At 43.9% G+C, this 144,179-nt stretch overlaps 1 protein-coding gene and 1 pseudogene across 2 annotated transcripts; both read right to left on the minus strand.

Moving 5' to 3' along the window:
* Positions 1-4,570: 4,570 nt before the first annotated feature.
* LOC115200915 (rab11 family-interacting protein 3-like) lies at positions 4,571-112,679 on the minus strand. Of its 2 annotated transcripts, XM_029764030.1 has the most exons (13): positions 109,414-112,679; positions 95,694-95,787; positions 73,940-74,016; positions 64,796-64,968; positions 35,838-36,041; positions 33,422-33,559; positions 29,874-29,909; positions 29,569-29,659; positions 28,978-29,222; positions 15,408-15,489; positions 14,688-14,825; positions 6,822-7,118; positions 4,571-4,855 (listed from the first exon to the last, which is right to left on the minus strand). In XM_029764030.1, the coding sequence occupies exons 1-13, from the start codon at positions 111,082-111,084 to the stop codon at positions 4,739-4,741; spliced, it is 3,363 nt and encodes a 1,120-aa protein (XP_029619890.1). In that variant the 5' UTR covers positions 111,085-112,679; the 3' UTR covers positions 4,571-4,738. The 2 variants fall into 2 exon arrangements, with proteins under 2 accessions (XP_029619890.1, XP_029619891.1); XM_029764031.1 differs by lacking the exon at positions 33,422-33,559 and having other exon boundaries at positions 109,414-112,677.
* A 4,232-nt stretch (positions 112,680-116,911) lies between these two features.
* On the minus strand, positions 116,912-120,467 carry LOC115200774 (peroxisomal 2,4-dienoyl-CoA reductase-like; annotated as a pseudogene).
* Between the last annotated feature and the right edge of the window lie 23,712 nt (positions 120,468-144,179).

Raw genomic sequence — 144,179 nt, forward strand, 5'->3', positions numbered from 1 at the left:
TGTGTATCAATAGTCTGCCATTTTCATTTCCTCTTGCTTATTTCCAGAAAGGTGGTTAAAAGTTCAAGAGATTCAGATTGGACTTAGTCAACTGAGGTTCTTACAGTAAAGAAGAGAGTTTTGTCCGTTTGCTGACGTCCATTTGTGGTGTCTGTCCATCGCTCCCCACTGTTCTTCACAACGTTATTGCTTCATCGAAGTGTTAAACATTTTCTGCTCCTTTAAATCAAAAAGCTGCAGGAGAGTTATAAGATCTAATCTCTGAAACGCTCCGTTAGCCACAAGCAACAAGTACGTTTTCAAATCATTTCAGCATTCTTAAGTAATTCATGTGGTCTTAAAGCAAAAGATATTTTCAAATTTCGATTACATTCCTTAACAATAACTTTTTACATTTTTTTTTTACAAACAATACTTTTTGTCTTAATCAAAAAATGAGTGCAAAAGTACGATTCCATTCCTTCAATAAAACATGTCAAATATATTCAGCTTTTATATCAACATTTCATGGAAAGTAAGTCATTTATTATGGGTAACAAGCAGACCAGACATGTACTTCCCAATTGATAAGATGGCTCCCTTTTTGCTTTCACTCAGCCTGAGTCCACTAAGGATCAGTTGGGTCAGTCACACACCAAGCACTACACTTCCCAGTGCACTCAGCTCAAATAAGAAAATGCAACTAGTCAGAGCAACATTTTCTCTCAATTTGATTTAGTGTCCAAGTTACACCATTCAATTCTTTCATGTCAGTATGAGCATCATTTAGTACAGTATCTATATCAGTATTTGTCCGTTTTTAACTACCCCAAAGTTACATTAGAGGGAGTAATGTGATGGGATAGTGTTCTCTTATTGGAGTATTTAGCCCACTGACCCCCTAGGACTCTGTTTCATTGTAAAACAGAGTTAAGGCCTCCCTTACCTGGGTTTGCCTTAACTCACACTAGGAAGAAAATCCAAGTCAAATCAGGATAAACACGGTTAATGTAGTAGGCGCCACCACAAGGCTGTATTCAAGAGAGCAGCCAGGGTCGACTTAATCTGACCTCGTCTCCTGTGGTTTAATGTGGTTTAAACACGATTCAGTCTCATACAGGAGAACGCTCTCAAACGTCCCATGAGTTTCATTCATTTACTGATCTCACGGTGAAAGATGGTATCGGCTGATATGTAGTTTAAGGACAATACGTTTAGTATCATGTTAGCATTGAGGCTCATAAGATTTAATTGCCTAAAATATGTTTAAGGGGACAGCAACAAGTTAACCAGCTCTTCCATGCAGTCCAACTCTCGAAAGAGTTCCCGCATAGAAAGCACACACAAGGGAAACTCAGGTCCCTCTACCAAAATTCAGGGAAGTCATCAGAACCAAAGCCTACTGTATTCAGGGGGAACAGACAAGCACACAAAACAAAGCTCAAATACCAGGGACGTTAAACCACGTACCTTATTTTCTCAGATAACAGGCACAAACAGTGACAATAAAATACATTTAATTAAAATCTTTTTAAGGGTAATTGGAGTGTTTTTCCCCACCTAAAATAGCTATACATATACAGTACATGTATATACAGTTGAAGTCGGAAGTTTACATACACTTAGGTTGGAATCATTAAAACTAATTTTCAACCACTCCACACATTTCTTGTTAACAAACTACAGTTTTGGCAAGTCGGATGCGACATCTACTTTGTGCATGACACAAGTAATTGTTCCAACAATTGTTTACAGACTGATAATTTCACTTATAATTCACTGTATCACAATTCCAGTGGGTCAGAAGTTGACATACACTAAGTTGACTGTACCTTTAAACAGCTTGGAAAATTCCAGAAAATGATGCCATGGCTTTAGAAGCTTCTGATAGGGTAATTGATATCATTTGAGTCAATTGGAGGTGTACCTGTGGATGTATTTCAAGGCCTACCTTCAAACTCAGTGCCTCTTTGCTTGACATCATGGGGAAATCAAAAGAAATCAGCCAAGACCTCAGAAAAATAATTGTAGCCCTCCACAAGTCTAGATCATCCTTGGGAGCAATTTCCAAACGCCTGAAGGTACCAGATTCATCTGTACAAACAATAGTACGCAAGTATAAACACCATGGGACCACGCAGCCGTCACACTGCTCAGGAAGGAGATGTCTTCTGTCTCTTAGAGATTAATGTACTTTGGTGCGACTACGGTTTGCAACTGCACATGGGGACAAATATCATACTTTTTGGAGAAATGTCCTCTGGTCTGATGAAAGAAAATATAATTGTTTGGCCATAATGACCATAGTTATGTTTGGAGGAAAAAAAGGGGAGGCTTGCAAGCCGAAGAACACCATCCCAACCGTGAAGTACGATTGTGGCAGGGTGCAGCATCATGTATGGGGGTGCTTTGCTGCAGGAGGGACTGGTGCACTTCACAAAATAGATGGCATCATGAGGAGGGGAAATTATGGGGATATATTGAAGCAACATCTCAAGACATCAGTCAGGAAGTTAAACCTGGTCGCAAATGGGTCTTCCCAAATGGACATTGACTCCAAGCATACTTCCAAAGCAAAATGGCTTAAGGACAACAAAGTCAAAGTATTGGAGTGGCCATCACAAAGCACGGACCTCATATCCGATAGAAAATGTACCCAACTTATTGTGGGAAGCTTGTGGAAGGCTACCCGAATCGTTTGACCCAAGTTAAACAATTTAAACGCAATGCTATCAAATACTAATTGAGTGTATGTAAACTTCTGACCAACTGGGAATGTGATGAAAGAAAAAAAAGCTGAAATAAATAATTCTTTCTACTATTATTCAGACATTTCAAATTCTTAAAATGAAGTGGTGATCCTAACTGACCTAAGACAGGGAATTTTTACTAGGATTAAATGTCAGGAATTATGAAAAAACTGAGTTTAAATGTATTGGCTAAGGTGTATGTAACTTCCGACTTCAACTGTGTATGTGTATATATATAATATATATATATATATATATATATATATATATATATATATATATATATATATATATATATATATATACACATATATATATACATATATATACACATATATATATACATATATATATATACATACATAGATACATACATACATACACACACAGATACATACATACATACACACACACACACACACACACACACACACACACACAGTACAAGTGAAAAGTTTGGACACACCTACTCTTTCAGGGTTTTCTTATTTTTACTATTTTCTACTTTGTAGAAGAATAGTGCAGTCATGAACACAATGAAATAACACATATGGAATCATGTAGTAACAAAAAAGTGTTAAAGAAATCAAAATAGATTTGAGATTCTTCAAGTAGCCACTCTTTGCCTTGATGACAGCTATGCATACTCTTGGCATTCTCGCAAACCAGCTTCATGAGGTAGTCACCTGGAATGCATTTCAATTAACAGGTGTTAATTGAAATGCAGGTGGAATTCATTCCTTCTGAATGCATTTGAGCCAAGGTAGGGGTAGCATACAGAAGATAGCCCTATTTGGCAAAGACCAAGTCCACATTATGGCAAGAACAGCTCAAATAAGCAAAGATAAATGACAGTCCATCATTACTTTAGGACATGAAGGTCAGTCAATCCGGAACATCTGAAGAACTCTAAAAGTTTCTTCAAGTGCAGTCGCAAAAACCTTTACGGGCTATGATGTAACTGGCTTTTTTTATTTAACCTTTATTTAACTAGGCAAGTCAGTTAAGAACAAATTCTTATTTTACAATCACGGCCTACCCCGGCCAAACCCTCCCCTAACCTGGACGACGCTGGGCCAATTGTGCACCGCCCTATGGGACCCCTGGGATCGAACTAGGGTCTATAGTGACATCTCTAGCACTGATGCAGTGCCTTAGACCGCTGTGCCATTCGGGAAATTAGATCGGTGGAAATCTGTCATTTGGTCTGATGAGTCCAAATTGGAGATTTTTGGTTCCAACCGCTGTGTCTTCGTGAGATGCAGAGTAGGTGAACGGATGATCTCCGCATGTGTGGTTCCCACCGTGAAGCATGGAGGAGGAGGTTTGATGGTGTGGGGGTGCTTCGCTGGAGACAGTCAGTGATGTATTTAGAATTCAAGGCACACTTAACCAGCATGGCTACCACAGCATTCTCCAGCGATAAGCCATCCCATCTGGTTTGCGCTTAGTGGGACTATCATTTGTTTTCCAACAGGACAAAAACCCAACACACCTCCAGGCTGTGTAAGGGCTATTTGAGAAAGAAGGAGAGTGATGGAGTGCTGCATCAGATGACCTGGCCTCAACAATCACCCAACCTCAAACCAATTGAGATGGTTTGGGATGAGTTGGACCGCAGAGTGAAGGAAAAGCAGCCAACAAGTGCTCAGCATATGTGGGTACTCCTCTAACACTGTTGGAAAAGCATTCCTCATGAAGGTGGTTGAGAGAATGCCAAGAGTGTGCACAGCTGTCATCAAGGCAAAGGGTGGCTACTTAGAATCTAAAATCCAAAATATATTTTGATTTGTTTAACACTTTTTTACATACGACATGATTCCATTTGTGTTATTTCATAGTTTTGAAAAACCCTTGAATGAGTAGGGTGTTCGAAACTTTTCACTGGTACTGTATATTTGTGGTCAGTCCCAGCAGTCAGTCTTTAAGTGTTTAGCCAGTCTCTCCCAGTATGGCAGTCAAGTGAGGCGGAGAGACCGCCAGGCTGCCCTGTTCTAAGATGGCCGCCTCTAGTACTTGACCTCCAGAATGGAGGGGTTGGACTCCATGATGGCCACAATGATGCGGTCGATGTAGTCCTGTAGTCGGAAGTTGACGTCCTCCTGCTTGCGGATGGCTTCCATCAACTGCAAACAACAAAACAGATGAAATGTTTAGAAGGATAGTAACTTATATGAACTTTTCATTTGCATTGAACAATTATTTAAGAAGTTAAAAAGGGACACAACAAGATATACAATATAGATTTCAGCAATCTGCATTTAAGATTCAGAATTTTGATGGGGGATGTATCATGGGCACCAAAGTTGCAAGAAATGTATTTTATTCCACCTTTATTCATCCAAATGAGTCTTACGGAGATAAAATGGACATGGAAATACAGTACATTTATGGCCTGTATATCAATGCGACAGGTAGCCTAGTGGTTAGAACGTTGGACTATTAACCAAAAGGTTGTAAGATCAAATCCCCGAGCTGACAATGTAAAAATCTGTCTTTCTGCCCCTGAACAAGGCAGTTAACCCACTGTTCCTAGGCTGTCATTGAAAATAAGACTTGCCTAGTTAAATAAAGGTACAAAAAACTGCAAAGCCTTCTCTGTATATCTAGTGCCTTCAGAAAGTATTCACACCGTTTGCCTTTTTCCACATTTTGTTTAGTTACAAAGTAAGATTAAAATGGATTTAATTGTCATTTGGTGTCAACGATCTACACAAAATACTCTAATGTCAAAGTGGAAGAAAAATTATAACATTTGTAAAAAAATGTAAGAAAAATAAAAACACTAATATATCTTGGTTAGACAGGTATTCAACCCTCAGTCAATACAACTGTGAGTCTTTCTTGGTAAGTCTCTAAGAGCTTTCCACACCCGTTATTATTTTCAAAATTCTTCAATGTCTGTCAATTTGGTTATTTATCATTGCTAGCAGATTTAAGTCAAAACTGTAACTCAGCCACTCAGGAACATTCAGGGCTTTATTGGTAAACATCTCCAATGTACATTTAGCCTTGTGTTTAATGTTATTGTCCTGCAGAAAGGTGGATTAATCTCCAGATGTCTGGTGGAAAGCGCACAGAAACCGGTTTTCCTCTAGGATTTTGCCTCTGCTTAGCTCTATTAAGTTAATTTTTTAATCCTGAAAAACTCCCCAGTCCTTAACAATTACAAGCACACCCATAAGATGACGCAGCCACCACTACGCTTGAGAATATGGAAAGTGGTAGTCAGTAATGTCTTGTGTTGGACACTTTGTATTCTGGACAAAAGTGAATTGCTTTGCCACATTATTTGCAGTATTACTTTAGTGCCTCGTTGCAAACCGGATGCATGTTTTTGAATATTTGTATTCTGTACAGGCTTCCTTCTTCCCACTGTCAATTAGGTTAGTATTGTGGAGTAACTACAATGTTGTTGATCCGTCTTCAGTGTTCTCCTATCCCAGCCATTGAACTCTGTAACTGTTTTAAAGTCACCATTGGCTTCATGGTGTTTCCTTTCCGTCCAGCAACTGAGTTAGGAAGGATGCCTGTATCTTTGTAGTGACTGGATGTATTGATACACCATCCAAAGTGTAATTAATAACTTCACCAAGCTCAAACGGATATTCAATGTCTGCTTTTTTTTCTTTTCCATCTACCAAAAGGTGCTTTTGTGAGCCACGGAAAACCTCCGTGGTCTTTGTGGTTGAATCTGTTTAGAATTCACTGCTTGATTTAGGGACCTAACAGATAATGTGTGGGGTACACTATTACAGAGTGAGTCCATGCAACTTACTATGTGACTTGTTAAGCATATGTTTAGTCCTGAACTAATTTAGGCTTGCCATTACAAAGGAGTTGAATACTTATTGGCTCGAAACATTTCAGCTTGTCATTTTCAATACATTTAGAAAATTTTTGAAAAACATAATTCCATTTTGACATTATGGGGTATTGTGTGCAGGCCAGTGACCCAAAAAATTGAAATGTTATCAATTTTAAATTCAGGCTATAACACAATAAAATTTTGAAAAAGTCAAGGGGTGTGAATACTTTCTAAAGGCACTGTATTATGTGTATCTGCTGTCTACTATTTATATTGTGACTCACCTCTCCCCGGGACACAGAGTTGATCTCGGCCGCCAGCGACTCGGAGAAGGAGGCCGTCACCAGGTTCTTGGCTCCCTGGATGCTCAGGTTGATGATCTGGCCGTTTAGCTCGTCGTTCTGCTCCTTCAGACTGCGGTTGTCTTGCTTGAGGCGTCGGATCTCCTGCTCCAGCTCGGCCTCACGGGTGCGGCTCTGGTACTCTTGCAGCCCGGCACTGGGAGAGAGCCCCCTCCTGGCCTCTGCCTCCAGCTTGTACAGCTGTAGGTGCTCCAGCTGCTTCCGCAGGTCCTCAATCAGCTGGTTGAGTGAGGGGAGAGAGAGAGACTGCTGTTAGAGAGAGATACCGCAATAGTCTATTCTGCAAGAGCAACTAGTCACCAACCGTTGGAGGGCTTGGTTGAAAAAAAAACTATAATTGTAGGTATCCTTTTTTACTAGGGCACTCAAACGATTTAAATAAATGTGATTAATCACATGATTTTCAATAGTTAATTGCAATTCATCAAATGTTTTGAATTTGCTCAAATCTGTCCCTAAAGAAAGATTTTTCAATTTAAAAAGCAGTGCATTGACTTACAGGCTTTGATTGTAAGGGATGGAAACAAAATAATCTCTATCAGAAACAAAATGCTCCAAATGTTTAAGTAGGCCTATTCTCTGTTATCAATGTTCTTGATGTTTAACATTTTGCATGCACACGCACAAATTCTGTTAAAGCTTCAGGCATTCTAAATGAGTGTTCTCCCAATTGCTGATTGGAGCGTTAACTATAGGGAAAAAATAGAACTGGTTCACTGGATACAAAGAGCATTTCAACCTGTCCAACAATATTATGAATTCCACAGATGACAATAACAACAAATCAGCCAGAGCAATATACTACGACTGAAGCTAGATCTACTCAGGGTTTTCTAAAGCTAGCCAGCTTCAGTTAGCTTCACATTCAAGCTCAGGCTTAATCCGTACTACGGCGGTAGATATTGCTTGTCCGCCTGCTGCTAACTCTAGCAGGCTTGTAACTGCGTGCATTGAGACAATGCTGAAACATCAATCAATGGGTGGGTCTGTGCCACATTTTAATTTGTTCCCGAAATGAAAATGAAAGAAAAGTTATCTTACAAATTCAGCAGGCTATGGTGTGAAATAGGCTTGTTGAAGTGCCGTCTTTATTTTATTTTGCTGTCTTTGGTGTGCTTATCAATACACAAGCACCTTTTTTCACATTCCTATCGATAAAATAATTATATTAAGTCATACACAAGTTTTACTGTGCGTGAAGTTTAAAATGTATTCTGACATTAATAAATGTAAAATGCGATAGGTATTTTAACATTACTATTTTTTAACACACAAAGAAACATTTTATCAGTCGTCTTCCTCAAATTAAGGGGATGATGACGCAATCTTTGCGAGAGGGAGGGAATCTGATTTAATAGGTTCGCAACTCGCAGTTCAGACACTTCATTCAAAATAAATGGAGTTAGCCTTCCCGGGAGCAGGTTAGTTCTGAAGGATTCGTTGCCATTGAAATGTACCTGTCTAAAAGGTGAGCCACTTTCATGGTACCGGTTATCCCAAGTTGAACTTGTTGACCAAAGTTGCCTCGCTAACTCCTCAAACCACGTACGTAGTATACGGCTAACATCTGAGTTAATGTAATACAGCTATTAGATCTAGCCTAGGAACAACTTATCCATGTTCTTCAACATGAACTAGCCACAAGTTGCTTCTACTAGAATTGTGATAATTTGCTTAAAGATGCACTATGCAGAAATCGCACCGCCGTTTTCTTCGTTGCAAAAATTCAAATAGTTTTCCTAATTTCAGTTTATGTGACAAAACAAGCAAATATAGTGTACAGAATCATTGTGCAACCTAAACTGGTGTCAAATATATTTTCCATAACCAAAAACATTGTATTTGAAGCAGGTGTACAAAACCTAAAAATGAAACTTAAGAATGGGAAGCATACAAATAACAGACATAACAGATCTATCACTTCTTAGACTTGTTTTTAATGAGAATGACAGATCTATATGTAGCGGGTTTCTTATGCACCACAGGAGAACCCAGAATTGAAGAGCGACACCACGGCTGTCGGCTTTTATGTTGATCTGCTGCAATAGTATTATGAAAAGACAGGACAGGAACACATCAGTCTCCAATGCAACGCCTGACAAGTTGTTCTTTCTCTCTGTGTTTTCTCAGACTCTCACAATCACACTCATACATAAAGCCATAATGTATAGTATAAAATAATAACCAGTCCTTAATACAAAGAATGTATAATCTTAATTCTTAGACAATAGAACCATACCTGCAATAGTATTATGAAAAGACAGGACAGGAACACATCAGTCTCCAATGCAACGCCTGACAAGTTGTTCTACACAGGAGCATGAAGAAAGGTAAAACACATATCCTGTCTCACATCCCCAATACATTGCTAGGTACTTTCAGTGTTGATAGTAGCAAAATACAACAACTCATGTACAAAACCACTGCAACACAAACAAGTTACAACGTAAAATCGCCTTAGAGGGCAAAAACTACATAATGCAACACCATCACTAGTCGGCAGCTCAGCTAGCCTTCTGCATCACAGAAAGAAAGTCATGCTAGCTAGCAACACTTTTAGCACTCTGTAACTATATTAATAACAACAATAAAACTCTGAAAGTTACGTGTTTCGATAGTCTCACATCCCCTTATAACAATATCTACAGCATTAACCTTGGGACGTTTTATTTATTTCACGTTACGGACTTCTACAAAGGAGTAATCTGCAACCCGTACCTTTCTCTCTCAGTGTTTTCTCAGACTGAGGAGAGCGGGAGCTAAGGGTAGTACCAGGGTGTTAGTAGGTGACGTAAGCACCCAGATAAAATAAAATACATTTAATGAAACAAAACCTGAAGATGTTAACATCATTCAGCTACTGCAGCTGCCTACCTAACATCAACAGGCATCACCAGTAGCGCAACAATTAAAATTAGAAACCAAAAGTAAAGTTCCTGGCGATCTGACTCCCCCCTTCTGTCTGAACTTGGAATATTCCTGTTCGCGGGCTTTGGCCACTGATCTCAACCTGATTGTTCTGTTCTGCGTTGTGTACTATTCTAATAATTTGAAGTTTGCTGGAATAACCATTTTAACTCTACTACATATAACTCACATTTCTATATGAATTTGGTCAGGTCTCCCAAAAAGTTACATATTGCAGCTTTAAATCTTTGACTGGAGAACTACAACAAAACAGCAGCTAAATGGAATGGATGTCCTGTTCTGATTAAAATCATTGTTGGACGTTCGAGTTATATAAAGAGGCATTCTGCGATGGCCATTTTAAATATTTGTTTGGTTAGCTACAGTAGCTAGCTAACGTTAGCGTAACCAGTGCTTAATTAGAGCCGCATCCTGTCGGCACCTCTCAGACTTGACCTTGTTTGTTCCGGCGCCTATGTGCCCGGCTCCGGTACCTCACGCGGCATAATTTTTTATACAATTTGTTCACTGTTTGCACTGTAAACATAAAAAAGTGATCAGAGTTAAATCAAGTTGCCTCCTGGTTATTTCTCCCGCCTCCCAGAAAAAAACTATGTAAAAGCGTGGTGTTCCTTCTGTGGAATCATCCTAATCCTTCCACACTGATTTCAGACCTGCTCTCTTATTTGTACATATAGGTTATGGGGCGGGCCCGGCGAGGTAAGTAACTGATCTTGAAACAGATCTTGGCAGTGGTGGTCAGCTGGTGAAGAGGTCCCAACGTAATCACGTCACGTAGCCTAGGCTAGTCGTCTCCCTACTGAATTTGAAACTGAGGGAAAGCCAAATCAAAAATGTATAAGAAAAGGCAATCAACTTTGATTAAGTTTTTCAAGTCCAAAAGTCCTGAAAAATATGGTGAATCGAACCCGAAATAAGCCAGAGAACTGTCAGTGGCGGATGAGAGGAGTGAGAAGCAAACTGCTCCTGATGGCAATGCCTTAGCTAGCAGCGCTGCTTATCCCGCCAGTTCAGCATCACCACCGGCACCTCCACTAGCTAGTACGTCTACTAATGAGTCAGTGCATCCACTGACATAGTGCCCGGAACAGGTGCAATTTGGACGGAGGCTCAGTTCATGACCAAGCAAACTTATAAGCCCTGGCTTGTCAAGCAAAATTCAAAGCTGGGCTGTCCAACATGCAAAAAGGTATGGAGTTTGGGCCCGGAATAGACTGGAGGGATGAAACTAGCAAAAGAGTGAGTGAAATGTACAGTAACATCCTCTGCCTCCGAAGTAAAAAAGCAACAAAGAGCCCCCAGAAAAAAGGTTTTTGAACATGCCCAAACCAAGGGCCATTTAGCTGCAACACGCATTGTAGACAAGTCTAAAGAGGACACCTTAACACAGGTTGTAGTTAAAGCTCAAAATAAAAACATAGACACTACAGCTAGTCTTTTGAACAGCTTATAAGGAGGCTAAACATCACAGACCCGCTCATGGTTTTGAGCAAGAAATTGACTGTCAGGAGTTAAATGAGAATTCTCCATTCCAATGTTGCTTGCTCCAACATACAGCAACATATTTCATCCGAAATGAAGCAAAAACGATTTGAAAGAATAGTACAGCGCTCTCCCAAAATCCGCCTAATGCTCGATGAGGCTACTAGTTTGAATAAAAGAGTGCCTTCATTGTATATATCAGACTTCGGCTGGCAGATATGGACACACCGGCAAAATTTTTGTTGATCTTGTGGAACTGGAGGATTTATCTGCTGAGAGAATTGTCTGTTATCTGCATTAGAGGGTATAAAGTTTACTGAGGACTTTCTCTCCAAAACCCCATTGGAATTACGCGTGATGGTGCGTCTGTCATGCTGGGATGCAAGAGTGGAGTAGCAACAAGGCTCCAGGCCCTCTTCCCTAATTTAACTGTTTGGTACTGCTCGGCACACAGACTTGAGCTTGCAGTAGGCGATGTGGTAAAAGTGATGGGATCTATCAATCATTTAAAAATACTAAACGACAAGCTATATGCGCTTTATAGCATATCCAACAAAAACTTTATGGAGCTGAGGGAGTGCACAGAGAGTTTAGACATTCAGCTGTGCAAAATCGGCAGGATCTTGGACACTAGATGGGTGGCATCCAGTTTTAGAACTGGAGAGTCTGTGTGGAAAAATTACCCGGCTCTTCACAAGCATTTCACAACAGCAGCTGAGGATGCTTCCCACGACGGCGTGACCCGTCAAAGCTGTAGTGGCCTTGCCATGCGCATATCCTCGCATATCCTTCATGTGCCTTAATAACAAACGTGTTTGCCATCTGCAAATACAAATAAAATGGTTAAATTACAAGCCTAGTTGGTTTAGCCACAGAAAAAGTCAGCAACCTTCCCGCTAGCCATGATTGGCTGAGATAATAAGTGGGCTGGATATGCCGAGAGATGAGTTTTGATTGGTTTGCCATTTAGCACGCTTCTGTCTATTTAAGCTGGTCAGTATGTGTAGGTAATCCTGTTTACCGCAGCTTTAAAAGTGTTTTTATCGCGTAGTAAACTACATATATGTTGCTCTACATTTTCTGGAGGACAGAGTTTTGAAATCGGTGTAATTAAGTATGATAGCTAAGGTAATAGAGAAAACACCTGTCTCAGGATTACATCTTCAAACTAAGGGCAACCATGCAATCCGTGACAGGAGAAGCTTCCATCCATGATGTATATGGGTAAGATGGTCTAGCTAGCTACATTTTCAGATATTACACGTTTCTAATTTTGACAGAAAGTGGTTTTATTTCAAGTTAAAGTGTACTGTTAGCTAGCTAACGTTAGCTTTCTGGCTCGCTAGCTAACGTTACGTGTATGATCTGATTATTCGTATCTCAGAAACATTTTCTTGGCTAGTTATAGCCTAATGTTAGCTAGCTAACATTGAACCTTATCGGTTAGCTACCTGCAGATTCATGCAGGCTAGTAACGTCATGAGGTGAGATTACGGTTAATTGTTTAGCTAGCTAGCTACATATCTTAGCAAAAGACTCCACTATGCAAGTAACCATTTCAGGTGCGTTTGTAAATTCAGTCTGGCCATTTACTCCGATTTCAGAGCACTCTCGTCTGAGTGTGCTAGAGTGCAAATAACTGATGAATTTACGAACACTCAACACCCGTTGAATATGGACGGTGTCAGTAAACTTCTGCAAAAAAACATAAATTGAATTATTGCCAGCAACACAGTTAGTCACCAACGCTCTGGATAACATGAAAACAGCCTAACCAGCTCTGCTAGGGTGAGTAAAATGGTCAGCGTTTGGGTGGCGGCTAAAGCTTAAGAGGGTGTGAATGATGCTGAATGGGTGTAGACAAAGAGCTCTCCAGTAAGTACCAAAACATTCAAAGGCCATTTTCTCAAAAGTGAAGTTATCAAATTTCAAAGCAGAATTACTTAACCAATGTTCCTCAAATGCACTGTATGATATACCATTTTGTAGCTCTGTGTCTCTGCTTTTATCCAATGTAAAAACACTATTTCAAATTTTGCTGCATAAGACCGAATCAAGGCGGTCAGTCCCCCACGGGGGACCAGTACGAGGAAAAAAATTGTTTTTTAATGAAATGTATGCATTCACTACTCTGAATAAGAGTGTCTGCTAAATGACTAAAATGTAAAAATGTAATTTTTCTCAGTTTCACTCTATGAGCAGTTACTGCTCTTTTGCGTGGTAGGGCAGCATTGATGTCCTACCATTAATGTCCTACCACTACCACTAGAGTAGGTGGGCATAGTATATGTTTGAGACCAACGTGACGGTGGCTGTGTGAGAAGTGCGCCAGTATCTCACATAACTAGAATGAGATTCACTTTCTATGATCTCTCTCCCACTCTGCTCCGATAGACATGAGCCTGAACACTCATCTCTCAAGTGTTGCACTTAATCATTTATTTAGACTATGCTGTAGGCCACCAAAATATTTAATCAACTTCCAAATATTGAGAGAAAGGCTTTTGGCACGAGTGCATCGGCCATCACCAGTGAGTGAGCTGCCCATCATTGGGTGAGTCAGTGAAACTGGAAAGCATTTATAGGACTATAATTCCTCCTCATATTGTAGCCTACAATATGTGTCTCCACACACCTAGGCTTAGGCTATTGATAGATTCAAGACAAGGTCATTTTTATTGATCTCTGATTCTCAGTTTGTCAGTGTCAAAGTAGCCTGCTATTTCGATCATTTGTGTGGTATTAACAAAGATTCTATCCAAAATTTCCAGTCATGAAAAATTACGTAGAATTGCATGAAATGCGTTTATTAAAGGCCAACATTTTATGCCACTAAAAATGTACCCCCATGTGTGCAACTTCTTTCTGTAAGTGCCTCTACTCTACTGCTCTATGCCACTACTCAAATGACATGAACGCAATGCTTTAATATAAAGGATTTTTTTTCATGCATTCCGGTAACTCAAAACTCCCCAGGTCACCCCCCTCTCGTGCTCACTGTTTGTTCCAGCACCTCCCGGTTTACAAATTAAGCACTGAGCATGACTAGCTAGCTACTTGATGCTTTTGCGGTTATCTAAAGAAACACCTGGGAATGTGTTTATCATGAAACTTTCAGTAAGTTTTTCTTGTTGCTCAAAGATGTGCATATTTATACTTCATAGAGTCCGTGCAGAAACTTTGACAGCCATATTTATTTATTTTTTTATTTTTTTTCTACCCAGGAGATGAAAAATAACGAAAGCCAAAAGGAATCCTAATCCCACTCATTGACGGAGCAAAACTAAATGACAGACAGGACAACATTTGACATGTATTCAGAGTCAGACGGACGTACAGTGGGTTGCGATGTACAGGTGTGACCTCATGACTTCTCACCTCCTGCGTGTGCTCCTTCTCCTTCTGGTTCTGGTGGCGTTCGTGGGTCAGCTTATCGGACGTCTTCCTGCGGGTTTCCAGCTCCTCGTTCAGTCTCTCAGTCACATCCTCCACCTCATCCTCTAGCTTCCTCTTCTCCTAATGGGCAAACGAGGAAGGAGGGATGAGAGGAGAGATACAGTGAGTTCCAAAAGTATTGGGACAGTGACAATTTGTAGGTTGTTTTGCCTTTGTACTCCAGCACTTTTGGATTTGAAAGTCCTACTTTTGGTCCCCTAAAATGGGGGAACTATGTACAAAAAGTGCTGTAATTTCTAAATGGTTCACCTGATATGGATGAAAACATCCTCAAAGGAAAGCTGACCGTGTGCACTTTAACCTCAGTAATTGTATAATTTAAAATCCAAAGTGCTGAAGTACAGAGCCCCCCCTCCCCCCTAAATAAGTGTGTCACAATACTTTTGGAGTTTGCTGTAAATGGGAGGGAAGAGAAAGAGGGAAGACATGAGGGGAAGAGATGAAAACTGGAGAAATGGGGGTCATAAAGGAGAGAAGAGGTGGATGGAGAGGTAAATAGACAAGCGATTGGAGCGAAGAGCTAAATAGACAAAGGATTGGAGGGAAAAGAGATGGGGGAAGAGAAGAAAACTGGAGATTTGGCTTGATATGGAGGTGAAAGGAGAGGAAAGGGAGGGACGGGAGAAAAGACAGTGCTCTTACCTCCTCTAGTCTCTCAATGTTGGCACGGTAACAGGGTACACAGGACCTCAGCTTACTGTTTTCCTCATCCAGCTGCTGCAGCCTACGATAGAAAACAGCACAGTTTGATAACATACACCAATGATATAGCCACAGTGCAGTACACATTGACAACCCCTATTCAAAATCAAATCATATTGTATTCGTCACATGCTTAATAAACAACAGGTGTGGACTAACAGTGAAATGCTTACTTATGGATATTTCCCAACAATGCAGATAAAGAAAATAGTGAAATAATAGAAAAGTAAAACATGTAATAATAAAAGTAAGAACAGATACACAATGAGTAACGATAACATGGCTATGTACAAGGGGTACGAGCACTGAGTTTATGTGAAGGGGTACAAGGTAATTGAGGTAGATATGTACACATTAGGGATGCACGATATATTGGTAAGCATATTGGAATCGGACGATAATAGCTAAAAATGCCAACATCGGCATCGGCCCGATGTGCAAAACCAATGTCAAAGCTGACGTGCATACAGTTGAAGTCGGAAGTTTACATAAACTTAGGTGTTAGTTTACATACACTCATTTTTCAACCACTCCACACATTTCTTGTTAAAAAACTACAGTTTTGGCAAGTCGGTTAGGACATCTACTTTGTGCATGACACAATAAATTTTTTGTTTACAGACAGATTATTTCATTTATAATTTACTGTATCACTATTCCAGTGGGTCAGAAGTTTACATACACTAAGTTGACTGTGCCTTTAAACAGCTTGGAAAATTCCAGAAAATGATGCCATGGCTTTAGAAGCTTCTGATAGGCTAATTGACATCGTTTGAGTCAATTGGAGGTGTACCTGTGGATGTATTTCAAGGCCTACCTTCAAACGCAGTGCCTCCTTGCTTGACATCATGGGAAAATCAAAGGAAATCAGCCAAGACCTCAGAAAAAGAATTGTAGCCCTCCACAGGTCTGGTTCAACCTTGGGAGCAATTTCCAAACGCCTGAAGGTACCACGTTCATCTGTACAAACAATAGTACGCAAGTATAAACACCATGGGACCACGCAGCCATCATACCGCTCAGGAAGGAGACGTGTTCTGTCTCCTAGAGATGAACGTACTTTGGTGCAAAAAGTGCAAATCAATTCCAGAACAACAGCAAAGAACCTTGTGCAGATGCTGGAGGAAACAGGTACAAAAGTATCTATATCCACAGTAAAACGAGCCCAATATCGACATAACCTGAAAGGCCATTCAGCAAGGAAGAAGCCACTGTTCCAAAACCGCCATAAAAAAGCCAAACTACAGTTTGCAACTGCACATGGGGACAAAGATCGTACTTTTTGGAGAAATGTCCTCTGGTCTGATGAAACAAAAATAGAAATGTTTGGCCATAATGACCATCGTTATGTTTGGAGGAAAAAGGGGGAGGCTTGCAAGCCGAAGAACACCATCCCACCCGTGAAGCACGGGGGTGGCAGCATCATGTTATGGGGGTGCTTTGCTGCAGGAGGGACTGGTGCACTTCACAAAATAGATGGCATCATGAGGAAGGAACATTATGTGGATATATTGAAGCAACATCTCAAGACATCAGTCAGGAAGTTAAAGCTTGGTCGCAAATGGGTCTTCCAAATGGACAATGACCCCAAGCATACTTCCAAAGTTGTGGCAAAATGGCTTAAGGACAACAAAGTCAAGGTATTGGAGTGGCCATCATAAAGCCCTGACCTCAAACCTATACAAAATTTGTGGGCAGAACGGAAAAAGAGTGTGCGAGCAAGGAGGCCTACAAACCTGACTCAGTTACTCCAGCTCTGTCAGGAGGAATGGGACAAAATTCACCCAACTTATTGTGGGAAGCTTGTGGAAAGCTACCCAAAATATTTGACCCAAGTTAAACAATTTAAAGGCAATGCTACCAAATCCTAATTGAGTGTATGTAAACTTTTGACCCACTGGGAATGTGATGAAAGAAATAAAAGCTGAAATAAAATATTCTCTCTACTATTAGTCTGACATTTCACATTCTTAAAATAAAGTGGTGATCCTAACTGACCTAAGACAGGGACATTTTACAAGGATTAAATGTTAGGAATTATGGAAAACTGAGTTTAAATGTATTTGGCGTGTATGTAAAAGTGTATGTAAACTTCCGACTTCAAATGTATATAACGTACACTACAGTTCAAAAGCTTGGGGTCACTTAGAAATGTCCTTGTTTTTGAAAGAAAAGCACATTTTTTGTCCATTAAAATAACATAAAATTGATCAGAAATACAGTGTAGACATTGTTAATGTTGTAAATGACTATTGCAGCTGGAAAATCTAAAAAATCTAAATGGAAAATCTACATAGGCGTACAACTGGCTCTAACCAGAATAGAAAGAGGAGTGGGAGGCCCCAGTGCACAACTGAGCAAGAGGACAAGTACATTAGAGTATCTAGTTTGAGAAACAGACGCCGCACAAGTCCTCAACTGGCAGCTTCATTAAATAGTACCCACAAAACACCAGTCTCAACGTCAACAGTGAAGAGGCGACTCCGGGATGCTGGCTTTCTAGGCAAAGTTGCAAAGAAAAAAACATATCTCAGACTGGCCAATAAAAATAAAATATTAAGATGGGCAAAAGAACACAGACACCGGTGTAATGCTCGGGCGTCGTGGGTGAGGAATCAAACGCAGGAAGCAGCGAATACAGGGTAGTGGCTTTTAATGGGCCAAATGGCAAAAAACACAAGCCACCCCAAACAGCGATGAGAGCGCACACAAAACAAAGTGCCCCAAACACAGGGGGAAAAACACAGTCGGCGCAAAACCAACGCACTAGCGCAAAAACACAACCAGCGTGTACATAAGCATACAACAGATAAACGCAATCCCGCACAAAGAAAAGGCAGACCAGCTAATATAAATAGCCCCGCTAATCACCCCCACTCAGAACAGGTGCACCCAATCACATACAGGGGAAAAACAAAAAGGGAATCAGTGGTAGCTAATAGGCGGTAACGACGACCGCCGAGCGCCACCCGAGCAGGAGGGGGCGCCACCGTCGGTGGGAATCGTGACAACCGGGCAAAAGAACACAGACACCGGAAAGAGGAACTCTGCCTAGAAGGCCAGCAACATTTGTTCTTCTATTATTTCCAGATGAGGGGAGAAAGTGAAATCCTTCAACACCACAAACCTAATTACTTATTTGAAAGTGCATCACTCCCAGACGTTTAACGACTACTTAGAACAAAAGAAGAAAAAAAACGAAGGGCACACTTCCAACAACTAAACAAGTTCAAGGTGAGTAGTCATTTGAAAGAGTAAGAAAATTTCAGCGAGACAACTCAAAGCGAAATCCATTAACGCCAAGATAATGGAATTCATTGCCCTTGACAATCAACCGTTCTCTGTCGTGGATGATGTTGGCTTTCGTTGACTGGTCGAGCACCTCAAGCCCCGGTACACACTACCAAGTAGGCGCTATTTTTCAGATGTTGCACTACCGGAGTTACACAGTATTGTTGAAATGCACATCCATGAGCTTCTTGCTATGGGCGTCACTGCAATTAGCTTCACGACTGACATTTGGACCAGCGATGTCAGCCCCATGAGCATGCTGAGTCTGACAGCACAGTGGGTCGACAAGGATTTTGTACTGAGGAAAGTCGTATTGCATGCTCAAGAATGTGCTGGTTCTCATTTCTCTGCCATTTCAATGGCATTTGAGAACATGTTTAAAACTTGGAAACATGAACACACTCCTAGCTCCATTCGAACAACTGACTCGAGAAATAATCTCATCAACTGCGTCTGCAGCAGATGTGATACCCTCTGTCATGGCATTGAAACGCCTGCTCAACAAAAGTGCCGACAGACCGCGGGGTTAAAACTTGCAAAAGAACTCTACTAGAGGCTGAGAACAAGCGATTCGGTGGCATTCTCTCTGAGCCTCTTTACTGTGTTGCCACCATGCTCGATGCTAGGTACAAGGACCGCTACATCGATGCAGACAAAAAACAGGGTTTACGTGAAATGTTACAGACACAGCTGGACAAGATGGAAACCGTACCGACGAAGAGGACCCACGACAGAAGAGGCCACGGACAGACAGAGCTGAAACTTCACTGCTAGACATGTATAATGAAATCCTGTTTGAGAATGAAACGACTGAATAAATGAACAACTGTAACGGCCGTCGTTAGAGAAAGACCAAGGTGCAGCGGAGGATGTGTTCATCTTAGCAATTTAATTGAAAAAAGAGAACACTTTACAAAAATAAACAAAAGACGACAGCAAAACAGTCCTGTCAGGAAATACTCTAAACAGAAAACAATCACCCACAAAAACCCAAAGGAAAACCAGGCTACTTATCTGTGACTCCCAATCAGCAACAACAAACTACAGCTGTGCCTGATTGGGAGCCACACGGCCCAAAACAAAGAAATACAAAAACATAGAAAAATGAACATAGAACGCCCACCCAATGTAACACCCTGGCCTAACCAAAATAAAGAACAAAAACCCCTCTCTATGGCCAGGGCGTTACAGTACCCCCCCCCAAAGGTGCGGACTCCGGCCGCAAAACCTGACTCTGAAGGGGAGGATCCGGGTGGGCCTTCTTACGGCTCAGGTGCGGGACGAGGCCTCCGCTCCACCCTCGGCGTCGCCCACTTAGGTGGCGCCCCTGGCCGCGCCGGAGGACTGGAGGGCGACCCTGACTGCGCTCGCCTGGCGGGCGATTCTGGCTGCGCCCAGCTGGCGGGCGACCCTGGCTGCGCCCGGCTGGCGGGCGTCCCTGGCTGCGCCCGGCTGGCGGGCGTCCCTGGCCGCGCCCGGCTGGCGGGCGACCCTGGCGGCTCCGGGCTGGCGGGCGGCCCTGGCCGCTCCGGGTTGGCGGATGGCCCTGGCGGCTCCGGGCTGGCGGGCGGCTCTGGTGGCTCCGGGCGGCTCTGGCCCAGGATTCACCAGGCTTGGGAGACATGAAGGAGGCCTGGCCCTGGGCGCAGGCACAGGACTCACCAGGCTGGCGGGCGGCTCTGGCGGCTCCGGGCTGGCGGGCGGCTCTGGCCCAGGATTCACCAGGCTGGGGAGACATGAAGGAGGCCTGGCCCTGGGCACAGGACTCACCAGGCTGGGGAGACATGAAGGAGGCCTGGCCCTGGGCGCAGGCACAGGACTCACCAGGCTGGCGGGCGGCTCTGGCGGCTCCGGACAGGCGGGCGGCTCTGGCTGCTCCGGACAGGCGGGCGGCTCTGGCGGCTCCGGACAGGCGGGCGGCTCTGGTGGCTCCGGACTGGCGGGCGGCTCTGGCAGCTCCGGACTGGCGGGTGGCTCTGGCCCATGATTCACCAGGTTGGGGAGACATGAAGGAGGCCTGGCTCTGGGCGCAGGCACAGGACTCACCAGGCTGGGGAGGCCCACAGGAGGCCTGGTCCTGGGAGGAGGCACAGGATAGACCAGGCTGGAGAGACTCACTGGAGGCCTGGTCCTGGGAGGAGGCACAGGATAAACCGGGCTGTGGGGGAGCACTGGAGTTCTGGTACGTAGGCTCTTTACCACACTCCAGGCTAAATGCCCACTTTGGCCCGGCACGGGCGGAGCGCAGGCATTGGGCGAACTGAGCCCTCCCAGTGCCCTGGAGACACAGTGCGCAGAGCCGGCGCAGGATAACCTGGACCGAAACGGCGCACTGGAGACCAGACGCGCTGAGCTGGCACAATCCGTCCTGGCTCGATGCCTGCACTCGCATGGCACTTGCAGGGGGCTGGCCTATAGCGCACCAGGCTATGCACGTGCACTGGAGACACCGTGTGCTTCACAGCATAACACGGTGCCTTACCAGTACCACGCTGCTTCCGGTAAGCACGGGGAGTTGGATCAGGTCTACCGCCTGACTCCGCCAATCTCCCTGTGTGCCCCCCCCCCCATTTTTTGGGGGGGCTGCCTCTCGTGTCTGCTGCGCTCCCTCGCTTCATACCAGCGCCTCTCAGCTATCGCCGCCTCGATCTCCCACTGCGGGCGGCGATACTCCCCAGCTTGAGCCCATGGTCCTTTACCGTCCAGCAATTCCTCCCAATTCCACGACTCATGATAGCTCCTCTCCTGGTGCCTCTCCTTCCTCCGCTGCTTGGTCCGTTTCTTGGTGGGTGATTCTGTAACGGCCGTCGTTAGAGAAAGACCAAGGTGCAGCGGAGGATGTGTTCATCTTAGCAATTTAATTGAAAAAAGAGAACACTTTACAAAAATAAACAAAAGACGACAGCAAAACAGTCCTGTCAGGAAATACTCTAAACAGAAAACAATCACCCACAAAAACCCAAAGGAAAACCAGGCTACTTATGTGTGACTCCCACACACGGCCCAAAACAAAGAAATACAAAAACATAGAAAAATGAACATAGAACGCCCACCCAATGTAACACCCTGGCCAACCAAAATATAGAACAAAAACCCCTCTCTATGGCCAAGGCGTTACAACAACAAAACAGCACAGCAAGGAACTGAAAGAAATATATATGGATTATGTTTTACTGGTAATGGGAACATATGTAAATGCCAACAAAATAACTTTTTGGTCAGTGTGTGTCTGTTTCAACTATTTAACTGTACTAGAATGCTTAAAAGGCCGCAAAAAATGTAAATATCGGTATCGGGTTTTTTGGCAAGGAAAATATCGGATATCGGCAGCGGCCAAAAATGTCATATCGGTGCACCCCTAGTACATATAGCTAGGAATAAAGCAACATTTAGTTAACAATAGCGTATGTGATGAGTCAAAGTTAGTGCAAAAATGGTCAATGCAGATAGTCCGGGTAGCTATTTGGTTAAATATTTAACAAATTATGGCTTGGGGTCCTGTTGGTTCCAGATTTGGTGCATCGGACTTGCCATGTGGTAGCAGAGAGAACAGTCTGCTACAATTTGTAGGGTCTTCCTCTGACACCGCCTGGTATAGAGGTCCTGGATGGCAGGGAGCTCGGCCCCAGTGATGTACTGGGCCGTAAGCACTACCCTCTGTAGCACCTTGCGGTCAGATGCAAAGCAGTTGCCATACCAAGCGGTGATGCAGCTAGTCAAGATGCTCTCAATTAGCAAAAGTTGGACTTATCCTACAGCCTTCTTAGACTTAACAACCCTGAAGCAACTACCAACGGACAGAAAATAATCACTAAAAATTGAAATCCCCCCCAAATACACATTAGACAATGTTAAAACATTCACGTAAAGGAAAGCAAAAGGAATCGCTGGCTTTCCTATACAATTTTATATAACATTATGGGACAAAATAATGGCCCTATTTACCCAAATGACAACACACATCACACATTAGAGTGGCCAGCCTCAAAAATTGCAGGCCAAATAAATGCTTCACAGAGTTTAAGTAACAGACACATCTCAACATCAACTGTCTAGTGGAGACTGCGTAAAATCAGGCCTTCATGGTCGAATTGCTGCAAAGAAACCACTACTAAAGGACACAAACAAGAAGAAGAGACTTGCTTGGGCCAAGAAACACGAGCAATGTACATTAGACCGGTAAAAATCTGTCCTTTGGTCTGATGAGTCCAAATTTGAGATTTTTGGTTCCAACGGCTGTGTCTTTGTGAGATGCAGAGTAGGTGAACGGATGATCTCTGCATGTGTGGTTCCCATCGTGAAGCATGGAGGAGGAGGTGTGATGATGCGGGGGTGCTTTGCTGGTGACACTGTCAGTGATTTATTTAGAATTCAAGGAACACTTAACCAGCATGGTTACCACAGCATTCTCCAGCGATACGCCATCCCATCTGGTTTGCGCTTAGTGGGACTATCATTTGTTTTTCAACAGGACAATGACCCAACACACCTTCAGGCTGTGTAAGGGCTATTTGACCAAGAAGGAGAGTGATGGAGTGCAGCATCCGATGACCTGGCCTCCACAATCACCCAACCTCAAACCAATTGAGATGGTTTGGGATGAGTTGGACCGCAGAGTGAAGGAAAAGCAGACAACAAGTGCTCCTCATATGTGGGAACTCCTTCAAGACTGTTGGAAAAGCATTCCCAGTGAAGCTGGTTGAGAGAATGCCAAAGCTGTCATCAAGGCAAAGGGTGGCTACTTTGAAGAATCTAAAATATATTTAGATTTGTTTAAAACTTTTTGGGTTACTACATGATTCCATATGTGTAATTTCATAGTTTTGATGTCTTCACTACTATTCTACAATGTAGAAAATAGTAAAAAAATAAAGAAAAACCCTTGAATGAGCAGGTGTGTCCATATGTTTTACTGGTACTGTACATATCCCAACCAGAAACCATGGATTACAGGCAACATCTGCACCGAGATAAAAGCTAGAGCTGCCGCTTTCAAGAAGCGGGACACTAATCCGGAAGCTTACAAGAAATCCCGCTATGCCCTCTGACAAACCATAAACAGGCAAAGTGTCAATACAGGACTAAGAATGAGTCCTACTACACCGGCTCTGACGCTCGTCGGATGTGGCAGGGCTTGCAAACTATTACGGACTACAAAGGGAAACCCAGCCACGAGCTGCCCAGTGTCGCGAGCCTACCAGACGAGCTAAATGCCTTTTATAATCGCTTTGAGGCAAACAACACTGAAGTATGCATGAGAGCACCAGCTGTTCCGGACGACTGTGTGATCACGCTCTCCGTAGCCGATGTGAGCAAGACCTTTAAACAGGTCAACATTCACAAGGCCACGGGGCCAGACGGCTTACCAGGACGTGTACTCAGAGCATGTGCTGACCAACTGGCAAGTGTCTTCACTGACATTTTCAACATCTCCCTGACTGAGTCTGTAATACCTACATGTTTCAAGCAGACCACCATAGTCCCTGTGCCCAAGAAAGCGAATGTAACCTGCTTAAATGACTTCTGCCCCGTAGCACTCACGTCGTTAGCCATGAAGTGCTTAAAAAGGCTGGTCATTGCTAACAACACCATCATTCCAGAAACCCTAGACCCACTCCAATCGCATACCACCCCAACAGATCCGCAGATGACACAATCTCAATTGCAGTCCACACTGCCCTTTCCCACCTGGACAAAAGGAACACCTGTGTGAGAATGCTATTCATTGACTACAGCTCAGCGTTCAACACCATAGTGCCCTCAAAGCTCATCACTAAGCTAAGGACCCTAGAACTAAACACCTTTCTCTGCAACTGGATCCTGGACTTCCTGACGGGCCGCCCCCAGGTGGAAAGGGTAGGCAACAACACACCTGCCACGCTGATCGTCAACATGGGGGCCCCTCAGGGATGCGTTCTTATTCCCCTCCTGTACTCCCTGTTCACTCACGGCTGACTGGCCAAGCACGACAACAGTGATAGGCCTGATCACCGACAATGAAGAGACAGCCTATAGGGAGGAGGTGAGAGATCTGGCAGTGTTGTACAACCTCTCTCTCAATATGAGCTGATTGTGGACTACAGGAAAAGGAGGGCTGAACACACCCCCATTCACATCGATGGGGCTGTAGTGGAGCAGGTCGAGAGCTTCTACCATCCAGATAGCTGATGTTCTGAAAGAGCTGCAAAATCTGAACCCCTACAATCTGGACCCTCTCTTTCTAAAATTATCTGCCAAAATTGTGGCAACCCCTATTACTAGCCTGTTCAACCTCTCTTTCGTATCGTCTGAGATTCCCAAAGATTGGAAAGCTGCCGCGGTCATCCCCCTCTTCAAAGGGGGAGACACTCTAGACCTAAACTGCTACAGACCTATATCTATCCTACCCTGCCTTTCTAAGGTCTTCGAAAGCCAAGTTAACAAACAGATTACCGACCATTTCGAATCCCACCGTACCTTCTCCGCTATGCAATCTGGTTTCAGAGCTGGTCATGGGTGCACCTCAGCCATGCTCAAGGTCCTAAATGACATCATAACTGCCATCGATAAGATACATTATTGTGCAGCTGTATTCATCGACCTGGCCAAGGCTTTCGACTCTGTCAATCACCACATTCTTATTGGCAGACTCGACAGCCTTGGTTTCTCAAATGATTGCCTCGCCTGGTTCATCAACTACTTCTCTGATAGAGTTCAGTGTGTCAAATCGGAAGGCCTGTTGTCCGGATCTCTGGCAGTCTCTATGGGGGTGCCACAGGGTTCAATTCTCGGGCCGACTCTCTTCTCTGTATACATCAATGATGTCGCTCTTGCTGCTGGTGATTCTCTGATCCACCTCTACGCATATGACACCATTCTGTATACTTCTGGCCCCTCTTTGGACACTGTGTTAAAACCTGTTGGGGACTCTTTCGAGATAGGATCCCGGTAACGGGATTGCTTGACAAGATAGCATGGCGCGAAATTCAAAACAGCAAAAATCTAATAATTTCAATTTCTCAAACAATCAACTATTTTACACCATTTGAAAGATAAACATCTCCTTAATCCAACCACATTGTCCGACTTCAAAGAGGCTTTACGGCGAAAGCATAAAGTTAGATTATGTTAGGAGAGTACATAGACAAAAAATTACACACAGCCATTTTCAATGCAAAACCAGCTAAAATTATGCACTAACCTTTGACAATCTTCATCAGATGACACTCCTAGGACATTATGTTAGACAATACGTGCATTTTTTGTTCTATCAAGTTCATATTTATATCCAAAAACAGCATTTTACATTGGCGCGTGACGTTCAGTAAATGTATTTCCCCCAAAACTGACGGTGAATCAGCACAACAATTTACAAAAATACTCATTATAAACGTTGCTAAAATGTTAAACTATTATTCAAAGAATTATAGATTAACATCTCCTGAATGCAACCACATTGACAGATTTCAAAATAACTTTACTGGGAAAGCACACTTTGCAATAATCTGAGTACTGCGCTCAGAAAAATACACTAGGCAATACAGATACCCGCCATTTTGGAGTCATCTAAATGCATAAATAGCATTAGAAATATTCACTTACCTTTAATAATCTTCATCAGAAGGCACTTCCAGGAATCCCAGGTCCACAATAAATGTTGTTTTGTTCGATAAAGTTCATAATTTATGTCCAAATAACTCCATGTTGTTAGCGCGTTCAGTAAGCTACTCAAAATGTAGGACGCGCGAGGAAAATGTCACGACGAAAAGTAACAAAAAATATATATATTTACGTTCGTTCAAATATGTCAAACGTTGTATAGCATCAATCTTTAGGGCCATTTTAACGTGAAACTTCAGTAATATTCCAACCGGACGATTCCATTGTCTTGAAAAACGTTTTGGAACACAGCTACCTCCTCATGTGAATGCGCGCCAATGAACTGATGTCCTTCCCTGGGTCACCAACTTCCCAGCCTACTTGTTCGGTCTTTGTTCATCATAGACACCTCAAATAACTTTCTAAAGACTGTTGACATCTAGTGGAAGCCTTAGGAAGTGCAAAATGAACCCTAACTCACTGTGTGTTTGATTGGCAATGACTTGAAAAAACTACAGGCTCCAGATTTTCATTTCCTGGTTGTATTTTTCTCAGGTTTTTGCCTGCCATATGAGTTCTGTTATACTCACAGACACCATTCAAACAGTTTTAGAAACTTCAGAGTGTTTTCTATCCAAATCTACTAATGATATGCATATTCTAGTTTCTGGGCCAGAGTAGTAACCTGTTTACATTGGGTATGTTTTTCATCCGGCCGTGAAAATACTGCCCCCTAGCCCAGAAAGGTTAACTAACCTCCAGACGAGCTTCAATACCATACAACTCTCCTTCCGTTGCCTCCAACTGCTCTTAAACGCAAGTAAAACTAAATGCATGCTATTCAATCAATCACTGACCGCACCTGCTCGCCCGTCCAGCATCACTACTCTGGACGACTTAGAATACGTGGACAACTACAAATACCTAGGTGTCTGGTTTGACTGTAAACTCTCCTTCCAGACTCACATTAAGCATCTCCAATCCAAAATTAAATCTAGAATCGGCTTCCTATACCGTAACAATGCATCCTTCACTCATGCTGCCAAACATACCCTCGTAAAACTGACCATCCTACCGATCCTCGACTTCGGTGATGTCACTTATAAAATAGCCTCAAACACTTTACTCAACAAATTGGATGCAGTCTATCACAGTGCCATCCGTTTTGTCACCAAAGCCCCATACACTACCCACCACTTCCTACTTTGGTCGCCTTTCCTTCCAGTTCTCTGCTGCCAATGACTGGAACGAACTGCAACAATCTCTGAAGCTGGAGACTCATATCTCCCTCACTAGCTTTAAGCACCACCTGTCAGAGCAGCTCACAGATCACTGCACCTGTACATAGCCCATCTGTAAACAGCCCATCTATCTACCTACCTCATCCCCATACTGTATTTATTTATTTATCTTGCTCCTTTGCACCCCAGTATCTCTACTTGCACATTCATCTTCTGCACATCTACCATTCCAGTATTTAATTGCTATATTGTAATTACTTCGTCACCATGGCCTATTTATTGCCTTAACTCCCTTATCTTACCTCCTTTGCACTCACTGTATATAGACTTTTTGTTTTCTTTTGTTCTACTGTATTATGGACTGTATTTTTTGTTTATTCCATGTGTAACTCTGTGTTGTTGTATGTGTCGAATTGCTATGCTTTATCTGGGCCAGTTCGCAGTTGCAAATGAGAACTTGTTCTCAACTAGCCTACCTGGTTAAATAAAGGTGAATTAAAAAAATAAAAAATACTCCCAAGCCATAAGACTGGCCACCAGGACTATTTATATTGATCCCTCTTTTTGCTACTCGCTGTTTATTATCTATGCATAGTCACTTTACCCTTACCTACATGTACAAATTACCTAGACTAACCTGTACCCCCGCACATTGACTCGGTACCGGTACCCCCTGTAAATAGCCTTGTTATTGTTATTTTATTGTGTTACTTTTTTATTTTATTTTTTACTTTAGTTTATTTAGTAAATATTTTCTTAACTCTATTTATTGAACTGCATTGTTGGTTAAGGGCTCGTAAGTAAGCATTTCACGGTATTCGGTGCATGTGACAATCTGGATCAATCTATTAAAATCATTCATTCAACAAATTCAAATAATTCCTATTCTCTTCCACACACTGACATTCACAGCTGAGCAGACACAGCACAACAAAACTAAGCTGCTGTGACACCTATGTGTCTACTCTACTAAAAGATTACTGCTTTGGACCCAAAGGATTTGCAAGGGTCAGTGGTACTCTAGACCAGTAGGAGGCAGTGATGTCCCACAGTGCAATTGACATACACAGTCATTTGCAGTGTACACAATCACAGCCTCTAAAGGCCTATGCAACAGGCACAACTGCTGGCCACCCTCGCTATATTTGTATATAAAAATCGAAAAATTGCTTGAAAAGCACCTGGCCTATGGGTCATCTATCCACTTCATCCCCATCTCTCCATACACAGTGCAGATATACATATAAACACCTGCCCCCAGGTCCCCCATACACTTACAGACATACAAACAGACCTGCCCAGTTAGCTTCTATAAGTCAACTTATTGTAGTTCTCACACATGCACAAACACACACAACCGACACACACCCCAACCGCCCACTCACCCCATACCTACTGACCTAGCTTGCAGGTTCTCCAGCTCCAGGCTCCTCTCCCGCTCCAGCTTGGAGAGGGCATCTTTGTGGCGGCGGGTCTCCTGGTGGAGGTGGTCCTCAGCATGGAGCTCCTGCTCCTTGAGCTGCTCCTCTAGGGCATTGGCCCGGTGCACAAGCTGCAGGTTCTCCTGGCGGAGCCGTGTGTGCTGCTCCCCGCTGGCCTCCGAGTCCTTCTCCAGCTCTGCTGCGCGACGCTCCAGCAGGAGCATCTGGGAGAGGGACAGGGTGAGGGTTAGAACAGAGCAGTGCTGTTTGTTTAATAGGATCTCTTTTAGTCTACAACGGGGGGGGGGGCTAATCTTACGAGTCTTTACAAGGTGTTATGTGGTACAACAGTGTGTGGAACTGACATGTTTTTTGTAGCATTTAAGTGATGTTATTGAGAATTACATGATCTTTTCTTTGATTTTCAGTGCTGTATAATATGGTGCTATTGTGCTGTTTGATGCTGAACTCTTTCTTTACATTAATATTCAGTGCTGTATAATACTGTTGATAAACTCTGTATGATGCTGTATAATGTTATGATGCCGTGTTGTGATGTTGAACTCTGACCTTCTCAGTGATGTCGGTGTCGGCCAGATCCAGTATGTCCCGGGACAGTTCGCCCATGCTGTCCAGCGTCATGGAGCTGTTCCGGAGGTGTCTGAAACAACGGAGAGGAAATATGACAAATGGTTTTCATAAAGAATGCCCTGTTCTGTCCCTGAAAGCTTTTGCTATTCCACACCAGACTTAGCTACAATTTCAAGATAAGTCAAGATAGCTTGTTATGTTTATCCCAAAAATACAACATATTTTCACATTCAATTTAAAATAATATTCTACAGAATTAATTCAACTAATACATTTTGACCTACCGTGCTACTTTCTTGCTGGACAGCCTCTTGCTGGAGCTGAATGGAAACCAGACAGGAAACCAGTCAGGAAGAGAGAAAGTATAAGAGGAAAGAGACACTGTCCATCTCCTGGTGTCCCTCTTTCCTACTCCCCACCCCCTCACCCCTCGCGTCAAAAAGCAGAGGGATAAAGAGGTTGTTATACTGAGAGGATAGGGTCCTAAAGTATGGTACATGTTCATATGCACATCTGAGTACTCATACACACAACCAGGGTCGTGTTCATTAGGGCGCGCAACAGAAGATGTTTTAAAATGTGTTGCAACAGGAAACGAACATGCGTGTTTCTTATTGGACAAGTCTGAGGCAGGCCTAGTCCCTTCCTGTTTCAGTCCATTTTCTTATGTTATGTGCCTAATGAACACAACCCAGGCAAAAAAATGTATATTTTTTATCAGCACTCACTGAACAGGCACAAGATGATTAAGTCTATTTGTGAGGTTGCAATGGAATACTTGAAATGGAACATGAGAGCAATCACATAAGCCATACACCAATCATAATTTTATCTCGGCAGGCTTTATATTTGAGAGAAACGGTGGTGTAGTTGACCCTGCTCAGTCAATCGACTGCTCTTCCCTTTGCCAGCCTTTAGCTGACTCGACGGTTAACCCGTCAACTTCTAGTGAATCTTTGTTTTCATTTCAATAATTTACTATCTGTGATGTGCTTTATGCCTGCTTAAGATTGATGCCAAAAAAAATCCGCTGGAACTGATATGCTAGATCCATTTTTACTGCAGCTCTCTGACCGCGATTGCTGATTCATTAACCCATATTTCTAACCTGACGATTATATCTGGTACTATCCCCAAGGTTTGGAAGGAGGCCCATGTACTCCACCTTCACAAAGGTGGTGACCCTTGTGACTTAAATAATTATTGGCCTATTTCTAAACGTTCTTGCGTAGCTAAAATATTAGAATCCTTGATTCATTCTCAGCTAAGATCTTTCTTATCTTTGAAATATATTCTAAATGTACATAAGTTGGGTTTTAAACCAGATCATATCGCACTATCTCTGCTGCATCCCTAGTTATAAATGTGGTTAACTGTATGGATAAAAGGCAACATTGTGCTGCCCTCTTCATTGACATGAAGAGGGCAGCACTATACACACACGCACACATGGATTTTGTGTTGTAGATATGTGGTAGTGGAGTATGGGCTTGAGTGCACACATTTAGTGTGTTGTGAATTCTGTAATGAATGTATTGTAATGTTTTTAAAATTGTATAACTGCCTTAATTTTGTCGGACCCCCGGAAGAGTAGCTGCTGCCTTGGCATCAGCTACTGGGGATCCATAATAAATACAAATGTCAAAGGCTTTCGATATTGTTGATCACTCACTGCTAATTCAGAGGCTTTCCTCAAATTGGCCTAGACAAGGCTGCATGTAACTGGTTAAAAAATTACTTGACAGATAGATCCCCATTAGCTGCTGCTTTTGCAACAGCTAATGGGGATCCTAATAAAATACCAAAAATGTATATCTACTGATGGTGTTAAATCAGGTTTTCTGGATATTACGAAAGGTGTACCGCAGAGGTCGATTCATGGTCCTGTACTTTTTACTGTTTAGATTAACAATATCGAGTTGTCTGTAAAAAATTGAAACCTGCACTTGTATGCCGATTATACTGTTGTGTATGCTATTGCCCCCATGGTTGACCAGGCTCTATCTGAACTAAAGAGTGCCTTCATTGTATTAGAAAAAAAACTTTATTGACCTGAAATGTGTACTGAATGCTGATAAAACTAAGTATATACTGTTCTCTAGAGCGCATAAAAATAAGTCTGATGATTTATTAAGCATATGTATTTTGGATGGTGTCCATATTGATCGTGGCCATGCTTACAAATAACTGGGCATCTGGATCGATTTTAAAAAGCATATTGCGGAGTTAGTTAAGAAGCTGAGAATAAAAATAGCATTTTTCTATAGAAATAGGTCCTACCTCTCGCTAAATAGTAGAAAGCAGATCATTCAGTTGACGTTCGTATTGGTCCGAGACTATGGCGACATCATCTATATGAACGCATCATCTATATGAACTGCATCTAACGACACTTCAGCCGTTAGATGCAGTTTATCATAGCGCACTGCGCTGTATTACGGGCGAACATTTTTGTTCTCATCACTGCATTCACTGCAACCAGAAAGTTGGTTGGCCCTCTTTGATGTCACTTAGCTTGATACATTGCTATGTGTTCATTTATAAAGCCCTTTTACAAAAAGTCCCACTGTACCTTTTTTGCCTTTACCTCCCTTATCTCACCTCATTTGCTCACATTGTACATAGACTTATTTTTCTACTGTATTATTGACTGTATATTTGTTTTACTCCATGTGTAACTCTGTGTTGTTGTATGTTGTCGAACTGCTTTGCTTTATCTTGGCCAGGTCGCAATTGTAAATGAGAACTTGTTCTCAACTTGCCTACCTGGTTAAATAAAGGTGAAATAAAATAAAATAATTATAAATAAAAAAAACTAACATCATTACTAAACTTTAGATACACGAGTTACCACGTCTGGTCTCAGGGATGGCTAACTGTGGAAATTCCTTTGGTCTCTACTGAGTTAGGTAAATCAGCTTTAAGTTTTCTTGCACCTTATTTGTGGAACAATCTTTCTTACATTTGATGTTCTGGTGGCTCTAGGGCAATTCAGAAGGCTGATTGAGAACTTTATTACTGATGAAAGTGTGTTTTTAACGACTGTGTTTTTCTTTCAGCTTGCATTTTGTATTTATATTTTGATGTGTGTATTTTCTGTAATTTAGGGCTCATCTGTAAGAGACCTTGGTCTCAGTATGACTCCCTGATAAAACAAAGGTTCAAACCATTGCAATTGACATCACTCACCTGTGAAGTTAATTCAGATTAAGTATTCTTTTTTTTAATTCTTTTTTTTACATTTGTCACTGCACAGATGGAATTCTTTCCATGAGCTTGACAGGATGTGAGATACAGTATGTATATATGAAACGTATAAGGCATGCATTGATATGAGCAATGGGAACTCCGGGCAAACCTTCTGTTGGCCACATAGCACCAACAGCTAGAGCAAAGCAAGACAGTCCACCAAACTCAGTTTAAAAACAACTATGCCCTTTAACCTTATGAATCCTATTATAATAATACAGTACAGATACGATGAGCAAGCCTGAGTTTGAGTGAGAGGTTCTCCCGAAAACATGCTGAGTCAAGCCAAACACCAATGCTGTCAACACACCACAACTCACACACAAACGTGCACTGAAGAGTGAAGATGAGTGGAGCAAGTGAGATGTGTGTGACGAACCTATTCAAAAACACACAAACACCGTCATAATCTGTGCATGTGTCTATTTGACATTAAACACAGCACGCGTGTGTGCATCTTACCAATTGAACATTGACAGCACACGCACAGACAACTAAAGTAATGTGTGTTTCCTTGTCAACACGGCAATATACACACACACACACACACACGGGTAACCTTAGTGGTGATGGGAAGTGTTACCTATTCATCTCTAGGAAATTGAGGCGAGTGGAGAGGTCCTCCAGGCGAGAGATTTGTTTGTGACATTGGTTACAGAAAAAGTCCAGCGCCTCCTCCCTAAGGAAGCTCTGAAAGCTTGCAGGGAGAGTAGTTGGGGCGCTGGGGAGAGGAAGAGAGGGGGGGAAGGAGAGGGAGTGAGTGACGGAAAAGTGGGGTGCACAGTGAAGAAGCTTTGGGGATCAAGAGCACAGGATTATCAGAGTTTGTGAAAAGTGAGACAAATTGGGCTGTGGGGTTTACTGAAAGGTTGGATTCCATCTTAAAGTGTTGTTGCATCCAAGGTTTTGTCCTGTCATTGGGCTCACTTTAATACACTGAGTTTACAAAATATTAAGAACACGTGCTCTTTCAATTACATAGATTGACCAGGTGAATACAGGTGAAAGTTATGATCCCTTATTGATGTCACTTGTTAAATCCACTTCAAATCAGTGTAGATGAAGGGGAGAAGACCGGTTAAAAGAAGGATTTTTAAGCCTCGAGACAATTGAGACATGGATTGTGTATGTGTGCCATTCAGAGGGTGAGTGGGCAAGACAAAAGATTTAAGTGCCTTTGAACCGGGTATGGTAGTAGGTGCCAGGCGCTACGGTTTGTGTAAAAAACTGCAACGCTGCAGGGTTTTTCACACTCAACAATTTCCTGTGTGTATCAAGAATGGTCCACCACCCAAAGAACATCCAGCCAACTTGACACAACTGTGGGAAGAATTGGTGTCAACATGGGAATGCGTTCAACACCTAATAGAGTCCATTCCCTTATGAATTGAGGCTGTTCTGAGTGCAAAAGGCGGGCGTGCAACTCAATATTAGGAAGGTATAGTGAAGGACACTAATGTGAAGGAACAGCTGCAGTAGGTTATGTATGTGTGTGTTGCAGTAGTAGTGACGCAACAGTGTGTGTTTGTAGACAGAGTGGCAGTGAAGCAGCAGTGTACCGTCTCTAGGTGTGTGTGTTTGTCTTGTAAGACGAGGAGAGTGGTTAACATCTTGTGTGTACAGAGGTGTCGTTTACACACATCTGTGTGAAAGGGGTCAGATCAATTTTACACTTCAGCTTTGACCAGTAGTACGTCTCTTGGCATCACCGCACACAGCACTGCACTAACCACAATGCTCCTGCAACACACTGTAAATCACAATGGACTGATTCAAACTGGCTTAGTTCCCATTAATTCTAGTTGGAAGGAAGGTATGGTTGTGACGTTGAATTACCAAGGGGGACAAAGGTTTAGTATTACTGGTAACTCAGAAGGAATCAATAAAGCCAAGCCATTTAGGCCAGCTTATTTCCATATTGTGACCGAGAGAGAAAATCTAGGTAGTTAGCTGGCTAAGAGCTTGGGAAAATATCACGCAAACGGGAATTACGCATTATCCGGCTTAGCATCTCTGATGAAAACAAAGCGTGAGAGAAGGAGGGGGTGGAGTGACCGCAGAAAAACGAGAGGAAGTGCTCAGGAGTGTTCAGGCAGAGCAGTACCGTGTCAGAGGAAGGACAGAGGGGAGTGAGTGTTCAGATGTGGTAAGGTGAAACAGACACTTATCCATATTGCCCGGCTCAACCCCCAGCTTTGTTAGGCAGCATATGGAAAGCCCGTAACTTTCAATTTTGGCTGAATTCCATTCCAGAAACATGGCTCTGTTTGCCCTCGATAAGTTGCCCTTGCAAACTCAAGGGGACTGGATGTGTGAAAGTACATGGTGTGAAGTAGCTCTGCCTGTCCTTCAAACCAATATTTTTATAAATGAGTTTGCACCATATTGCTTTCACCTGCCTAGTCCTTTCAGATACCTCAGAGCGAGCAATGAAGGGCAGAGAGAAGGGAGCGAGTTTTTTGGAATGGAATTCAGCCAGTGTCCTCAGTTTCACTGAGTAAGCAGCAACAGAGAGAGAGAGTGTGAGTAAGTGAACTTTACCCATGTTCCTTTTTATCTCACCCTTTAGGAACAGGAGGCAGTAGGGGTGGAATGGGAAGGATGTCTCCAGAGAGTCCTTGTCATGTTTGACCTACAGTCTTTCCAAACATATAGCCAGTCAGTCTGGTTATAACAGCACCGGGGGAGGTTGTGACTGTTAAATCTACCCTGCTACTCTATCCAGCAGGACATCAATTTCCCTGTTCTCAGACAGGAGCCAATGACGAAGACTACTAACAACTGTGTTTGACTTTAGAGGTGATATCCTAGGATTAAATAATATTATCTTTGGTAACAATATGGCAGATACTATGGGTGACCTTCATCCGACATGTCCGTTTTCAACTGATTAGTGCTACTAAGCCTAGCCTACACATTCCTATACGTCACAGTCGTACTTTGAGTGCTTAGTTAGTGTGGGCTATTGACTGGGTCCGTTCTTTAAGGGTGGTCCGTACCTGGGAGAGAGTAGCAGGGAGGAGAAGTTGTTCTGGTCCAGGGTCTGGAGGTGGGACGAGTCACCCTCTCCGTCTGTCCCCTCCTCAGTGGTGTCCAGCAGCAGCTCCGAGGTGTTGCTCTCCCCAAAGTCCTCAAAGTGCTCCTCCTCCCTGCCGATCACTGTCACCAGGGAGAGGCTGTGCAGCTCTGAGCTCAAGGAGAACCTGAGGGAGAGACGGAAAAGGGGGGATAAGAATGAGTGTGTATAAAAGAGAGAAAGAGAAAAATAAGAGAAGAATAGCCCTTCAGGTACACACAGCTAACCTATTAAAAAAAAGTATTTTCCTGCACTTAGCCAATTTTGGAGGTACTGGATTCTGTGTGAATGTTGTCAGGGGTGGAAATGCAGGTAAATGCTGGTAAACCTTGTTTGATCATTTACAGGCTTCGTGGATTGTGGTTCTATGCATCTACAATGCATTCAGAAAGTATTCAGACCCCTTGACTTTTTCCACATTCTGTTACGTTGCAGCCTTATTCAAAAATGTATTAAAATCCTTTTTTCGTCAACCATCAACACACAATACCCCATAATCACAAAGCGAAAACAGGTTTTTAGAAATGTTTGCAAATCTATACAAAAAAAAAACAGAAATACCTTATTTAAATAAGTATTCAGACCCATTGCTATGAGACTCGAAATTGAGCTCAGGTGCATCTGGTTTCCATGGACCATCCTTGAGATGTTTCTACAACTTGACCGGAGTCCACCTGTGGGAAATTCAATTGATTGGACATGATCTGGAAAGGCACACATCTGTCTATATACAGTCACACAGTTGACAGTGCATATCAGCGCACAAACTAAGCCATGAGGTCGAAAGAATTGTCCGTAGAGCTCCGAGACAGGATTTTGTTGAGGCACAGATCTGGGGAAGGGTTTCCAAAAAATTACACAGCATTGAAGGTCCCCAAGAACACAGTGGACTCCATCATTCTTAAATGGAAGAAGTTTGGAACCACCAAGACTTTTCCTAGAGCTGGCCGCCCGGCCAAACTGAGCAATTGGGGGAGAAGGGCCTTGGTCAGGGAAGTGACCAAGAACCCAATGGTCACTCTGACAGAGCTTCAGAGTTCCTCTGTGGATATGGAGAACGTTCCAGAAGGACAACCATCTCTGCAGCACTCTACCAATCAGGCTTTTATGGCCAGACAGAAGCCACTCCTCAGTAAAAGGCACATGACAGCCCGCTTAGAGTTTGCCAAAAGGCACTTAAAGGATGCAGACCATGAGAAACAAGATTCTCTGGTTTGATGAAACCAAGATTGAACTCTTTGGCCTGAATGCCAAGAGTTACGTCTGGAGGAAACCTGGCACCATCCCTACGGTGAAGCATGGTGGTGGCAGCATCATGCTGTGGGGATGTTTTTCAACAGCAGGGACTGGGAGACTAGTGAGGATAGAGGCAAAGATGAACAGAGCAAAGTACAGCGAGATCCTTGATGAAAACCTGCTCCAGAGCACTCAGGACCTCAGGCAGGGATGAAGGTTCACCTTCCAACAGGACAACAACCCTAAGCACACAGCCAAGACAACGCAGGAGTGGCTTCGGGACAAGTTTCTGAATGTCCTTGAGTGGCCCAGCCAGAGCCCGCACTTGAACCTGATCGAACATCTCTGGAGAGACCTGAAAATAGCTGTGCAGCAACGTTCCCCATCCAACCTGACAGAGCTTGAGAGAATCTGCAGAGGATAATGGGATAAACTCCCCAAATACAGCTGTGCCAAGCTTGTAGTGTCATACCCAATAAGACTCAAGGCTGTAATCGCAGCCAAAGGTGCTTCAACAAAGTACTGAGTAAAGGGTCTGAATACTTGTGTAAATGTAATATTTAAGTTTTTTATTTTTAATAGATTTGCAAAAAAAATCTAAAAACCTATTTTTGCTTTTCATTATGGGGTATTGTGTGCAGATTGATGAGGGAAAAAAACGATTTTATCCATTTTAGAATAAGGCTGTAAGGTAACAACATGTGGAAAAAGACAAGGGGTCTGAATACTTTCCGAATGCACTGTACATATATGTGTGATTGTGAACAGCCCGTTCCACAAATCTCATGCACAATTATGAGGCTTTAGCTAAAGTAAGGTTGGAGTTAAGTTAGAGTCTCTCTTCACTTGACTCGCATCTATTACTATTTATCACTGCTTCTATAAAAACTAGAGGTCGACCGATTAATCGGCATGGCCGATATCAAGTTTGCATAACAATCGGTAATAGGCATTTTTGGATGCCGATTATGGCCGATTACATTGCAATCCACGAGGAGACTGCGTGGCAGGCTGACCACCTGTTACGCAAGTGCAGCAAGGAGCCAAGGTAAGTTGCTAGCTAGCATTAAAGTTATCTTATAAAAAACAATCAATCTTCACAAAATCATTTGTTAACCACACATGGTTGATGATATTACTAGTTTAACTAGCGTGTCCTGCGTTGCATATAATCAATGCGGTGCCTGTTAATTTATCATCTAATCACGCCAAACGGGTGAAGATTTAACAAAAACGCATTTGCGAAAAAAGCACAATCGTTGCACCAATGCACCTAACCATAAACATCAATGCCTTTCTTAAAATCAATACACAAGTATATTTTTGTAAACCTGCATATTTAGTTAAAATAAATTCATGTTAGCAGGCAATATTAACTCGGTAAATTGTGTCACTTCTCTTGCGTTCAGTGTAAGCAGAGTCAGGGTATATGCAGCAGTGTGGGCCGCCTGGCTCGTTGCGAACTGTGTGAAGACCATTTCTTCCTAACAAAGACCGTAATTAATTTGCCAGAATTTTACATAATTATGACATAACATTGAAGGATGTGCAATGTAACAGCAATATTTAGACTTAGGGATGCCACCCGTTCGATAAAATACGGAACGGTTCCCTATTTCACTGAAAGAATAAACGTTTTTTTTTCTCTAAATGATAGTTTCTGGATTTGATCATATTAATGACCTAAGGCTTGTATTTCTGTGTGTTTATTATATTATAATTAAGTCTATGATTTGATATTTGATAGAGCAGTCTGACTGAGCGGTGGTAGGCAGCAGCAGGCTCATAAGCATTCATTCAAACTGCACTTTCCTGTGTTTGCCAGCAGCTCTTCGCCATGCTTCAAGCACAGCACTTTTGATGACTTCAAGTCTATCAACTCCCGAGATTAGGCTGGCATTACTATAGTGCCTATAAGAACACCCAATAGTCAAAGGTATATGAAATACAAATGGTATAGAGAGAAATAGTCCTATAATTCCTATAATAACTACAACCTAAAACTTCTTAACTGGGAATATTGAAGACTCATGTTAAAAGGAACAACCAGCTTACATATGTTCTCACGTTCTGAGCAAGGAACTTAAACGTTAGCTTTTTTACATGGCACATATTGCACTTTTAGCTTTCTTCTCCAACACTGTTTTTGCATTATTTAAAACAAATTGAACATGTTTCATTATTTATTTGAGATGAAATTGATTTTATTTATATATTCAGTTAAAATAATAGTGTTAATTCAGTATTGTTGTAATTGTCAAAATTATATATATATATATATATATATACATACAGTGGGGGAAAGAAGTATTTGATCCCCTGCTGATTTTGTATGTTTGCCCACTTACAAAGAAAGGATCAGTCTATAATTTTAATGGTAGGTTTATTTGAACAATGAGAGACAGAATAACAACAAAAAAATCCAGAAAAACGCATGTCAAAAATGTTATAAAATTATTTGCATTTTAATGAGGGAAATAAGTATTTGACCCCTCTGCAAAACAAGACTTAGTACTTGGTGGCAAAACCCTTGTTGGCAATCACAGAGGTCAGACGTTTCTTGTAGTTGGCACCAGGTTTGCACACATCTCAGGAGGGATTTTGTCCCACTCCTCTTTGCAGATCTTCTCCAAGTCATTAACGTTTCGAGGCTGACGTTTGGCAACTCGAACATCAGCTCCCTCCACAGATTTTCTATGGGATTAAGGTCTGAAGACTGGCTAGGCCACTCCAGGACCTTAATGTGATTCTTCTTGAGCCACTCCTTTGTTGCCTTGGCCGTGTGTTTTGGGCCATTGTCATGCTGGAATACCCATCCACGACCCATTTTCAATGCCCTGGCTGAGGGAAGGAGGTTCTCACCCAAGATTTGACGGTACATGGCCCCGTCCATCGTCCCTTTGATGCGGTGAAGTTGTCCTGTCCCCTTAGCAGAAAAACACCCCCAAAGCATAATGTTTCCACCTCCATGCTTGATGGTGGAGATGGTGTTCTTGGGGTCATAGGCAGCATTCCTCCTCCTCCAAACACGCCGAGTTGAGTTGATGCTAAAGAGCTCTATTTTGGTCTCATCTGACCACAACACTTTCACCAGTTGTCCTCTGAATCATTCAGATGTTCATTGGCAACTTCAGACGGGCATGTATACGTATTCTTGAGCAGGGGGACCTTGCGGGCGCTGCAGGATTTCAGTCCTTCACGGCGTACTGTGTTACCAATTGTTTTCTTGGTGACTATGGTCCCAGCTGCCTTGAGATCATTGACAAGATCCTCCCGTGTAGTTCTGGGCTGATTCCTCACCGTTCTCATGATCATTGCAACCCCACGAGGTGAGATCTTGCATGGAGCCCCAGGCCGAGGGATATTGACAGTTCTTTTGTGTTTCTTCCATTTGCGAATAATCGCACCAAATGTTGTCACCTTCTCACCAGGCTGCTTGGCGATGGTCTTGTAGCCCATTCCAGCCTTGTGTAGGTCTACAATCTTGTCCCTGACATCCTTGGAGAGCTCTTTGACCAGCACTACGACTAGGAATACAACTTTCCCAAAGCGGATCCCTTGTCTGCACCTCCCAGAGCATTCGAACTGTTTCCAGAGGCCAACCCAAAACAACGCCTACGGAGGAGAGGGTGCCGGAGCGGTCTTCTTGTCAGGCTTCGGATGCGCGCACACCCCCCACCGCTTCCGAGTATATTACTCGCTAATGTCCAGTCCCTAGTTAACAAAGTCAACGAAATTAGGGCAAGAGTTACTTTCCAAAGAGATATCCGGGATTGTAACATACTCTGTTTCACGGAAACAAGGCTAGCTTGGGACATGCTATCGGAGTCAGTACAGACAACAGGATTTTCTGTGCATCGCGCGACAGGAATAAACATCTCTCCGGTAAGAAGGGCGGGGGTGTATGTTTCATGATTAACGACTCATGGTGTAATTGTAACAACATACAGGAACTCAAGTCCTTTTGTTCACCTGACCTAAAATTCCTCACAATCAAATGCCAACCGCTTCCATCCAGAAGGCGAGGTCAGTATTGGTGCATCAAAGCTGGGACCGAGAGACTGAAAAACAGCTTCTCTCTCAAGGCCATCAGACTGTTAAATAGCCATCACTAGCACAAGCAAGTAGCAACTCAACCCAACATTCGGACCCACTTACCCACTACTCAGCCCAACACTTAGGTCCCTGGTAAGACCGCATCTTTAAACGCTGTCTGCTGCCCCCGCGTCTCAACCTCGGAGCAACTGGAGACAGACAACCTCCAGCCAACCAGAGCGGAATCCTGAACACTCATTGGCTACACCAACCCGAGTAGTACTGCCCAGTTCTCCAGTTAAGTGACGATCCCAAAGACCTTGTCCACTCGAGATCAGTCTACTGTTCCCAGAAAATTGTAATGTAAATTGCACTCTTCTTTCCTTGCAGTGAATGTTTAAAACCTTTCTGGGATAGGGGGCAGTATTTTCACGTCCGGATAAAAAGCGTGCCCAAAGTAAACTGCCTACAACTCAGGCCCAGAACCTAGGATATGCATATAATTAGTAGATTTGGATAGAAAACACTCTGAAGATTCTAAAACTGTTAGAATAATGTCTAAGAGTATAACAGAACTGAGTTGGCAGGCGAAACCCCGAGCACAATCCATCCAGGGATTTTTGTTGTTGTTGATGTCACTGTGTTGTCCAATGGTCATTGCAACTCCACAAGGTGAGATCTTGCATGGAGCCCCAGGCCGAGGGAGATTGACAGTTCTTTTGTGTTTCTTCCATTTGCGAATAATCGCACCAACTGTTGTCACCTTCTCCCCAAGCTGCTTGGCGATGGTCTTGTAGCCCATTCCAGCCTTGTGTAGGTCTACAATCTTGTCCCTGACATCCCTGGAGAGCTCTTTGGTCTTGGCCATGGTGGAGAGTTTGGAATCTGATTGATTGATTGCTTCTGTGGACAGGTGTCTTTTATACAGGTAACAAACTGAGATTAGGAGCACTCACTTTAAGAGCCAGAAATCTTTCTGATTGAGAGGGGGTCAAATACTTATTTCCCTAATTAAAATGCAAATCAATTTATAACATTTTTGACATGCGTTTTTCTGGATATTTTTGTTGTTATTCTGTCTCTCACTGTTCAAATAAACCTACCATTAAAATTATAGACTGATCATTTCTTTGTCAGTGGGCAAACGTACAAAATCAGCAGGGGATCAAATACTTTTTTCCCTCACTGTAGTTAGCAGAGTAGAAAAGGGATGTCAGATAGACTGCCGTTTGGCAGCGGAATATATTTCCATTCAAAATGTGTCAACAAGTTGCCTGACAAGATTCAGCACAGAGAAAGGTCAACATTTACTGAAAGTAATTTATTTCAGGGGAAGTTCAGCCCTGGAGAGCCAGGGGAAGACCTTGCATAATTACTGCCAAATCGCTAACAGTGCAGGACTGCTGAAACAGGATAAAGTGGAAGTGTCAGAGTCTCTGCCGGCCCGGGCTTTGGCCACCTTCAGAATGAAGGAAAGAGGTGTCAGGGAGCAGAGGAGGGAAGATGGGGCCCTCTCCAGAAAAAAAAGGAAAAAAGTGAAAAAGAGTGAACTCCACACTTCCTGGGATTCAAGGCTCAACTGTGAACAGGAAGTCCAAACAGATCCCCCCCAATCTGTCATCAAGCCGGAGAGATGGGTAACGCAATCAACAGACAAGGCCTTATATGCCCCTACACTTCCTCCTCCCTCGTGACTGACCCCAGCACTACATGCAAAATCAACACATAAATACACTCAGAATAAAGACCCCAAACAGCAGCTTTTGTACTTACTTACACTGAGGGCAGACACCCTCTCTCTTTCATAGAGCAGATTGATATGGTCAACCTATAGGCCTAAAGTAAATTCAAGTTAATATAGTCATAGCCTACATCAAAAATGGCTTGATGTAGGCTAAATTTCTTCAATTAGTATCAAACACTTGACAGAGATATCTGGAACGTGAAAAGGACATTGTCAATGGGGTGGCAGGTAGCCTCGTGGTTAGAGCGTTGGGCCAGTAACCGAAAGGTTCCTAGATCGAATCCCCGAGCTCACAAGGTAAAAATCTGTCATTCTGCCCCTGAACAAGGCAGTTAACCCACTGTTCCTAGGCTGTCATTGTGAATAAGAATGTGTTCTTAACTGACTTGCCTAGTTAAATAAAGGTAAAAGGAGAAAACAAAGTGGCTGTTCCAAGCAGGTGGTGGCCACTAATCTGGCTGTAATTGGGTGGGTGGGGGTGAGGGAACACACTACATAGTGCCCACAACTAGACTAATCATCATCTCCTCATTCTAAAATTTGACCCAATTAATTCATTAGGGGTGGACAAACCCCACCCAAACAAATCCTCAGATAAAGAACACATGACAATGTTAATACGTTTTCAATATTTGCCCTAAGGGGCAATGTGTCTAGTTATTGCCCCTAAGGGTACAACTAAAGTTGCACTGACTTGAACCAAATATGTTGGGCTTTGATAATACTCCAAAAACAGGCAAAAGGTGCCTTCCCCTAAACAGACAACATAGTTAACATGTAACCTATTTGAGTTTAGGTAAAGTCGGCGATGGGCCGAAGCCAAAAAACGTGAAGTGATCGATCCCCGTCAAGGCAAATTCTCCAAGCAATATGGAATATGGAATATTTTTAAATGGTCATACCAAGGATAATTTTGCTATATGATTTAGAATGTTAAGACCATATATATATATATATATATATATATATATAGATAGATAGATAGATAGATAGATAGAAAATGATTTGATTAAATTCTGCTATTAGCCCAAACAAACGCATTGAATAACAGATTCACTACATGGAACAACAGATAGTCCCCCAAAAAATCTAAAGAAAGTTTGATCTGAAGTGTCTGTCCTATATCTCTCATAACACTGTCATGACCCATATATTTACACCTATTGTGACATATATTGTGTTATTTTATGGCTGGTTATGACACCTACATCAGAGTGTCAAAACCAACATTTATTCAAATCAGTTTTTCCCTGCCAAGAAGTTTCCTTTTGTTTGAAAGTTTATTTCTTAAATCCTTAGTTGTTGTTATAATGAATTCTTTCCAGTTATTTTTTTTCAGCATATTTTAAATAACATTTTATGACAATTTCATGAAGCATTATGACCATCTTGTGTCACTTTACTTAGACAAAGAAAATATACTTTATGACACTGTCAAGAAGCATTATGACCATCATAATCATATGAGCCAGATAGGCCTATCACGTGCATGCCCTTATATCAGTCATCAGTTAAAAAGAAGGTGTCTTGTCCTGCTCCTAAAATCCGATAATGCATTCATCCCAGTCATCAGCAACAAAGCGTTGGGGTAGGTGCATGTCTGACATCAATGTGTGCGCAATTCAAATAATTGAATATGGTCATTTAAAAACAATATATATACCGGTAGTGTGTGTGTGTATGTGTACACTTAAATAACACATCCTAGATCTGAATGAATGAAATAATCTTATTAAATACTTTTTTCTTTACATAGTTGAATGTGCTGACAACAAAATCACACAAAAATAATCAATGGAAATCCAATTTATCAACCCATGGAGGTCTGGATTTGGAGTCACACTCAAAATTAAAGTGGAAAACCACACTACAGGCTGATCCAACTTTGATGTAATGTCCTTAAAACAAGTCAAAATGAGGCTCAGTAGTGTGTGTGGCCTCCACGTGCCTGTATGACCTCCCTACAACGCCTGGGCATGCTCCTGATGAGGTGGCAGATGGTCTCCTGAGGGATCTCCTCCCAGACCTGGACTAAAGCATCCGCCAACTCCTGGACAGTCTGTGGTGCAACGTGGTGTTGGTGGATGGAGCGAGACATGATATCCCAGATGTGCTCAATTGGATTCAGGTCTGGGGAACGGGCGGGCCAGTCCATAGCATCAATGCCTTCCTCTTGCAGGAACTGCTGACACACTCCAGCCACATGAGGTCTAGCATTGTCTTGCATTAGGAGGAACCCAGGGCCAACCGCACCAGCATATGGTCTCACAAGGGGTCTGAGGATCTCATCTCGGTACCTAATGGCAGTCAGGCTACCTCTGGCGAGCACATGGAGGGCTGTGCGGCCCCCTAAAGAAATGCCACCCCACACCATGATTGACCCACCACCAAACCGGTCATGCTGGAGGATGTTGCAGGCAGCAGAATGTTCTCCACGGCGTCTCCAGACTCTGTCACGTCTGTCACATGTGCTCAGTGTGAACCTGCTTTCATCTGTGAAGAGCACAGGGAGCCAGTGGCGAATTTGCCAATCTTGGTGTTCTCTGGCAAATGCCAAACGTCCTGCACGGTGTTGGGCTCTAAGCACAACCCCCACCTGTGGACGTCGGGCCCTCATACCACCCTCATGGAGTCTGTTTCTGACCGTTTGAGCAGACACATGCACATTTGTGGCCTGCTGGAGGACATTTTGCAGGGCTCTGGCAGTGCTCCTCCTGCTCCTCCTTGCACAAAGGCGGAGGTAGCGGTCCTGCTGCTGGGTTGTTGCCCTCCTACGGCCTCCTCCACGTCTCCTGATGTACTGGCCTGTCTCCTGGTAGCGCCTCCATGCTCTGGACACTACGCTGACAGACACAGCAAACCTTCTTGCCACAGCTCGCATTGATGTGCATCCTGGATGAGCTGTACTACCTGAGCCACTTGTGTGGGTTGTAGACTCATGCTCATGCTACCACGAGAGTGAAAGCACCACCAGCATTTAAAAGTGACCAAAACATCAGCCAGGAAGCATAGGAACTGAGAAGTGGTCTGTGGTCACCACCTGCAGAACCACTCCTTTATTGGGGGTGTCTTGCTAATTGCCTATAATTTACACCTGTTGTCTATTCCATTTGCACAAAAGCATGTGAAATGTATTGTCAATCAGTGTTGCTTCCTAAGTGGACAGTTTTGATTTCACAGAAGTGTGATTGACTTGGAGTTACATTGTGTTGTTTAAGTGTTCCCTTTATTTTTTTGAGCAGTGTATATATATATATATATATATACACATACATACACACACACACACACACTACCGGTCAAAAGTTTTAGAACACCTACTCATTCAAGAGTTTTTGTTTATTTTTACTATTTTCTACATTGTAGAATTATAGCGAAGACATCAAAACTATGAAATAACACATATGGAATCACGTAGTAAGCCACATTTTTTTTTTACAAATCTAAACATATTTTAGATTTTAGATTCTTCAAATAGCCACCCTTTGCCTCGATGACAACTTTGCACACTCTTGGCATTCTTTCAACCAGCTTCATGAAGTAGTCACACACAACATAAACATACTGTTGCAGGCTATAGCGTAATGAAATGTTTTGTTGGTTTTGACACTCTTTTGACACTCTGGTCATAACCAGCCATAAAATAACGCAATATATGTCACAGCAGGTCTAAATATATGTGTCATGACTGGTTATGACAAGTTATGTCAGCTGACATTATGACATGGTTAAGACAAGTTATGAGGGAAAAATGGCGCCGACAGAGAGGGCTGCCGTGCTTCTAGCTCTTAGGAAACTATGCAGTATTTTTTTTTATGGATTATTTCTTACATTATTAGCCCAGAAATTTGATTATGTTATTACATACAGCCGGGAAGAACTATTGGATATCAGAGCGGTGGCAACTCACCAGCACTGCCAGCATTACGACTTTCCCAAAGTGGATCCTTTGTTCGCAACCCCCAGGGCAATTGAACTGATTCCAGAGGCCGACCTAAAACACCGCCGGCAGAGAAGAGGTACTCGGAGTGGTCTTCTAGTCCGACTTAGGAGGCGCGCACACCACCCACCGCTCCCAAGTATATTACTCGCTGATGTTCAGTCTCTAGATAATAAAGTTGACGAGCTCAGGGCAAGGGTTTATTTCCAGAGAGACATCAGGGATTGCAACATATTCTGTTTCACGGAAACATGGCACTCTCGGGATATACTGTCTGAGTCCGTCCAGCCAGCTGGGTTCTCAGTTCATCGCATAGACAGGAATAAATATATATCTGGGAAGAAGGGGCGGGGGAGTATGTTTCATGATTAACGACTCATGGTGTGATTGTGATAACATACAGGAACTCAAGTCATTTTGTTCACCCGACCTATGATACCACACAAGATAATTCTCTTCGGTTATAGTCACAGCCGTGTATATCCCCCCTCAAGCCGATACCACGACGGCCCTCAAAGAACGTCAATGAACTTTATGCAAACTGGAAAGGCCGCATTTATTGTAGCTGGGGATTTTAACAAAGCAGATTTCAGGAGGCCGCCGAAGTTTTATCAACACATTGACTGTAGTACTTGCGCGGCTAAAGCACTCGACCACTGCTACTCCAACTTCCAGGATGCCTACAAGGACCTCCCCCGCACACTTTTCTGCAAATCTGACCACGACTCCATTTTGCTCCTCTCTTCCTATAGGCAGAAACTCAAACAGGAAGTATCCGTGCTAAAGACTATTCAACGAGGGTCTGACCAATCAGAATCGATGCTTCAAGATTGTTTAGATCACGCGGACTGGGATATATTCCATGTAGCTTCCAAGAATAATATTGACGAATATACTGATACGGTGACTGAGTTTATCAGGAAATGTATAGCAGATGTTGTACCCACTGTGACTATTAAAACCTAACCTAATCAGAAACCTTAGATAGATGGCAGCATTCGTGAAAAACTGAAAGGGCGAACCACCGCATTTAACCATGGCAAGGTGACTGGGAATATAGCAGCATACAAACAGTGTAGTTATTCCCTCCGCAAGGCAATCAAAACGGCAAAACGCAATTCAACAGCTCAGACACGAGACGTATGTGGTAGGGTCTACAGACAATCACGGACTACAAAAGGAAAACCAGCCACGTCGCGGACACCAACGTCTTGCTTCCGGACAAACTAAACACCTTCTGCTGCCGGGCCAGACGGCATCCCTAGCCCGTCCTCAGAGCATGCGCAGACCAGCTGGCTGGTGTGTTTACGGACATATGCAATCACTCAATCTCTCTCTGAAGTGCTTTGAGAGACTAGCCAAGGATCATAACACCTCTACCTTACCTGTCACCCTAGACCCACTTCAATTTACTTACCGCTCCAATAGATCCACAGACAATGCAATCGCCATCATACTGCACACTGCCCTATCCCTTCTGGACAAGAGGAATACCTATGTAAGAATGCTGTTAATTGATTATAGCTAGCACTCAACAACATAGTACCCTCTAAGCTCATTATTAAGCTTAAGGCCTTGGGTCTGGACCCCAGGCCTGTGCAACTGGGTCCTAGACTTCCTGATGGGCCGCATCCCTGGTGGAGAAGGTAGGAAACACCACCTCCACTTCGTTGATCCTCAACACTGGGGCCCCACAAGGATGCGTGCTCAGCCCCCTCCTGTACTCCATGTTCACCCATGACTGCGTGGCCATGCACGCCTCCAACTCAATCAGTTTGCAGATGACACAAAAGTAGTTGTCCTGATTACCAACAATGACGAGACAGGGAACAGGGAAGAGGTGAGGGCCCTGGGAGTGTGGTGCCAGGAAAATAACCTCTCACTCAACGTCAACAAAGGAGCTGATCGTGGACAAGCAAAGAGCAAAGAGCAGAGGGTACACCTCCCTATCCACATCAATGGGACCGCAGTGGAGAAGGTGGAAAGCTTCAAGTTCCTCGGTGTACACATCACTGACAAACTGAAATAGTCCACCCACACAGACAGTGTGGTGAAGGAGGCGCAACTGTGCCTCTTCAACCTCAAGAGGCTGAAGAAATGTGGAACCTAAAACCCTCAAACCTTTACAGAGGCACAATTGAGAGCTTCCTGTCAGGCTGTATCACCGCCTGGTACGGCAACAGCACCACCCGCAACTGCAGGGCTCTCCAGAGGGTGGTGCAGTCTGTCCAACGCATCACTGTGGGCAAACTACCTGCCCTCCAGGACACCTACAGCACCCGATGTCACAGGAAGACCAAAAATATCATCAAGGACAACAACCAACTGAGCCACTACCTGTTCACCACGCTATCATCCAAAAGGCGAGGTCAGTACAGGTGCATCAAAGCTGGGACCGAGAGACTGAAAAACAGCTTCTCTCTCAAGGCCATCAGACTGTTAAATAGCCATCACTAGCACATAGAGGCTGCTGCCTATATACATAGACTTGAAATCACTGGCCACTTTAATAAATGGAACACTAGTCACTTGAATAGTGTTTACATATCTTGCATTACTCATCTTATATGTATATACTGTATTCTATACTATTCTACAGTATCTTAGTCTATTCCGCTCTGACATTCCATTCCTTTACTTAGATTTGTGTGTATTGGGTAAATGTTGTGAAATTGTTAGATATTATTACTTGTTAGATATTTCTGCACTGTCAGAGCTAGAAACATAAGCATTTCGCTACACCCGCAACAACATCTGCTAAACACGTGTATGTGACCAATAAAATGTGATTTGATTTGCTTCACCTTAGCTAACCAGTCACCACCAGCTTTCTAGTTAGCTACCCTTTGCCTGGTTACGAAACTCAAGCTGCTTTACGAGTTAAATAGTAAAACATTTGCATTTGTCTGCATTTGTAGTCTCGCTTAACTCTCCCACTGCATTTCATATACAGTTTCTGTAGCCAACGTAGCCAAGTCTCCACCTTTTCCTCTGTCGTGCATAGGCAGGCCGCATTTTACATTCATAAAGCCTATCGCGGGCTGTTCTAAAACTAGGGTACTTGCGGACTGGACCGTTAACCATTTGTTTAGGCTAGGGCTGAACCCATTTCGTCTACTCGTTGTTAGGCTGTTGGATGACCGAGATTTCTTTTAGTTGAGCTGTCGCAAATAGATTTTTTTCCATGGCACACGAGACACCTGTCTGATTTGCGCCTGTCTCAGCGGACAAATCCATTGTGAAGGCCATGGGGATATTGCAGTCCAAGAATAAGGGGAGTGTGGCTCAGATGCACAAGGCACGTCTCTCTCCAGAATGCACTCTCTCCCGCCATTTCGTGTCTATTCATTGTTTCATAACTTCATTGTGTGCATTGTTTGCGGTGTCTATCAATTCCCCATTACATACATCAACAGTAGTAGCCTATGGTTAATTCCCATTATTTCTAATCTGCAATGTTTGGTTACGGTAATTTCAATATATTATTATTACAGTCCTTTACCGTTCTCATTGTCAGAGTGGACACATTGTATGCAGAGCTCACAACCTATACCACACTTGTGAGAAACACGTTTTTGTCTTTTGTCTTAAACGCTCCTGTCAATGTTGAGTAAGGATGCGCATCTGATTGCATATAGAAGTAGGACTGGTCTACCTGGCCTGCGCGCAAATGTAGGCCTATAAACGTGGCCATTTGGCCACATTTATTGTGGGTAGTTGTTTTCTGTGGCCGCTTGATCCAATCGTGGTGGGTAGTTTTGTAACGGGCGTCGTATAGAGGGGACCAAGGCGCAGCGTGTTGAGTGCTCATATTGTATTTTAATGAAATCGAACACTTAGACAAATAAACAAAACGACAGCCAACAGTTCTGTCAGCTTACACAAACGAAACAGAAAACAACTACCCATGAAAACCAAGTGGGAAATGGCTGCCTAAGTATGGCTTCCAATCAGAGACAAACGATAGACAGCTGCCTCTGATTGGAAACCATACCCGGCCAAAACATAGAAACACAAACATAGAATGCCCACCCCCTATCACACCCTGACCTAACTAAACAGAGAAAAAACAGCTCTCTTAGGTCAGGGCGTGACACACTCATTCTTATGTTTAATAAATGTATTGTATAGTGTGTGAGGCAGGCTTACAATGATGGCAAAAAACAACATTTGAGAGTGCGCTGACCATGGTGCTAGAGGGGGTATGCAGCTGGAGATTGAATGTTTGAAGGGGTACGGGACTATAAAAAGTTCGGAAACCACTGGACTAGAGGGACGTGAGCGCCCGCATGCACTTGAGGACCAGACAGGAGCAACCTCAAACAAAAGGCACCTTCAGTTAGATTGTTATGATAAGACTTACTCTCTCTGTAAACTGAGGGTATTTTAAACCCAGGGCCATTGTAATTAATGGTGGCTATTAGTGCCTCTCTTTAATCTCTCTGTCTGGTGACCCACATATACACCTTTTAATCCAATATGTTTTTTGGCCAACTTTAGCATCCTGCCAAGTTTTTGCCGACTTTTCTTTACATATGAAAGGTATTGCCGGCTGCAAAGACTGTACTTTTATTTTCGCCAACCGAACTAGTCATGACTGCGGTAAAGTTCTGCCTCCGGCTTAGTATGAAATATAGCCGTAATGCTGAGAAGGCATTGGCACGCACTACGCTCTTAAGCTCTTGATGGTTGCTAGGCAGCACCCATTACTACTATACTCCTGCCAGTTCTAAACTTTGCAAGGCATGTTACCTCACCCATCTCTTCGCATATCCCATCACATGCACTGTTTTCTTAACCACAACTGGATGGATCCATAAAGAATTATAGTGGGAATAAATATAGTAGGCTAATGCAATTGAAGGCATGAAATTGTTGCTTACTGAAACTCCGAAAGTCATCCAATTGTTATAATACATTTGAAGCAATAGCCTATCCACGTGTGTTCAACTATTTCAGCACCATTTGGTGCTGCTTTGAAACAAGCGTGGGGACTCATCTTGATAAATCAATCAATGTGAGAATTTTCTTTTCACAGAATCTCGTTTTGGATATTGGGTTAGACTACAATTAGGCTGTAGAAATGTTAGCTAAGTTGAGGTAAGTGCTGCTCATGATCATCTTGTCTAGTTGGCTTATTTATTAGCACTAATCAGGACATTGTCAGCATGTTATGAAGCTTTAACAAGAAGATTATTTTGCTCTTCGCTCGCAGTCGCTTAGCAACTGTTCTGCCTGTGGCTAGGGAACCCTGACCTGTTCACTGGACGTGCTACCTGTTTTCAACTCTCTCCCGCACCTGCTGTCTCAACCTCTGAATGCTCGGCTATGAAAAGCCAACTGACATTTACTCCTGAGGTACTGACCTGTTGCACCCTCTACAACCACTGTGATTATTATTTGACCCTGCTGGTCATCTATGAACTGGACTGGCCACCCCTTAGAGCCTGGTTCCTCTCTAGGTTTCTTCCTATGTTCCTGCCTTTCTAGGGAGTTTTTCCTAGCCACTGTGCTTCTACATGTGCATTGCTTGCTGTTTGGAGTTTTAGGCTGGGTTTCTGTATGGCACTTTGTGACATCTGCTGATGTAAAAAGAGCTTTATAAATACATTTGATTGATTGATTGATTGATTGATTGCCTAGATCTACTCCTGACCAAAAGCCTGTGACTCGCCCTAATCAATGTAATTTTGTTTCACTGAATCCCCATCTGTAAATTTGGTAAATTTTTCTGGCTAGACAAATAAGTGGAGGTGGTATAACTCGTCTATCACTGATCAGAAACATTTAGCATGCAATAATGTATCCTAGATCAAGTGTAGGTCTATTATTTTGCTCGATCACATAAAGGCAATTCCAAAAGCTTGCAGAAGTTGTGAAATATGAACACGACTCACATGCTTTTGAAAATATGGATTGATATAACGCTCATCCAAGATGGCGTTGCAGTAGGACGTGAGTATTTGTCTTTGTCTTATCCCATGTAAATAGCTGGAATATTCGTATATATCTTAATCACACTTTCTTTCTACGGACTAAATATACTTTCCTGCAACCCGCCTCACCCAATGTGGTACGGATCTGCTATTTTTACTCCTTATAACTGGAACTTCCATCAGGAGCTAGCCAGCTAACTAGCTACTAGCCTTTGTTAGCCACGGCTAGCGGTCTTCCCCTTTTTTCCGGTCATCAGCCAGCCTTAGCTCGGTAAACACCTGCCAGTCTGCACAGCGCAATATCAACCCAGAGCATATCGGACTACTTCTCTCTACCATATCACCAGATTCATGCCGCTCTGGATCATTACACCTGATCATTGCAGCTAGCTAGCTGCAAACGAGTGGCTACTGTTAGCTAACGCCTCTGTCCCGAAGCAAGCACCAGCTAGCCTTGAGCTAGCCTCAAGCTAGGCCCATATACCAGCTAATTCTAGTGCTACAATACCTCCTTTGCCAATTGGCCTGGACCCTTTATTGTCGACACGAAGCCCCGCCGATTCCATCATGACTAGACTGCCGATCATCGGGCGATCATGACGTGATCGCCCGATGTGGTCTCAACAGGCTATTCTGTTACGATGTCGCCGAAGAATCATCTACTAGCCCCGGCCCGCTAGCTTTTCTGAACGCTATGTCCCATGCTCGCCTAGCATAGTAGTGACTACAGAACGGCACCCTGACTCACCTATTGCTGCTCTTTTGACCCTATGATCACTCGGCTACACAGCTGATGTACCCTGGACTGCTCCAATAACACGGTAACAAATGTTGTTTGCCTGTCGGCCCCAGCCTCGAACTCAGGTCCTGTATGTACCTCACTGACCCTCTTTGCTCATTCATCGCCATTTACCAGTTGTTGTCTTAGCTCCCCTGATCAAAACCTGTGATTGCTTTATTCCTCTCTCTAATGTCAATATGCCTTGTGTACTGCTGTCTTTGCTAGTTCTTATTGTTTTATTTCACTGTAGAGCCCTCAGTCCCGCTCAAAATGCCTAAGATAGCTATTTTGTCCCACCCCACACACAAGTGGAGACCTCACCTGGCTTAACTGGTGCCTCCAGAGACAAAACCTCTCTCATCGTCACTCAACGCCTAGGATTACCTCCACTGTAATCACATCCTACCATACTGTACATTATGCCTTGAATCTATTGAATCTATTCTACCACGCCCAGATATCTGCTCCTTTTCTTCTCTGTCCCCAACGCACTAGACGACCAGTTCTTATAGCCTTTAGCCGCAACCTTATCCTACTCCTCCTCTCTTCCTCTGGTGATGTAGAAGTTAACCCAGGCCCTGTAGCCCCCAGTTCCACTACTATTCCCCAGGCGCTCTCATTTGTTGACTTCTGTAACCGTAAAAGCCTTGGTTTCATGCATGTTAACATCAGAAGCCTCCTCCCTAAGTTTGTTTAATTCACTGCTTTAGCACACGCCGCCAACCCTGATGTCCTAGCCGTGTCTGAATCCTGGCTTAGGAAGAAAAATTCTGCCAACCATATTTCTGAAATTTCCATCCCGAACAACAACATTTTCCGCCAATTTACTGGAGAGATAGCCTGCAGAGTTCTGTCATGCTATCCAGGTCTGTGCCCAAACAGTTCTCTCACTGTTGCCGCTTGTTATAGACCCCCCTCAGCTCCCAGCTCTGCCCTGGACACCATATGTGAATTAATTAACCCCCATTTATCTTCAGAGTTTGTGCTGTTAGGAGACCTAAACTGGGATATGCTTAACACCCCGGCCGTCCTACAATCTAAGCTAGATGCCCTCAATCTCACACAAATAATCATAGAACCTACCAGGTACAACCCTAAATCCGTAAACACCCTCTAAATACACCTCTGCTGTCTTCAAGCAGGATCTTAGCAATCACTGCCTCATTGCCTGTGTCCGTAATGGGTCCGCGGTCAAACAACCACCCGAATCACTGTCAAACGCTTCCTAAAACAGTTCCGCGAGCAGGCCTTTCTAATCAATCTGGCCTGGGTATCCTGGAAGGATAATGACCTCATTCCGTCAGTAGAGGATGCCTGGTTATTCTTAAAAAGTGCTTTCCTCACCATCTTAAATAAGCATGGCCCTTTCAAAAAATGTAGAACTAAGAACAGTATAACCCTTGGTTCACTCCAGACTTGACTGCCCTTGACCAGCACAAAAACATCCTATGGCGTACTGCATTAGCATCGAATAGCCCCCGCGACATGCAACTATTCAGGGAAGTTAGGAACCAATATACACGGGCGGTTAGGAAAGCAAAGGCTAGCTTTATCAAACAGAAATTTGCATCCTGTAACACAAACTCCCAAAAGTTCTGGGACACTGTAAAGTCCATGGAGAGCACCTCCTCCCAGCTGCCCACTGCACTGAGGCTAGGAACCACTGTCACCACCGATAAATTTAAGATAGTCGAGAATTTCAATAAGCATTTTTCTACGGCTGGCCATGCTTTCCACCTGGCTACCCCTACCCCAGTAAACAGCTCTGCACCCCCCACAGCAACTTGCCCAAGCCGTCCCCATTTCTCCTTCACCCAAATCCATATAGCTGATGTTCTGAAAGAGCTGCAAAATAAGGACCCCTACAAATCAGCTGGGCTAGACAATCTGGACCCTCTCTTTCTAAAATTATCCACCGTAATTGTTGCCACCCCTATTACTAGTCTGTTCAACCTCTCTTTCGTATCGTCTGAGAACCCTAAAGATTGGAAAGCTGCCGCGGTCATCCCCCTCCTCAAAGGGGGAGAAACTCTAGACCCAAACTGTTACAGACCTATATCTATCCTACCCTGCCTCTCTAAAGACAAGTTAACAAACAGGTCATCGACCATTTCGAATCCCACCGTACCTTCTCCGCTATGCAATCTGGTTTCAGAGCTGGTCATGGGTGCACCTCAGCCACGCTCAAGGTCCTAAACAATATCAGTGATATATATCAGTCCTAAACAATATCAGTGGTATATATCAGTGATGTTGTGATTGCTGCTGGTGAATCTCTGATCCACCTCTACGCAGACGACACCATTCTGTAGACATCTGGCCCTTCTTTGGACACTGTGCTAACAAACCTCCAAACGAGCTTCAATGCCATACAACACTCCTTCCGTGGTCTCCAACTGCTCTTAAAAGCTAGTAAAACTAAGTGCATGCTCTTCAACCGATTGCTGCCCGCACTCGCCCGCCCGACTAGCATCACTACTCTGGACGGTTCTGACTTAGAATATGTGGACAACTACAAATATCTAGGTGTCTGGTTAGACTGTAAACTCTCCTTCCAGACCCACATTAAGCATCTCCAATCCAAAATGAAATCTAGAATTGGCTTCCTATTTCGCAACACAGCCTCCTTCACTCATGCTGCCAAACATATCCTCGTAAAACTGACCATCCTACCGATCCTTGACTTTGGCGATGTCATTTACAAAATAGCCTCCAACACTGTACTCAGCAAACTGGATGTAGTCTATCACAGTGCCATCCGTTTTGTCACCAAAGCCCCATATACTACCCACCACTGCAACCTGTATGCTCTCGTTGGATGGCCCTCACTACATATACGTCGCCAAACCCACTAGCTCCAGGTCATCTATAAGTCTATTCTAGGTAAAGCCCCGCCTTACCTTAGCTCACTGGTCACCATAGCAACACCCACCCGTAGCACGCACTCCAGCAGGTATATTTCACTGGTCACCCCCAAAGCCAACACTTCCTTTGGTCGCCTTTTTTCCCTTCCAGATCTCTGCTACCAATGACTGGAATGAATTGCAAAATTCACAGAAGCAGGAGTCTTATATCTCCCTCTCTAACTTTAAGCATCAGCTGCCAGAGCAGCTTACCGATCACTGTACCTGTACACACCCAATCTGTAAATAGCACACCCAACTACCTCATCCCCATATTGTTACTTCTCCTCTTGCTCTTTTGCACCCCAGTATCTCTACTTGCACATCATCATCTGCACATCTATCACTCCAGTGTTAATGCTAAATTGTAATTATTTCGCCTCCATGGCTTATTTATTGCCTTACCTTCTTACTCTTCTATATTTGCACACACTGTACATATATTTTTTCTATTGTGTAATTGACTGTACGTTTGTTTATGTGTAACTCTGTGCTGTTGTTTTTGTCACACTGCTTTGCTTTATCTTGGCCAGGTCGCAGTTGTAAATGAGAACTTGTTCTCAACAGGCCTACCTGGTTAAATAAAGGTGAAAAAAAAGGCTTGATGATAAATAGGCTGTGATGGCTGGAGCTAGTATTACTTTGACTTTTCCCAGTTGGTCACCATTAGTATTTAGTCAAAGGCCTCATACATTTACTTTATCTGTTACAGTGCAAACCCTGGTGCCTGAGTGATGAGCAGTGATATCGTGGTTTCAGGACAGCTTTTAGTGGTGCGTGGGTAAGCTGTTTGTTCACCCGCACCTCAATTGCTAATAGCCCATCCGCAACTGCCAACTATATGTGATAAAGTGAAAATCTGAGGCTGGCAAACAACCCTAACCCTCTAATATAGAAAATGCACTGTAGCCTATAGTCAGAGACAGCAGAACAATTTTTTGACAGGTGGTGTAGGATTATGTCTGCGTAACTTAGATATGTTTCTGTTTATAATTTCAGATTTTTTTGTTGGCTATTTCGAGAGCTTGGGACTATACGGTTCTATCTGCATTTTTGTAAAAAAAAATGTATTAGGCCTTCCTGAGTGGCGCAGTGGTCTAAGGCACTGCATAGTACACTAAATACCCCAATCCATGTTAATAAGTTTAAAAGAAAACAAGATAAAAGTTGCTGACACAATTCAAATCAATGAGGGTTTGTAACTTTAAAGTCAATTATATCAGAATCATCTCTTTGCAGATAGAACCTTATAGTCCCAAGCTCTCGATTTGTTAATCAACTGTCTATAATTAGATACAAGCAGCTTCTCTTCTGTCATTATACAGTGCCTTCAGACTCCTTGACTTTTTCCACATTTTGTTAGGTTACAGCCTTTTTCTAAAATTGATAAAATTGTTTTTTTCCTCATCAATCTACACACAATACCCCATAATGATAAAGCAGAACATTTTTTTTTTTTTAAATGTTTCCAAATGTATAAAAAATATCACATTTACATAAGTATGCTCAGTTTGGCCAGGCGGGCCAGCTATAGGAAGAGTCTTGGTGGTTCCAAACTTCTTCCAATTAAGAATGATGGAGGCCACTGTGTACTTGGGGACCTTCAATGCTGCAGACATTTTTTGGTACCCTTCCCCAGATCTGTGCCTCGACACAATCCTGTCTCGGGAGATCTACGGGCAATTTCTTCGACCTCATTGCTTGGTTTTTGCTCTGACATGCACTGTTAAACGTGGGACCTTATATAGACAGGTCTGTGCGCTACCAAATCGTGTCCAATCAATTGAATTACTCACAGGTGGACTCCAATCAAGTTGTAGACACATCTCAAGGATGATCAATGGAAACAGGATGCACCTGAGCTCAATTTCGAGTGTCATAGCAAAGGGTCTGAATACTTATGTAAATGTTCAAAACAAAAAAAATATATATTTTTCGCTTTGTCATTATGGGGTATTGTGTTTAGATTGTTGAGGATTATTATTTTTTGAATTCATTTTAGAATAAGGCTGTAACGTAACATGTGGAAAAAGTCAAGGGGCCTGAATACTTTCTGAAGGCACTGTATGTTGCACTAGAAGACTAAATAAACCCTTGCTCACCAGAATGTCATAAATCCATAGAATGAATGCTTCAATCTAGTTGACATCGGTAAGTTCTCACTCATCTCTGCTTCTTTCGCGGAGGAAAGACATTTAGGCACAGAGGAGAAAATGCAATAACCGTCCAAAAGAACGGAAAAGGTTTTCTGTGCAAAAGGTCTAAATGACAGTTTGACCAGTTGAAAGGAAATAGAAAGCTGTGAAAATGACCCAACATGTTTCTGATAATATTTTAGTTCGGCTTGGATGCATATTTTTTGTGGTTGAAATACCACTTTTTATCGTGCTGATAGAGATAGCACCTCTACAGACGTCCCTAACTGTGCATTTACATTCTCTCAAATGCTGAAATAAATCAATCATATTTCTCCACTCCTGTTCCCGAGTCAAAATATACATTTGTGACCCACAACCTGGATTTGGTCCTATGTAGCAACATTTTAAATGGTGTGTTTTACATTGGATAAAAGTAGAGACTCAGAGCTAGAAAATGGTATGTTGTACACTGCAGTTGAGGAACAATGGGAAAGTAATTCTGCTTTGAAAGTTGATAAACTTGTTACCCCACTTTTGAGAAAATGGCCCTTGAATGTTTTGGTACACCTACTGGAGAGCCCTTCTTTGTCTACACCCATTCAGCATCGTTCACACCCTCTTAAGCTTTAGCGCCAACCATCTCTTTAAGAATTCACATGTGAATCCATGTGTTAAACAGAGCGAGTAGTGTAGTTAACAACCAAATCTTTCACGACTAAAAGTGGTAAAAGTAGTAGCCTACAGGAAGGAAAAACTCCAGGTTAAAATACACTTTTGGCCTTTATCCTAACCTAACTTTGGTGCAGGTAATGTTGTTCTTCACATTACTGTCTCTGGTAAACACAGACTAAATCAAATAAAATCTAAGTTTATTTTGTCACATGCGCAAGATACAGAAGGTGTAAACGGTACAGTGAAATGGTTACTTGTATATTTGCATAATAGCAATATCAAAAACAAGTGTCCAGATAATTATTAGATGACGTTTACCCAGACACACTTGTCCAAATTGATGGGTCATGTGAACGAAATGCTATAACCACCCCCCAGCCACATCTAGCTAAGTGGATGGGCCAATATTGTCTAGACATGTACGCATGTTCATGAAATACAATAGATGCCCGTAATCTGCGGTAGAAAGGATTATCAACACATACGAAACAGCTCACGTTAGACAGAAGCATGCTACATGGCAGACCAATCCAAACTCATCTCCCGGCATGTCCAGCCCATCCATTAGCTGTCACGCCCTGACCAGGTGAACTCGGGGATATTGGGTCAGGGTGTGTCATGTTAGGTATTTTTCCTTGGTTTGTGTTTTGTTTACGTTTTAGCCTTGTGTAGGCTCTAGGTGGGAAATTCTAGGTTGGGTTCTGTCGATTCCCAATCAGAGACAGCTGTCGCTAATTGTCTCTGATTGGAATCACATTTAAGTGCTGTTTTCCCCACGCTGTTTGTGGGGTGTTGTCTCGTTATTTGAGCACGTAACGTATTGGCAGTTTTTTCTTGATTTTGTGTACATGTTTAATTCTAGTGTGTTGAATAAACATGTATTCGCTCCCAGCTGCGTTTTGGTCCGCTTCCTCGTCACCAGGCGACGATCGTTACAGAACACCCCACCAACAACGGACCAAGCAGCGGAGGAGGGCTGGCAAGGACAAGGAGCAGCACAAGGAGAGGCACCAGGAGAAAGGCTATCTGGAGTCATGGACTTGGGAGGAAATCCTGGATGGGAAAGGACCATGGGCTCAAGCTGGGGATTATCGCCGCCCGCAGTGGGAGATCGAGGCGGCGAGAGCTGAGAGGCGCTGGTATGAGGAGAGGGAGCGCAACGGACACGGGAGGCAGCCCCACAATTTTTTTTGGGGGGGGCACACGGGGAGATTGGCGGAGTCAGGTGGTAGACCTAAGCTAACTCCCCGTGCTTACCGGAAGCAGCGTGGCTCTGGTAAGACACCGTGTTATGCTGTGGAGCGCACGGTGTCCCCAGTGCGCGTTCAAAGCCCGGTGCGTTACATACCAGCCCCCCGCAAGTGCTATGCGAGTGCAGGCATCAAGCCAGGGCGGATGGTGCCAGCTCAGCGCGTCTGGTCTCCGGTGCGCCTTCTCGGTCAAGGTTATCCTGCGCCGGCGTTGCGCACTGTGTCTCCAGAGCGCTGGGAGGGTCCAGTTCGCCTAATGCCTGCTCTCCGCCCGTGCCGGGCCAAAGTGGGCATTCAGCCTGGAGTGTGGGTAAGGAGTGTCCGTATCAGAACTCCAGTGCTCCCCCACAGCCCGGTTTATCCTGTGCCTCCTCCTCGGACCAGGCCTCCAGTGGGTCTTCCCATCCTGGTCCGTCCTGTGCCACCTCCCAGGACTAGGCCTCCGGTGGGGCCCGCCAGTCAACAGTCGTCGGAGCTGCCCGCCAGTCAACAGTCATCGGAGCTGCCCGCCAGTCAACAGTCGTCGGAGCTGCCCGCCAGTCAACAGTCGTCGGAGCTGCCCGCCAGTCAACAGTCGTCGGAGCTGCCCGCCAGTCAACAGTCGTCGGAGCTGCCCGCCAGTCAACAGTCGCCGGAGTGGCCAGACTGCGCTGAACTGCCGGAGTGGCCAGACTGCGCTGAACTGCCGGAGTGGCCAGACTGCGCTGAACTGCCAGAGTGGCCAGACTGCCCTGAACTGCCAGAGTGGCCAGACTGCCCTGAACTGCCGGAGTGGCCAGACTGCCCTGAACTGCCGGAGTGGTCAGACTGCGCTGAACTGCCAGACTGCCCAGACTGTCCCGAGCTGCCAGACTGCCCTCCGGCCCGGCCCGTTCCTGCTCCCCGCACCAAGTCAGTGGTGCGTGTCCCCAGTCCTGTCCGGCCCGTCCCTGCTCCCCGCACCAAGTCAGTGGTGCGTGTCCCCAGTCCTGTCCGGCCCGTCCCTGCTCCCCGCACCAAGTCAGTGGTGCGTGTCCCCAGTCCTGTCCGGCCCGTCCCTGCTCCCCGCACCAAGTCAGTGGTGCGTGTCCCCAGTCCTGTCCGGCCCATACCTGTTTCCCGCACCAAGCCCACGGTGCGTGTCCACAGTCCTGTCCGGCCCGTCCCTGTTCCCCGCACCAAGCCCACGGTGCGTGTCCACAGTCCGGCACGGCCCGTGTCCGGTCCACCGGTGCCCAATCCTGTTCCGGTCGACGGCTCCGCTCCGGAGCCTGAGCATGCCGCTCCACAGTGGTCCAGTCCGGGCCAGAGGGGTAGGGTTAAGGTGAAGGCGGGGGAAAGAACACGCCCGGGGCCAGAGCCTCCACCGAGGGTGAGGCGCCCACCCGGGTCCCCCCCTAATAGACTTAAGTTTGGTGCGCCGGGAGTACGCACCGTTGGGGGGGGGGTTCTGTCATGCCCTGACCAGGTGAACTCGGGGATATTGGGTCAGGGTGTGTCATGTTAGGTATTTTTCCTTGGTTTGTGTTTTGTTTACGTTTTAGCCTTGTGTAGGCTCTAGGTGGGAAATTCTAGGTTGGGTTCTGTCGATTCCCAATCAGAGACAGCTGTCGCTAATTGTCTCTGATTGGAATCACATTTAAGTGCTGTTTTCCCCACGCTGTTTGTGGGGTGTTGTCTCGTTATTTGAGCACGTAACGTATTGGCAGTTTTTTCTTGATTTTGTGTACATGTTTAATTCTAGTGTGTTGAATAAACATGTATTCGCTCCCAGCTGCGTTTTGGTCCGCTTCCTCGTCACCAGGCGACGATCGTTACATTAGCGCAGCCAACTAGGCTCGTAATTTAACAATTGCATTCGTATTTACAGATGGAATACAAGTTTGTTATTAAAACCTCTCTGGGATATGTGGGACGGTAGCGTCACACCTCGCCAACAGCCAGTGAAATAGCAGAGCGCCAAATTAATCAAAAATCTCATAATTCAAATTTCTCACACATACAAGTATTTTTCACCATTTTAAAGATAATCTTCTCGTTAATCCAACCACAGTGTTCGATTTCGAAAAGGCTTTACGGCGAAAGCATAGCATTAGATTATGTTAGGACAGCACCTAGACAAGAAAAACCACACAGCCATTTTCCAAGCAAGGAGAGGCGTCACAAAAAACAGAAATACAGCTAAAATTAATCACTAACCTTTGATGATCTTCATCAGATGGCACTCATAGGACTTCATGTTACACAATACATATATGTTTTGCTCGATAAAGTTCATATTTATTTCCAAAAACCCCATTTTACATTGGCGTGTACGCCAAAAGCTTTACGGCGAAAGCAAACTTTGCAATAATCTGAGTACAGCGCTCAGACATCAAACAAGCCATACAGATACCTGCCATTTTGGAGTCAACAGAAGTCACAAATAGCATTATAAATATTCACTTACCTTTGATGATCTTCATCGGAATGCACTCCCAGGAATCCCAGTTCCACAATAAATGTTTGTTTTGTTTCGATAAAGTCCATATTTATGTCCAAATACCTCCTTTTTGTTCACGCGTTCAGTCGAGTAATCCAAATGCACTGTGCTCGCGCAGTAAGTTCAGACGAAAAGTCTAAAAAGTTCTATTGCAGTTCGTAGAAACATGTCAAACGATGTATAGAATCAATCTTTAGGATGTTTTTATCATAAATCTTCCATAATATTCCAACCGGACGATTCCTTTGTCTTCAGAAATGAAAAGGAACACACCTAACTCTCACGGTAGTGCGCGCGATTGAGCTCATGTCATTTTCTCAGTCATCTGATTCCAAGAGCTCTTATTCTCTCCCCATTCACAGTAGAAGCATGAAACAACGTTCTAAAGACAGTTGACATCTAGTGGAAGCCTTAGGAAGTGCAAAATAACCCCACAGACACTGTATATGAGATAGGCAATCACTTGAAAAACTACAACCTCAGATTTCCACAATTCCTGTTTGGATTTTTTCTCAGGTTTTTGCCTGCCATATGAGTTCTGTTATACTCACAAACATCATTCAAACAGTTTTAGAAACGTCAGAGTGTTTTCTATCCAAATCTACTAATAATATGCATATCTTAGCTTCTGGGCCTGAGTAGCAGGCAGTTTACTACGGGCACGCTTTTCTGCTTTTCATCCGGACGTCAAAATACTGCTCCCTACCCCAAAGAAGTTTTAGGACACATGAAAGTTCACATGTTCTAGAAGATATTTCTCCCAAGAAACGCATTTTGATAAAAAAAATGAAAAAGACGTTCAAATGCCTCTCCTGTGAAGTAGTGACGCGCGACATACGCCTAGCTTCTTGAAACTGGTCACATTTGGTATATAATGTTACTGCAAGAAATGCTTAATTCTGCAGGCTATGTGAAAGGTTACAGCCCTAATGTCAGTGTCTAGATTTCAGTTTCCCATCTGAATAGTAGGCTACAGTTCCCTTGATGTGCCATAGGCCTATTTGAAGGCCCTGTCTTGTGACTGTCGAATCTGTATAGCACCTCGCAATAATCACACACTGCTATCATACTATTTTACCACTTCACCAAATCTTTCGCAAACATTACTTTTACGGCCCTGCCTTCTCATTATTTTCAACTCTCCATTTCATAGCTTTTCTCTTACTGAATTAAACTCTGACATTGTCCCATTTGCCTCAGTGGATCAACATTGACTTTTTCTGCCCTTTCCCAAAAGCACTAAAGCTTATACTCTTATGCACTAATGCCAGATAGCCTAAAAACAATTAAAGATAAATGTCAATGTAGCCTATAGATAAAATTGCACAAGAATTTTATATTTGTATTTGTTATATATTGTTTTCTCTATTCAAGCTGCCCGCCACACACCCGCCCTTCATCCACACCATATTTCATGACCCTAAACCTGCCCTTCCCGTGGATATAACCACGGGACATGAGTCAACCCGTGCATCACTAATAGTTTTGACCCACTTCTGCCTCAACTGATTCACCTCGACTTAGCTACAGATGTCATTAAAACATTACCTCAAGGTTAATGTTTATGGTAGTTCTAAGTAGGAGGGGAAGGTGTATGGGGTTAGGGTTTGACTTTGGTCAACGGTATGTGGGTCAGGTTAAGGGGTCGGGTTAAGGTTAGAGGTCACGGTCAGGACTGACTATTGGACCATGGGCCTGTCCTGAGGAGAAGCAGAGAAAAACGCAAAGGACATGCAGCCCTATGCTCCACATGGAGTAAAGAGGCTTAAGTAAGTCAGAACTGACCTGTTGTGGCTGTCCTCGGGGTCGTGCAGCGTTGCGTCGATGCCACTGTCCGTCTCCACATCCTCGTGCATCTCTGGCTGGACTAGGGCTCCCGTGTCTTCATCGGTGAACATCTCACACTCGCTGTAGGTGCTCTCCGAGCCCAGGTAGGCACTATCCGTCACCTCGTTCTGCTACAGGAGAGAAATAGGAACATTTTAGTAATCTTATTAGATCAAGTTGGGAATCCTATAACTTCACAATAGTGGTCCAAAGTATCTGGGACAGAGAGAGAGTTAAGTGGACATCGTTTAAATTGAGAAATCATTAACAGGTGACTAAAAATAGCAGTATGAGGGCTGGTACAGTAGCTGATATGTGGGTGGACTGTATGTATTAGCTAACGAACAGTAAACACACCCAGTTGAGAGGTGATGACTACATACTGTAGGCTGTATTGTATACCAGTTTGAATGTTACACCCTACTTTTTTCCTAGCTGTAACTTTGCTGACAGACTTGCTGACAAACAGGTAAAAAACGTTACTTGACAACCAACATCATAACACGGTCATAACCATGTCATAATACGTCATAACAGCTGACACAACTTTGTCATTACACTGTCATGACACATTTTTACCTGTTGTGACATACACTACATGACCAAAAGTATGTGAACACCTGCTCGTCGAACATCGCGCAAGCCATTTTAGCATTTGAATGCTTAAGGTGCCACGCAGATGTGCAAAATCAGGAACAGGCCTCATACCTCGCGTTGGTCAACGTGTGAACCTGGGCACAGTGAGCAGTTTGACAAGGCTACTGATATTCCCTGGGGTTGGTCAGCATGAAAAATAACTTGCAGGTCATTGACTGTCAACACAATTACATGCTTAGTTCTACACTGAAGGAGGGGACGCATCAGTTCTACATCTGCATGGCTTGCTGTTTGGGGTTTTAAACTGGATTTCTGTATAGCACTTTGTGACATCAGCTGATGTAAAAACGCGTTTTATAAATACATTTGATTGATTGATTGATTGATTGATTGATCAGTTGTCACAAAAGATGAGGTATTTTCAGAAGGAAGAAAGTCATATGAGCAAAACATTTCAGTGAATCTGTGATTCGTAATGTTTGAATACATTTGCTGACCAATGCTTGATACATTTGGATCGGTTTGGGGTCTGTGGAACGATGTAGTCGTATCTTAAACATTTGAATTGTCACAAGCATACAATATTGGTCAGTACTTGAATAACATATAGTGCATTCATAAGGAATTCAGACCCCATCCCTTATTCTAAAATTGATTAAAAATATTTTCAAAATCCCTCTATATACACACACAATACCCCATAATGACAAAGGGAAAAGAGGTTCTTAGAAATGTCAGCAGTTTTATTTCAAATACAAATAAATACCTTATTTACATAAGTATTCAGACCCTTTGCTATGCGACTCGAAATTGAGCTCAGGTGCATCCTGATATGGGAGGTGCCCAAGAACCTGATGGTCACTCTGACAGAGCTCCAGAGTTCCTCTGTGGAGATGGGAGAACCTTCCAGAAGGACAAACATCTCTACAGCACTCCACCAATCAGGCCTTTATGGTAGCATGGCCAGACAGAAGCCACTCCTCAGTAAAAGGCACATGACAGCCCGCTTGGAGTTTGCCAAAAGCCTCTTAAAGGACTCCCAGGCCATGAGAAACAAGATTATCTGGTCTGATGAAACCAAGATTGAACTCTTTTCCCTGAATGCCAAGTGTCACGTCGGGAGGAAACCTGGCACCATCCCTGCGGTGGAGCACGGTGGTGGCAGCATCATGCTGCAAGAATGTTTTTCAGCGGCATGGACTGGGAGACTAGTCAGGATCGAGGGAAAGATGAACGGAGCAAAGTACAAAGAGATACTTGATGAAAACCTGGTCCAGAGCGCTCAGGACCTCAGACTGGGGTGAAGGTTCGCCTTACAACAGGACAACAACCCTAAGCACACAGCCAAGACAACACAGGAGTGGCTTCGGGACAAGTCTCTGAATGTCCTTAAGGCCCTCAGACCGCGGAGGAGGTGAGGGCCTTGGGAGTGTGGTGCCAGGGAAATAACCTCTCACCCAACATCAACAAAACAAAGGAGCTGATTGTGGATTTCAGAAAACAGCAGAGGGAGCAAGCCCCTATCCACATCGATGGGACTGCAGTGGAGAAGGTGGAAAGCTTCAAGTTCCTTGGCATACACATAACTGACTAACTGAAATGGTCCACCCACACAGACAGTGTGGTGAAGAAGGCACAACAGCGCCTCTTCAACCTTGGGAGGCTGAAGAAATTTGGCTTGGAATCTAAAACTCTCACAAACTTTTACAGATGCACAATTGAGAGAATCCTGTCGGGCTGTTTCACCGTCTGGTACGGCAACTGCACCGCCCGCAACCGCAGGGCTCTCCAGAGGGTGGTTCGGTTTTTATTGGTCACATACACATGGTTAGCAGATGTTATTGCGAGTGTAGCGAAATGCTTGTGCTTCTAGTTCCGACAGTGTAGCAATATCTAACATGTAATCTAACAATTCCACAACAACTAACTAATACACAAAAATCTAAGTAAAGGAATGGAATAAGAATATATACATATAAATATATGGATGAGCAATGACAGAGCGGCATAGGCAAGATGCAATAAATTGTATAAATTACAGTATATACATATGAGATGAGTAATGCAAGATATGTAAACATTATAAAGTAACATTATTTCAAGTGACTAGTGACCCATTTATTAAAGTGGCCAATGATTTCCAGTCGGTATGTAGGCAGCAGCCTCTCTGTGTTAGTGATGGCTGTATAACAGTCTGATGGCCTTGAGATAGAAGCTGGTTTTCAATCTCTCGGTCCCAGCTTTGATGCACCGGTACTGACCTCACCTTCTGGATGGTAGCGGGATGAACAGGCAGTGGCTCGGGTGGTTGTTGTCCTTGATTATCTTTTTTATTTAACCTTTATTTAACTAGGCAAGTCAGTAAAGAACAACTTCTTATTTACAATGACAGCCTACCGCTGGGCCAATTGTGCTCCGCCCTATGGGACTCGCAATCACGGCCGGTTGTGATACAGCCTGGAATCAAACCAGGGTCTGTAGTACCGCCTATAGCACTGATATCCAGTGCCTTAGACCGGTGCGCCACTCGGGAGCCCGAATGGCGCAGGGTTTTTGAGACTGCACTTGAAGAAACTTTCAAAGTAGTGATGGACTTCGTTTCTCTTTGCGCATTTGAGCTGTTTCTTCCATAATACGGACTTGTTTTTTTTACCAAATAGGGCTATCTTCTGTATACCACCCCTACCTTGTCACAACAACTGATTGGCTCAAACGCATTAAGGAGGAAAGAAATTCCACAAATTAACTTTCAACAAGGCACACCTGTTAATTGAAATGCATTCCAGGTGACTACCACATGACGCGTGCTAAGAGTGTGCAAAGCTGTCATCAAGGCAAAGGGTGGCAACTTTGAAGAATTTGTTTAACACTTTTTTAGTTACTACATGATTCCATATATGTTGTCTTCACTGTTATTCTACAATGTAGAAAATAGTAAAAATAAAGAAAAACCCTTGAACTTTTGACAAACTATGTAAATGTAATATTTTTTGTCTTTTTTTTTGCAAACATTTTTAAAAACCTGTTTTTGCTTTGTCATTATGGGGTAATGTGTAGATTGATGAGGGGAAACAAATATTTACTACATTTTAGAAAAAGGCTGTAACATAACAAAATGTGGAAAAAGTCAAGGGGTCTGAATACTTTCCGAATGCACTGTATTTTATAGTCTTTTTTGCTCATGTTTTTCAAGGGTGCCAACAATCTTTCAATACTAGAACATGAAAAATGGTTCCGTACTAGAATTTTGGTTACTTTCGGTACTTCTGTGAAAATGTGTCTCACAGATCAACTCTGTCCATCAACGCAGCTGCTGTCCCCCTACAGCACACGGCGTGCACAGTGCCTGTTCTACTTACTAATTCCTAGCCTGCACTGGGAGTCTAAGCTGCATCACGTTAGCTCCCTACTCATGCTGCACAGAAATTAACACAACCGAATAATGCGACAAGGCATGTCTACATTTTGAAACTTAATTACTGTTTGCAAAACAATGTTCATGCACGCTACAACACTTTGCAATGCTTGAAGATAATTAGCTTACAACTGAAACTAACATCGATTCACTACCTGTAGTACTTTGTTTGTGATGATATGCAAACCATAACGCAAAAGATTCTGATTTCAAAGCTGATTGCCACCAAAAACACTCTCCATCACATCTCTCCATCAGCCAGATTATCTATTGAACAGTCAGTGTATGTGAATAGTGCACAGACGGGCAGCACCCATTGTAATTCATTATAGGTCATATTTTATAGAAATCTGGAGATTACTTTAAGCCAACCCTTTTCATGGCACAGTGTAATATCATCAATCATAGACAGTTAATGAGTAACAAAAGAGTAGCCTATTTTCAGAGGAGATCATATTCACAATTTAACTGTTGCCAATGGTGCTTAAAAGCCAATTAGAGCAACGTCCAAACAGCGGTTGGATTTTAACAGTGAGGAGGCTGACAAAGTCGCTGGATTTTTTTGCCAGTGAGGCTTTTAATTTAGAAGTTTAAGAATTGATACAGCTGCCGAAACCTTACAATATATATTCTGAACAAAAATATAAACGCAACATGTAAAGTGTTGGTCTCATGTTTACTGAGCTGAAATAAAAGAACCCAGAAGTTTTCCATACATACCAAAAGCTTTTTCTCTCAAATATTGTGCACAAATTTGTTTACATTCGTGTTAGAGAGCATTTCTCCTTTGCCAAAATAATCCATCCACCAGACATGTGTGGCATATAAAGAAGCTGATTAAACAGCATGATCATTACACAAGTGCACCTTGTGCTGGGGACAATAAAAGACCACTAAAATGTGCAGTTTTGTCACAGAACACAATGTCACTGTCACAGCTGTCTTCAATAAAGGACCAAAATGCAGCAGAGTTAGTGTTCGTCATCTTGAATTTAATAGAAAGAATACTATAACAAAAACAAACTGAGAAAACTGACAGCCAACAGTCCTGTCAGGTGCAACCACACTAAACAAGAAACAATTACCCACAACCCCAAAGAAAAACACACACTCCTATATAGGACTCCCAATCAAAGGCAACTCAACACACCTGCCTTCAATTGGGAGTCCTAATCACCAACAACAATTCACACACACACACAAAAACCCTGCCACATCCTGACCAAAACGAATCCAATTCCTCCCTCTGCTGGTCAGGATGTGACAGTACCCCCCCTCAAGGTGCAGACCCCGTAATGCACCTTACAAAAATAAAACACAACAAAAAATCCCCAACACCCCAACAAAACCAATAAACAATAACCCCTAAACAATAAGGGAGGGAAGGGAGGGTGGCAGCCGTCAACGACGGCACTGTGCTACACCCTCCCTCCCCAACCCACCTATCCTGGAGGTGGCTCAGGTGCAGGACGTGGACCTCTCTCCACCTTCGGCGTCGCCCACTTCGGTGGCGCCGATAGCTGCGCCTGGCAGACGGGCCACTCGGGCTGGGCTGGAGGACAGGCGGGCCACTCGGGCTGGGCCGGCGGACAGGCGGGCTACTCGGGCTGGGCCGGAGGACAGGCGGGCCACTCGGGCTGGGCCGGAGGACAGGCGGGCCACTCGGGCTGGGCCGGAGGACAGGCGGGCCACTCGGGCTGGACCGGAGGACAGGCGGGGCACCCTGGCAGATCCGGGCAGGCGGGCCACTCTGGCAGATCCGCGCAGTCGAGCCACTTTGGCAGACCCGGGCAGTCGAGCCACTCTGGCAGCTCCGGGCAGTCGGGCCACTCTGGCAGCTCCGGGCAGTCGGGCCACTCTGGCAGCTCCGGGCAGTCGGGCCACTCTGGCAGCTCCGGGCAGTCGGGCCACTCTGGCAGCTCCGGGCAGTCGGGCCACTCTGGCAGCTCCGGGCAGTCGGGCCACTCTGGCAGCTCCGGGCAGTCGGGCCACTCTGGCAGCTCCGGGCAGTCGGGCCACTCTGGCAGCTCCGGGCAGTCGGGCCACTCTGGCATCTCTGGGCAGACGGGCCACTCTGGCATCTCCGGGCAGACGGGCCACTCTGGCAGCTCCTGACTAGCGGGCGGCTCTGGCGACTCCTGACTGGTGGGCGGCTCTGGCGACTCATGACTGGCGGGCGGCTCTGGCGACTCATGACTGGCGGGCGGCTCTGGCGACTCATGGCTGGCGGGCGGCTCTGGCGACTCATGACTGGCGGGCGGCTCTGGCGACTCATGACTGGCGGGCGGCTCTGGCGACTCATGACTGGCGGGCTGCTCTGGCGACTCATGACTGGCGGGCAGCTCTGGCGACTCATGACTGGCGGGCAGCTCTGGCGACTCATGACTGGCGGGCAGCTCTGGCGACTCATGACTTGCGGGCAGCTCTGGCGACTCATGACTGGCGGGCAGCTCTGGCGACTCATGACTGGCGGGCAGCTCTGGCGACTCATGACTGGCGGGCAGCTCTGGCGACTCATGACTGGCGGGCAGCTCTGGCGACTCATGACTGGCGGGCAGCTCTGGCGACTCATGACTGGCGGGCAGCTCTGGCGACTCATGACTGGCGGGCAGCTCTGGCGACTCTTGACTGGTGGGCAGCTCTGGCGACTCTTGACTGGCGGGCAGCTCTGGCGACTCTTGACTGGCGAGGCTGGGCTGACGCACTATACGCCTGATGCGTGGGGCTGGTACTGGACATGCCAGCCTGGAGACACGCACCTCCATGCTAGTGCGTATAGCGGGAAACACCGGACCGTAGAGGCGTACTGGCGGTCTTGAGCGCAGGGTTGGCATCACCCCTTCAGGCTCGATGCTTACTTCGCCCTGGCACATGCGGGGCGCTGGTACTGTGCCTACCGGCCTGAAAATCCCAGGCCTCACCACAGCCCCAACCCCAAAGCACGGGACCTGTCCAGTCTGTTTCAGCCTAAACAGGGTACGGGGAGCTGGCCTGGGGCTCCCTTCTCGCCCCGTCAAACAGCCCTTGTGCCCCCCCAAAAAAAATTCTTGGGGCTGCCTCTCGAGTTTACTAAACTCTTCCATAGCCCTGGAAACGCTCATCCTTATCTCCGCCCACGTCCATCCTTCTTCCTCGTTCGTCCGCTGCTTGGTCCTTTGGTGTTGGGTAGTTCTGTCACAGCTGTCTTCAAAAATGGACCAAGGCGCAGCGGGAATGTGAATACTCATACTTTTAATAAACTCAAGTAAGGTTTCCACAGGAAAAACAATAAACACGATAGCAACAGTTTTGCAGGCTAACAAACGCAGTGCAAAAACAACTACCCACAACCCCAAAGAAAAACACACACTACTATATAGGACTCCCAATCAAAGGCAACTCAACACACCTGCCTTCAATTGGGAGTCCAATCACCAACACAACACTTAACACACAAAAACCTGCCACGTCCTGACCAAAACTAATACAATTGCTCCCTCTGCTGGTCAGGACGTGACAATACTAAAGTTCAAAAGCTTGGGGTCACTTAGAAATGTCCTTGTTTTTGAAAGAAAAGCAAATTTTCTGTCCATTAAAATAACATCAAATAGATCAGAAATACAGTGTAGACATTGTTAATGTTGTAAAGGACTATTGTAGCTGGAAACAGCTGATTTTTAATGGAATATCTACATAGGTGTACAGAGGCCCATTATCAGCAACCATCACACCTGTGTTCCAATGGCACGTTGTGTTAGCTAATCCAAGTTTATAATTTTAAAAGGCTAACTGATCATTAGAAAACCCTTTTGCAATTATGTTAGCACAGCTGAAAACTGTTGTGCTAATTAAAGAAGCAATAAAACTGGCCTTCTTTAGACTAGTTGAGTATCTGTAGCATCAGCATTTGTGGGTTCACTTACAGGCTCAATATGGCCAGAAACAAATAACTTTCTTCTGAAACTCATCTATTCTTGTTCTGAGAAATGAAGGCTATTCCATGCGAGAAATTGCCAAGAAACTGAAGATCTCGTACAACGCTGTGTACTACTCCCTTCACAGAACAGCGCAAACTGGCTCTAACCAGAATAGAAAGAGGAGTGGGAGGCCCCGATGCACATCTGAGCAAGAGGACAAGTACATTAGTGTCTAGTTTGAGGAACAGACGCCTCATAAGTCCTCAACTGGCAGCCTCATTAAATAGTACCCGCAAAACACCAGTCTCAACGTCAACAGTGAAGAGACGACTCCGGGATGCTGACCTTCTAGGCAGAGTTCCTCTGTCCAGTGTCTGTGTTGTTTTGCCCATCTTAATATTTTATTTTTATTGGCCAGTCTGAGATATGGCTTTTTCTTTGCAACTCTGCCTAGAAGGCCAGCATCCCGGAGTCACCTCTTTACTGTTGACGTTGAGACGGGTGTTTTGCGTGTACTATTAGGCAGCATACAGTGCACTCGTACTACAGTGCTCGAAGCAAACTGATGGAATAACAGTCGAAAGAAAAGGTTTAATCTTGTGGAGGCAGCAGAAAGGATTAATAAATAGTCAAAGTCCACGCACGAGATGAGCCAAGAATTTCAGATATGCTCACCGCAGCTGAAAAAACATAATATAATACATGTGTATATACGACCAGAGACTCTAACCATTCAATATTTGGTCGAAAAAAAAACAATGTGAAAATTCTGCAGGATGTCATTGGACTCTGTGCCAAACCGTAGTGTTCAGCATGCGGAATATTCACGGAGTGTTAATGATAGCTTTGCTGGCCACTCGCTGAATTACTGTGGAATGAGTGAGGGCGCAGAGAGTTCAGCCAAGGAACTCTGTATGCAAAGGGACAATGGTAACAGCACAACTGGACCACACAAGTTGATAATATATTACAAATGGGCAGTCACATTGGTATACCACGCTATACCACTATATAGGACTGCTCATTCACATTAGACCACCCTGGCCCATATCATGCTGCTTTATGTCGGGGGGTTCATTAATATTCTGTGCAGTCACACTGCTATTATAATGTATGTGTTGAGTGGTCATACTGCCAGCAGTAACTGTAATGTAACCAATAACTGTGATAACTATATCCAATGACATCACCTACCTCATCGTACTCCTCTGGGCAGCCCACTGCTCCGTCCCCTGGGCTGAAGTGCACATCGTAGAGCTGGGGCTCTGTACCTGCAAACACATACAGAACAAAGTCAACACAATGCTATTGTAAAGACAGAGCCAATATGCCACGAAAACAATAGAACACTGCCACTACACATATGTAATTAGGTAAGCAGAGTAAATAGGGTCAACTCAAAGTGAACAAAGATTTAAGTTAGAGCAGTGGTATTCAAACTTTTTTGTCTCGTGACAACACTCCAAATCTAATGACACAACCTTATATTTTCAACAAATAACCACAATGAAAATAATTATCAAAATGAAAAGAAACCAATGTATACATTTTCTAGGGTTAAGGAATCTTATTTTTCAAATTATCTTTCTCAAAAACGTTTTTATATTGTCCCATACAATAATCTGGATTCTTAATTTTTGGTAAAAAAAAAAAAAGTATTCAAATTTGAGCAACCCCACTGCAGTTCACCCGGGGTTGCAACCCCAACTTTGAATATCACAGAATGAAATAATGAAAAATAGGCTGCATTGTGTTTAAGTCAAGTGAATAAAAAAAGGATTTCAACTTTAAAAGTATACACAAGTATACGAAACATTAGGAACACCTTCCTAATATTGAGTATCCCACCCTTTTCCCCCTCTGAACAGCCTCAATTCCTTAGGGCATGGACTCTCGAAACCACTCCACAGGGATGCTGGCCCATGTTGACTCCAATGCTTCCCACAGTTCTGTCAAGCAGAGTATATGTCAGCAGAGTTGAGCTGTCGGAAATTCCGCACCTCACTCCACATCCTTTCCAACTCGCCGCTAAAAACCCCTCCTCGCTCACAGGAAAAAACTGCCGCTCCAAATTTGCTCAATTCATTAAAATCAACCTTTAACACCCACCTATTTTTGTGACTACCTGGACCAACCATTTGGTTTTGAAGTATTGAAAACAAACCATATGATTGGAATACAAAGTTTTTGAATAAACATGAAAAGGTGACTGTAAAAAAGCACTCATCCTTTCAAATAGGCTACATGTGTTAAACAGCACATGAACACTAAATAGGTCAGGAGCTAGATAGGTAGCCTAAGAAGGAGCCTATTATATAAATTCTATAGCCTACAACTAAATACACTGCTCAAAAAAATAAAGGGAACACTAAAATAACACATCCTAGATCTGAATGAATGAAATAATCTTACTAAATACTTTTTTCTTTACATAGTTGAATGTGCTGACAACAAAATCACACAAAAATAATCAATGGAAATCCAATTTATCAACCCATGGAGGTCTGGATTTGGAGTCACACTCAAAATTAAAGTGGAAAACCACACTACAGGCTGATCCGACTTTGATGTAATGTCCTTAAAACAAGTCAAAATTAGGCTCAGTAGTGTGTGTGGCCTCCACATGCCTGTATGACCTCCCTACAACGCCTGGGCATGCTCCTGATGAGGTGGCGGATGGTCTCCTGAAGGATCTCCTCCCAGACCTGGACTAAAGCATCCGCCAACTCCTGGACAGTCTGTGGTGCAATGTGGCGTTGGTGGATGGAGTGAGACATGATGTCCCAGATGTGCTCAATTGGATTCAGGTCTGGGGAACGGGCGGGCCAGTCCATAGCATCAATGCCTTCCTCTTGCAGGAACTGCTGACACAATCCAGCCATATGAGGTCTAGCATTGTCTTGCATTAGGAGGAACCCAGGGCCAACCGCACCAGCATATGGTCTCACAAGGGGTCTGAGGATCTCATCTCGGTACCTAATGGCAGTCAGGCTACCTCTGGCAAGCACATGGAGGGCTGTGCGGCCCCCCAAAGAAATGCCACCCCACACCATGACTGACCCACCGCCAAACCGGTCATGCTGGAGGATGTTGCAGGCAGCAGAACATTCTCCACGGCGTCTCCAGACTCTGTCACGTCTCTCACATGTGCTCAGTGTGAACCTGCTTTCATCTGTGAAGAGCACAGGGCGCCAGTGGCGAATTTGCCAATCTTGGTGTTCTCTGGCAAATGCCAAACGTCCTGCACGGTGTTGGGCTGTAAGCACAACCCCACCTGTGGACGTCGGGCCCTCATACCACCCTCATGGAGTCTGTTTCTGACCATTTGAGCAGACACATGCACATTTGTGGCCTGCTAGAGGTCATTTTGCAGGGCTCTGGCAGTGCTCCTCCTGCTCCTCCTTGCACAAAGGTGGAGGTAGCGGTCCTGCTGCTGGGTTGTTGCCCTCCTACGGCCTCCTCCACGTCTCCTGATGTACTGGCCTGTCTCCTGGTAGCGCCTCCATGCTCTGGACACTACGCTGACAGACACAGCAAACCTTCTTGCCACAGCTCGCATTGATGTGCCATCCTGGATGAGCTGCACTACCTGAACCACTTGTGTGGGTTGTAGACTCCGTCTCATGCTACCACTAGAGTGAAAGCACCGCCAGCATTCAAAAGTGACCAAAACATCAGCCAGGAAGCATAGGAACTGAGAAGTGGTCTGTGGTCACCACCTGCAGAACCACTCCTTTATTGGGGGTGTCTTGTTAATTGCCTATAATTTCCACCTGTTGTCTATTCCATTTGCACAACAGCATGTGAAATGTATTGTCAATCAGTGTTGCTTCCTAAGTGGACAGTTTGATTTTACAGAAGTGTGATTGACTTGGAGTTACATTGTGTTGTTTAAGTGTTCCCTTAATTTTTTGGAGCAGTGTATATTGTGAAGCATGGGGCCAGCAGCATACCACCCTGCATCCCACTCCTGGCTTACTTCTGAAGCTAAGCAGGGTTGGTCTGGATGGGAGACCAGATGCTGCTGAAAGTGGTGTTGGGAGGCCAGTAGGAGGCACCCTTTCCTCTGGTCTAAAAAAATATTCCAGTGTTTGGGGACATTTACCTGTGTAGGGTTCTGTTTTTCATATGGGATGTTTAAACACGTGTTCTGACTCTCTGTGGTCACTAAAGCTCCCATGGCACTTGTTGTAGGGGTGTTAACCCCGGTGTCCTGGCTAAATTCCCCATCTTACCATCATGGCCACCTAATCATCCCCAGTTTACAATTTGCTCATTCCTCTCCCCTGTAACTATTCCCTAGGTCGTTGCTGTAAATGAGAACGTGTTCTCAGTCAACTTACCTGGCAAAATATGTGAGTGCAACACACTAGGCTGGCAGGAGCATTTAAACATTTTGTTGTATTAAATCATTAGTCTATAAATTGCACATATATGCTGTGACTTAGAATTAAATACACATTTAAAAAAAAGCCTAATTAGGATCTGTCTACAGTGCTTTTGAATTAACTTTTAGAAACACGAGTTCGGCCAAAGTCTGTGGCTTCTCAACAGCTTTACCCCCCAAGGCATAAGACTCCTGAACAGGTAATCAAATGGCTACTTGGACTATTTGCATTGTGTCCTGCCAACCCCCTTTTTTACACTGCTGCTACTCTCTGTTTATCATCTATGCATAGTCACTTTAACTATACCTACATCTACATATTACCTCAATTAGCCCGACTAACCGGTGCCCCCACACATTGACTCTGTACAGGTACCACCTGTACATAGCCTCGCTACTGTTATTTTCACAGTAATTTTACTTTCATTTTTTTTCTTTACATATCTATTGTTTACCTAATACCTATTTTTTCCTTAAAAATTGCACTGTTGGTTAGGGCTTGTCAGTAAGCATTTCACTGTTGCTTTCAGAGCAGGTGACAAATAAACTTTGATTTCATTTAATTTGATTCAGGCTCATGCGATGGTGCCTGGAGAGCAGTCCAGCAGTGGAGAATACCCTCTCCGTGCTTGCAGAGCCACTGGGGAAGCTAAACACCCGTAGACCCACTCTTGCAAGGTTGGGCAGGGATAACACGTTTAAATGTTTTACTCACGTTGGCTGCAGTGAAGGAGAGCCCGCAGGTTTTGGTAGCGGGCCGTGTTAGTGGCACTGTATTGTCCTCAAAGCGAGCAAAAAACTTGTTTAGTCTGTCTGGGAGCAAGGCATCGTGATCCGCGACGGGTCTGATTTTTCTTTTGTAGTCCGTGATTGACTGTAGACCCTGCCACATACCTCTCGTGTCTGAGCCGTTGAATTGCGACTCTACTTTGTCTCTGTACTGACGCTTAGCTTGTTTGATTGACTTTCGGAGGGAATAGCTACACTGTTTATATTCGGTCATGTTTCCGGTCACTTTGCCCTGATTAAAAGCAGTGGTTTGCGCGTTCAGTTTTGCGCGAATGCTGCCATCAATCCTCGGTTTCTGGTTGGGGAATGTTTTAATAGATGCTGTTGGTACGACATCACCGATGCACTTATTGATGAACCCGCACACCGAGTCAGCGTATTCGTCAATGTTGTTGTTCGCAGCAATGCGGAACATATCCCAGTCCACGTGATCGAAGCAATCTTGAAGCGTGGAATCCGATTGGTCGGACCAGCGTTGAACAGACCTGAGGGCGGGAGCTTCCTGTTTTAGTTTCTGTCTATAGGCTGGGAGCAACAAATGGAGTTGTGGTCAGATTTTCCAAAGGGAGGGTGGGGGAGGGCCTTATATGCGTCGCGGAAGTTAGAATAACAATGATCCAGGGTATTACCTGCCCTGGTAGTACAACCGATATGCTGATAGAATTTGGGGAGCCTTGTTTTCAGATTAGCCTTGTTAAAATCCCCGGCTACAATAAAAGCAGCCTCAGGATATGTGGTTTCCAGTTTACATAGAGTCCAATGAAGTTCTTTCAGGGCCGTCGATGTGTCTGCTTGGGGGGGGGGGATGTACACGGCTGTGATTATAATCAAAGAGAATTCTCTTGGTAGATAATGCGGTTGGCATTTGATAGTCAGGTGAACAAAAGTCTCTGATGTCTCTCTGGGAGGCAACCCTTGCTCGGATTTCGTCTACCTTGTTGTCAAGAGACTGGACATTGGCGAGTAGTATGCTCGGGAGCGGTGCGCGATGTGCCCGTCTACGGAGCCTGACCAGCACACCGCTCCGTCTGCCCCTTCTGCGGCGCCGTTGTTTTGGCTCGCCGGCTGGGATCCGATCCATTGTCCTGGGTGGTAGGCCAAACAGAGGATCCGCTTCGGGAAAGTCGTATTCCTGGTCGTAATGTTGGTGAGTTGACGTTGCTCTCCATATTGTTAGAAGTAGCAGACTTAGTGAGTTGATAGAAATTGCAAATAGTTTAAATGGTGTATTAGAGTCGGTCAACAATACAGATACTTGCGGATTGACTAGGGCTGTTACAGTGACCGTATTACCACCACACCGGTGGTCACAAGTCATGACGGCAGTCAAATTCCACGTGACCGCTTAGTCACGGTAATTCGGCTTCTCCAAGCTCTGATGCTGCTGAATGTGATTAGTAGCATACCAAACTTGCTAATTGCCTGGTACCCCGCACTCTATTGTCCCTCTAATCAATCTGACATCAATGCAAATGTTTAGAAACTCTAAATCAAACACTTCATGAGAGACTATTAGCTGATGTTGCGCAACATTTCTATAGGCTATGCAATTGTGTGAGAAAACAGAGTGAATACCTCTACTGAAAAGAGGAGGATCAGCATTCTATAGTGTCATGACTCTCTCCTGGGTGAGGATCAAAAGTGCCAGATCAGCTTGGCAAATGGCTGACAGATAGCCAGAACCCCGCCCCCCCTCTCCCACAGGAGAGGAGAGGGGGGAGTTGTGCCGGTTTTGACACCTTAACATCCGGTCATAAATTGTGTGTCGCAAAAGGGCCTTTCCTGCCCTTCAGTATTGGGAAAGGAATGTGCTTGGTGTAGACAGAGACTCTTGCCGCCAAAACCTTTTTCTCCAAAAATGGGAACATGGGAACATTATTTCTGACATCTGAATGTTAAGAATGGTCTGTGGGGATCTAAAGGATAATCATGTCATATTGTCATTAAGGATGGTATAAGAAAATAACTAACTCGAAAAGGGTACGCATACTATTTGTCAAGTTTACATCTAAATGTTTGATAATCATATATTTTAAGTATGAGAGTATTTTTGAAAAGATTGAAATTTGATTTTAGTCTTCTAATGAGATAATGGTTTTTCATGTCCGCTGCACATTAACTAAGCCACGCCCCTAATGAGGTCAGAAGAGTGTGCCAGTGTGATGGAACCACCTTTCCGACCAGAGTGCTTAAAAGGACTCGCTAAGAATTAACATATCAGAACAAGCAGACGGACAGTGTGAGCCGGATGTTAGGAATGGTTGAAACTACGAGACCAGACAGCGTGGAGCGGTGGCTACACGGCTGAAAATGGTAAGACCAAAAGACATCAGACCGTGGTCCACACGTTGAAATGGTTAGAAACTCTGAAGCTCTCAACCTCAACACTAGATGAGAAGATAACCTCACACCTAGGAGACCAGAAACATTCACAGTCTGCAGCTGTGCATGTAAAAGTGGTCCTATAACTTTTACTAAAGTCACGAGGTGGGAAGGAAGAATCCCATCTCAGACAACCGTTGGTGCATCTGAAGTATCTGTCTAACAAACACGCCACTACCAGAGAAGCTCTACAACTAAGGACATTGTGACCACTGGTGGACAACCACAGCCTTACATCGAGCCACTCCCCATAGATGGATCGATTGGTTTCACAGAGACGACAGAGAAAGACATCTACGCGGAAATATATACATTGCATTTCTTATCCGAATGAGCGGTGGTTCATGTGCAAAGTATTAATATTTCTTTGAGCGTAGGTTCCAAATGTATCCAAATGTTCACTCTCTTTGTCTCTCCCTCTCTTTACCTACCCCTTCCTCTCCATATGTGTAACAAGCCGTCATATGTTCAGTTCACTAGGGACTTTAATCTCACGTAAGTGTGTATGTGTATTCTGTGTTATTTAGTTAGTTAGTAAATAGATGATTAAATCAATTTGTATAGTACTGAATATTCAGAAAGGCTGGGGCTCTTGCGAATCCAAGGATTATGCAACATTCAGAATGAGACTGACATGAGGTAATGATTAATGAGTAACTGTTATCAATATATAATGTATATATATATTTTCAAGTTTAATTCAGGAGATGGTAACTCATTAAACAACTTCTTCCATGGTGCCCCAAATTCCAAATTAGTTAATTGTTACATGATGCATTTAATCGGGTAACATCTAAACATAGTTAGTTGATCCTATAAATAACATAGTCAAGTCACGACAAAAGGCTAGGACTACTATATTTACTTCTCAAGTTTCCTAATATTAAGCACATTGCTTCTCTTTAAAACAGGAGTACAGCCTACCTGGCCAGCATGAAAATGAAACACGGAAAAGTGTCCTCCATTCGATATTTAAGTGCATGGATTCCGTGTTTTTTTCCCCTCTGCCCCTGTTCAAGACAGGTGCATCATAATGGTCTAATCTAAATCAAAACAAATTTCACATACATTACTTTATGCACTGCTCAAAAAAATAAAGGGAACACTTAAACAACACAATGTAACTCCAAGTCAATCACACTTCTGTCCACTTAGGAAGCAACACTGATTGACAATAAATTTCACATGCTGTTGTGCAAATGGAATAGACAACAGGTGGAAATTATAGGCAATTAGCAAGACACCCCCAATAAAGGAGTGGTTCTGCAGGTGGTGACCACAGACCACTTCTCAGTTCCTATGCTTCCTGGCTGATGTTTTGGTCACTTTTGAATGCTGGCGGTGCTTTCACTCTAGTGGTAGCATGAGACGGAATCTACAACCCACACAAGTGGCTCAGGTAGTGCAGCTCATCCAGGATGGCACATCAATGCGAGCTGTGGCAAGAAGGTTTGCTATGTCTGTCAGCGTAGTGTCCAGAGCATGGAGGCGCTACCAGGAGACAGGCCAGTGCATCAGGAGACGTGGAGGAGGCCGTAGGAGGGCAACAACCCAGCAGCAGGACCGCTACCTCCGCCTTTGTGCAAGGAAGAGCAGGAGGAGCACTGCCAGAGCCCTGCAAAATGACCTCCAGCAGGCCACAAATGTACATGTGTCTGCTCAAACGGCCAGAAACAGACTCCATGAGGGTGGTATGAGGGCCAGACGTCCACAGGTGGGGGTTGTGCTTACAGCCCAACACTGTGCAGGACGTTTGGCATTTGCCAGAGAACACCAAGATTGGCAAATTCGCCACTGGCGCCCTGTGCTCTTCACAGATGAAAGCAGGTTCACACTGAGCACATGTGACAGACGTGACAGAGTCTGGAGACGCCGTGGAGAATGTTCTGCTGCCTGCAACATCCTCCAGCATGACCGGTTTGGCGGTGGGTCAGTCATGGTGTGGGGTGGCATTTCTTTGGGGGGCCGCACAGCCCTCCATGTGCTCGCCAGAGGTAGCCTGACTGCCATTAGGTACCGAGATGACATCCTCAGACCCCTTGTGAGACCATATGCTGGTGCGGTTGGCCCTGGGTTCCTCCTAATGCAAGACAATGCTAGACCTCATGTGGCTGGAGTGTGTCAGCAGTTCCTGCAAGAGGAAGGCATTGATGCTATGGACTGGCCCGCCCGTTCCCCAGACCTGAATCCAATTGAGCACATCTGGGACATCATGTCTCGCTCCATCCACCAACGCCATGTTGCACCACAGACTGTCCAGGAGTTGGCGGATGCTTTAGTCCAGGTCTGGGAGGAGATCCCTCAGGAGACCATCCGCCACCTCATCAGGAGCATGCCCAGGCGTTGTAGGGAGGTCATACAGGCACGTGGAGGCCACACACACACTACTGAGCCTCATTTTGACTTGTTTTATTAAGGACATTACATCAAAGTCGGATCAGCCTGTAGTGTGGTTTTCCACTTTAATTTTGAGTGTGACTCCAAATCCAAACCTCCATGGGTTGATAAAGTGGATTTCCATTGATTATTTTTGTGTGATTTTGTTGTCAGCACATTCAACTATGTAAAGAAAAAAGTATTTAATAAGATTATTTCATTCATTCAGATCTAGGATGTGTTATTTTAGTGTTCCCTTTATTTTTTTGAGCAGTGTAGATGTAAAGCCAAGATCACAAAGACACGGAGGTTGAAAAAAAAAGTCAAATTTGAACAAAGGACAGATTTCCACCGGTTTATTGTCCATTGCTCGTGTTTCTTGGCCCAAGCAAGTCTCTTCTTCTTATTGGTTTCTTTGCAACAATTCGACCATGAAGGCCTGATTCAGACAGTCTCCTCTGAACAGTTGATGTTGAGATGTGTCTGTTACTTGAACTCTGTGAAGCATATATTTGGGCTGCAATTTCTGTGGCTGGTAACTCGAATGAACTTATACTCCGCAGCGGAGGTAACTCTGGGTCTTCCTTTCCAGTGGCAGTCGTCATGAGAGCCAGATTCATCATAGCACTTGATGGTTTTTGCGACTGCACTTGAAGAAACGTTAAAAGATTTTGAAATTTTCCAGATTGACTAACCTTTACGTCTTAAAGTAATGATGGACTGTCGTTTCTCTTTGCTAATTTGAGCTGTTCTTGCCATAATATGGACTTGGTCTTTTATCAAATAGGGCTATCTTTTGAAATGCATTCCAGGTGACTACCTCATGAAGCTGGTTGAGAGAATACCAAGAGTGTGCAAAGCTGTCATCAAGTCAAAGGGTGGCTACTTTGAAGAATCGAAAATATAAAATATATTTTGATTTGTTTAACACTGTTTTGGTTACTACCTGATTCCATATGTGTTATTTCATAGTTTTCATGTGTTTCTACAATGTAGAAAATAGTAAAAATCAAGAAACCCTGGAATGAGTAGTACTGTACATGACTGGTACTGTACATACACAGCGCATGAGTTTAAAGTTTGGGGAAGATAATTTTCACCATAAAAATGCACCTTTATAATAGAAGCATTACATGCATTAATCGCATTTGTGGTCACATTTCAGAATGGTGTTTCCTGCGAATGGAACATTTGTGCTTATAGCCTACTGCCGTGTGCGCATTGCTGCACTTATTAATGTGAAGAAATAGCCTAATAGTTTATCAACATTTTAAGCTAAACGTTCTCATCTGTCGCGTCAGGCTCTTTGCTTAAAACAGGTTTTTTGATGCTAGTGGTTGTATTAATTTGGGATCGCATCCCACAACTGTCCCAGACTATGTTTGGAATATTTATTTCTCGCACAGAATAGGTCAACTTTCGTACTATGGGGGATAGTAGATTGACATAGGATAGTGCTTTTGCTGTTCGTTAGGCCTAGTCATCTTGTTGGCTAACAAAGTAAATGTGGACAGTTCTTCCAATAGAAGGAAATTCTAATTAGTATATTCAGCCCAAGGCCACAACAGCCACTGGCCGCAAAAGGATTGGATTTTTTTAAGGGGCATTACGGCCACACAAAGAGGCTGCAGCCGGGAAATTTGAGGCTTATCAAGTGCTTGTCAAATTGTAAATGAGAGACTTATGAAGTGCGTACAGCCTGCGCAGAAAACAAAGCAGAGCTCATGCCTTTTATGCAACTTTTTCAAATCATCATTAGCGTCGCATCATGCAGCCTTAGAATGTATTAAAAATCAAAGTCTAAGAAAATGTTGTCTGCTAAATGAACTAGTGTAGCCCACAGCCATATGGCATAGCCAGATCAGGGTCTAACATAAGGACAACTCACCCAAGACAATGGATTGGATCTCAGCCGGCGACCCAAAACAACGGCGCCGCAGAAGGGGCAGACGGAGCGGTCTTCTGGTCAGGCTCCGTAGACGGGCACATCGCGCACCGCTCCCGAGCATTCTACTCACCAATGTCCAGTCTCTTGACAACAAGGTAGACGAAATCTGAGCAAGGGTTGCCTTCCAGAGAGACATCAGAGATTGTAACGTTCTTTGTTTCACGAAAACATGGCTCACTCGGGATACGTCATCAGAGTCGGTACAGCTACCTGGCCTCTTCACGCATCGCGCCGACAGAAACAAACATCTCTCTGGTAAGAAGAAGGGCGGGGGTGTATGCCTTATGATTAACGAGACGTGGTGTGATCATAAAAACATACAGGAACTCAAGTACTTTTGTTCACCTGACCTAGAATTCCTTACAAACAAATGCCGACAGCATTATCTACCGAGATAATTGTTTGATCATAATCACAGTCGTGTGTATTCCCCCCCAAGCAGACACATCGACGGCCCTGAAAGAACTTCATTCGACTCTATGTACACTGGAAACCACATACCCTGAGGCTGCATTTATTGTAGCTGGGGATTTTAACAAGGCTAATCTGAAAACAAGGCTCCCTAAATTTTATCAACATATCGATTGCGCGACCCGGGATAGCACAACCCTGGATCATTGTTATTCTAACGACTGTGATGCATATAAAGCCTTCCCCCGCCCTCCTTTCGGAAAATCTGACCACGACTCCATTTTGTTGCTCCCAGCCTATAGACAGAAACTAAAACAGGAAGCGCCCGTGCTCAGGTCTGTTCAACGCTGGTCAGACCAATCGGATTCCAAGCATCAAGATTGCTTCGATCACGTGGACTGGGATATGTTCCGCATAGCGTCAGACAATAACATTGATGAATACGCTGATTCAGTGAGCGAGTTTATTAGCAAGTGCATCGGTGGTGTTGTATCCACAGTGTCTATTAAAATATTCCCCAGCCAGAAACAGTGAATTGATGGCAGCATTCGCGCAAAACTGAAAGCGCGAACCACTGCTTTTAATCAGGGCAAAGTGACCGGAAACATGACCGAATACAAACAGTGTAGCTATTCCCTCCGCAAGGCAATCAAACAAGCTAAGCGTCAGTATAGAGACAAAGTAGAGTCGCAATTCAACAACAGACACGAGAGGTATGTGGCAGGGTCTACAGTCAATCACGGACTACAAAAGGAAAACCAGCCCCGTTATGGACCACGATGTCTTGCTCCCAGACAAACTAAACAACTTCTTTGCTTGCTTTGAGGACAACACAGTGCCACTAACACGGCCCGCTACCAAAACCTGCGGGCTCTCCTTCACTGCAGCCAACGTGAGTAAAACATTTAAATGTGTTAACCCTCGCAAGGCTGCCGGGCCAGACAGCATCCCCAGCCGCGTCCTCAGAGCATGCGCAGACCAGCTGGCTGGTGTGTTTACAGACATATTCAATCAACCCTTATCCCAGTCTGCTGTTCAACCATGCTTCAAGAGGGCCACCATTGTTCCTGTTCCCAAGAAAGCTAAGGTAACTGAGCTAAATGACTATCGCCCGGTAGCACTTACTTCCGTCATCATGAAGTACTTTGAGAGACTAGTCAAGGACCATATCACCTCCACCCTACCTGACCCCCTAGACCCACTCCAATTTGCTTACCGCCCAATAGGTCCACAGACGACGCAATCGCAATCACACTGCACACTGCCCTAACCCATCTGGACAAGAGGAATACCTATGTAAGAATGCTGTTCATCGACTACAACTCAGCATTTAACACCATAGTACCCTCCAAACTCGTTATTAAGCTCAAGACCCTGGGTCTCGACCACGCCCTGTGCAACTGGGTCCTGGACTTCCTGACGGGCCGCCCCCAGGTGGTGAGGGTAGGTAACAACATCTCCACCCCGCTGATCCTCAACACTGGGTCCCCACAAGGCGTGCATTTTCAGACCTCTCCTGTACTCCCTGTTCACCCACGACTGCGTGGCCATGCACACCTCCAACTCAATCATCAAGTTTGCAGACGACACTACAGTGGTAAGCTTGATTACCAACAACGACGAGACGGCCTAAAGGGAGGTGGTGAGGGCGCTCGTAGTGTGGTGTCAGGCAAATAACATCACACTTAATGTCAACAAAACAAAAGAGATGATCGTGGACTTCAGGAAACAGCAGAGGGAGCAGCCCCCTATCCACATCGACGGGACAGTAGTGGAGAAGATGGAAAGTTTTAAGTTCCTCGGCGTACACATCACGGACAAACTGAAATGGTCCACCCACACAGACAGCGTGGTGAAGAAGGCGCAGCGGCGCCTCTTCAACTTCAGGAGGTTAACGAAATTTGGCTTGTCACCAAAAACACTCACAAACTTTTACATATGCACAATCGAGAGCCGGCTGTCGGGCTGTATCACCGCCTGGTACGGCAACTGCTCCGTCCACAAGCCTAAGGCGCTCCAGAGGGTAGTGAGGTCTGCACAACGCATCACCGGGGGAAAACTACCTGCCCTCCAGGACACCTACACCACCCGATGTCACAGGAAGGCCAATAAGATCATCAAGGACAACCACCCGAGCCACTGCCTGTTCACCCCGCTATCATCCAGAAGGCGAGGTCAGTACAGGTGCATCAAAGCAGGGACCGAGAGACTGAAAAACAGCTTCTATCTCAAGGCCATCAGACTGTTGAACTGCCATCACTGACATTGAGTGGCTGCTGCCAACATACTGACTCATCTCTAGCCACTTTAAGAATGAAAAATGTATGTAATAAATGTATCACTAGCCACTTTAAACAATGCCACTTTATATAATGTTTTCATACCCTACATTACTCATCTCATATGTATATACTGTACTCTATCCCATCTACTGCATCTTGCCTATGCCGTTCGGCCATCGCTCATTTATATCATTTTATGTACATATTCTTATTCATTCCTTAACACTTGTGTGTATAAGGTTGTTGTTGTGAAATTGTTAGATTACTTGTTAGATATTACTGCATGGTCGGAACTAGAAGCACAAGCATTTCGTTACACTCGCATTAACATCTGCTAACCATGTGTATGTGACAAATAAAATTAGATTTCAAGTATGCTATTCTGTTCTTCTGAAACAGGCCACATTTTCTTAATTTCATGTTTCTTTAGACCTGTCTAAAATAAATCCTGGATTTATTGTGATGGTGTGAAGCGATAGCTGTGTTCGAATACCCATACTGACATACTGTATACTACACTCGCATTAACATCTGCTAACCATGTGTATGTGACAAATAAAATTAGATTTCAAGTATGCTATTCTGTTCTTCTGAAACAGGCCACATTTTCTTAATTTCATGTTTCTTTAGACCTGTCTAAAATAAATCCTGGATTTATTGTGATGGTGTGAAGCGATAGCTGTGTTCGAATACCCATACTGACATACTGTATACTACATACTAAGTTTATTTTAGTATACTGTAAACGGAACAGTATCCTTTCAGTTGAGCGTACTACCTCTGCCGGTCTACTGGAAGTTGATGCTGTTGCAATGCAACCTCTTGCTAGCTAGTTAAATTACTAGTTAGACATTTTACGACTTCGGATGTGTTCCTAAATTCAATCTGGAGTGCCAGAGTGTGCTCGTAAATTCAGAGCGTATCGCTCTCGGAGAGCACACTGGATGCTCGGGCCGAGAAGTAGGGTTGATTTGAGCGTTCTAACCTTACAATGGCAATCAAGCACCTAACGTTGGCTAGCTTGCTCGCTACTTCCCAGACAGAAATGAGAGTGACCACTCTGACCATTTTACTCGCCCTAGAAGAGCTGGTTAGGCAATTTTCATGTTATCCAGAGCGTTGGTGACTAACTGTGTTGCTGGCAACAATTTAATTACGCTTTTTTTGCCGATGTTAACTGTCACTGGCCATATTCAACTGGTGTTGAGTGCCCATAAATTCATTATTCTGCCTCTGGTACACTCAGACGAGAGTGCTCTGAAATCGGAGTCGATAATTATTTTTTATAATTGTTTATTTTTTTCACCTTTATTTAACCAGGTAGGCTAGTTGAGAACAAGTTCTCATTTACAACTGTGACCTGACCAAGATAAAGCAAAGCAGTTCGACACATACAACAACACAGAGTTACACATGGAATAAACAAACATACAGTCAATAATACAGTAGAAAAAGTCTATATACAGTGTGTGCAAATGAGGTAAGATAAGGGAGTTAAGGCAATGAATAGGCCATGGTGGCGAAGTAATTACAATATACCAATTAAACACTGGAGTGATTGATGTGCAGAAGATGAATGTGCAAGTAGAGATACTGGGGTGCAAAGGAGCAAGATAAATAAATAAATACAGTAAGGGGATGAGGTAGTTGGATGGGCTATTTACAGATGGCTATGTACAGGTGCAGTGATCTGTGAGCTGCTCTGGCAGCTGGTGCTTAAAGCTAGTGAGGGAGATATGAGTCTCCAGCTTCAGTGATTTTTGCAGTTCGTTCCAGTCATTGGCAGCAGAGAACTGGAAGGAAAGGCGACCAAAGGAGGAATTGGCTTTGGGGTGACCAGTGAGATATACTTGCTGGAGCGCATGCTGCTATGGTGACCAGTGAGCTGAGATAAGGCGGGGCTATGCCTAGCAAAGGCTTGTAAATTACCTGATAACCTGTGGGTAGTATATGGGGCTTTGGTGACAAAACGGATGGCACTGTGATAGACTGCATCCAATTTGTTGAGTAGAGTGTTGGACTATTTTGTAAATGACATCGCCGAAGTCGAGGATCGGTAGGATGGTCAGTTTTACGAGGGTATGTTTGGCAACATGAGTGAAGGATGCTTTTTTTGCGAAATAGGAAGCCGATTCTAGATTTAATTTTGGATTGATGCTTAATGTGAGTCTGGAAGAAGAGTTTACAGTCTAACCAGACACCTAGGTATTTGTAGTTGTCCACATATTCTAAGTCAGAACCGTCCAGAGTAGTGATGCTGGACAGGCGGGCAGGTGCAGGCAGCGATCGGTTGAAGAGCTTGCATTTAAGAGCAGATGAAGGCCACGGAAGGAGAGTTGTAATGGCTTTGAAGCTCGTTTTGAGGTTAGTTAACCTCTCTGGCGCATGTGGGACGAACTCGTCCCACCTACGTAACAGCCACTGAAATCCAGTGGCGCGATTTTTGAATCGTTAGAAATACTATTACTTCAATTTCTCAAACATATGACTATTTTACAGCTATTTAAAGACAAGAATCTCGTTAATCTAACCCCACTGTCCGATTTCAAAAAGGCTTTACAACGAAAGCAAAACATTAGATTATGTCAGCAGAGTGCCCAGCCAGAAATAATCAGACACCCATTTTTCAAGCTAGCATATCATGTCACATAAACCCAAACCACAGCTAAATGCAGCACTAACCTTTTATGATCTTCATCAGATGACACACCTAGGACATTGTGTTATACAATACATGCATGTCTGTTCAATCAAGTTCATATTTATATCAAAAAACAGCTTTTTACATTAGCATGTGACGTTCAGAAAAAGCATAACCCCCGCAAACTTCCGGGGAATTTACTAACAGTTTGCTAAATTACTCACGATAAACGTTCACAAAAAGCATAACAATTATTTTAAGAATTATAGATACATTACTCCTCTATGCACTCGATATGTGTTTTAAAATATCTTTTCGGATGAAGCACATTTTGCAATAATCTAAGTACATAGCCCGGCATCACAGGGCTAGCTATTTAGATACCCACCCAGGTCAGCCTCCACCAAAATCACATTTCCTATAAGAAAAATGTTCTTACCTTGCTTGTTCTTCGTCAGAATACACTGCCAGGACTTCTACTTCAATAACAAATGTTGGTTTGGTCCCAAATAATCCATCGTTATATCCAAACAGCGACGTTTTGTTCGTGAGTTCTAGACACTATCAGAATGCTTCATCACGGTCTCGAGCATGGCGCATTGTCGTGACAAAAATGTCTAAATATCCATTACCGTACTTCGAAGCATGTCAACCGCTGTTTAAAACCAATTTTTATGCCATTTATCTCGTAGATAAGTGATAATATTCCGACCGGGAATAAGCATTGAGCCTAAACAGCCGAATTAAATTTCTCCTCAGGAGCGAATCGTGCACGCGCCTCATTCAAAGGTCCTCTGAGCCGCCACTTGCCAAAGCCGATAATGTGTTTCAGCCTGAGGCTCCCTCGTCAACCTTCAGTTATTTCCCGGGTTCTGAGAGCCTATCGGAGCCCTGGGAATTGTCACGTTGCAGCTAAGATCCTTACTTTTCAATAAACAGATGCAAGACGCACGACTCCTTGTCAGACAGGGTACTTCCTGCTTGAAACCTTGTCAGGTTTTTGCCTGCCATAGGAGTTCTGTTATACTCACAGACACCATTCAAACAGTTTTAGAAAATTCAGAGTGTTTTCTATCCAAACCTGAACAATAATATGCATATTCTAGCTTCTGAGTTGGTGTAGGAGGCAGTTAAAAATGGGCACATATTTTTTCCAAAATTCTCAATACTGCCCCCTATCCCAAACAGGTTAACAAAGTGTCCAAAGAAGGGCCAGAAGTATACAGAATGGTGTCGTCTGCGTAGAGGTGGATCAGAGAATCACCAGCAGCAAGAGCAACATCATTGATGTATACAGAGAAGAGAGTCGTCCCGAGAATTGAACCCTGTGGCACCCCCATAGAGAATGCCAGAGGTCCAGACTAGAGGTCGGCCGATTATGATTTTTCAACGCTGATATCGATTATTGGAGGGCCAAAAAAAGCCGATACCGATTAATCGGGCCTTCTTTTTTTTGTGTAATAATGACAATTACAACAATGCTGAATGAACACTTATTTTAACTTAATATAATACATCAATAAAATCAATTTAGCCTCAAATAAATAATGAAACATGTTACATTTGGTTTAAATAATGCAAAAACGAAGTGTTGGAGAAGAAAGTAAAAGTGCAATATGTGCCATGTAAGATAGCTAACATTTAAGTTCCTTGCTCAGAACATGAGAACATATGAAAGCTGGTGGTTCCTTTTAACATGAGTCTTCAATATTCCCAGGTAAGAAGTTTTAGATTGTAGTTATTATAGGAATTATAGGACTATTTCTCTCTATACGATTTGTATTTCATATACCTTTGACTATTGGATGTTCTTATAGGCACTTTAGTATTGCCAGTGAAACAGTATAGCTTCAGTCCCTCACCTCGCTCCTATCTGGGCTCGAACCAGGAACAAATGGACAACAGCCACCCTCGAAGCAGCATTACCCCATGCAGAGCAAGGGGAACAACAAGTCTCAGAGCGAGTGACGTTTGAAACACTATTAGCGCGCACCCCGCTAACTAGCTAGCCATTTCACATCGGTTACACCAGCCTAATCTCGGGAGTTGATAGGCTTGAAGTCATAAACAGCGCAATAATTGAAGCATTGCGAAGAGCTGCTGGCAAAACACACGAAAGTGCTGTTTGAATGAATGCTTATGAGCCTGCTGTTGTCTACCATCGCTCAGTCAGACTGCTCTATCAAATCATAGACTTAATTATAACAAAATAACACACAGAAATACGAGCCTTAGGTCATTAGTATGGTCGAAGCCGGAAACTATCATCTCAAAAACAAAACGTTTATTCTTTCAGTGAAATATGGAACCGTTTCGTATTTTATCTAACGGGTGGCATCCATAAGTCTAAATATTCCTGTTACATTGCACAACCTTCAATGTTATGTCATAATTACGTACATTTCTGGCAAATTAGTTCGCAACGAGCCAGGCGGCCCAAACTGTTGCATATACACTGACTCTGCGTGCAATGAACGCAAGAGAAGTGACACAATTTCACCTGGTTAATATTGCCTGCTAACCTGGAGTTCTTTTAGCTAAATATGTAGGTTTAAAAATATATACTTCTGTGTATTGATTTTAAGAAAGGCATTGATGTTTATGGTTAGGTACAGTCGTGCAACGATTGTGCATTTTTCGCAAATGCGCTTTGTTAAATCATCCCCCGTTTGGAGAAGTTGGCTGTCTTTGTTAGGAAGAAATAGTCTTCACACAGTTCGCAACGAGCCAGGCGGCCCAAACTGCTGCATATACCCTGACTCTATTGCAAGAGAAGTGACAATTTTCCTAGTTAAAAGAAATTCATGTTAGCAGGCAATATTAACTAAATATGCAGGTTTAAAAATATATACTTGTGTATTGATTTTAAGAAAGGCTTTGATGTTTATGGTTAGGTACACGTTGGAGCAACGACAGTCCTTTTTCGCTAATGCGCACCGCATCGATTATTTGCAACGCAGGACACGCTAGATAAACTAGTAATATCATCAACCATGTGTAGTTAACTGGTGATTATGATTGATTGATTGTTTTTATAAGATAAGTTTAATGCTAGCTAGCAACTTACCTTGGCTTCTTACTGCATTCGCGTAACAGGCAGGCTCCTCGTGGAGTGCAATGTAAGGCAGGTGGTTAGAGCGTTGGACTAGTTAACCGTAAGGCTGCAAGATTGAATCCCCGAGCTGACAAGGTAAAAATCTGTCGTTCTGCCCCTGAACAACGCAGTTAACCCACCGTTCCTAGGCCGTCATTGAAAATAAGAATGTGTTCTTAACTGACTTGCCTAGTTAAATAAAGGTGTAAAAAATATATATATAATCGGCCAAATCGTTGTCCAAAAATACCCATGTCCAATTGTTATGAAAACTTGAAATCGGCCCTAATTAATCGGCCATTCCGATTAATCGGTCGACCTCTAGTCCGGACAACAGGACCTCCGATTTGACACACTGAACTCTATCAGAGAAGTAGTTGGTGAACCAGGCGAGGCAGTCATTTGAGAAACCAAGGCTGTTGAGTCTGCCGTTAAAAATATGGTGATTGACAGAGTCGAAAGCCTTGGCCAGGTCGATGAATACGGCTGCACAGTAATGTCTCTTATCGATGGCGGTTATGATATCGTTTAGGACCTTGAGTGTGGATGAGGTGCACCCATGACCAGCTCTGAAACCAGATTGCTATAGCGGAGAAGGTACGGTGGGATTCGAACAGTAATCTGTTTGTTAACTTGGCTTTCGAAGACCTTAGAAAGGCAGGGTAGGAAAGATATAGGTCTGTAGCAGTTTGGGTCTAGAGTGTCTCCTCCTTTGAAGAAGGTGATGATCGCGGCAGCTTTCCAATCTTTGGGAATCTCAGACTATACGAAAGAGAGGTTGAACAGGCTAGTAATAGGGGTTGCAACAATTTCGTCAGATAATTTTAGAAAGAAAGGGTCCAGATTGTCTAGCCCGGCTGATTTGTAGGGGTCCAGATTTTGCAGCTCTTTCAGAACGTCAGCTGACTGGATTTGGGAGAAGGAGAAATGGGGAAGGCTTGGGCGAGTTGCTGTGGTGGGTGCAGGGCTGTTGACCGGGGTAGGGGTAGCCAGGTGGAAAGCATGGCCAGCCGTAGAAAAATGCTTATTGAAATTCTCAATTATAGTGGATTTATCGGTGGTGACAGTGTTTCCTAGCCTCAGTGCAGTGGGCAGCTGGGAGGAGGTGCTCTTATTCTCCATGGACTTTACAGTGTTCCAGAACTTTTTTCAGTTTGTGCTACAGGATGCAAATTTCTGTTTGAAAAAGCTAGCCTTAGCTTTCCTAACTGCCTGTGTATATTGGTTCCTAACTTCCCTGAAAAGTTGCATATCACGGGGGCTATTCGATGCTAATGCAGTACGCCACAGGATGTTTTTGTGCTGGTCAAGGGCGGTCAGGTCTGGAGTGAACCAAGGGCTATATCTGTTCCTGGTTCTATATTTTTTGAATGGGGCATGCTTATTTAAGATGAGCGAATCTACGAAAGCACCCGAATGTCCATTGAGAACGCACAACGACTATACCATTTAGCTAAGAATGATGTGAATAATCAAGTCAATAAACATTGGGTAGTTAGTTTGCCTATAGTTAATATATTGGCAAGTTTGATGTATAAGTAGCCAACTAACGTTAGGTAGCTAACTAACATACCGGTACATACTGTACATGCTGTAATGATATGCTATGTGGCTCTTAAGGACAGCGTAGCGACCAAATTGTCAGCCAACATAACGTGTAAGGTAACTTATTTGAAAAGGAATTACTTTATTATATTGCTCAACATTTTGTTGACATTTGTCATAATTAGTTAAAGCAATGAATTTGTATCCGCTATCATTGGACTTAGGCTGCATATCTTGCGCCATTTTCTTCAAATCTGAAAATGATGTGAAGCCACGACCATTTCCGGAAGAATTGCATTATGGGCCCTAAAGTAGAGAAATAGTGTCCTTTGCGTGTATACTTCATATTTTGGCAAATTTAGTACGACATCCGGGAACTTTTGGCATACTAACTATATCCATACTATGACCATTAAGCATACTATAAACTCAATTCACGACACAAATAGTAATCAAATCAAATCAAATCAAATGTATTTATATAGCCCTTCGTATATCAGCTGAAATCTCAAAGTGCTGTACAGAAACCCAGCCTAAAACCCCAAACAGCAAGCAATGCATGTGAAAGAAGCACGGTGGCTAGGAAAAACTCCCTAGGAAAAACTCCCTAGAAAGGCCAAAAACCTAGGAAGAAACCTAGAGAGGAACCAGGCTATGAGGGGTGGCCAGTCCTCTTCTGGCTGTGCCGGGTGGATATTATAACAGAACATGGTCAAGATGTTAAAATGTACAGTTAGTGTGGGTAGTATGAGTATCGAACACAGCATATATCTTTTTTACTTTTTAAAATGTAGATGTTCCAAAGGCCTGCATCAGTGGCATGTTGGCTATGCATGGATGCCAGGAGATGCTTAATGTGTTTATGTTAATTACCGGTCAATTACCGTGAGACAGACAGTTATTTTGCTTGACAATCACCGGCTGACAAAATTTCATGACCACCACAGCCCTAGGATTGACAAAAGATGCCAGACAATAGGACAAAATGGGGCATGTCAGTAAAGAGCACATCCGTCTAATTTTCCAAATAAAAGTCCAACTATGACGGTAATCATCATCATCCCAGCTTCGAAAGGAAGATCCTCTGACTCACTTCCATTGCTGATGGCCGTGATTCCTCGATAGAAGTCCTCAAAGCTGATCACCCCCAGCCCACTGGGATCCAGGAACTTGGTCAGATCCTTCACCTGTAATATAGAGACAACCATGAGAGAGACCTTTCAAACACATCAATCATAAAGCTCACTTCACACTATAATTAAATCAGCTTTGTTGCCCGAATGCTTTATGAATAAATCAGATTGCATTCTGTCCAAATGAATGTGATGTAACAGGCAATGAGCACACAGGGTAAAACTGAGCAAAATGAATTAAGAAACAGGGGACAGCATCCACATTGAAAGGTTGTGGCTTTGCTATCTCAGAGTACATCTGACAATGGACTACCTAAAACGACTAATATTTCATTGAGCTCAGTCACATCATGGAAATATGTCTAGGGCTGTAAAAACATCCTTGAAAATCGTCAAAATCACAAAACTGTCTCACTGAGGCTTCTGTGGTTAGGCTACTTCAACTGTTATGTTTCTTTCCAAGACGAGACAATAGGAACCAATACAAACGTTATTTGTTTCTGCACACGTAGACATTGATTTCTTAACTCTTTTATAAAATGTACATAGAAATGTGTGGCTCAATTTTACAGGGTTGCAGTGTCCTCAGACAAGGTAACCAGGGTAACACAGAAACAAAACCTTGCTACACAACTTGAAATGCACAACTTGCAGCAATAAAGATTCATATAACCAAAGACAGAGTGTGCACCTAACCCGGCACTCAAATGACAAGACACTGTACAATCAATCAGTTACTTGATGTCCCACAACCATTCCCCGGGTAACCTGGCAAAAAGTGAGGTGGTATCCAGGGAGATAGGCCTACAAGTGTGTGTGCTTTACACACCAATGATGTATTAGGCATAGACCTCAAGAGCATTGTAGACCTTATAGCCTTATAGACATTGTCTTGGAATGTTTGGAATGCACTTCATTGCTTTAGTTTCTTAAGAATAGGCTCAGAAGAAGAATCACTTCTAGTTGTGACCTAATGTCTTAATTTTTTGGGGGGTTAAGTTTAAAAGTCGTTCCCTGGAGCTTTAACCGTGGCGCCCTTGGCAACCCAGAATATGATCAGGCTTTTCCTAGAAATGAGAGATACAAATGCCGTATGTTGCGATTAAACATGTCCCATACTCATTACGGTGTCATTCCATGCATGTATCACTTACAACAAGCTGGGAGGGTAAGGAAGTTTGTGGGCAAAACACAAGCGAAGGCCTTGGGAAAACCTTCAACTTCAACATGAGAATAGATGACACAAAACCAAAGTACAACCCTGACTGGGCTTTAACTTTTTTGAATAGGCATTCCTGTTCTGCACTTTTGTATCAGTTACATACACCCACACAGTCGATCTGCTTAGAAAACATGATCTCCATCTCTAACAGCTTACACTCGTGGCCAATAGTTTTGAGAATGACACAAATATTAATTTCCACAAAGTTTGCTACTTCAGTGTCTTTAGATATTTTTGTCAGATGTTACTATGGAATACTGAAGTATAATTACAAGCATTTCATAAGTGTCAAAGGTTTTTATTGACAATTACATGAAGTTGATGCAAAGAGTCAATATTTGCAGTGTTGACACTTTTTTTTGAAGACCTCTGCAATCCGCCCTGGCATGCTGTCAATTAACTTCTGGACCACATCCTGACTATTGGCAGCCCATTCTTGCATAATCAATGCTTGGAGTTTGTCAGAATTTGTGGGTTTTTGTTTGTCCACCCGCCTCTTGAGGATTGACCACAAGTTCTCAATGGGATTAAGGTCTGGGGAGTTTCCTGGCCATGGACCCAAAATATTGATGTTTGTTCCCCGAGCCACTTAGTTATCCCTTTTGCCTTATGGCAAGGTACTCCATCAAGCTGGAAAATGCATTGTTCGTCCCCAAACTGTTCCTGGAAGGTTGGGAGAAGTTGCTCTCGGAGGATGTGTTGGTACCATTCTTTCTTAGGCAAAATTGTGAGTGAGCGCACTCCCTTGGCTGAGAAGCAACCCCACACATGAATGGTCTCAGCATGCTTTACTGTTGGCATGACACAGGACTAATGGTAGCGCTCACCTTGTCTTCTCCGGACAAGCTTTTTTCCGGATGCCCCAAACAATCTTGAAAGAGGATTCATCAGAGACAATGACTTTACCCCAGTCCTCAGCAGTCCAATCCCTGTACCTTTTGCAGAATATCAGTCTGTCCCTGATGTTTTTCCTGGAGAGAAGTGGCTTCTTTGCTGCCCTTCTTGACACCAGGCCATCCTCCAAAAGTCTTCGCCTCACTGTGCATGCAGATGCACTCACACCTGCCTGCTGCCATTCCTGAGCAAGCTCTGTACTGGTGGTACTTTAGGAGACGGTCCTGGCACTTGCTGGAGTTTCTTGGGTGCCCTGAAGCCTTCTTCACAACAATTGAACCGCTCTCCTTGAAGTTCTTGATGATCCCATAAATGGTTGATTTAGGTGCAATCTTACTGGCAGCAATATTCTTGCCTGTGAAGCCCTTTTTGTGCAAAGCAATGATGACGGCACGTGTTTCCTTGCAGTTAACCATTGCTGTGTTAACGAGAGAATCACTGACATGATGTTAGCTGGTCCTTTTGTGGCAGGGCTGAAATGCAGTGGAAATGTTTTTGGGGGATTCAGTTCATTTGCATGGCAAAGAGGGACTTTGCAATTAATTGCAATTCATCTGATCACTCTTCATAACATTCTGGAGTATATGCAAATTGCCATCATACAAACTGAGGCAGCAGACTTTGTGAAAATGTATATTTGTGTCATTCTCAAAACTTTTGGCCACGACTGTAGAGAGGGAGCAGCTGAAACTCTTAGCAAACTGTGGATTGACTAAGATTTACAGCCCTCAAGGTGATATGTTTCCAGCTTATCGATTAAACTCAGCTGACGTTTTAGAGGCGAGATGGGAGCGGTATGCCTTGTTTCGTGGTTTAACACTAAAATGATGTAAGAGTTTTGTTAAATGTTACAGTCAAGCTCTTCCTGCTCCCCATCTCTGTTATGCAAATCTTCCATAAATTAGGTTGACCAGTGAATAGATGGGTTGTTTAGCGGTTGCAGATATTTTAACAGCAGTAAATGAGATGGAGGTTGACATTTCAGAGGTGAGAGTGGGTGTTCCCCTGCAATGGAGCTTTTTACTTGATTCTCCTCAGAACAGGCCAGTCGACCTGAGGGCAGGGTCACTATAACAGACAGGAAACGCCTCTCTTCACACCTCGAGTAAGAGAGTGGGTGAGACCAGCATCCATCTACCAATAGGTGCCCTTCTTTACGAGGCATTGCAAAACCTCCCAGGTCTTCGTGGTTTCATCTGTGTTTGAAATTCACTGCCTGATTGAAGGACCTTACAGATAATTGTATGTGAGGGGTACAGAGATGAGGTAGTCATTCAAAAACCTTAAATATGCACTATGCAGAAATCATGCCGCCATTTCCTGGATGCTAAAATTCAAATGATTCGCTTAATTTCAGTTCATGTGACAAAATAAGCAAGAATAGTGTAGAGAATCATTCTACCATCGCTATGAAATATCTTTTCCATAACCAAAAATATTTTATTTTCAGATGTTTGAAGCTAGTGTACAAAACTGAAAGTAAAAAACTAAACTTAAGGGAAACATAGAAAAAGCGCACATAGAAAAGACATACCGCTTCTTATTCTTGATTTCAATGAGAATGACAGATCCATAACATACATTTCTATTTGAGTTTGGACAGGTCGCCCAAACATTTACATATTGCAGCTTTAAACACTATTATCGCACACAGTGGGAGTCCATGCAAATTATTATGTGACTTGTTAAGCAAATTGTTACTCCTCAACTTATTTAGGCTTGCCATAACAAAACTTAGACTCAAGACATCCCCTTTTCATGTTTAATTAATTTGTAATAATAAAAAAAAAACATGAATCCACTTTGGCATCATGGGGTATTGTGTGTAGGCCAGTGACAAAAAAAGCTATATTTAATCCATTTTAAATTCAGGCTGTAACACAACAAAATTTTGAAAAGTCAAGGGGTGTGAATACTTTCTGAAGGCACTGTATTATCTGTCCTCTTCTTGTTCTTGTTCACTGTTCTCTCCTCCCACTCATCCACACTGTTGCCTGATTGTCACACCACAAGATCACAAGCTCCTCTTCCTGGAATAATTCCGGGGTGGGATTTGCATTCAACTCTGAGGCTCCATTAAAGGATCACGACAACAATGCAAATATCAGATATCTGATATCACACCATACAAGCAATTTCTTCACCCATCTACAATGATCAATTCAGGGAATGTCCTATACATGACGAGCAGTGTGAAGTTAGCTAGGCTAGAAATGAATTCTCCTCTGCTCAGACCTACTTGTGAAACATTTTTGGTTACACACAAGAGACTTGCCAAGAGCTTTCACCACAAGGAAAATACAATTATTTGTGAAGCTTACAGGCACAATAAAAAGCCACAAGGAATGACGACATTTACAACATTTACCACGTTCAGAAGATTAGTTGCTATTAACAAACTTTATAGGCCCACACTGTTATGCTTAATGCCTTTATGGACCTTTTTAGGTTAGATTTTGTTTATGGCATGGCATCTCACTCATTCACATGAATTATGGTGCAGACACCAGAATGAGCAGAGCATTTCTGCAACCTCATTATTGAGAAGCTTGTATTACCGCTGAGCAAGGAGGGAATAAGCAAGCTTTATATGTATATAGGTCAGGCCTAGTCCTATTGTCCTTTTAACAAAACCAAAATGGAATTTTGAAATCACTAACTCTTGATAGCTAAGTTATATGGGCTCTATATGGCTGTCTAGCCTACAGGATGGAAAATGTGTGTTAACTAGGCCAGAAACAGCCTGCATTCAAAATTAATTAAATATATTTCATTTTCACCCACTTACACACAACACCCCTTAATTTCCAAACTAAAACATGATCAGACATTTTTGCTAATTTACTGAAAATCAAATACAAAAATCAAATTTACATAAAGTATTCACAACCCTGAGTCAATACATGTTAAAATCACCCTTGGCAGTGATTACAGCTGTCAGTCTTTCTGGGAAAGTCTCTAAGAGCTTTGCACGCCGGGATTGTACAAAATTTGCCTATTATTCATTTTTAAATTCTTCAAGCTCTGTCAAATTGGTTGTTGATCATTGCTAGAACCATTTTCAAGTCTTGCCATAGATTATCAAGCAGATTTAAGTCAAAACTGTAAGTCAAAACCACTCCGGAACATTCACTCTCTTCTGAAAGGTGAACTCTACTCCCAGAGTCTGGTGGAAAGCAGACTGAAACAGATTTTCCTCCAAGATTTTGCCTGTGCTAAGAAACTAAAAACTGCCCAGTTCTTAACAAAGACAAGCATACCAATAACATGATGCAGCCACCACTATGCTTGAAAATATGGAGAGTGGTACTCAGTAATTTGTTGTATTGGCTTTGCCCCAAACATTACAAGGATGCCTGTATCTTTGTAGTGACTCGGTGTATTTATACACCATCCAAAGCGTAATTAATAACTTCACCATGCTCGAAAGGGATATTCAATGTCGGCTTTTTATTTTATTTTTACCCAACTGCCAATAGGTGTCCTTTGCCAGGCACTGAAACACCTCCCTGGTCTTTGTGGTTGAATCTGTGTTTGAAATTCACTGCTCGACTGAGGGACCTTACAGATAATTGTATGTGCAGGGTACAGAGATGATAGTCATTCAAAAATCATGTTAAACACTATTATTGCACCCAGAGTGAGTCCATGCAACTTATTATGTGACTTAAGCAAATGTTCACTCCTGAACTTCTTTAGGCTTGCCAAAACAATGGGGTTGAATACTTATTGACTCAAGTCATTTCAGCTTTTCATTTTTAATAAAATGTATAGGCTATTGTGTGTAGGCCAGTGACAAAAAAAAATCTCAATTCAAATTCAGGCTGTAACACAACAAAATGTGGAAAAAGTCAAGGGGCGTGAATACTTTCTGATGGCACCTTAGCTAACAAAATGACTACCTGGACAATTTTAACTGTGCCCCATCGCTATGCACACTCACAGGGCCCTACACACACACACACACACAAACACTCACTCCATCATTTGCTCACACACATATAATATGCACATATATTTATACTGACACACTCACTTAACATACAATCATATACAGTACATTTGGAAAGTATTCAGACCCCTTGACTTTTTCGACACTGTTACGTTACAGCCATATTCTAAAATTGATTAAATAAAAAATCCTGATCAATCTACACACAATACCCCATAATGAAAAAAAGAAATAATAAAAATAAAAATAAACTTATTTACATAAGTATTCAGACCCTTTGCTGTGAGACTCGAAATTCAGCTCAGGTGCATCCTGTTTCCATTGATCATCCTTGAGATGTTTCTACAACATTATTGGAGTTCACCTTTGGTAAATTCAATTGATTGGACATGATTTGGAAAGGCACACCTGTCTATATATGGTCCCACAGTTGACAATGAATGTCAGAGCAAAAACCAAGCCATGAGGTCGAAGGAATTGTCAGTAGAGCTCCGAGATAGAACTGTGTAGAGGCACAGATCTGGGGAAGGGTACCAAAACATGTCTGCAGCATTGAAGGTCCCCAATAACACAGTGGCCTCCATCATTCTTAAAATGGAAGAAGTTTGGAACCACCAAGATTTTTCCTAGAGCTGGCCGCCCGGCCAAACTGAGCAATCGGGGGAGAAGGGCCTTGGTCAGGGAGGTGACCAAGAACCCAATGGTCATTCAGGCAGAGCTTCAGAGTTCCTCTGTGGAGATGGGAGAACCTTCCAGAAGGACAACCATCTCTGCAGCACTCCACCAATCAGGCCTTTATGGTAGAGTGGCTAGACAGAAGCCACTCCTTAGTAAAAGGCACATGACAGCCCGCTAGGAGTTTGCCAAAAGGCACAGAAAGGACTCAGATCATAAGAAACAAGATTCTCTGGTCTGATCGAACCAAGATTGAACTCTTTGGCCTGAATGCCAAGCGTCACATCTGGAGGAAACCTGGCACCATCTCAACGGTGAAGCATGGTGGTGGCAGCATCATGTCTTTCAGTGGCAGGGACTGGGAGACTAGTCAGCATCAAGGGACAGATGAACGGAGCAAAGTACAGAGAGATCCTTGATGAAAACCTGCTCCAGAGCGCTCAGGACCTCTGACTGGGGTGAAGGTTCACCTTCCAACAGGACAACGGCCCTCATCACACAGCCAAGACAACACAGGAGTGGCTTCGGGACAAGTCTCTGAATGTCCGTGAGTGGCCCAGCCAGAGCCTGGACTTGAACCCGATCAAACACCTCCGGAGAGACCTGTAAATAGCTGTGCAGCGAAGCTCACTATCCAACCTGACAGACAACTCCCCAAATACAGGTGTGCCAGGATTGTAGCATCATACCTAAGAAGACTCAAGGCTGTAATCGCTGCCAAAGGTGCTTCAACAAATTACAGAGTAAAGGGTCTGAATATTTGTAAATGTAATATTTCTGTTTATTTTTTACAAATTTCAAAAAATCTGTTTTTTTTCTGGGATGTGTGTAGATTAATGAGGGGGGAAAAAACAATTTAATCCATTTTAGAATAAGGCTGTAATGTACAAAATGTGGAAAAAGTCAAGGGGTCTGAATACTTTCCGAATGCACTGTACGCTGCTGCTACTCTGTTTACCTTATATCCTAATGCCTAGTAATTTTACCCCTACACATACACTACATGACCAAAAGTATGTAGACACCTGCTCTTTTAAATTCTCATTACAAAATCATGGGCAATTAATATTGAGTTGGTCCCCCTTTTGCTGCTATAACAGCCTCCACTCTTCTGGGAAGGCTTTCCACTAGATGTTGGAACATTGTTGTGGGGACTTTGTTCCATTCAGCCACAAGATCATTAGTGAGGTCAGCACTGATGTTGGGCGATTAGGCCTGGCTCACAGTCGGCGTTCCAATTCATGCCAAAGGTGTTCGATGGGGTTGAGGTCAGGGCTCTGTGCAGGCCAGTCAAGTTCTTCCACACCAATCTCGACAAACCATTTCTGTACAGTGGTTCTTCTTGTAAAAGTTGCGTCATACTGCAGCACACCTTGGCACATTATTTAAGTGTCAGCCATTGTTGCCATTAATACACATTACCGTGTGTGTTTTGTTATTTTCCCTCTCATGCACTTGCTGTCTTGACCTCTGAATACTCGGCTATGAAAAGCCAACTGACATTTACTCCTAACTCTAAAAAGAAAAGTTTCCTGGCGTATCCTTCAGGGGCTTCTTCAAATTGAAACTGTGGGGGAACCCTTATAAGTTCTTCAAAGAACCCTTGATAACGTTTATTAGAAGAACTCCTTATAATGGTTCCTCAAAGAACTCCCTGTCCAAGCTCCCTCCATTATAAAAAAAATATTTTAATAATAACAATATTGATTTAATTAATTGTTTACTTAGTGGCACCACAAACGTGAATTCATATTTACAAAACAAAACACATTACAAAATTGCAACATTTCAGCAGACATGTCAGACCATAATAAAAAATAAATGTACTTTGTATAGTGCTTTCATTGCAATTTCCAGTGAGACTATTCAAGCCATCGACTCACTGATGGGCGATCGGCAAATACAGTCTGGAATCTGCTGGCAACACAGCACAACATCGCTCTAATCACAGTCAGAAGACAGTTTAAGAAACTTGAGTGGACTTATGAAAAGGCTCTGTAAGACATTATATAGAAGTATATTTTTTTTTACCCTTTATTTCACTAGGCAAGTCAGTTAAAAACAAATTCTTATTTACGATGACGGCCTAACCAGATGACACTGGGCCAATTGTGCGCTGCACTATTGGGACTCCCAATCACAGCCGGATATGATACAGCCTGGATTCGAACCAGGGACTGTTGTGATATCTCTTGCACTGAGATGCAGTGCCTTAGACTGCTGCGCCACTCAGGAGCCATGACCAATATACAGCTCTGGAAAAAATTAAGAGACAACTGCAAAATGATCAGTTTCTCTGGTTTTACTACTTATAGGTATGTGTTTGGATTAATGAACATTTTTGGTTTATTCTATAAACTACTGACAACATTTCTCCCAAATTCAACTGGTAATTTATTTGCAGAAAATTACAACTGGTCAAAATAACAAAAAAGATGCAGTGTTGTCAGACCTAGAATATTGCAAATAAAATAAGTTCATATTCATTTTTAAACAACTCAATACTAATGTTTTAACTTAGGAAGAGTTCAGAAATCTATATTTGGTGGAATAACCCTGATTTTCAAAATCACAGCTTTCATGCGTCTTGGCATGCTCTCCACCAGTCTTTCACATTGATGTTGGGCGACTTTATGCCACTCCTGGCACAAAGATTCTAGCAGCACGTCTTGTGACCATCCATCTTTCTCTTGATCACATTCCAGAGGTTTTCAATGGGGTTCAGGTCTGGAGATTGGGTTGGCCATGACAGGGTCTTGATCAGGTGGTCCTCCATCCACACCTTGATTGACCTGGCTGTGTGGCATGGAGCATTGTCCTGCTGGAAAAACCAATCCTCAGAGTTGGGGAACATTGTCAGAGCAGAAGGAAGCAAGTTTTCTTCCAGGACAACCTTGTACATGGCTTGATTCATGTGTCCTTCACAAAGACAAATTTGCATGAGTCCAGCCTTGCTGAGGCACCCCCAGATCATCACCGATCCTCCACCAAATTTCACAGTGGGTGTGAGACCTGGAGAGACTTACAAGCCACAGTGTCTTGCACCCACTGTGAAATTTGGTGGAGGATCGGTGATGATCTGGGGGTGCTTCAGCAAGGCTGGAATCGGCCTTAACTATTTAGGGGTGGCAGGTAGCCTAGTGGTTAGAACATTGTAACAGAGTAACTGAAAAGGTTGCTGGATTGAATCCCAGAGCTGACAAGGTAAAAATCTGTCGTTCTGCCCCTGAACATGGCAGTTAACCCACTGTTCCCCGGTAGGCTGTCATTGTAAAAAATAATTTGTTCTTAACTGACTTGCCTAGTTAAATAATGGATAATGTGTGTGTGAGATTATATATATATATATATATATATTCAGTCAACACATATCTTTACAATATAATGAACATTTTTGTTTCTCTTAGAATAAAAACCTTAGTGTAACAACAGTTTTAGTAAGTAATATGCTACAGTCCAGTTACAGCTTCTTCTGCAAAAAAAAAAAAAAAAGTTTATTTTCGGGTGTGCGTGCAGGACAGAGAAATAGCAATTCTTACACTATTGTTCTGAATTCAATCACATTCTTCATCATTCAGTTAATTGAAATTCAATGTTGAAGTCGTGCACAATTATCAATTTCTACTTGGTTTATATCGCCCATTCATTGTCTGGTAGAGACACATTAGGCCTTGGGACCCAAAAGCATAATCAGTCCTCTAACTCCCCCTTGCGGTGGTCTGGAGCAATGAAGCAGTGACGCAGGGTAATGTACTAAACCACAAATTACCTCTAAATTCAGTGGCATAATCTCAAAATGTTCAATTGATGAACCACTGTATGTACCTCGCTTGTGCACGGGGGCATTGTCATGCTGAAACAAGAAACAGCCTTTCCCAAACTGTTACCAAAGTTGGAAGCACAGAATCATTAAAACAATACTTTCTTCTTTTTTTTTTTTTTTTTAAATGATCCGTGGCCAAATCATGCTTTCTGGTGTAGAAGCCTATTTTGAATGATTTTACTTATGTATAGACAGTAGTAGGCTAATTAGGTTATGATTCTGGCAATTCAATTCAATTTACTTTAGGGGAAGTTTAGCTTCCCCTAGCCTTACGGACAGTTACACTGGTATTTGCATCCAACCTTGCGCCTGTTATTGGCAACTGAAAGGTTGGGTGCTTACTGGAAGTAGGCCTAGGTCTACTTGTTATAAAACAGACCTGAGACTGGCACAAAGACAAGAATGTTAAACAGAGGAACCTGACACCTTTTTAACTTTGTTGTTTATGAACTAAAATGAGCTTTTTGTGTACAGATAATAGCACATCAACACCTTAGCCCAGCCCTGTCCTCTTAGCCAAATAATAAAAATGGCCTCGCCGACGAATAAATAAGGGTGTGTTCTGAGTAAAACTAAAGGACTATTAACTCTTACGACACCAATCGCATAGGGGGCAGTATTGTCACTTTCGGATGAAATACGTGCCCATATTAAACTGCCTCCTACTCAAACTCAGAAGCTAGGATATGCATATTATTAGTAGATTTGGATAGAAAACACTCTGAAGTTTCTAAAACTGTTTGAATGATGTCTGTGAGTATAACAGAACTCATATGGCAGGCAAAAACCTGAGAAAAATTCTACCAGGAAGTGGAAATCTGATGAGTGGAATCTTTCCAAGTCATTGCCTATCTAACACACAGTGACTAAGGATTCACTAGATGTCAACAGTCTTTAGAACCTTGTTACAGCCTTTTGCAGTGAACAGAGAGCGAACAAGAAGGCTGGGAAGTTGTTGACCCAGGGAAGGACATCACTTCATTGGCGCGCATTCACATGAGGAGGTAGCTGTGTTCCAAAACGTTTTTCAAGACAACGGAATCGTTTGACGTTAAAAAGGCCCTAAAGATTGATGCTATACAACGTTTGACATGTTTGAACGAACGTATATAGAACTTTTTTTGACTTTTCGTTGAAGGCATTTTCCGCGCGCTTCCTACATTTGGAGTAGCTAACTGAACGCGCAAACAACAAGGAGCTATTTGGACATAAATTATGGACTTTATCGAACAAAACAACATTTATTGTGGACCTGGGATTCCTGGAAATGCCTTCTGATGAAGATCAAAGGTAAGTGAATATTTCTAATACTCTTTATGATTTTAGATGACTCCAAAATGGCGGGTATTTGTATTGCCTAGTGTATTTTTCTGAGCGCAGTACTCAGATTATTGCAAAGTGTGCTTTCCCCGTGAAGCTTTTTTTTTTAAATCTGTCACAGCGGTTGCATAAAGGAGATGTTCATCTATAATTCTTTGAATAACAGTTTAATATTTTATCAACGTTTATGATGAGTATTTTTGTAAATTGTTGTGCTGATTCACCGGAAGTATTGGAGGGAAAATATTTTCGGAACGTTACGCGCCAATGTAAAATGCTGTTTTTGGATAAAAATGCATGTATTGTGTAACATGATGTCCTAGGAGTGTCATCTGATGAAGATCGTCAAAGGTTAGTGCTTCATTTTGCTGTGTTTTGGGTTTTTGTGATGCATCTAGTTGCTTGGAAAATGGCTGTGTGGTTATTTTTGTCTATGTACTCTCCTAACATAATCTAATGTTTTGCTTTCGCTGTAAAGCCTTTTAGAAATCGGACAACGTGGTTCGATTCAGGAGAAGTGTATCTTTAAAATGGTGTAAAATAGTCGTATGTTTGAGAAATTGAAATTATTAGATTTGTGGTTTTGAATTTGGCGCTCTGATTTTTCACTGGCTATTGTCAAACTCAATCCATGTCGTATGAAGTTAAAGAAAACTAAAGATGAAACTATACCCACATCACCCCAAAAACATTTATTTTCACAAAAGGGATGCCAATCAAATGATTTGAAACCTTTCACTGCCTAACAGCAGTGGAGGGCGTTTGTATGTTTTTCTTGACATGGCAACATTTCCTAAGTGAAACCACATAATTGAAGTGATAGGCCTGGGTGTAACGTAAGATGCCTGGGGCAGATTGGAGAATGGGTGAAGGTCACAGGTGGGGCAGGACGGAACAAACATTTCACGAGATTATCCAGTACAATGGGATGAGGTATGTTGCCTAATGACACATTTGGTCATCTTCGTGGCTCGCTTTGTTGAATAAGGCGGCTGAAGGTACTAGGCCAGCCCTGTCAGAATTCATTTCAGCCCATGTTTTCATTGAGATTTATCACTACGTTCATGCCGAATCCCAGCTCTTGAACACTGACCATACTCACATAATTCACGTCAAAACCAAGCTAAGGAGCATGAAAATATTCTCAAACCTTGTCTGGTCATGTTTCTATAGTGTATTAACAAACCCTTTGTAGCCTAGTTTACTATTATTGCTGATAAAATAAATGCCAAATTGGAGGTTTGCCTTTAGGGTTTGAATTATAAAATAGCCTGTGTTGCTCAGCAAAGCCCTAGTGCTCAGGTTCATGGTTCTATCGCATTTTGGGGTAACGTCCAGTGAGCTCCATCATGGAAAAGAAAAGCATTTGAACAAATAAGAGTGTATGCCTATTCTGTGTGAGAATATGTTGCCTGACGTGTATAATCTAGGCTCCTCTTACTTCGAAACTGGTTGTGATAATGAGCATTAGCAAAGGCCTACCAGTCAGCTTGGCTGCCTAGCCTTTCGTACAAAATAGCTTACAAATAAAACCCTTTCACCCTTTGAGGAAACACTGATAGAGGGATGAATTTCAGTTTATGTAATTAACCAAGCTTTTAAAGGAAGCTCTAAAGTAAAGTGGAGAATCAATAGTAAATAATTTAGAATGAGCCTCATGATCTCTAGGTTAACAAGCATACAGAACCCTTTCATATTGCCAATTAACCATAACCTTGTACTCAATTGTCCACTGACTGGGACCAGAATAACAAAAACAACACAGACAAAAATCTAAAAGGAGGTGTGTCTCACCTGGTCAGCCCCATAGGCAGCAGCAAACTCCATAAACTCCTCAATGCGTACAAATCCATCCCCATCCTGGTCCAGAGCATCAAACACAGCTTTCAGAGGTGACGGGTCTTCCTCGCTCCGATTCATTATGGGAACCACAGGCATGGAGTCAGACCCCACCATCTTAGAGAATGACAGATTCTCCACTGCTTGTTCACTTGTCCATCTAGACTCAGAAGACGAACCATTTAACTCCAGAACCAGGCAATCAAAACTATCCCGTTTGTGACAATCTGTGGGTCTGGCAAATAGGTCCAAGTCTGCCAACCTTTCCCCATCGCTCTGTTCAGTTTGTAAAGCAGGAATACCATCACCCTGTAAAGCCTCAGGTGGATTCAAGTCCAAAGTTTCCTCATCACGTAGCGCGTCTGAGGTAATGCACTGATCCAGAGCCATTTCCTCCTCTCCCTTATGTTTAGTAACATCAAAAATAATTTTGTCTTCCATAAAATCCTGGGAGCCATTCTTCTCTGAGCTACAGCCACTGGGCAGGTGACCCAGGATAGAAGCATCTCTGTCAGAGAGTGCCTTTGTCAACAAGGGTTCAATCAATGGTGAGGAGTTCAGAAGGAGGGACGAGTCCCCCTCACCTCTGTGGTCTGAGAGAGTCAGGATTGCAGTAGCCAACGTGTGTTCCTGCTCTGAATCCTCTGCAGTTGAATCTGATGGAGCACCTGTGCAGGTAGGTGAGTCGAGATGAGTAGGGCAGAGGCTGGGGCCACAGTCGGGAACCTCCAGATCCACCAAAGGCACAGATCCCACCTGAACCTCTGGAGATAGGCAAGGGCGGTCAAAAGGGATGGTGTTGTGTGAGAGGCTGCTCTCAGGTAAACCTTCTGAGGTAATGTTACTGACTGTGGGCAGATCAGTCACAGGTCCTAGGAATAAACCTTTGTCCCCATTTTCAGGTGGCACAGTCTCCCCACCTTGCAAGGGAGGAGGTTGGCCTCTGTCCTGATCCAGAGATGGAAATAAAAGCTTCTCACTGACAACCTGTGGGTTTACCTCACCTGAAGGAGCAGGGCCGGAGAGAAAAGGGGAGTGTTCAGATAAGAGGTGAACTACCAACAAAGAGGACGCCTCAGTGTTAGTATCTGGAGTCCTATCTGAAACCTTCACAGTGGAAGGAGGTTCACTGAGGGTTATCAGCTCCCTGTGACAGGTAACAGGGTCTCTGTCACCCACAGGTGGATTTTGTTCGTCGCAGGCTGAGATGTCCCTGAACAAATTAGCCATTTTGGAGAATAACAGCCCAGGTAGTGGACTGTCACTGACATTGTTTTGTTCCTCAATTTTGTCTTTGAGAGGCGATACCTCTGCTGGTTTACCCAGGGGAACATCTTGGGAATGATTAGATTGACATCCCTCCCAGGGCAAGATCTGGTCTCCACCAGAGTAACTGGAGGTCCTGAAAAGGCTATCTAAATTTAAGGCGTTCTCCTGAAAAAGCTCTTCCAGGCTTAGAGATACACCCTGGTCAACTTTCTGGAAATCCAAACCTGTCTGACCACTTTCTCTCTGAGGCAGTATGGCTCCTTTGTCTGAATCCATGAGGAGGAATCCATGGGAGGGTATGCGTTCTGGATCCCACTCTGAATACCCCAGAGGGCTAGACATCAGAGTATGTTCCATTTGAGTAGATTGCTAATTCCTGAGTAAACTCGAAAATTAAACATTTATTTCAAAGCCAACATCCAATTCTTCCTCAATTTCAATATTGTTATTCTACACATGGTAGTCAACATCCTTGACGAGATCCATGGGCAGATTTTGCATGATGGTTAATAAAACACCTGCCTTCACTGTCTCGTTCTGAATTTATGACATTTTAGCACTGTGTAAACACCTTAGTGCTTAAAACCAGTGTACTCCCCATATTTATTGATTTGTCTACTTGCCATAGTTGTTGCCTAAATGATCCACGACTTATGCATTTACCCCGTCTAAGCATGCACTTTTTAAATGTTGTCAACTAGACAAATGAGCATTTTCAGATTAATTTATAATTAATTCCATAGAATTATAAACTTTGATTTCTTCTTTGGAATTCAACAAATACATTGGTGACATGTGACTTATCAAAATAGCGCTAAAACTAAATAGACATGTTCTAAGAACCAACATATTACTGAGGCAACAGGCTAACGTCATAAAAGGTCTCTATGATTCACAAAAAAACATAAAGTGATATCACACACAAAAAGATGAGTTCCTGTAATAGTATGTGACTTGATCAATTTAGCGTGTTATCTAAAACACTCATTCATTGTCCCCATCTCCAGCACTGGGACTAACGCGAGGGGACCTTCTTGCTTACACAACTGACTGCCGAACACATCAGTTAGAAAATATTTAGCATAACATGGGATTCATGCTATAAATTTGATGCAATAAATACCACGAACGCGTTAAAGTTTTTTAAAATAGTTAACATGTGCTAACAAGGTCCAAAATGTTATCCACAATTTGGTTGCAAAGTGTGACCATTGTAACAGGCTAGCCAGGTAGCTTTTAGCCAATGCGATATACGGCGTGCTTGACAGTGCCAGTGGATGAAAATACGCCAACCTTGGAGTGAGTAAATAAATAGCTTTCTAGCTAACTTGGCTAGTTAGCAACGCTTGACTCTTTTTACATTAGGCATGTCCATTTGAAATTGTTAGGCTTGCTTACTGACTGACATGTTTAATGACATTGACTTAACGCTTCCAAACATCCCCATTCTCAAATCTTGAAGGACGCTTTAATTAGCTAGCAAACGTTAGCTAGCTAACAAGCCAAATGGTCAACAGCTGATTCTGAAACTAAATTGGACTGGCTATGAGGACATTTGACAAATGTAATCTTCCCAGTAAAGGTAGTTTGTTCGTTTTGTCAATAATTCTAATTTACATCCGCGTTTGGTGTTTTTCTCCAGACGTTTCGAATCCAAGATAGCTAACTTAACGTTATTCCAAGAATCATCCACCTGTGTCACCAACAAATTCAGTCTGCTTGCTTAAAATTTCTTCAGCTATTCCCGGCCTCTCGAAATGTATTTACCATCCCAACGCACTCCAAAGACATGATGGCCGTCAGAAGATGCTCCGAGATGTGTCAAACATACAAAATATGTTGCCAATATTCAGCTAGAACAGAGGCCGTTCACAATTTCATCAGCCGCAAATGCCCCTGCCACCCCCCTCAGCCGCATACAGCAGTGACGTTTCACGCACGCGCAAAGAACGAACCGCAGTTTCCTAAATAGGACGCAAAATTACAGTACATGACCAAAAGTATGTGGACACCTCCTTGTCGAACATCTCATTCCAAAATCATGGGCAATTAATATTGAGTTGGTCCCTCTTTTGTTGCTATAACAGCTTCCACTCTTCTGGGAAGGCATCCACTAGATGTTGGAACACTGCTGTGGGGACTTGCTTCCATTCAGCCACAAGAGGATTAGTGAGGTTGGGCACTGATGTTGGGCGATTAGGCCTGGCTCGCAGTCAGCGTTCCAATTCATCCCAAAGGTGTTCGATGGGGTTGAGCTCAGGGCAGGCCAGTCAAGTTCTTCCATACAGATCTCGACAAACCATTTCTGTATGGACCTCGCTTTGTGCATTGGGGCACTGAAACAGGAAAGGGCCTTTCCCAAACTGTTGCAACAAAGTTGGAAGCACAGAATCATCTAGAATGTCATTTTATGTTGTAACTTTAAGATTTCCCTTCACTGGAATTATGGGGCCTAGCCCAAATCATGAAAAGCAGCCCCAGACCATTATTCCTCCACCAAACTTTACAGTTGGCATTATGCATTTGGGCAGGTAGCATTCTCCGGGAATCCGCTAATCCTCAAGCTTTACATCACTCCAGCTGACACTTGGCATTGCACATGGTGATCTTAGGCTTGTGTACAGCTGCTTGGCTATGGAAACCCATTTCATGAAGCTCCTGACAAACAGTTCTGGAGCTGATGTTGCTTCCAGAGGCAGTATGGAACTAGGTAGAGATTGTTGCATCCAAGGACTGACAATTTTTACAAGCTACACACTTCAGCACTTCACAGTACTGCTCTGTGAACTTGTGTGGCCTACCACTTTGGTGCTGAGCCATTGTTGCTCCTAGACATCTCCACTTCACAATAACATCACTTATAGTTGACCAGGGCAGATCTACATTTTTTACATTTTAGTCATTTAGCAGACACTCTTATCCAGAGCGACTTACAGTAGTGAATGCATACATTTCATATATGGCCCCCCCGTGGGAATCGAACCCACAACCCTGGCGTTGCAAACACCATGCGTTGCAAACACCATGCTCTACCAACTGAGCTACAGGGAAGGCTGAAATTTGATACACTGACTTGTTGGAAAGGTGACATCCTATGATGCGTCATGTTGAAAGTCACTGAGCTCTTTAGTAAGGCCATTCTACTGCCAATGTTTGTCAATGGAGATTGCATGGCTGTGTGCTCGATTTTATACACCTGTCAGAAACGGGTGTGGCTACAATAACCAAAATCACTAATTTGTGTCCACATACTTTTGTATATACATCCACAGTGTACCTCTGTGTAGGCTTTTAAAAGCATTGTCTAACCATTGTTTATCTGATATTTGTACATCTATGGGGCCATGCTCATTATCCAGAAAATGTCAAATAATACCAACAGTGATTGTGAGTGGTACCCAGTCTTCCTAATGTAAACAATAAATTAAATGTTCTTGGTTTTCTTGGGCTTTTTATCATAATGGTGAACGATTAATGTAAATGGTATATTGAGAATGAAGTTCAACATCTGAGCAACACAAACTGTGATGTCTTACTTTAGTGTCTACCAAAATAGTAAATTATCTACACCAGTGTTTTCTTCTTTTTTAAAGAAAACAAATATTGGGAAAAATATGACCCCCCCAAAAAAATATATGTACGTTATTTCAATTTTAATAGGCAGGTAAACATTTACTGAGGTCAGTGGTGTGAAATCTCTAGTTATTTTATATTTTAGGCCTACTTTCTTTTTACTTTAGTTTCGGTGTGTGCATTGCTCTGTTTACCTGGCCTCTGCGCGCTCGCCGGTTGGCTCAATGTTTGATCCTCTGCTCTGCGCGCTCGATCGCAGAAACTATGATTGATAAAACAGCAGCTAATGCTGTAACAGCACTGACAGCACTGATACTGTAACATTTTCAAATAACACGGTGTACCTTAGGATCGATGACATGGGCTTTGACATTGTTGATCAATTGGTGAAAATAATGAGAATTATTCCGGTCTATTTTCTCTGCAGTTGGACGAATCGACTGACGTCAGTGGGGAAGCCCAGGTGATTGCGTATGTGTGATACAGAGACATTTCGGAAATTTATGAGCACATTCTGTTCTGCTAGAATCTATCCGGGAGAACTACAGGTGAGGATGATTTTCAGAGCACAATCAGGATTGGAAATCCTGTGTTCATGTATGCACGGATCGTGCTGCATCAATGCCTGTGAGAGTGAAATTATGAATTGCCCACATATAGAAGGTAAATCCTACTGTATCATTCACAGAGTCTTTGGCCAGCAAGAAAGTGAGTCCTGAGTTATGTTTTGAATGACGCAGTGAAAGTGATTAACTTTATCATGTCCAGGCCTCTGAATCACTGAATCACCTAATCACCGAAGGCTCTGTGATGACAGCACTAGCAGCTACTGCTTCACACCAACGTCTATTGTCTAATCAGATGAAAAACGCTACAAAGGCTTTTTGAGTTGCGTGCCGAAGTGATTTTCTGTCTGAGCACTCACACCCCCTTGTGGATGTGTTCGAGAACACAGACTGGGTATCCTACCTTGCTGATGTGTTCAGCATACTGAATCAACAACGTGAATCTAACTCTGCAAGGTAAAGACACACATTCTACAAGTATGACAAAGTGAGCGGATTCATAAAGAAGATCTAACTTTGGGAGAGGAAATGTGAAGTTGTTTCCAGTAACTTGACACCTACCTTTTTACAGGTGATGTTGACAGGGCTCCTATGGTGCAAATAGTAAGCTCACATTTAGCCAAACTCAACAGTGAGCTCAACTCCTTATTCCCTGACATTGAAAAGAAGTCTGCAAAACACGACTGGGTGCGTAAACAATATTTTTGGCAAATGTACAACTAATTTAGGAATCACGTTGGTCGCACACGCATGACTGGGTACTTCAGGCAGCTGTACAGTACCCAAAAAGTGTTGGGGACCACTGATCTGCACACGTTGCAGTCAACCCAAAGGCGGCAATTTCAGATGCATTATACATTGGCGCCCCCCTCCGGTGGATCTGCGTGAATGCATATTTAACGAAAGAAAAGGTGCTACACCAAAGTCTGTATCATCTCTGGCTGTACTATTGGTGCTACTGTTTCTTTCACTTTTTATCTTGAGCAATATGGACATACTGTAAAAACTTAGTGTATGCTTGGAGGAGTAATTTTCTACTGTATGAATACTCAAACTCAGTACATAACTTTCAGGGACTGCAAGCGCAGATTAAGAGATTGGGAAAAGGTTGTGATATTCAATATGCAGGCACAGTTTTTAAGTGTCATTATTAAAAGGTTTATTAGGAAAGTTCTGGACATTGTATTTGTAAATTGTAAGTGCTTTACAATTACATTTTAACAACTAGACTACATGATGGAACAACTACAGAGTTCATCAACATATTGATTCTTAATCCAAAGTAGTTGAATAATTTGAATCTAAAACTGGTGTGGATTAACTCAAATTAACCCAACACTTAGAACATGATTTGGACCTTATATCCAGTTTCAACATGTGAATGTGAAGTCTTAGGTCAATATTTTTTTGCTAATATTTGAGTGTTTACCTCTTATTTTCCTCTTAACCACTGTCAGCTATGGCAGCTTTCCGGTCTCAAAGATTTTACATGGCAAATCCATTGATTTATATGTTGCATATTATTCATAATCTGCCACTTTATCTTCACCATCTACTTGTCTCTTCAGTTAAGAAGCTCCCGAGTGGTGCAGCGGTCTAAGGCAGTGCTAGAGGTGTCACTACAGACCCTGGTTCGATCCTGGGCTGTATCACAACCGGCCGTGATTGGGAGTACCATAGGGCGGCGCACAATTGGCCCAGCGTCGTCCGGGTTAGGGGAAGGTTTGGCTGGGGTAGGCAGCCATTGTAAATAAGAATTTGTTCTTAACTGACTTGCCTAGTTAAATAAAATAAAAATAAACACAATTTGATTTAATAGTATCTGCATATCAAAAAATGACAGTCAATGCTTCTCTATCTAAAGTATCCAAGGAAAATTGAACAAATTAGGAAATCAGTTATGTCAAACACAGGGCAAAACACCACCCTTATAACTATGCCACTGTGCCAGAAAAAGCGTATTTCTAGATTAAAGTTAAATGCACTATACATAGCGTCTTGACAGTATCCACAAAACAACTTCACGATGTCCTCCTCTCCTAGATCTACATCTCCACTTCCTCTTCTGTCCTACACACCTGTGATGGGGGGAGGGGCCATGTCAAGAGTTTAGCGGATTGAGTGGAAGCTATACCGAGCAGCATGGATACGTCATTGGCCGAAGTGAGCCAACTCCCACCGTCCTTCACCATGATGTGACCCATCAACAGGAGGAGGTGCGGCTGTTCAGGAACAGCTCACCGTGGGCCAGCTCCATCTTGTTGCCCGCCCGCTGCGGTGGGATGGATGAGAAGGCATCCATGCTCTCTGCTCTGTTGCCACCTGAGGACAAGAGAGAGGGGGGTGATAAACAGAATTTGGGGCAAAGAGAAATGAGACAGGACTTCATTTAGTTTACCTTTCCTCAGGCTCTGCTCTTGATAACTTTGACCTCACTAGCATAGAAATAACACAGAATTACCCAGACCTACTTAATCAAGTGTATACTAAAACCTACTTAACGACAAGTTAGAGAAGAGTGGAAAGATTAATCACTAAAAAGTATGTGGCCATGTGTGATTTTGGCATACGGCTTAATAAATCAAACGTATGTATCAAATCCCAGCTAGGCAGCCACAGATCCTTACCCAGCCTACGGAAGCCCTCTGTGCCCAAAATAGGACCTGTTGCCAGTGTGTTAACCCTTACCCCACTTGGTCCCCACTCAACGGCCAGTTGCTTGGTCATGGCATCTGGGAGAGAGAGATGTGGACATGAAAAGGGGAGTGGGGTGACGAAAGAGAGGGAAAGTTATCAGTGGGTTTCCTAGGTTATGTCTGAGAAAAAGTGGTGAAACTAAAAGACTATGTGAACCCTTTGGAAATACCTGGATTTCTGCATAAATTGGTCATAAAATGTGATCTGATCTTCATCTAGGTCACAACAATAGACAAACACAGTCTGCTTAAACTAATAACACACAAACAATTCTACATTTTTATGTCTTTATTGAACACACTGTGTAAACATTCACAGTGCAGGGTGGGAAAAGTATGTGAACCCTTGGATTTAATAACTGGTTGACCCTCCTTTGGCAGAAATAACCTCAACCAAATGTTTTCTGTAGTTGCGGATCAGACCTGCACAACGGTCAGGAGGAATTTTGGACCATTCCTATTTGCAACACTGTTTCAGTTCAGTAATATTCTTGGGATGTCTGGTGTGAACTGCTCTCTTGAGGTCATGCCACAGCATCTCAATTGGGTTGAGGTCAGGACTCTGAATGGGCCACTCCTTAAGGCATATTTTTTTCTGTTGAAGCCATTCTGTTGTTGATTTACTTCTGTATTTTGGGTCGTTGTCCGGGTGCATCATTCAACTTCTGTTGAGCTTCAATTGGCGGACAGATAGTCTAACATTCTCCTGCAAAATGTTTTGATAAACTTGGGAATTCATTTTCCTGTCAATGATAGCAAGCTGTCCAGGCCGTGAGGCAGCACAGCAGCCCCAAACCATGATGCTCTCTCTACCATACTTTACAGTTGGGATCAGGATTTAATGTTGGTGTGCTGTGCCTTTTTGTTCTCCACACATAGTGTTGTGTGTTCCTTCCAAAACAACTCAACTGTAGTTTCATCTGTCTAAAGAACATTTTGCCAGTAGCGCTGTGGAACATCCAGGTGCACTTTTGCAAACTTCAGACGTGCAGCAATGTTTTTTTTTTGGACAGCAGTGGCTTCTTCCGTGGTGTCTCCCCATGAAAACCATTCTTGTTCAGTGTTTTACATATTGTAGACTCGTCAACAGATATGTTAGCATGTTCCAGAGATTTCTGTAAGTCTTTAGCTGACAGTAGGATTCTTCTTAACCTCATTGAGCATTCTGCGCTGTGCTCTTGCAGTCATCTTTGCAGGACGGCAACTTATAGGGAGAGTAGCAACAGTGCTGAACTTTCTCCATTTATAGACAATTTGTCTTACCATGGACTGATGAACATCAATGCTTTTAGTGATACTTTTGTAACCCTTTCCAGCTTTATGCAAGTCAACAATTCTTAATCTTAGGTCTTCTGAAATCTCTTTTGTTCGATGCATGGTTCACATCAGGCAATGCTTCTTGTGAATAGCAAACTCACATTTTGTGAGTGTTTTTTATAGGGCAAGGCAGCTCTAACCAACATCTCCAATCTCGTCTCATTAATTGGACTCCAGGTTAGTTGACTCCTGACTCAATTAGCTTTTGGAGAAGTAATTAGCTTAGGCTGTCACATACTTTTTCCAACATACGCTATGAATGTTCAATTATGTATTCAATATAGACAAGAAAATACAATAATGTGTGTGTTATTAGTTTAAGCACACTGTTATTGTGACTTAAGTACAATAATGTGTGTGTTATTAGTTTAAGCACACTATTATTGTGACTTAAATGAAGACCAGATCAAATTTGATGACCAATTTATGCAGAAATCAAGGTAATTCCAAAGGGTTCACATACTTTTTCTTGCCACTGTACATAACAATATAGTAACAATCATATACTTATGACACAGTCATGTTTTTACCATTGGCAGCCTTGGCAGAGCCAGCATGCACCTGGAGATCCCTGTAGCCACGGGTGGCAGAGATGTTCACAATGGCACCCCCATGGTCCTGAACGCAAACATCAGACAGAATTGATTCTATCTATCCATACATTTTTACCAGAAGTACACCATATATACAAAAGTATGTGGACACCATTCAAATGAGTGGATTTGGCTATTTCAGCCACACCTGTTGCCAACTGTAAAGTTTGGTGGAGGAGGAATATTGGTCTGCGGCTGTTTTATGGTTTGGGCTAGGCCCCTTAGTTCCAGTGAAGGGAAATCTTAAAGCTACAGCATATAAAGACATTCTAGACGATTCTGTGCTTCCAACTTTGTGCCAACTGTTTGGAGAAGGCCCTTTCCTGTTTCAGGATGACAAAAATAAGCCTTCCCAAATAAGCCTTCCCAGAAGAGTGGAGGCTGTTATAAAAGGGGGGGGGGCAACTCCATATTAATGCTCATGATTTTTTAATGAGATGTTCGACGAGGAGGTGTCCACATACTTTTTGGCATGTAGTGTATGACTATCTGAGGTAATAGCACAACAATGAAAAACAAACAGGAATATCCATGCAAGTCATGTAAATAGGTAAGTAGTTCGATTAAAGTTAATTGATTGAAAAATCTCAGTGCATACTGAGTGTGCTGTACCTTGAACCACTTCTCATAGACCACCTTGCTGCTGTTAAACATTCCCATAATGTCAATCTCCAGGACTGTCTTGAAGCCATTGAAGGAGAGGGTTAGGGCACAGGAAGTTTCCTACAGCATCTATAAAATTGAGTGCTAGACAGTTACTTACATATTTCAAACAACCAACGTTAACACGTTTCTATTAGAAATATGGTATTAAAATGAACATGTAAATTCAGATAAAGAAAGACTAAAACTAAATGTGTGTGTGTGTGTGCATGTCTGTCTGTGCACATGTGTGTGTTCTACATACTATTAAGAAGAACATCAAGCCTTCCCAGCTCTTTCAGCGTCTCATCCACTGCAGCGGAGATGGTCTGCGGCTGTCGCATGTCGCATGTCAATGGTCAGAGTGATGGTTGCTAATAATGGACCTCTGTACGCCTATGTAGATATTCCATAAAAAATCCAGCTACAATAGTCATTTACAACATTAACAATGTCTACATTTTCTTTTAAAAAAAAGGAAATTTTTAAGTGACCCCAAACTTTTGAACGGTTGTATGCATGCATGCTTGTCATCCCAAGTGGATGGGGGGGACATATACCTATTCCTCCTTTTTTATATATTGTTTTAGTATCCTTCAAATATGCATATTGCATAAGATACCTTAGATAAATGAGGTTGTTCCCTCCAGAATCCCTTCCCTAGTTGTAAACTTGATTATGTTGGCCCTGGATAGAGCTCTACTGAGGTTCAGTTTAACATGGTAGCATTTTGCTCTAGTCTAGGAGAGGTAGATGCAGCCTTCCAACAGGGGGAAGGCCAACATTGGGGTCCAAGTTTTTCTTCTGGGTATTTTGTTATTTTTAGCTGTTTTTTCTTTTCTTTATAATTTATTACTCTGACCAATCAGCACACTGGTCATGTGATCGTACTAACATTCATTTATGATTACTAGGACTATGCCTAATTCACATACTCTTGGCTCCACATGCTTTTTCAGCTGGAACGTGGAAGGAATTAATGTAGCCGTGTATGCTGGTCTTAAGTCCTTAAGTCCGGACATTGTTTTTCTCCAAGAGACCCATCTCCGGTCCAGTGACCATGATAAACTAAAGAGAGGATGGGTAGAGCAATCCCACTGCTAAACAGTACTCCTTTTTTTCTCCAGTCCACCACTCATACTCTAGGGTTAACTTTTTCCTTCTGGACAATAGAATTCTTCCTTTTGTAACTAATAGCCAATATCACAGAATCATTATCTCAGACCATAGCCCTGTCCAGCTAGATATCCGCTTTCCGGACAGTAGTACTGTGTCAACGCGCGTGGTGACTTGACCCACTACTACTATCCTGAAATGCCTTCAAAAAATACATTTCAACTCACATTGATGTCTTTTTTCAGATCAACTGCACCCCTGGCGTGTCTCACTCTACTGTGTGGGAGTCGTTAAAAGCATATCTAAGGGGACAAATTATTTAATACACAGTGTATGACAATAAACAGCACACCAAATGCTTATCGGAGCTATCTCAACTCATTCTAGATGTGGACAACAGATATGCCTCTTCTCCGACTCCTGAACTCTACAAAGAGAGACTGCTACACCAATCGGAATTTGACAATCTTTCCACCAAACAAATGGAGCAGCTTCTGTTTAAGTCAAGGCAAAAATTCTATGAACACAGAAAGCTGGCAAGTTATCTCACCAGCTTCGACAATCCGCTGCTAGCAGCACCATACCTGAAATCTTTGTTGCAGCTGATTTAACCAATCCCAAAGAAATCAACAATCAATTTAATCAATTCTATTCTGCTCTTTACTCATCAGAGGAGCTTCCTGACACATCTCGTATGCATGCATTTTTAGACAATTTGGACATCCCCTGCCTCAATTCAGATGAACAAACCAACATGGATGCCTCAATAAGTGATGATGAAGCTACTCTGGCATGGCAATCCAGTCCATGCAGAGCGGTAAAGCTCCTGGGCCTGATGGCTTCCCTATTGAATTTTATAAAGCATTCTCCTCTAAATTATCCCCTATCCTCAGCTCAATGTAGAATGAAATCCTTTCTAGTCAGATACTACCACAGACATTTACCCAGGCGACTATTTCGGTTTTGCTTAAAAAAGAAAGAATCCTCCAGACTGTGGCTCATACTGCCCTATAAGCCTTTTGTGCTGCGATTTATGAAATTCTCACCATGATCCTCACATCATTTAGAGACAGTGATGCCTAATATAATTAACTCTGACCAAACCGGATTTATCTCAGGTAGGCAATGTTTCTATAATATGCACTAGCTATTTAATGTTCTTTATTCTGCTCACTCCACTCTACAGCCAGAGGTTGTCATGTCTCTTGATGCTGAAAAGGCTTTTGACTGGGTTGTGGGAATATCTATTTACAGTACTAGAGAGCTTTGGGTTTGGCCCGTCATTCCTTTCCTGGATTAAGATGTTGTACTCGTCCCTAGTGGCTTCTGTTCGCACCAACAATGTTACCTCCAGCTACTTCCCTCTCCACAGGGGGGCCAGGCAGGGTTGCTGTTTATCCCCTTTCCTATTTGAAATGGCTATTGAGCCTCTTACTATCGCCCTGTGGGCTGAAGAGAGGATTAAGGGGCAACATAACTCACAAGGTGTCCTTGTATGCAGACAATTTTATTTTATACATCTCTAACCCTGTGGAGTCTGTACCCTATCTTTTGGATATGCTACAAGGTTTTGGGACATTCTCTGGTTATACGTTAAACCTAACAAAAAGTGTGCTCCTCCCCATTAATTAGTGAGCAGAAGGAATTGGGTATGCCAATTTCCCATTTAAGGTGGAGCATCAGGTCTTTACTTATTTGGAGATAAAGGTCGCACGCTCATTTAAGGCTCTGTTTAAACAACTTCAAAACACTCCAGGAGCGCACTAAGCAGGATTTCATAAGGTGGTCGTCTCTTCCCATTTCATTAACAGGTCACATTAATTCTGTTAAGATGACTGTACTACCTAGGTTTTTGTACTTATTCCAAATTATTCAAATTTTTCTGCCAAAGTTGATGTTCAAACAACTGGACAGCTACATTTCCAACTTAATTTGGAATAAGTCAAATCCACGAATGAGAAAGGTATATCTATAGAGATGCCTTCCCAATTCTTTACACTACTACTGGTCAGCAAATATATATCTAAATGTGTTTATTGGGTTTCTACATTTGAAAACAAGGATGGCCCAATTGCCATCATAGTTACTGTCAAGCCTTCCAACTTCTCCGGACTCGCTCCTGTGCTCCCCAATGCCCATGTACCTTGGCACCCATGTGCTGAACCCCATTGTTAAGAACTCCCTTAAAATCTGGTCCCAATTCCGAAGTCACTTTAGCCTTAAACAAGCAAGCGGCTTCTCCCCATTAACATCTAATCATCTCTTCCCAGCGTCACAGATTTACACGGCATTCCAGTTCTGGCATAGGAACGGTCTGATGGTTTTTTTCTGACTTATTTGTTGATAACACATTAGTCTCTTTCGATACTCTGAGGGTTGACCATAATATGTCCAATAGCCACTTTTCTTTAGATACCTGCAAACTCGCAGCTTTGCCAAAAAATATTTCCCTTCATTTCCACTCATGGAAGTGTCCAGTGACTGTGGGACACATGTTTTGGTCATGTCAATCTTTGAGTGGCCTCTGGGACCCCATTTTTGAGGCATTCTCACATATGTGTAATACAACTGTTAGCCCCAACCCTGTCACTGCCATTTTTGGAATACTTCCCCTAGACCAGAATGCTACCATGCATCAGTGCTAGCTCACTGCTAGTTCGCGCCTTGTTCTCTTTCACTGGAAGTCTGCAAAGCCGCCCTTCTTTATGCAGTGGATTAAGGAGATGATGTCATCTCTGCCTCTGGAGAAGGTTAGGTACACTGTGCGTGGGTCCCAACAAAAGTTTGACTTAACCTGGTCCCCATGCCTTGTATACTGTTGTTTAGGGCAGCTCTCATTCTTTTATTTTACTGTGTAGCCCCTAGTTCTTCTCAACATGCCTCAGCTAGCCCCCTTGTCCCACCCCCCACACATGCAGAGACCACACCTAGCTTAACTGGCGCCTCCAGAGATGCAACCTCTCTAATCGTCACTCAATGCCTAGGTTTACCCCCACTGTACTCGCACCCTACCATAGCCTTGTCTGTACACTATGCCCTGAATCTATCCTACCACGCCTGGAAATCTGCTCCTTTTATTCTCTGTTCCCAAAGCACTAGACGACCAGTTCTTATGACCTTTAGCCTTACCCTCATCCGACTCCTCTGCAACAGTAAAAGCCTTGGGTTCATGCATGTTAACATCAGAAGCCTCCTCACTAAGTTTGCTTTATTCACTGCTTTAGCACACTCCGCCAACCCTGATGTCCTAGCCATGTCTGAATCCTGGCTTAGGAAGGCCCCAATTACAACATCTTTCGTCAAGACAGAACTGCTAAAGGGGGCGGAATTGCAATCTACTGTAGAGATAGTATGACAGAACTCTCCAGGTCTAGTCCCAAACAGTTCGAGCTTCTACTTTTAAAGATCCATATCTCCAGAAATAAGTCTCTCACTGTTGCCGCTTGTTATAGACCCCCCCCCCCTCAGTTCCCAGCTGTGCCCTGGACACCATATGTGAATTGTTTGCCCCCCATCTATCGTCAGAGTTCGTACTGCTAGGTGACCTAAATTGAGATATGCTTAACACCCCGGTCATCCTACAATCTAAGCTAGATGCCCTCAATCGCACACAAATTATCAAAGAACCTACCAGGTACAACACCAAATCCGTAAACACGGGCACCTTCATAGATATCATCCTGACTAACTTGCCCTCTAAATTGTATTTATTTATTTATTTTATTTCACCTTAATTTAACCAGGTAGGCAAGTTGAGAACAAGTTCTCATTTATAATTGCGACCTGGCCAAGATAAAGCTAAGCAGTTTGACACATACAACAGCACAGAGTTACACATGGAGTAAAACAAACATACAGTCAATAATATAGTAGAAAAATAAGTCTATATACAAAGTGAGCAAATGAGGTGAGATAAGGGAGGTAAAGGCAAAAAAGGCCATGGTGGCGAAGTAAATACAATATAGCAAGTAAAACACTGGAATAGTAGATTTGCAGTGGAAGAAAGTGCAAAGTAGAAATAGAAATGATGGGGTGCAAAGGAGCAAAATAAATAAATACAGTAGGGGAAGAGGTAGTTGTTTGGGCTCAATTATAGATGGGCTATGTACAGGTGCAGTAATCTGTGAGCTGCTCTGACAGCTGGTGTTTAAAGCGAGTGAGTGAGATAAGTGTTTCCAGTTTTAGAGATTTTTGTAGTTCGTTCCAGTCATTGGCAGCAGAGAACTGGAAGGAGAGGCGGCCGAAGGAGGAGTTGGCTTTGGGGGTGACCAGAGAGATATACCTGCTGGAGCGCGTGCTACAGGTGGGTGCTGCTATGGTGGCCAGCGAGCTGAGATAAGGGGAACTTTACCTAGCAGGGTTTGTAGATGACCTGGAGCCAGTGGGTTTGGCGACGAGTATGAAGCAAGGGCCAGCCAACGAGAGCGTACAGGTCGCAGTGGTGGGTAGTATATGGGGCTTTGGTGACAAAACGGATGGCACTGTGATAGACTGCATCCAATTTATTGAGTAGGGTATTGGAGGCTATTTTGTAAATGACATCACCGAAGTCGAGGATCGGTAGGATGGTCAGTTTTACGAGGGTATGTTTGGCAGCATGAGTGAATGATGCTTTGTTGCGAAATAGGAAGCCAATTCTAGATTTAACTTTGGATTGGAGATGTTTGATATGAGTCTGGAAGGAGAGTTTACAGTCTAACCAGACACCTAGGTATTTGTAGTTGTCCACATATTCTAAGTTAGAACCGTCCAGAGTAGTGATGCTGGACAGGCGGGCAGGTGCAGGCAGTGATCGGTTGAAGAGCATGCATTTAGTTTTACTTGTATTTAAGAGCAGTTGGAGACCACGGAAGGAGAGTTGTATGGCATCGAAGCACGTCTGGAGGGTAGTTAACACAGTGTCCAAAGAAAAGCCAGAAGTATACAGAATGGTGTCGTCTGCGTAGAGGTGGATCAGAGACTCACCAGCAGCAAGAGTGACGTCATTGATGTATACAGAGAAAAGAGTCGGCCCGAGAATTGAACCCTGTGGCACCCCCATAGAGACTGCCAGAGGTACGGACAACAGGCCTTCTGATTTGACACACTGAACTCTATCAGAGAAGTAGTTGGTGAACCAGGCGAGGCAATCATTTGAGAAACCAAGGCTATTGAGTCTGCCGATGAGGATGTGGTGATTGACAGAGTCGAAAGCGTTGGCCAGGTCAATGAATACGGCTGCACAGTATTGTTTCTTATCGATGGCGGTTAAGATAACGTTTAAGACCTTGAGCGTGGCTGAGGTGCACCCATTACCAGCTCTGAAACCAGATTGCATAGCGGCGAAGGTACGGTGGGATTTGAAATGGTCGGTAATCTGTTTGTTGACTTGGCTTTCGAAGACTTTAGAAAGGCAGGGTAGGATAGATATAGGTCTATAGCAGTTTGGGTCAAGTGTCCCCCACTTTGAAGAGGGGGATGACCGCAGATGCTTTCCAATCTTTGGGAATCTCAGACGACACGAAAAAGAGGTTGAACAGGCTAGTAATAGGGGTTGCAACAATTTCGGCAGATCATTTTAGAAAGAAAGGGTCCAGATTGTCTAGCCCGGCTGATTTGTAGGGGTCCAGATTTTGCAGCTCTTTCAGAACGTCAGCTGACTGGATTTGGGAGAAGGAGAAATGGGGAAGGCTTGGGCGAGTTGCTGTGGTGGGTGCAGGGCTGTTGACCGGGGTAGGGGTAGCCAGGTGGAAAGCATGGCCAGCCGTAGAAAAATGCTCATTGAAATTCTCAATTATAGTGGATTGGTCGGTGGTGACAGTGTTTCCTATCCTCAGTGCAGTGGGCAGCTGGGAGTAGGTGCTCTTGTTCTCCAAGGACTTTACATTGTCCCAGAACTTTTTGAAGTTTGTCTTGCAGGAAGTAAATGTCTGCTTGAAAAAGCTAGCCTTGGTTTTTCTAACTGCCTGTGTATATTGGTTTCAAACTTCCCTGAAAAGTTGCATATCACGGGGGCTGTTCGATGCTAATGCAGAACGCCACAGGATGTTTTTGTGTTGGTTAAGGGCAGTCAGGTCTGGAGAGAACCAAGGGCTATATCTGTTCCTGGTTCTACATTTCTTGAATGGGGCATGCTTATTTAAGATGGTGAGGAAGGCATTTAAAAAATAATAACCAGGGATCCTCTACTGAAGGGATGAGGTCAATATCCTTCCAGGATACCCGGGCCAGGTCGATTAGAAAGGCCTGCTCGCTGAAGTGTTTCAGGGAGCGTTTGACAGTGATGAGTGGAGGTCGTTTGACCGCTGACCCATTACGGATGCAGGCAATGAGGCAGTGAATGCTGAGATCTTGGTTGAAAACAGCAGAGGTGTATTTAAAAATAAATACACCTCTGCTGTTTTCAATCAGGATCTCGGCAATCACTACCTCATTGCCTGCGGATGCCTGGTTGTTCTTTAAAAGTGCTTTCCTCGCCATCTTAAATAAGCATGGCCCTTTAAAAAAAAATTGAACTAAGAACATATATAGCCCTTGGTTCATTCCAGACTTCACTGCCCTTGACCGCCCTGTGGCGTACTGCATTAGCATCGAAAAGTCCCCACGATATGCAACGTTTCAGGGAAGTCAGGAAACAATACAGTTAGGAAAGCAAAAGCTAGCTTTTTCAAACAGAAATTTGCATCCTGCAGCACTAACTCCAAAAAGTTTTGGGACACTGTAAAGTCCATGGAGAATAAGAGCACCTCCTCTCAGCTGCCCTCCTCCAACTGCTCTTAAATGTTAGTAAAACAAAATGCATTTTCTTCAACCGATCGCTGCCCGCACCTGCACTCCTGTCTAGCATCACTAGTCTAGACGGTTCTGACTTAGAATAAGTGGACAACTATAAATACCTAGGTGTCTGGCTAGACTGTAAACTCTCCTTCCAGACTCATATCAAACATCTCCAATCCAAAGTTAAATCTAGAACCGGCTTCCTATTTCACAACAAAGCCTCCTTCACTCATGCTGCCAAACTTACCCTCGTAAAACTGACCATCCTACCGATCCTTGACATCAGCGATGTCATTTGCAAAATAGCCTCCAACACTCTACTCAGATCACAGTGCCATCCGTTTTGTCACCAAAGCCCCATATACTACCCATCACTGCAACCTGTACGCTCTCATTGGCTGGTCCTCACTACATATTCGTCGCCAAACCCACTGGCTCCAGGTCATCTATAAGTCTTTGCTAGGTATAGCTCCACCTTATCTCAGCTCACTGGTCACCATAGGAACACCCACCCGTAGCACTCACTCCAGCAGGTATATTTCACTGGTCATCCCCAAAGCCAACACCTGCTTTGGTCGCCTTTCCTTCCAATTCTCTGCTGCCAATGAATGGAACGAATTGCAAAAATCACTGAAATTGGAGACTTATATCTCCCTCACTAACTTCAAGCGTCAGCTGTCAGAGCAACTTACTGATCGTGTAGGTGAAAATTCATGACTATGTTTGATTTTCCAGTATCTAGACTGTTCTCCCAGAAGTATTGAAACAGAAAACATAGGGTTAATTAATAGACATGGGTAAGCAGAATGAAGGCTGAGCCCATGTGAGTGTACAAAGCTGGATCAACATCAATTTGACCATTAGACACGTACAAAACAGAACGTAAGCAGAATCTGTGTGGATGAGGCAAGGTAGACCAACAAGACGTGACTGGGCTGGGCCATATCGGATCTTGTGAAGGCTACTGGACATGCACATGGGTTAATCATACATAGACAACATCGGCCTGAACTTGTAAAGACATTTTGAGAGGAACATTAGTTAATCAGTGAGGGGTACCAGTAGGAGTGTGCATGTCACGCCACCAATAGAATCTTTGCCCCAATGTCTGAGCCAATAAGAGAATGGAAACTAAGTAAAACAACAAGATTCATAAAGTGGAGTGACGATGTTATGTAAGGGTAAGACTGTATAAAAGCCAAGTACTAAGAATGAAGAGTTAGTTCTTCCATGGAATTGCTCGGCTTTGGAATTGCTCGGCTAATGTTTGTAATAAAGTTTAATTGAATTCACAAGTTCCGGTATTGGTGAAATATTTGATTCAATATTTTCCACAACATAAATGGTGAGCTTGCCAAGAGTTGCGAAAAGGGACCAGAGACAGTGAAAATCTGCAACTGTGAATGGGCTTCCTGGACGGACTGCACAAAGCACAAGCTGCCGCTTGATAAGACGGTAAACTGAGTTCGTTCTTGTGTTGTCTGCTCTAGGAACCTGTTTTCAGAGGTAGGTCACCATAGTTCTCTCCAAATTTGATGAAGCAAAGAAATATTGGGAGCTTTTGAGTTCAGTGAAATGCATGCAAGATATTGGGGGTATATTAAGAAGCGTGAAAGGTTGCAACCGTAAATATAAGTATAGTAATTGGTGTGTGACCATTGGAGAGGGAGAGTTGTGCGCACCATCTGGTTTGACTGGCTCAGTTGAGTGGGATTATTCATCTGATTTGTTCAAACGGTTGATCTGACCAGTTGTTCAGTCTAAGTTGTGACTATGTTGTCTGATTTCATTATGGCCGGGATGTGTTTGATTAGACCTGTGTGAGTTGCACAAACGCAGCCCATTTGTCTGATTCAATTGGTTCTTGTCAGTGGGTCATTCAATTTGTCCGACTCATGCAGTCGCTCACCTGGGGTGGAGGATCAGTCTCGTTCAGGTTATCTGTCTGCCCTGTTGAACTGTTCTGTTCAATCTGGTATGAGGTAACAATTGTCTATCTGCATGGTCAAATAAAATTAAATAGAAATCCTGTAATACCGCTTATCGTGTAAATCACTTAGGAAAGTGTGTAAATCGCTTAGGAAAGCATGTAAATCGATAAGGTCTGCTTGGATGGGTAAACATCCTGTGTAATATTGCCTTTTCTGTGTGAAGGAGATTAATTAGGAAAGTGCTGTATAATCAGGCGTTTGATATGGGACTGGATAGACAGTTATTTGATCGTGGGACTGCATTGAAGGATATTTACTAGTCATAGCTGTAAAATACTGCCCTGAAATAAAGGTAATTGAAAATGAAGATAGGGGTCAGCTCAGACAGTTAGATAAATTGTGGTTACCGCCCTATGATAAATCGCTTAGGAAAGCGTGAGAGAAATCCTATATCGTGTTGAGAAAGTGTATCGATAATTAATAATAGGTCACTTAGGAAAAGTGTGAGAGAAATCCTATATCGTGTTGAGGAAGTGTATCGATAATTAATAGGTCACTTAGGAAAAGTGTAAGAGAAATCCTATATCGTGTTGAGGAAGTGTATCGATAATTAATAGGTCGCTTAGGAAAGCGTCAGAGAAATCCCATAAAACAACTTATCGTGTCGAGGGAGTGTATCGATAATTAATAGGTCGTTTTAGGGAAAACGTAAATAAAGGTATGAAAGTGAGTGTGACAGTTCTCTGTTTTTGTAGGATAAAAAGGTTGAGCCTCTCTTGGTCTGACGGAGGGCACGCAACCAGTCCTGAACTAGGGGAGGTAAATGTGATAAATACATGAACATAAATACCCATTGAAGGAATATGATACTAAACGTTTTAACAGTTAGGATAAATTGTAAAATACATGAACATTATAGTTAGGATAAATTGTAAAATACATGAACATTATAGTAACTTAGTAATAAATGCCGAGACGATATTAGCGATTGGCCGGTGAGACTGTTAAATTGCGTACTGCAAAGTGGATGTATATAGAGTCTATAGTAATTGGAACATTTGTAGTAAGAATATACTCAAAAAGAGAGAACAATTATAAAAACCTAGAAACGGGCAATAACTAATAGTCTGAGTACAATAATCAGAGAGAGGAAAATTACGTGGATATAAATTGGAGAGAATAAGGTGTGGTCAAAGTCTTTAGGGCTTGAACAGATCGTTACAGTTTTTAGTCCTGGATCTGTAGGGAGTAATATAAGAACAAGATAGTGGTTTAATATGTAATAGCACAATAAAACAAAACTAAGGAACAAAGAATAAATATGAATATCACAGGAAAATAGTTTGAGGCTTGGAAAACAGTTATTTTAAAGCCATGGAGTCGCTGAAAGAAGCGCACATAAATTCTACCAATTCGGCTCGAGTATGAAAGAGTAAACTAGATAATGTAGGGCAACATTACCCTATTAACAGGATAATTCAAATCAAATAAATAGTTCAGGGAGGCAATTATGAATTGGAACAAACACATAAAACCAGAATAAGAAGCTCAATATACAAACGTAAATCGACTCTGCCGCTCGAGCATGCTTTTGCGGCACAGTCGATAGCGCGCCGGACTTCGGGCTTGAAGGTCGAGGGTTCGAGACCTGCTCCCTGCCTGTTCATTACACTGGTGTCAGAAGTAAAAACGTGTATAGAAGTTAGCCAGCTAGCTGACTTCGGTGGCTAGCTAACGTGGGTGAAGAACGGGGTTGAAAATGCTTCAAGGGAATCCAAAAGTGACGGTGGAGGTAGGGGACGATTATGGCCAAGGAGGTGCATGTGCATGGACGTCGGAGGATCTGGCTGAGGAGATCGCCAGGGCGTCGGATCCCAGAGGCCGCTTGAGGGAGGACGTTAGAGTGATGGCGGCTGAAGCGGGCATGAGTGCTTCGTCTAACGTGTTTCGCGCGGATTCTGGTGGGCGGACCGAAGGGGTGACGTCGACGCGGCGGGACGAGGAATCTGGGGCTCGGAATGTAAACAAACATGGCGGCGCCCAGCCCCCGGCTGCGTCCCTATCCGTTAAGACCCCAAAGTATTCCGGTAAGGCGTATTGGGAAGCTTTTCATGCTCAGTTTGAACTGTTAGCTCATTTTAGGGGGTGGTCGAATGAAGATAGGGCACTGCAGTTGGCTTTATGCCTGACGGATGATGCTCTGGCCTGTTTGTTATTGATTAGCCCCGAGGACAGACGCGATTATGGTGCCTTAGTGGGAGCACTGAGGAGGCGCTATGGACAGTGTGTACAGCCCGGGCTGCTGCGCTCCGAACTGAGTAATAGACGCAGGCAGCCTGGAGAGCCTCTACGGGTGCTAGCTAATGACATTGAGAGCCTCTCTCGGCGGGCATATGCTCACATGCCCCCCTACGTGCAGAGCGAGCTAGCACGGGACCAGTTCATACAGGCGCTTTCTCCTACGGAGCTGCGCATACAGACCCAGCTGGCTCATCCTGAGTCATTGCAGATAGCCTTGGAGATGGCTTTGGAGAGGGAGCTGGTGTGGGCTGGGGCTTCAGCTGGGTCTTTGGTGGGGGCGCAGGGAGGCAGACCCTCTGGGAGAGCTGGGGGGCAGAGCAGCCCAGAGCCGGAAAAGCCTGCGTGCGTGGCTGATATGACAGAACTCATTCGGGCTGTGTCGCTACAGGTGGAACGAAACACACGCCGTGGTCCCCGGGTCTGCTGGGGTTGTGGCCAGACAGGCCATCTGCGCCGAGATTGCCCCAAGTTCCCCGGAGCTCAGGGAAACGGCTCGGGGTCCGCATTGACCGGGTAGTGCGGACCCCTGGCTTTCTATCCCAACCACCACCATCTTCTTTAGGAGGAGCCCACCGGCCCAGACGGGGAAGCAAGGCTCCTCGGACTGAGCCTGTTGTCGTGGTGGGCCGGACCTGTGTTGGGGACTTTTGTCATGTCCCTGTCACTGTGGAGGGGGTGCCCTGCTCTGCCCTGGTGGACACTGGGTCCACAGTAACCCTGGTGAGGCCAGATATTGTACCAGGTTGGATTCAGTGTGAGCCCACAACTGTGCAGCTCCGCACAGTCACAGGTGAGCTGGCACCCATGAAAGGGAAGGGAATAATGACTCTGACAGTAGGGGGCAGGACTGTGCGTCATCCCGTGTGGGTGGCGGCTGTGCAGGACCCTTGTATCCTGGGGTTGGACTTTCTTAGGAGCACAGGCTGCCAGTTAGACCTAAATGGGGGCACACTGAGCTTCCAGGGAGGGCCTGCAGTCACCATGGCCCCCCTAATATCACATACACTCAACCCAACAAACCCTTTACTCCAACAGTTAAAGCAGCAGAGACTCATGGCTGCCCCCCCTCCCCCACATCTGTGTGTGACTTTTCTCCAGTCCCCCTGTCACCTACGGCTGTGTGTTACATTCCCCCAGCTACCCCCACGACACAGCCCTCCGTGAGCCCGGGCCGCACCCCCCCAGTCCAGCTACCCCAGATGGGAGAGGAGAGGACACTGTCTGCAGTGAGGGAGATATGGGGGAGGAACTGTGTTGGTCTTGACCCTGAGCAGCAGGAACGGTTGTGGCAGTTGCTGTTTGAATTCAGAGACAGCTTTGCGCTGAGTGAGGGAGAGGTGGGTCAGACTCATCTGGTGCAGCATGAGATCGACACAGGTGATGCTCGACCCATCAAGATGCGTCCCCGCCGTATCCCGCTGGCACGCCAGGAGGCGGCAGACAAGGCTGTGTTGGAGATGCAGCGGGCAGACTTCATCGAGCCCTCAGACAGCCCCTGGGCGGCGCCGGTTGTCATGGTTCCTAAGAAGGGGGGCAAGCTGAGGTTCTGTGCGGACTACAGGCGGCTGAATGAGGTAACCAGGAAGGACTCATACCCCATACCACGTATCGATGAGTCGCTGGACCTGGTTAGGGGGTCCTCCTGGTTCTCCTCACTAGACCTCCGCAGTGGCTACTGGCAGGTGCCCCTCTCCCCAGAGGCCAGAGCCAAAACTGCGTTCTCCACTAACAGAGGACACTGGCAGTTCAAGGTCCTGTGCTTCGGCCTGTGCAACGCTCCAGCTACTTTTGAGCGTTTGATGGACAGGGTGCTGGATGGCATCCCCCGACAGCAGTGTCTGGTATACCTCGATGACATCCTGGCCCATGGCAGCTCCTTCCAGTCAGCTCTGGTGGCGCTACGGAGTGTGCTGGAGCGGGTGGCTGCCACAGGTCTGAAGCTCCACCCCGAGAAGTGCCACTTCATGAGGAGAGAGGTGTCCTTCCTGGGCCACCGAGTGGGGAAGGAGGGGATCAGCACCATGGAGGACAAGGTGGGGGCTGTCCGGGACTGGCCCACCCCCACCGACCAGCGTCAGCTGAAGAGCTTCCTGGGCCTGGCCTCGTACTACAGGAGGTTTGTACGGGGCTTCTCAAGCGTCGCTGCTCCCCTGAACCGCCTGCTGCCGAAGGACAAGGCCTTCACTTGGACAGGGGAGTGTGAGGAGGCCTTCAACACCCTCAAATGTGCACTGATCGAGGCCCCTGTGCTCGCCCCCCCTGACCTCACCTTGCCCTTTATCCTGGACACAGACGCGAGCAATGTGGGCATGGGTGGGGTGCTGGCCCAGGTGGGGCCAGAGGGGGAGAGAGTGGTGGCGTACTTCAGCAGAACATTTAACAAACATGAGCGCCGCTACTGTGTCACCCGGCGGGAGCTCTTGGCTGTTGTGGCTTCCATCAAACACTTCAAGTACTACCTGGGTGGCCTGCCATTTACTGTGAGGACTGACCACTCTGCTCTCCAGTGGCTCATGTCGTTCAGAAAACCAGAGGGGCAGGTGGCACGCTGGTTGGAGGAGCTTCAGCCGTATGACTTCACAGTGGTGCACAGGGCAGGGGCACGCCACTCCAACGCCGACGCCATGTCCCGTCGGCCCTGTACTGCAGATGGCTGCCGCCACTGTGAACGGAGAGAGGGACGGGAGAGAGCGCTGAGTGCAGAGGAGGGGGTCTGTGCCACAGTGTGTCGGGTGAGCGGCCCTGTCTGCTGTGAGCTGCAGACTGTCGACGTGGCTGAATGGGGGCAGCAGCAGGGACGGGACACAGACCTACAGCCAGTGCTACAGTGGGTAGAGGCACAGGTGAGGCCACCATGGGAAGAGGTGACAGCGCTCTCACTCGCGACCAAAGGGTTGTGGTCAAAGTTTGAGAGACTGCGGCTGGCTGATGGCGTGCTACAGCGGGCATGGAAGGAGTCAGCTACGGGAGAGGAGAGGTGGCAGGTGGTGGTCCCAAAAGCATTGCGGGAGGCTGTGCTCCAGAGTACTCATGGGGGGGTGGGGACTGGACACTTTGGGGTCACAAAAACACTCCGCCGCCTCCGTCAGGGCTTTTACTGGGGGCAGCACAAGAGGGATGTGGAGGACTTTTGCCGCCGCTGTGACAACTGCACAGCGAGAAAGGGCCCCCCAGGCCGCTCTCATGCTCAGCTCCAACAGTTCCCAGTGGGGGCTCCCATGGAGAGGGTGGGAGTGGATGTAGTTGGGCCGTTCCCCACCACAGACAGTGGAAACCGCTGGGTGCTCACGGCTATGGACTATTTCACAAAATGGCCTGAGGCCTATGCTCTGCCTGACCAGGAGGCAGAGACCATCGTCGACGCCCTGACAGCGGGGATGTTCAGCAGGTTTGGAGCTGCGGAGTCCATCCACAGCGACCAAGGCAGAAACTTTGAGTCCCGTGTGTTCGCCACCATGTGCGAGAGGCTGGGTATGCACAAGACCCGCACTACTCCTCTCCATCCTCAAAGTGATGGCCTTGTGGAGCGCTTCAACAAAACGCTTGGACAGCAGCTGGCCATCGTCTCTGCCAAACACCAGCGTGACTGGGACAAGCACCTGCCTATGGTCCTCATGGCATGCCGTTCCGCTGTCCAAGACTCCACCTCCTGCACGCCTGCCCTCCTCATGCTGGGGAGAGAGATCCGCACCCCTGCGGAGATGGCGTTTGGTCGGCCCCTGGATAGCCCTCATGTTCCCCCGGGGCCAGAGTATGCCCGGAGACTCCAGGACCGCCTGGAGACAGCCCACAACTTCGCCAGAGAGCAGCTGGTGAATGCAGGTGTGAGGCAGAAGAGGAACTATGACGTGCACACCCGAGGAAGGCACTTTGTGGCTGGAGAGCTGGTCTGGGTCTACAGCCCCCTAAGGAAAAAAGGCAGATGCCCCAAGTTGGACAGTCACTGGGTGGGGCCCTGCAGCGTCCTGGAGAGGGTAGGGGAGGTTGTGTACCGGGTGCAGCTTCCTTCCAGGGGAAGAAAGGTGGCACTGCACCGGGACAGGCTAGCCCCATACAGAGGGGCCGCTTCTCCCCAAACCCCAGGGACCCCCACAATTCCCCTCTCTGGCAAGGACATTCTCCAGGCACCCACCCCCAGGTGCCGTCGACAAGGCTCCAGACGGCCCACTCTCCCTGTCTCCCTCCCTGTATCACCGCGTGGTTCCCCGGAGCCACGGACTGTATTCCCCGTTCCCGCTTCCTTGTCCCCCATATCCCTTCCTTCATCCCCTGGGTCCCAGAGGGGCAGCCCCCTGCCACGGATGGAGCCCCCTGTTTCACATCTGGACACTCTGCGACCATCACGGCCACACAGGCAAAGGAGACCTCCGGGTCGCTTCAGAGACTTTGTTTGTTCCCTCGGGGACGAGGGACTTTGTGGTGGGGGGGCTGTGTAGCGACCCGCACAGACAGTTGTGGGTTATGTGTTAGGCTATTAGTGGGTTGTGTCGTACTTACCAGTGTTCGCGGGGTCATGCCAATCAACTTGCTATCTGCCAATCACGGGAATGCCTGGAATGTTCGGATACCGGGCAGCCTGGTGGTTGACGGAGTGGCGTGAAGGGGGGTTGGGCAGGGGGATGGAGCATTGGAAGTTAAGACCGGGTTTAGCCATTGTTCCCTCTCTAGACCTATCTGCTGCCTTTGATACTGTGAACCATCAGATCCTCCTCTCCACCCTCTCCGAGCTGGGCATCTCCGGCGCGGCCCACGCTTGGATTGCGTCCTACCTGACAGGTCGCTCCTACCAGGTGGCATGGCGAGAATCTGTCTCCGCACCACGTGCTCTCACCACTGGTGTCCCCCAGGGCTCTGTTCTAGGCCCTCTCCTATTTTCGCTATACACCAAGTCACTTGGCTCTGTCATATCCTCACACGGTCTCTCCTATCATTGCTATGCAGACGACACACAATTAATCTTCTTTCCCCCTTCTGACAACCAGGTGGCGAATCGCATCTCTGCATGTCTGGCAGACATATCAGTGTGGATGACGGATCACCACCTCAAGCTGAACCTCGGCAAGACGGAGCTGCTCTTCCTCCCAGGGAAGGACTGCCCGTTCCATGATCTCGCCATCACGGTTGACAACTCCCTTGTGTCCTCCTCCCAGAGTGCTAAGAACCTTGGCGTGATCCTGGACAACACCCTGTCGTTCTCCACTAACATCAAGGCGGTGACCCGATCCTGTAGGTTCATGCTCTACAACATTCGCAGAGTACGACCCTGCCTCACACAGGAAGCGGCGCAGGTCCTAATCCAGGCACTTGTCATCTCCCGTCTGGATTACTGCAACTCGCTGTTGGCTGGGCTCCCTGCCTGTGCCATCAAACCCCTACAACTCATCCAGAACGCCGCAGCCCGTCTGGTGTTCAACCTTCCCAAGTTCTCTCACGTCACCCCGCTCCTCCGCTCCACTGGCTTCCAGTTGAAGCTCGCATCCGCTACAAGACCATGGTGCTTGCCTACGGAGCTGTGAGGGGAACGGCACCTCCGTACCTTCAGGCTCTGATCAGGCCCTACACCCAAACAAGGGCACTGCGTTCATCCACCTCTGGCCTGCTCGCCTCCCTACCTCTGAGGAAGCACAGTTCCCGCTCAGCCCAGTCAAAACTGTTCGCCGCTCTGGCACCCCAATGGTGGAACAAGCTCCCTCACGATGCCAGGACAGCGGAGTCAATCACCACCTTCCGGAGACACCTGAAACCCCACCTCTTTAAGGAATACCTGGGATAGGATAAAGTAATCCTTCTAACCCCCCCCTTTAAAAGATTTAGATGCACTATTGTAAAGTGGTTGTTCTACTGGATATTATAGGTGAATGCACCAATTTGTAAGTCGCTCTGGATAAGAGCGTCTGCTAAATGACTTAAATGTAAATGTAAATGTCTTACGTCTGGGCTTCACAAGAGAAGGTCACGGTTCGTTTGTAGGGTACCTTTCATTTATTTGGCGTGGGCTACGGCCAAACAGTAGCCTGTGTTAAGTTGTGTTAATAAACCGTCCATTCGTTAACTCCATCCTCTGTCTGGACAATTGTTCCTTCATGATCTAGTCAGGTCATTACAGTATTGAAGTTAGCGTTCTATCAGTGTCATTGCGCTCGCAAGACTAGTTTGAGAATGGATAGTGTAAGATGGGGTGCTTGGTAATGTCGTTCAGGCTATTTTGGTTGGTTTTCAAAGCACTAGATTGGCTATACTAAAGTGCAGAATAACTGATGAGTTTACAAATCCTCGAAGTTTGATTGAATATTGCCGGGGTCAGTGAACATCAGGGAAATAACGTAATTTGAATTATTGCAAGCAGCACAGTTAGTCACCAACGTGTTTAACAAACAAGTAAAAAGCCTAACCAGCTTTGCGAGGTGAGTAGAATGGAGAGTGAAAATGTATTTTCTTGTTTATATCTGGAAGTAGCGTTAGCTAAATTAGCCAACTTTAGCCAGTTAATGTTAGCTTGGGTGCTTGACTGCCATGTGGGAAAAATTAGTAGGAATTATGATTCAGAAAGTTTGGATCAACCCTGTTCATTAGCGGATTTTGGGGTTGAATAATCCTTGTGAGAATCAAGGACAGTGGATATTAGGTAACATATTAAAAAGGGCAGTATATATGGGCGAGAGCACGACTAACGAATAGTCTAACTTTGTATCACGATGCAAACTATCGCTAAAATGTTTAGTTTTGGAGTTGTGTTGATACAATATGTATACTATGTAGTAGAGGAAGAACACAAGGAATTATAGCTATGGTAAAGTACTACTGGCGAAAAGACAACATATTTGGGGTTTCGAGAGCCATGCGACTCAAGAAAAACTTTAATCTTTGTTTAGTTATTCAAAATAAATGTATTGCATTGACGTAAGGGATGAGGAGATAAAAGTAATTAAAGTGGCTTCCTTGTAAAAAGTAGAAATAGGTTTATTTTGACTATAATTCAAATAAAACATTAACCTGGTAACAAACGTTAGTGAAAAGAGAGATGGCGTTAAATTGAAATTGAATAGAGCTTTCCGAAGTTAAGGGTAGACTAGGGAGGTAACAAAGGAGAGTTAGTCAATTGAAAAGTAAGAATTTCGACTCTGAATTGTTTGGATTGATTAAGAATTGGCTGATGTATTTTCTGCATTTGGCACACTACAGGTTAATCTTAAAATATTAGATGTTTAATGAGTGTGAAGCAGTGGTTAGTGATAAAAATATAGTCATTGATAAGGAGGATTGATGTAAACGTAATGAGCGTTAACAGTATGTGAATGGTAATATGTTATTAGTGTCTGTTTATAGCACTCTAATGATGCGATATTTTAGTAATTTGAAAAACTGAGGTTTCAATACGAGGTTATATGATGAGTAGAGATTGAGCCTAGTGGGATTGAGCAACTAGTGGAATGTTTAAAGTAAAGGTTTGAAGAAACATTACTATTGCTTGGTTTTATAGTAAGGTAACACCAGTAAATGTGTGCAGGAAAGTTATGTATGCTAGACATTATAATCTGTTTCCATTACGTGATACAGTGTCTAGTAATACGAGTAGAATGAGTTAAGTATTGACTATCAAGATGATAAGACAGCACCAACTTTTTTTATTTTATTCTACTAAACTAATGCAACAGGTTAAACTGATAGGATCACTGGAAGGGGGCTCTGATTGTTTATTTTAAAATGGGGTCAATTCCACTTAATGGAACACTGTATTATCTGATGGGTCTTTAATAGAATTCTTGCTTCCAGGGAAAATGGAAGTCCAATACAGTGTGTATGTTAATCATAGGTGACCATGTCTAAAACAACTTTTTATTTGATGCCTAGGATCAAATATCACTGATTTCTTCAGCTGAGAAATTGACCACATTTGCGACAGGAAAAAGTATTACATTTAGAATGGTTAACAGGAACAATCTAAGGTGAAACAGCTATTAAATATGTTGATTGGAAATTTGTCTATTAACGATACCAGAATATTTCTACATGATTATGACAGTGAGAGACCAATCATATATTACCATATGGGTGTGCATTGTGACTAAGGGTAGTGCATGCTAAATAAAGCATGGGAAGGCCTGGCCATTTCTGTTTATTTTTGACATGTGGTTTAACACTCACATACACCAAATTTATGCGATAGCGGTGGTGACACTGGAGTGTGGGATTTATTTTGGATGGACTTTTTTCAATTCAATTTTAAACTGGGTATACAGAAGAATGGAAATGTTTTGAAAGGTATTTAAGTGGTTTCTGAAGGACAGGTTAAGAAAAGGAGAGAAAACATTTTAATGGTGTAAAATGCCCTGAATCCTAGAATTTCCCGTGAAGACTGATCAACTTCGCTAGGAATTATAGAAACAGGTGGGGTTTAATTATAAAATGACTTAGAAACCCCAGTCTCTATTCAAAGTGTACAATTACTTTGAAATTCTATTATTTCCTTAGAATTCTAACTCTTTATCATTTCCTAAGTTAATTAGTTGTTCAAAATGTTAATTTTGATTTAACACGTTATTTTTGAATCACGTATTCTAAGGGAAAAGTACCAGTTCCCTGGGGGTCATGGTCTTTGGGTAAATATACAGAGGTTCTTTGTTCAATCTGAATATATTCAGATTGAACAAAGAACCTCTATATTTACCCAAAGAGAAAATATATATGAATATACAGTGAGGGAAAAAAGTATTTGATCCCCTGCTGATTTTGTATGTTTTCCCACTGACAAAGAAATGATCAGTCTATCATTTTAATGGTAGGTTTATTTGAACAGTGAGAGACAGAATAACAACCAAAAAATCCAGAAAAACGCATGTTAAAAATGTTAGAAATTGATTTGCATTTTAATGAGGGAAATAAGTATTTGACCCCTCTGCAAAACATGTCTTAGTACTTGGTGGCAAAACCCTTGTTGGCAATCACAGAGGTCAGACGTTTCTTGTAGTTGGCCACCAGGTTTGCACACATCTCAGGAGAGATTTTGTCCCACTCCTCTTTGCAGATCTTCTCCAAGTCATTCAAGTTTAGAGGCTGATGTTTGGCAACTCGAACCTTCAGCTCCCTCCACAGATTTTCTATGGGAGTAAGGTCTGGAGACTGGCTAGGCCACTCCAGGACCTTAATTAATGTGCTTCTTCTTGAGCCACTCCTTTGTTGCCTTGGCCGTGTGTTTTGGGTCATTGTCATGCTGGAATACCCATCCACGACCCATTTTCAATGCCCTGGCTGAGGGAAGGAGGTTCTCACCCAAGATTTGACAGTATATGGCCCTGTCAAATGATGCGGTGAAGTTGTCCTGTCCCTTTAGCAGAAAAACACCCCCAAAGCATGTTTCCACCTCCATGTTTGACGGTGGAGATGGTGTTCTTGGGGTAAAAGGCAGCATTCCTCCTCCTCCAAACACGGCGAGTTGAGTTGATGTCAAAGAGCTCCATTTTGGTCTCATCTGACCATAACACTTTCACCAGTTGTCCTCTGAATCATTCAGATGTTCATTGGCAAACTTTAGACGGGCATGTATATGTATTCTTGAGCAGGGGGACCTTGCGGGTGCTGCAGGATTTCAGTCCTTCACGGCGTAGTGTGTTACCAATTGTTTTCTTGGTGACTATGGTCCTAGCTGCCTTGAGATCATTGACAAGATCCTCCCGTGTAGTTCTGGGCTGATTCCTCACCGTTCTCATGATCATTGCAACCCCACGAGGTGAGATCTTGCATGGAGCCCCAGGCCGAGGGATATTGACAGTTCTTTTGTGTTTCTTCCATTTGCGAATAATCGCACCAAATGTTGTCACCTTCTCACCAAGCTGCTTGGCGATGGTCTTGTAGCCCATTCCAGCCTTGTGTAGGTCTACAATCTTGTCCCTGACATCCTTGGAGAGCTCTTTGGTCTTGGCCATGGTGGAGAGTTTGGAATCTGATTGATTGATTGCTTCTGTGGACAGGTGTCTTTTTTACAGGTAACAAGCTGCGGTTAGGAGCACTCCCTTTAAGAGTGTGCTCAATATCTCAGCTTGTTACCTGTATAAAAGACACCTGGGAGCCAGAAATCTTTCTGATTGAGAGGGGGTCAAATACTTATTTCCCTCGTTAAAATGCAAATCAATTTATAAAATTTTTGATATGCGTTTTTCTGGATATTTTTGTTGTTATTCTGTCTTTCACTGTTCAAATAAACCTACCATTAAAATTATAGGCTGATCCTTTCTTTATCAGTGGGCAAACGTACAAAATCAGCAGGGGATCAAATACTTTTTTCCCCCATTGTACCTACATGTACGCTACGGTCACAAGACGCAGGCCTCCTTATTGTCCCTAGAATTTCTAAGCAAACAGCTGGAGGCAGGGCTTTCTCCTATAGAGCTCCATTTTTATGAAATGGTCTGCCTATCCATGTCAGAGACGTAGACTCAGTCTCACCCTTTAAGTCTTTACTGAAGACTTATCTCTTCAGTAGGTCCTATGATTGAGTGTAGTCTGGCCCAGGGGTGCAAATGTGAACGGCAAGGCACTGGAGCAGCGAACCACTCTTGCTGTCAGTCTCCCCTCCCCTCTCTCAACTAGGATTCTCTGCCTCTGACCCTTTTACGGGGGCTTAGTCACTGGCTTACTAGTGCTCTTCCATGTCGTCCCTAGGAGGGCTGCGTCATTTGAGTGGGTTGATTCACAGACGTGTACTTCCTGTCCGGTTTTGCTCTGCCCTCGTGTGGTGGAGGAGATCTTGTCTCAAGGTAGCAAGTTGGTGGTCTGTTGATATCCCTCTAGTGGTGTGGGGGCTGTGCTTTGGCAAAGTGGGTGGGGTTATATCCTGACTGGTTGGCCCTGTCCGGGTTATCGTCGGACGGGTCCACAGTGTCCCCCGACAAACCCCTGTCTCAGCCTCGTCTATGTGCCGGGGGACTAGGGTCAGTCTCTTTTATCTGGTGTAATTCTCCTGTCTTATCTGATACCTTGTGTGAATTTAAGTATGCTCCCTCTAATTCTCTCCTTCCCCTCTCAGAAGACCTGAGCCCTAGGTTCATGCTTCAGGACTACCTGGCCTGATGACTCCTGGTTTTCCCAGTCCACCTGGTCGTGCTGCTCCTCCAGTTTCAACTGTTCTGCCTGCGGCTATAGAACCTTCACCTGTTCAACGGACGTGCTACCTTGTCCCTGCTGTTTTCTTTCTGTTTTCTTTACCGCACCTGCTGTCTCGACCTCTGAATGCTCGGCTGTGAAAAACCAACTGACATTTACTCCTGAGGTACTGACTTGTTGCACCCTCTATAACCACTGTGATTATTATTTGACCCGGCTAGTCTTCTATGAACGTTTGAACATCTTGAAGAACAATCTGGCCTTTATGACCATGTATTCTTATAATCTCCACCTGGCACAGCCAGAGAGGACTGGCCACCCCTCAGAGCCTGGTTCCTCTCTAGGTTTTTTCCTAGGTTCCTGCCTTTCTAGGGAGTTTTTCCTAGCCACCGTGCTTCTACATCTGCATTGCTTGCTGTTTGCAGTTTTAGGCTGGGTTTCTGTATAGCACTTTGTGACATCTACTGTTGTAAAAAGGGCTTTATAAATACATTTGATTGATTGATGTCAGGTTAGGGGTGAGGGGCAAGATGTTCTGTGTGTGATCACATGTTTGAGTTGTCTTTTAATTGTGATTTGTGGATGACAAGAGGCTATAGGTGGAACACAGTGGCATAAGGTGAGAAGTCCCAGGTGTATGCAGGGTACAAGGTGATGGAAAAGTGATACATGATGGGTGAGAGGTGCAGGGACATACTCAGCATCTTGACAGTATTCACCAAACAACTTCACAACGTCCTCCTCTCCGAGACCTACATCTCCACTTCCTCTCCTACACATGTGATATACCAAGAGGTCAAAGGAGACAGGCCCCATTCAATGTCTTAGGTCAGAGGTGAGAGAAGATAAGCAGACACAGGC

The sequence above is a fragment of the Salmo trutta genome, chromosome 10 (genome assembly GCF_901001165.1).
Source record: "Salmo trutta chromosome 10, fSalTru1.1, whole genome shotgun sequence".
NCBI classification, from domain to species: Eukaryota; Metazoa; Chordata; class Actinopteri; order Salmoniformes; family Salmonidae; genus Salmo; species Salmo trutta.

Coding starts and splice junctions, on each gene's coding strand:
- LOC115200915 (XM_029764030.1), bottom strand. CDS start 111,084: ATGGAACATACTCTGATGTCTAGCCCTCTGGGGTATTCAGAGTGGGAT. Junction 33,560..35,837: donor TCCCTGCTACTCTCTCCCAG/GTACGGACCACC, acceptor TCCTCTCCCCAG/CGCCCCAACTACTCTCCCTG. Junction 29,660..29,873: donor TCCAGCAAGAAAGTAGCACG/GTAGGTCAAAAT, acceptor CCGTTGTTTCAG/ACACCTCCGGAACAGCTCCA.